Source organism: Anser anser (assembly GCF_964211835.1).
Source record: "Anser anser genome assembly, chromosome: 4".
NCBI classification, from domain to species: Eukaryota; Metazoa; Chordata; class Aves; order Anseriformes; family Anatidae; genus Anser; species Anser anser.
In genome coordinates this window covers 20,177,858-20,322,036 of record NC_139724.1, presented here as the reverse complement: position 1 = coordinate 20,322,036, position 144,179 = coordinate 20,177,858, and the positions used below count along the sequence as shown (strand labels likewise).

The window sequence follows — 144,179 nt, the reverse complement described above, 5'->3', positions numbered from 1 at the left end:
ATTTTCCTAAAACCTCTGTTATTATTCACTTTAGAGGTTTGGATACAAGTTTAAGTTTGTTTTGGTCTGGGCACTCAGACTGATGTTTTTTATGTAGACTGGTCACTGACATTCTCAAAATCAAATCTCTTTGCTGGAAGTTCCACATTGTAAAAAATGTGTAAGTATTTATGGGGTTTAAACATACACTGTTTTCTTTTCTTAAATGTAAACAGTTTTTGATCTCAGGGCTAGGCAATGGGTTCTGTTACGTATTGTATTGCCCAGAGGATAAGTATTTACTGGGGGACAAGTATGATCCTAACACAGCTCCTCTAGCTTGCCTTTAGCTATCCTCACTGTGGAAGAACATTTTCTTGAAGTGGTTCAGTCTTGCTGTATCCTTGAAAATGTCCTTTCAGAAAAACAAAAATAAACTTACCCATGTCCTAGGCAAGTTATTAATGCATCTATCCAAAAATATCACAGATCTAACTTTTTTTTAAAATCACGTATCAGGCTTTTAAGTGAAGTATATTTCCTATTTCACTTTGCATTTTAGTTAAATTTTCAGTGGCCAAGAGGAGGAGGGAGGCCTCCATCAGTTTTAATCCTTACTTAAGAATTCAAACTTAAATACTTACAAGAGGAGGATGGATAGCCATGGATGGAATGTCCTGATCTCTAGCTCATCTCCACAAATGTGTCAGGCAAATTACAAGTTATTGGAGATTTTTAGCATGGTGACTTTTTGGATTTAAGTGTGTGAACTGGGAGCTCTGAGTACATACAGAAAAACTATCATTGGATTTTCACTACTAAGAGTACTGTTAACTTAGCTTAGGGGTAAATCACAGCTCTTATGGGATAAGTTTTGTAGACTACTGCAGAAGAACTCTTAGGAAGCAGTCCTAGAGAGTTAATTTCTGAAAACAGCTGAGTTCTCATTCTGAGCAAACTTATCCAGTCTATACCTACAATGTCCTGTCATGAATGCATTGCTAAATGAATGTGTATTCTGGCCTACATGGAGAGGAATTCTTTTGAAAGAAGAGAGGAAAAAACCTGTCAATCCATTTCTGTACCTGCATCTAAGAAATATGTATGTGTAAGCATTCTCTTTGATTCAAGCCAGTTAAAAAACATACTAAAAATACTTACATAAGCAACAAATTTAAATTAAGATATTTTCAAAAAGTTGTATAATAGCTGATGTCATAGTGAAGGTGCGATGCAGGGAATTAATCTGAATGTCTGAAGGTCTGTGTGATACTTTTCACGGCATCTATAAATTATTTGAAAGGCAGCTGGCAACTTTGAAGGACTATTGAACCACAGAAATGTAGGAGAGAATAAAAAGGAATATATAGAATAAATACGGCAAAGATAGCTTCATATGAATGTGACATATTTAAAAGATGCAAACTGTTTAAAAACATTTTTATTTTAATTTTTGTCCTCTTTTGTCCCATGGAAATTATAAACCATATGAAACTTCGGAGACTTCCTGCTGCCAAAGTTTATCTTTTGGACATTAATTATGCTCCTTAGATGAAGAATTAAAAGGTATAAAGTTTTCTCTGGAATAAGAGCATGGCATGCATTTGAATTTTTACTTCTTCTGATGTGATTTGGAGATACCATTACAACGCTAAACTGTCGAAATAAGGCTGGGAAGTAAATTAAATGGAATGGGGCTGTAATTCCTGACAGTATTAAGATAGCATAATCATGCTAGAAGAGAATTTAAACTTAACAAGTCTGTGTTACAAAAATGCATTTAAAATACTTAGCATAATCTAACTTCTGTGATCGAAATCCAAGTAATATTTTCCAACACATTAATGTTGTTTAGGGATGATCTTTGTAGCATTCAAGATTGGAATAATAATAAGACTACCTTACTTCAAAAAGTACTTTATGAGAAAATTGATTTCAAGAGAAGATAGTCTTATTTATTTATAAATAATAAGGATTTGGGAAGGAGGGAAATATACTTGGACCACACCTGCAAAATCGATGGTAAGAATGATATATGTGGTCTATTAGACCATGTTTAATAATAATAAACATTTCCACACTTTTAATTTCATGTAAAAATTAATGAGGTGTTACAAGACAGTAGAAAAATCCCTTTTATTTTTATGTTAATTATGTGTTGCTATATAAAAAACAAACAAAAAAAGAAAAACCACAACAAAACAGCAACAATAACAAAACAAAAACCAGAAAGGTACACAAGGAAGCATGTGAATTAATCTGCTCTGTGAAGCTCACTTGCTAGAGAAGAAGTGACCTTACTTGCTGACCAGGTGTATAGTTAGCATAAGCTGGTGCTGCAGGAATGGTATTATTTACCCTATTCCAGAAATCAGTCAATTGGGCTGTGTTATACATTACAATCAGTGAGATTTCAAGGTCTGAATTTGCACATAATTTTGAGATGGAAATCATCTGTGAGGAAACATATCTAACACCCCCAACTAACACAGGATTTGCTAGTTTTCTAGTTTGGTAATATTAGTGCACTTTTATAGCTCATTTATTATTTCTGTTCCTTTTCTGAAGAGTTAAACCTGGATTTTCTTTCAGATTCATCTGAATGTAATCTTGACACTTACTTGGCTGACTCTTTTGTTGGTTTCTTTGCTGATTAGTTGTTAATTTGATGTTCTTCTTTCTATTGTTTGCAGAATCTACTTATTTTTTAAATTTCTCTAACGCTGCTGTTAGTTTAACATCCCCTGGGGAAGCTGATCTCACTGGAGTTACCAGGTTTTATTACGTATGGTCCTGCATCAAAGTCTTACAGTGATGATCATCTAAGTCTTGACTAGTGTTTTATTATGAAATACAAGTGTGGAGATATTTTTCCCTTACAGAATTATGAATAAAGAATGGAATGGAATATTAAAAGAACAGTCAGGGAAAACTTTCACTCATTAAGTTCTGGCTAGATTAGATCAAATCTCTTAGAAAGACATTAGCTTTTGATTCAAGGACTTCAACCACAGTAATATCATTGACCTGTTTCAAAGATCTGGTGTAAAAAATATGCTAGATTCATTACAAATTTCCAGTAATACTTACTTTACATAAGAAAATGCCTTTCATCTGTTCAAATGATTCTTAAATTACTGAGTGAAAGACATCTGCCTACATTGTTTCTTTTGGAACTATGAGTTTGTACACCATAATTAGTTTTTAATCTTGTGTTTATAAGTGGAAAAAATGTTTCAATCAGTCTTACAAGATTTTTCATATTAAGCTTTTATTACATCTGTAAAGTATTAGTGATCTGCTAAAATATAGACTGACAGCAAAGTAGAGAAACCAGTACAAAACCAACAGCTAAGTGAACCAGAACTCCCTACAAACAGTGCACCAAACCTGATTCTGTCTTTAGAGATGGCATAAATTTGTATTTTCTCTTTCAAAATAACATTTTGACATTTAGTTTGTTCACATTATGCCTAAAAGTATATCTGAGTCTGCAGAATTTCTGGAAAGGCTTGTGCTACTCTTGTTCTGAACATACAGATCCTTTGAGGAGAAGGCCTGCATAGATATTGTACAATGGCCATGGAAAAAGAATATTTTAAAGAGTTTAAAAGTAGATCAAATGCTGCTGTCTGTTCTTATTTTCCCAGTGATTGATTGTCCACCCACACCTCCCTTGCAATTTCTGAAGAAGTTTACATTGTTCATACATGTTTTGTTTACATGTTCATTACATGTTTTGAGCTACAGGCTGCACTGACAACTTGACAGTGCCCACAACACCAGGTCTTATTCTTACATCTAAAGCCACTTGTTAGATTCCAGATGGACTACTGTTGTTAAGGTATGTTTTTGCTACAATTCTGTTTTGTATTTGTACCATTACTGCAACTACTTTTTATAAAGTACCCATCACTTGTTGACCAGCGGGCTCTTACCCTCTCTTCCATGTTTTTTTTTTGTTTGTTTGTTTTTTCCCCCCACCTCCCAACAAGAAAACATAGCAAACATAGTATTTGGTCTTGCCATCACTGGGATATGAAGAGAATAGCTAACTTTGAATTCATAAATAGTTGACAGCTTTTCCATTGTTGTCTAATGACAACGAGACTATAGAACCAAATTACACTTCAGACTAAACAGATTAGATTTAGGACATAATTTGTAGGCTTTAATGAGATGCGATAATGGTAATCAGGTTAGGAGAAGACTGAAGTGGCCATAACAGCTGTAGCAAGTTAGAAACTTTGAACTGTCCTGGGCGAAGTCACTCATAGTTGCATTATTACCACTGTGCTTATAGCACAGTTGTTGCCTTTAAGGCCCGGCCATTAAACTTTGATTCCACGTGGTCCTTCATCTCATTGGCTTTCTCTTGCAGCAGATTGCAAGGTCAATTTCATAGCTGTCTTCCTAGTATCCAGTAGACCCTAAGTGTGGGGACTACTGTGGCAAGCCTTACACTTAGAGTATATCATTCTAGCTGTTCAACATATCTTAGAGGGGTTGAGGTTCTCTCTTGAGGTTCTGACAAACCATTTCTAGTTTAGATGTGATATGACACATACTGTCATATCTCTGCCAGTCTGGAATAGCCTCCCCCTTGATAAAACATTTAACTGAAGACCTGTTTATCTGTGGCTGCTACCCCATTGCTTTTTCCCTAAAACCCTGCAAAGCAAAGGTATTACTTTGAAAACTAATGTTTCCTGTTTTTAATACACTCGTATTTATTTGACACCTGTTATCTACACGCTCTGGCATTGGTAACTTCAATAGGCATGTCTACATGGTCACATGTCAACATTTAGCTAACTCCCAGTCTGCAGGGCATAAGCTAGTTCATGCTGAATTAGCATGCCCTATATTCATGCTATTGTCTTCTTGACAGACAATACTTATCTGTACCAGAACAGATGTTCTGACCAGCTCCCCATGAGATGGTGACATCTCTTCCTCTGACTGGGAATGGTCAGTGTCACATGCTCTAGCATGGCAAAAGCAATTCTGAAACAACTGCCTTCTGTGCAAATAACTCATAGCAAAGCATAAGAAGAAGAAACTGAAAAATGACCAAATAACATCTATGGTTTTAGTATCCATATGTGTAGGCATATCCTTGGTACATTGAATGATTGTATGGTCACTATGTAAATAGTAAAAAACATTTTCAACAGTAAGAAATACTTTAAATTGAATACTGATTTATTTTTGCCAGGTAAGTACTCTAATAGACACATATAGACAGTAGCTGTTGGGGAGCCAACATTTAGCAAATGGACCTGCAGCTGCTGAGGCAGTTGAGAGCCCAATGCACGTACGTCTTTGCACAAATGTATTAACATTGTACATCAGCAGTTCATCTGTACTCCTTTTTCTTATTGGGTGAAAGTAAGGGCAACCCTTTAACATGCCCTTAGAAGCCAAGCAGTTTCTGTGAAACACCGGAGAGCTGCATGCTGGGGATCCTTATCCTATTACCTGGGGACAGAGCAAAACAGTCTGTGTGATCTCCATAAATACTGGCTACAAGAGGAGATGTATAATTACTTATTGCTTTTCTAACTCTGGGCTCTATCTTCTACATTTTTTTCCAGTCAACCATGAAAAATGAAATTTCAGTTCACTCTGTGCATTTCCTCAGAATATATTACTTTAAACCTTGCCTTTAAAATGTTCAATAGGAAAGCTATTCAAGGACAGTTATTTAGCTAGATAGTCTTCTTACTGGTGTATGGATCAGATCTTTCAAAACAGGTACCTCTGCAAAATGTATGCATGTTCAAAGTCCCTCCCTCCTTCCACCAGTATATCCTACAACTAGCCAACTAAAGGACAAGAAAGAACTAAAAGTGTATAGCAATAGTACTTCCAACGTCCAGATGACAAAACATCCCACATAGCAAGAAATAAAGAGATGACTAAATAACCAGAAATAGTGTAAGTGCAAATACTTTTTTTGTAGAAGATCAAACAAGGATATATGGGGTTTCAATATTAAATGTGCATCACATGAAACTTAGTGTTGTGCCTGCAATTATATGATACCTCAGCATGACTGATCTAATCTCTAAGGTAGTTGTGCACAGTGTTATTTTGAAATATTCATGGGTAGAGAGACGGCTGTGAGGTTTAATTAACACATCTCTTGGATACACAAATACATGAAATAGCAAGAAGGAGAGTAATCTCTTACGTCGCTTGTAGTTACTGATATCCTTGGGAGTAACTGAAATAAACAGGCTGACAGGGTGTCTTTACAGCTGCTTTGGGCATTTCAGTATATACTGTGGAATGGGAATATGAGCTGGTTCAACATTGCAAATATCAGTCAGTTCATTTAAATAAATTTTAGAATAGCACTGGAAGAAAGGATTATTTGGTGATGAAGCATAGAATTATGATTTGGAAATTGGAGGTTCATTCCCTGGCTCTGTGATAAGTTTTCTTTATCAGTAAAGCATCTAATCCCTTCATTATGTGTTATTTCCAGGTGAAGTAAGCAGTACAAGTTTCTTTCCCATTTTGTAATGACACTGTGACATGTCTCAGAACCACAGTCTTTGCAAGGTTGAAATAGTGCAAATAGAAGTGGCTCAGGGTGATGAGCTGGTGTTGGGCAACATTTTTTAGGAATGGTACAGGTTGCGCTATACAACAGCATATTGTCACAAACCATACCCTCTCGTGGCACAGATTTGTTGATAAGTATTGGTTTCTAAATTATCCATGCATTCTTTAATTCTCTCCTGGTGCTTTTGAGGGCTTCTGTAATCCTTTCTATGTACATCTCTTTTTTGTAGTATAGACTGTATTGTTAAGGATGATGAATGTCAGTTAGAAGGCAGCAAAAACTATACCAAAAAATCTGAGGCACATTCTGTAGTCAGTTAGAAAGCCATAAATACAGTGGCATAGTCATAACTTCAGCCAACATGAATATCAAAGAAGGGGCACCTCTGTATGAGGTGAACATACACACGTCTTCAGACAGTACTGCCTGCTGAACAATTAATTTTAATATCCTAGTAACTGCTATCTGTGCCTCCTCCAGCAGTGTTGTGCTATGAAATTTTAAAGGGCAGAATTCAGAACACTGAATAAAAAACAGCAGAAAGAAGGGCAAGTCAAAAATCTAAGGAAAAGAAGAAAAAAAGAAAAAAAAATTAAAGCTTTGGGCTGGTCTCTCTTTTTATTTTTATTTTTTTTATTATTATTTATTTTTTAAGAGCATTTCATTAAGGGAACTGAATTGTAGTGGAGTGTTTACGTGAAAGAGGACATGACCTCATTGGAGCCAATATAATTTGCCAAAATTGCAGATCTTGCATAAACACAACAGGTTTGACTGGAGCCCAAATTACAGTTCAGAAAGAAATGACAAGGGCAAAATGAGGACCAAAGAGGAAAAGCTGAAGGACATAAGTAGCCTGCCAAGGTGCACTGGGCAGACCACACACAAGCTGCTCTGATGCTGTCTGATAGTACTGGATTGCATATTTAAAGGTCAATCAAATCAGTGTTCTCTCTATGGTTGGTTAAATGTTAAGATCTTTAATATTATGAAAATCTTTGTGCTGATGTAATTTCAATCTATTGCAACCTCCTCACCTAAAGGCTGTTCAAATCTATGTATAAACTACAAGCAGACTTTGACTGGGTGTTGCCAAAGTCCTGGAGGTAAGAAATTGCTGGAGTTCCTGTAGGAAATGCTGTATTTCTCACCACTCTCTCGTGATTTCAGTGAGTAGCTATGGTATGTGCTTGCAGTTCTCCACCTTGACTGCAACACAAAATATCCCCCTATGGATGGCTGGAGCTGGCATTCTATAGTGGACCCCTCTATAAAAAGAAATATCCAGTCGTAACTGTTTGGGCCTCAGTAAAATTGCCTGGTGATCTTGCAGAAAAACAAACAAACAAAAACAACAACAACAACAAAAAACACCTAACTCAACACAGGTAGGTTCTGTAAGGAGTGATGGTGATTGGACATTTGTGTATGTCTGCAGAATCTAAATGAAAAACTTCAGGCTCTAACAACTTTATACTTTCTGTTGGAAATGCTTGTTAAATGCTTACCACATTTTACAGCACCTTCAAAGTGCTCCATGGTCAGATTGCATTCAGGTTCCAAATGGACGTGCTTACAGAGTCAGCTGAATTCTTAGTACCACAGATCTCTTGAGACAGTCTCTAGAAGCATCAGACAAACTGAGCCCATGGGCAAGAATGGGAAGATGAGGCTCCTGGCTTTTTTTTTTTTTTTCCTATGTTTATAATGCAGTTTAAGAGCATACACAGACTTGTTATTTTCTGATAAATGTGTATGAACCAGCCTGGCCAGCTGGGAATTTTTCCGGCACTTGTGCAGAAACATTTTCCACATAGTTACTCGTGGAAAAGTTAAATATTGATTTGATACATATCTTTGTTATTAAATATTTTCCTGCTTAACTTTATTAACTCAGCAGTTCATCAGTTCTCAGCTGACTATAAACCTTTACAGATATCTCTGCAAGACTATGCTTTAGCTGTCAGTGAAGTTCACATTTGCCATCTGAACTATATGCATCTCTCAGAGAGAAGGAACGTAAAGTCCAGTGGGGACTCATGCCTTATTAATTAAACATTTTAATTATTTTGTACTTTGCTTATGTATCACGAGCTATTTAAGGGGGTAAATTAGTAATTCAAAATACAAATAGAACATGGAAAATCACAGTTACTTTGTTTATAATTTCTGGAAAAAGGATGCATCTCTGATCTGTAATAATAAAAAATCTGGAATGATTTACGTCAACCTTAAAATGAAAAGTCTCAAAGAAGTCTACAATATAGTACAAAAATAATCACAGAAAAGTCAGAAAGATATACTTTTTTTTTTTTTTTTTTAATACTAAACTAAAACCAGAATGAATTACTGCAGAAGAAAGAGAAATCAAGGTCAGGAGAATTAAAAGAAGCTGGAATAAGTCTGAATTTATGGGTGTCAAGGAGGGCACACAGCAAGCTCACTACCCTCAACTTTGGGATAGTAGAAATTGGGGGATGTGATCACTTCCCTGGGAAGCCTCTTCCAGTGTCTGACCACCCTCTCAGTAAAGAACTTTTTCCTAATATCCAATCTAAATTTCTCCCGATGCGACCTGAAGTCATTGCTTCATTACTGTCATATCCCTGGTCACCAGAGAGAAGAGGTCACCACCTACCTCCCTGCTTGTCCTCAAGTTTGGGGTTAAATTGGGCCAAGTAAGTTTGAATTCTTGGATAATACTAAATGTCACTTTGTGATCAAATGACATTATTTATAGTATAAATTGGAGGATTTTTTTTTAAGATTTTTTTTTAAGATAAGAGTTTTTTTTCTGATAACCTTACAGTCTTACAGTAAGTGAACAGTTTCTATCAACTTCAAAATTAGGATCTATGTCCAAAATTTTATGTCATCTCTGAATATGAGACCATTCATAACAATACCTCTAGCTGTCCAAAATGTAATATCTGGATGCTAACTACAGAACCAGTATAGAAATATTTTAATCTGGTAAAGAGACATTATAATAAAAATATCTTTATATAAATTATTTATATGTTTTGTTTACAAAATCCATTTTATATCAAGATTTTCATTGTTAAAATGTTAAAATATAATTGATAACAATAATCATAGAAAATCATGTAACTCAGTTCTCCAAATCACATTTGTCTGTTGCAGGTTAATAACAAATAAGGTTACTGATCTTCAGATTGTACATAATCTTCAGGTCATCTTTCCAGTAAATGTAATTTGTTTCCAGCAGTCCACACCACTGGAAATACAAGTCTTCTGAGTAATTATGGATTATATCTCTCAGGAAACTTTCTTTATGGGTATACTCTGTGAGCATCAATGAGAAGATGAATATTAACAAAAGAGCCTCTTGGAGAAAAAAAAGTTTTTCTTTTTATAATCCTCTACTGTTTGGAATTTTTAGAAGAACAATAAATATACCATTTATTCTTAAGGTTGTTATGTGCTCCAGGAATTTAGACTCTGTCTTTCTAATGTATTTAGATATATCTCTCTATAAAAAGAGAGATCATTTATTGTAGCGGTGTATCTTATGCATAGATCCTTCATTGTAATGACTATATCTGCTACAAACTGGAGCTGAGAGGCCCTTTCAGGTAAATTCCTCTTTCGCTAATCTGTAGGGCTGAAAGACTGTTTGCTGAGTTTTAGATCAAGATCATCTCTGAAATGTCTACTGTTTGCCAAAATCTGATACCATGTTATCATGCATACTAGCCAGATGTGTGTTACTGCCTGGTTGCCTTGTCAGCCTTGCTTACACCTTTTAAGAGACTCATTAATGCTCACTGATGTCAGTGGGAAATGTAAATATAGACAACCTGGCAGAATCAAATTGTTACTCAGCAGAGCAAGATCAGAGTTATAGCCATGGATATATTCTGCAGAGTATTTTGCAGAGCTTTCAACTCCCCTCTGGGTTAACAGCTGTAAAATATTCAACAGCTGAGATGCCTAGATAATCCACAGATATGATTATATCAGTATAATCAGTGCTTTTTTAATAGTAATAAGTTAAATTTTAAACTGTTATACTCTTTCTCTTTCTATATATATATATTTTTTTTCCTACAATGGTTCCAGGTAATTTACCAAAATAGAGTTGCCAATTGAAAACTAGCATTATTTTGGTTCTGTGTAATGATTGTAGAGAAGAGCAAGGAAAGTGTAGAAATACATTGGAATTGGCCTTGGAAAAAAGTATGGATAATGGGCCACCTAATACAAAATAGAAAAATGTTTTCTACTATGTAAATATTTATTTGTGAGGTAGTAATTGATTTTTTTTTTGTTGTTTTTTTGTGCATAACAGTACGCTAACACAAGTATGTATATGTAAAATCACCTTCGGGAAGTCCTCAGAGAACATTACTCGTGCTGTCTTAGTGGTGAAATGCAAAATAAAATACCTACATCTGTCACTGTAGCATTCATACCCAGCAAATTCCCCAAGACATTTTTGATAACTTTGTTTTTTTCCAGGGGCATGTAGGAGCTTCTGAGGTGTTTGTGCTTAAGCTCTTGATTTCCAGAGCTGCAAACTTTTCCTGGTAATCTGTAAGAAAGAGAAATTTGAATGACGTGTTTTCTGAACAGCACATTGTCTAGTTTAGCATTTAGTTGGGAAAGAATAATTTGCAAATCAACAGCAATGGAAAAAATATTAGTTATGGAGCATTTTGTTTATAAAAGAAGTCATGGAATCATGATCCAAATCTGATTTGTAGCTGCCATAAGTAATAATAATTTAATCAAAGTAAATGTTGCTGCAGTGCTTTGGAAATTGCAAATGGTATTAGTTAATAAGGACATGATGATGTCTGTTGCACAGCCAAGGTCATGTTAATGCAGAGAGGTAAACAGCTCCTGCTTTAATTAGATGATAATTGAAATAGACAAGAAACACGGGTAAAAAAAAAAAAAAGGATACATGTATTTTTATTTACTTTTATTTTTATTTTTTTAATGACTAAGTAGGGTGGAAGGCACAACCTTAATTCAGTTAATGCTTCAACATATATGTTTCTTATGTGAACAGTTTTGTCTCACTGAATTCTGGGCTCTTAGGCTTTCTTTATTTTTTGCATTTGAAGTCTGCTATTAAGTTTCAGACCCTAAAGGGGAATAAATTCATTCATTTCCTAACCTAGTTACAGGGCTGAAATCAGTGTTTACATAGGAATTTTAAAATAAATGATTGTTATCTGTGCACTTCCTTACATGTAAAATCTATAAAGCAGGGCATCTAATACTCAGAAAATATATACGAGATAAAATTAGAGCTATGAGAAAAATGTATACAGACCTTCTAATTGTGTAGAGATAACTGCATTAGGAGACCCATTTGGAGCTGTATTAGAAAAATGTTGACTGTCTCTTATTAAAGGCCAGTCCCCACTAAAATAATACAAGGCCTAATCTTTTTAGAAAGATAATCCTAATGATATGCACCTTTTCATGATCACACGATTAAATAATAATAATAATTGAAGCAGCTGACTGTATGCCTATACGCTTCTGAATAACTACCAAAGAAAAAAATAAAAGTTTGTTTTCAGACCCACCTTGTCACAGAGATATTTCTTACATTGCGGAGACACATTTTTTTCTTTGTACTATAGAAGTCTCATGCATGAAAAGTATGATATTTGTTTTCTTGTTTCTTCTATGATTCTATTTTTACATGGAGGGTCATTCAGACTATCATTATGAATACAAATTCTTCTGAGCTCTTTGAAAAGGACAAGAACTGAGGGGTATGCCAAAAGTAATGAATGTCAAGTATTTCCTGTAGCTAAAATAATTCTTGGTTCCTCTGCAGTTTAGAACAGCAGCTTTGCAGAACTCATCCAGTTCATAAACCTTCTCATGTCCAAAAAGTCATATCCAATCAGGGAAATTTCTTCTAGGATTTGTACACGTATACATATAGTTAAATCATAGATTTGATATTATTTTTCCTGCTTCTAGATTTCTCCAAATAAATATTGGATTACTAAATACCAAATATTTTCCTTTGAAAGAAAGAAAATACTTACAAAGAGCACTCTTCCATCAGTCTGGACTACAACAATTACTCAGTCAAGACTTAAGCAGTCAGATGCCATAACTGAGTAAGAATGTATAAATACCAATACATATCAAATAGCAGTATGTGTTTGGTAGAATTCTAGATAAACCCATTTGACCTTGGATTGTCTTACATTTTATGCATCAAGTTACATTATTTGCCAAATATTAAATACCTAGATTCTCAAGAAACAGCTGTACTTAGTTCCAACAGACATCCTGTGATGTTATCAAAAACATTACTTTGAATAACCAGTTCCTGCTGTATTCTCTTGAGCTGCAATGAGATAACTCTCATCTTGTTCACATTAACAGTTCTTACAGTTTATCCAGTGCTCCTGATAAGTGTAAAAAACCTTCAGTGAGCACACAGTGAAATATTCCCCTATTTTCACCTAAGAGCAAATAGATCTTAAAGATAAGATGGAACACTGTGATACATCTGTAAGAAGGAAGTTATCCCACCTTACCTTGTTTGTCCTTCCATCCAGAGGACAACATAGAATGGTGACTGTCTCCAGATGTCATGACCTTTTGTCATACTTAAAGGAGTTGACATTATTTTTTTCTTGCATATGATTCACAAGTAAGTAAGTTATTTTATTGGTTAAATAGACAACAATTATTTAAATCTTATGATTTCAATGCAAATATACGTTTTGGGTATTTCTTGCAAAGGGAAAAGCAAAACAAAACAAAGGGGAGTGCTATGCCTTTATAGGCTGCCCTTTCAAATACTATAGAAATAGAAGGTGAAACTCAGTGAAGCTGAAAGATCAAACCTGAGAAGTGAAAGAACAAAATTAGAGAGAGCTCATGGTGGATCCTGGATCCAACTGAGTTGAAAATAAATTTAAAGAAATTTGGGTTTTATATAAACAAAAAGTATTAATTCAATGCTGACAGTTAAAAGCAAACATTCCATATCACAAAGTGTCATGGATATGTGCTAAAAAGGAGTCATGGTACATCTTACCAGAAAAATAGACTTATTACTTTTAAACATTAAAAAGCCTCTGACTAAGGTAATGGCTAAGAACAATTATTTGTAATCTCTTTGAAGCACTTGGATGTGCTTACTGATTTAGCTGAAAACTTATTCTAACCTAACAAAGGATTCTCTCTGATTTTCCATTTCCATTGTTCAGTTGTTTTTAAAAACTTATTACGTATTCAAATGCATTCCTACTGTGATACTTCCGTTGTCCAGTGTACTATCTTGCCTGGCATCCTTGGACCTATGTGCTCAAACAAAAATACAAACCTTTTGAACTAAATGTGAGAAAGTAATTATCAGTCTTAAAGAACAATTAAATATACATATATATATATAACAAGCATACAACAAAGAACTGCTTTCATCAAAGAGTTAATTAACCAAAAACAGCCTTGCACTGAGCTGTATTTTGTTACCTTTCCATGTCTCTATTGCGTTAGGTTCCAGTTATCACAGCTCTAGTTGCTTGAGGAACGCTGCTCCACTCTGTGGTGTTCTGTGTCTTCATGGCCCTACATGCTGATAGGCACTATTTATTTATTTATTTATTTAAGTTCTTTAGTGGTGCTCAGTATAGCAGTAAAACCTGTGTGTCTTCCTCCTTTGGGTTTGATTGGACTCATATGGGAGTTCCACATTTAGTAACTAAATATAAGATTTAAACTATACATGCACAGGCTTTTTTTTTTTTTTTTTTTTTTTTTTTTTAATAAGTAAACCTGGGTGACATCACTCGTACTGCACATTCTTTGGCAAAATCTCTTTTACAGTTGATATTCTGTGATGCTGTTTTGATGTAGCTAGCTTTTTTATCCTCCTCCTCCTTTTCTAGGGTCATCTCTCCTGTTCTCATGCATAAATGCACACTCCCAAAGAAAATCACTCTCACATCAAGAAAGCAGAAAACTGCTTCTGACTCATCTTGTTTACTGGCCTTATTGCTTATATCAAGTGAAAGAACAGAAGAAGGAAGAGGGGAAGTCTTGAACCTAGTCTAGCAATAATACAATTTTAGCTGAAAGAGTGGAAGAATGGTCAAATAATAGCTGGAGAAACCCCTTTAATTATAGTAAGAGAATAAGAAGCTTTTTTTTTTTTTTTTTTTTTTTTTTTTTTAACTGTAGGAAGAAACTGTGGTCTAAACTCCAAAGATTTTCTCAGGAATTCAATTGCAGGATGCAAAAAAAATATGTTAGAAATATGAATTAAAAATCAGCCCTGTGTACTGTTCCTGATATACAAACTGCAGATGAAATTCTCTCTGAATGTGAGTAGATGATCCCTTGCAAACTTTCTATTTTAACATATTTTCATAAAATACAATAAGTTGTAGGAAAGCTGTGACAGCTCAGATTCAATTATTTTAGCCTCTGCCCATGCTATGAACAGATGAAAAGTCATATAACCCTGCAATTAAACACAGGCTTATAAAGCATGATGAGCAAATACTCAAACAAAGCATGGTCACAGTCTTTCCCTAACCCAGAAATCTTATTTTTATGTTCTAATCTTTGTATTTTCCTTTTGAAAAGTAGGAAATTTCCCTTTGATATGGGAATATTTCTGAGGAATTACAGGGTATTCTTGTGTTCATCAGGTGCCTTGAGCAAAATAGTTTGTAACCCTGATACAATCCTTAGGTATGCCTTTATTTTTATTTGTTTCTATTGCAAGCCACAAACTGCACAAATGTTAATTCATTATTTGAGCTTCTAAATAACACTGATATCAGTGAACCCAAATAGTTTCAGGGTAGCTGACAGTAGAATAGGGTGTCAATCTGTGTGAGTGCATGTACATTATCCATTTTTATGTTTGCAGAGATGAAGACTCCTCCTGCCTGAAAGGTCTGTGTGAGTGTGACTCAATGAATGGACAGACAGCAATGAATATCAGAGCATGAGATGAAAGCAACTGAGGCCTTCTCTCTGCTCTCCCGCTAAAAGCCTATTGTATTCTTTTCTGTCAGAACATCCAGTTCTATTACCTCAATAGCATGAAACTAATGTTTCTGTTTGCGGAGTTTAGACTTGATAGGTGACAAAAACAAACAAACAAACAAAAAAAACCCTTGTGCTCAAGCATTCCATAAATGCACGTGAAGCGTGCTGTAATGCTAGTTCCACATTAATGAATGATAAGACTCAGCTAATGTGTTGCCACTCATTTAAGGATGGCTGAATGATTTTGAAGAAAATGACTTAAGTAAGACATAATTGTCCTATGCGCCACTTAAAACAAAATCAGAAATTCTGTTAATAGAATTGTGTTTGTTTATTTGTTGTTGTTGTTGGTGGTTGTTATTGTTTTTTCCGTTGTCTTATGGTGATACTGAAACACTGCATTTCCAAGTAATGTTTAAAAATGAAAATTATAAAAGCCACGAAAGGACTTTTGCCATGTCATCTCCAGCTTGAAACTATGCAAGCATTTATAAGAATCTCTTTTAAATTTTTACTCTTCTGACATTTCGAATCTGGAGAATTAAGTATATTTCTGATTGGGTACAACATATTTTAGTAAAAATGCTTACCAATCTGAATTTGCCCAAGTATTGCAACTATTACACATCAAAATCTTTAGTCCATAGTGGGTTATATCAAGAGTGTGAGTAAAAAACTCTCTGTCTTGTAGCAATGGTTTCTTTCTTATCTAAGCTGATTTGAATAGCTGCTGTGCATGTCACTGACTCATCCCACTTTGCTAAAAGCTCAGTTACACTGAGCTCCTCTGGGAACAAATACTTTTATTGTAAATGAAAGAAAGCATAAGTCAGAGAGCATTCATTAAAGTTATACCGCGTCAGAGCATGCTGCTTCCTTCAACTCTCACATTCCATTACTTAAGTATTTTCCTTAACACCACCTGTCCGAGTATTGCTACTGTCACTGTTGTTATGGTTGCCTTAAAATTTTCATGCTGATTCAAAACAGAATCAGCAGAAAACAGAAAATTATTTTGTACATTTTTTTTGTCTATTTTGTACAAAATTCTGTGTACAACAGTGGATAGCTATTCTTAAATTTTTGTTTTGAAAATATTAAAAATAGAAAGGAAGCATAAAAATAGGTAAGTTTCCATAGTAATTTACATACCAATTCTTACAACTGATTAATGGAAGTAATTTATTCAAAGACATTCTCAAAAGGACAGGGGATAATGGTTTTAAACTGAAAGAAGGTAGATTTGGATTAGATATAAGGAAGAAGTTCTTTACTATGAGGGTGGTGAGGCACTGGAACAGGTTGCACAGAGAAGCTGAGGATGCCCCATCCCTGGAGGTGTTCAAGGCCAGGCTGGATGGGGCTTTGAGCAACCTGGTCTGGTGGGAGGTGTCCCTGCCCATGGTAGGAGAGTTGGAACTGGGTGGGCTTTAAGGTCCCTTCCAAACCAAACCATTCTTTGGCTGATCTTATTATTCAATGGCCAGACCCCAAAACTTCTGCAACTAGAGCGTCAGTACCATATATTGAACTTTCCACATCCATACCTTTTACAGTTTCTCTATTAAAATACATATAATTTTATTTTCCCTTTACTGTTTTGACAAAAGCTACAAAATTCTCTTTCTGAGGGTCATTTAGTTTTTGTTTTATCTCCATATTGGCAATATAAATATGTGGCCAACAGTTGAAGAAAAATGTCCTGTGTGCAGCTATTATCTAGTTATATTAAGAAAGGATTCTGGGATCTGTTAAGTAGCAACCTTGGTTGGCAGCAAACTGCAAGGATAGATTCTTTAGCATTAATATTTTCCATCTTGGAAATTCTGCCTACATAGAAATACTTTATTACAAAATTTTAGTGCTTAAAATGGGTGTAGATTGAGGGGTTGTTTTTGTTCACATAAAAAAAAGCATTATATCCACACTAATTGTTGCTAAGTAGTAAAATGATATGCAAAAGGCATATAGTCAGCAACAAATATTTTTTTAGGATCCTTTTAAAGTTGGTGCAAGAGTAAATAGATCAAGCTTACATGAGCGGATGCTTAGTTAGATAGGAAAAATTACCAATTGCAAATACAATTTTTTTTTGCCTAAATTATAATGTATTTCAAGTAACTTCTTGAGGCTTAACCAACAGTGATGTTTTTTCCCCCTAAATATAGCAATATATTCCAGGTAACTACTTGGAACTTGGGAAGTTTTCCACCTTTTATGCAAAAGAAAAGTGGGCCTATCTAGTTTTTGGAGATTTTTGAGGAAAACTGGCAGACTCTGAATATTTTCAGTTTTGCTGCCCCTAAAATCATACCTTCAGGACCAGGACTGATACAATGCTCAGTGAGGCACAGATATGCAGTGACATTTTTCAAAACATGCAGTGACTTTTAAGGGATATTCACATTGTCTTAAATTAACACCTGAAGTTAGGGTTGGTACTATTGCTTAGATGCAGCATTTCACTGCCAGTTACATGGAGGGGTTTACTTTAAATGTATCCTGGGTGTAGGTATAATGGGAATAGTACTGTGAATATTTGATATATTTTTTTTCATGAAAAGAAGTAGGAAAAAGAGCTTTACTTTGCTAGTTTTGTTGTTGTTGTTGTTGTTGTTTTTTCCTTCTGTTTGTACCCTGAGTGACCATGTGTAATAGCAGTTCTGATATTCAACTTTTATTTCCTCTGTGTATCACTTGTTTCATTAAGCATGGGATATGTTCCTCCTAGAAAGATATATCCAGCCTTAGGCAAAGCTTGTATGCTTCCTTTTATTGCTTTGACACATAGGTCTTATTAGTTATTTAAAAGAAAACAAAAAAAAAAAAACACAAAAAAAACTAACAATGACAAGAAACCTATGTTCAAAAGCTGAACTTGATGGCTTCCTCAGTGCAGTTTTTAATCAGTGAATAAACTGATGCTCTATTTTATCTTTTTTTCCACCTTCAAATACTAGCCAGAGGGTGACCTTAGGCATGTAGTTCTATTAGAAGTCTGAATATGTTTCTAGATGTTGTATGTTTTTTTCAATACTGTACATCATAATTAGCAATAATAACTAATAAAAATATATTCCCCAAATTCAGTCAGCTGCCTCAGAGTCAACTTTTCTTGAATAAGAACAGGAATGGAATCAGTCTAGATAAGGTACTAACATTTCCTGCTCCTATGTGTATGTGCATTTTCTAAGTATTATGCATCCTACTAATCATGGATAATTTCATTGCAGACAATTTCATAGCAGAAATGGTGAAGAGCAGAACATGAGGGGCCTGTCTTAAAACATAGTACTTTGGCTTTTTACGGGTTTCTAGGCACTGAGGAGGTAAAGACTTTATTGATAAATCATCAGTTTGTTTTCATGGCTTTCATCTGGGACAATGATGGGCAGCATTATCTCTGAGGTGTTGATCTATCACAAAATATTTCCCTTTTGAATTCTGTTTCCTTATCCACAATGCACTAACATTAATGTAAGTAGTTATAGCTATAGTAACAGGAGTTGTGCTGTGCATGCATTTGTGCAATGCATTATTATACATTGCATATTAATGAGAAATCAAAGTGGCACAGGATTTAATATGAATGTTTCTAATTTACAAGTGCAAGGAAAAGTAGTTATTTTTGTCTAAAGCTTCAATCATTTTGGACTAAAACTATTATTATACTTACTAAGTATTCTAGATCGTCCCTTTTCCCTACTGCAGATAGCTGCAAATGCAGCTTGCCATCATCCTAACAAAAAATTGCAGTGACACTTAGTTCTCAAGTTTACCAGTGTCAAGATATTTATTTTCTGAACAGTAGAGCTACAAATAAAATGTCTGTGACATTGTTCCCCAAGGTAAAACAGAAAAATGAGAGAAACTTACATTTAAATAAAATTTTCTGCACAAGTTGGAGACATTATTAACAAGACAAAGGGATGCATTTGCCAAAACTACTGGAGGCTGTGTTAACATCTGTTGTCAACACAGTGCTTGCTTTAGTTAATGAATGTGTAGTATATCACTACCACAGTTAATGCACTAGTGGCAGTTGCTCTCCTCCCATTTTTGATAGACCGTACGGTGGGAATGTCCTCTGAAAAAATAAAAAGTGTTTTAAGGGTAATATCTGAAAACAGATATTTTTTGTCAATAATTTCTGGATAATTTTGTAAATAAAATGAAGCTATTAAAAATTAGTAACTACCGATGTTTAGAATCATCGTCTAGCTGTAAATAAATGAAGAAATCCCTTATATCAGACGCTAAACAAGATTACCTTAAATAATTTAGAGTCATTAAGTAGGGAAAGAAACTGATGAATATCTCCAAGGAGCTCAATAGTAACTGGTGATTAATTAACGTATAATGCATGTCTAATAAAATGTAGGCTGCCATCTCCCACCTATATCACATTACTAAAGGAAATTTCTCTTGTAGCCACAGTTGTCCATTATCTATATGGTTCTCACATGAAGGAACATTTTTGAGCAAAGTGTGTGCCTCTGCATTTCATTTGTCTCTTTCTCTGCAATTTAAAAGGCATAGATACTACACAAAATACAACCCACCAATTTTGAGAAAGGCAATAGTATTTGTGTGTGAGCAATACCTAAGTTAATACCCTGCATTTCTAGTGTTTCTGAACTTCAGATAATCTGCTTGCATGTAAATGATACTGTTATGAGCACTATAGTTTATTTTATTCTTTTTAAAACTGTGGGTTTTATAAACTGAATACATAGGTATCCTTGTAGACACAGTGATAAAGAGACATTTTTGAAAGTTGGAGTGACTGAATTTTTTCATGGTAGACATTTAGGTAATGAAATTAGGAGAAAGAGAACAATTTTATCAACTCCGCAGGAACTGGTGTTTATGTTTCCTTGCATCTGGATTTGTACCTTGTTTTGTACACACATCTGGATTGTACCTTGTTTTGTTGCTGGCCAGATGCATCACCAAAGACCCAGATATAGAACAAAATGCATTTAATCCAAGACATCAATGTTGGAGTAGTGTGCTTTAGGGATGCATTTTATTTAAATGCTGAGTTAGTTACTATGTAGTGTCTAAAGGCCAGACTTCTAATGGTATAAGAACAGTTACCTGAAATGTTTGGATGCACTTAGTAAACAGCAGGGATGTTGTGACGTTTTGTTACATCTGTGCTAATGATACAGCAGCTGCCCCCCACATGACAGCAACTCTTTTGCAATAACTTCATTTTTGACTTTGTGCAGTCCTCACACATTAAAAAGTCATTTGATGAAGCTCTTGTAAGGTTTTCTTTTTTTTCTTCGTTTTTTTTTTCTTTTTTTTTCTTTAAACTTTGATGATTTAATTTAATCTTTAGCTATGAGCAAATAGGAAATTATCGCATAATTGCCCTGTATCAGTTGAGTAGCTCTGTACAATCTTTTGATGCAGTTGGACATCTACAAGGTCTGACTACGCTTGTCTCTAATATATGTGTTAGCATGAAGCCACCTGATGGACTTCTTTCTTCACTGTTCATTTTCATAAAATTACACAAATTAAAATCACATTAAAGAAGAAGAAACAGCAGGAAAAGACTCAAGCATTTATCTGACAAATGTCCTTGCATTATATGACTACATATGATCAAAACTCAAGTCAAGCCATCAGTCTCTGCCACATTACTGTTTCAAACTGTTAAATGCAATATTACATGGAAAAGGCACAGATATTTATATAATATATATATATTTATATATATATATATATTATATTATATTATATATATATTATATTATATATATATTATATATATTATAATATATATATATTATATATATATATTATATATATATATTATATATATATATTATATATATATATATTATATTATATATATATTATATTATATATATATATTTATATATATATATATATATTTTATATATATATATTTTATATATATATTATATATATATATATATATAATAATATATATATTATATTATATATATATATTTATATAATAATGGGAAAAGGTGTAATCCTGACCTTACCACATGCAAATCTTATATATCTGCTCTGGATATGTTAACCTTAGAGCTCACAAGAATTCAGGAGGCCATCCAGTGAAAAACAACATCCTGCCTGTTGTTTCTGGATCTGTTGAGTCCTAGCTTGTTGCTCTTAATATTCCTATGGCTATTTCTGTATCAGTAAACAAAACTCTAATTAAAGCCTTCAGCACAATACTTAACATAGAAGAAAGGAATATGGACTTTTAAGTGCACTGGGAATGTCCAACATTAACACTTCCCCAGGTTCTCACAGGTTGCTAGCAAAGAAGTGACACACATCTGGGATGGGGCTGGGAAAGCCCTCAGAAGCTAAATACTTCCTAAATGTCTTTAGATGTTTGGAAGTGCCTACTGATTACATTTTTGAGACTACACTTTCTTCACAGGAAAAAAAAGAACCAATGTGGCAACAGCAAGGCATTCCCATTAGCTGGAGGGACAAGAGGTCCAACAGGCAGTGGCAACATTCAGTGGATCAGCACTATCACCAGCACATTTTCCTAGATACTTGAGAATAATAGCCCCATCTACAACTAAGCAGCTCTTTTCAGTCCTACATATGGTCTAAAATATGATACAAAATCAGAAAAGTAAACAACACCAAATCAGAAGAGTAAAAACTTCAATTGTTTTTAGAACATTTAATGACATGTTGAGCTTAGGTTATTTTTAAAGCCATGCATAATTTCCCCAGTCCTCATTTAATGAAAAATAGAAATATTACAAGGTGGTAGCAACTACTGTAAATAAATTAGAACCATGACTATGTCAATAGAATCACTTTTCTTTTCCCCTGTCATTGTAATTTGACTTTAAATTGCATTTTAATGGTTATTGCTCTGGGTTAAAATTTTTGCTTTTCTACTTAGAATTTTCTAGTCTGAAGGAAAAAAAATAATTTCTTGTCCGAGACCTTCTTTAACAACAACAACAACAACAAAGAGTGATAATACCTTTCTTTTTCTAATTTAAAAAAAATCTTTATAATAAAAGTCATAACATCCAAACTGTGCCTTGGGGTTTGTCTGGTGGGTAATGCAAAAGAAATCCTTTCAATAAATCTTTTGATAACTTGTAGAGTATTAAGTATGGTCATGACTTATACTTGCTTTTCATAATGTATAAATGTCCACATGTATATACTCCTTGTTAACTACTGTAATATAAAGTAGGCTTAGGTTAATACTTGGATACAACTGGAATCTTCTAAAGAAAGGAGAAATTCAGACTTTGATGACTAGATATTGACTGATGACTAGATATCGACAGAGTAAAAATGTGTAAATACTTGCAGCATTAATTTGGAAAAAAAATAAACAAACAAACAAAAAAAACCTGCTTCCATTACTTGAATCTGTGTGTAGTAAACCAGTTGTAACTCTGATTTAGGCTGCATGTAAGAGAGCAGAGGACATCTCCTTGGTCAGCTACTCCTTTGTGGCATTGAATTGATGTTGAATGGACTTCAGAATTAAAAATCCTGGGGAAAACAAACAAAAAACAAACACAGAAGTATAAATAGCTGGATTATTTCCAGTTTGCTTCATCATTTCAGTGATGCGCAAGAAAAAGAGGCATGGGGGGTTAGATTTTTCTGTCTGTCTGTCTATCTATCTCATTCATGAATTCTCAGCCTGTTTAAAGATGGGGGATATATCTCTTCCTCATTTTTTCTCCTAGCCTGGCTTAGGGAAGACTGGATATGAAGAGGCACAGCTGGCATATTGTAATATTCTGGCAACTCCTTGCTGCAAGCACAGGAACAGAAGGGGCTGCCTCGCTGATGCGATTGAGTTCCCATTGCTGAAGGATTGTCCTTCTCCTAGACAGTCCCACAAGATGCACCACTTGCAGGTTTGGTCATGGCAGGCCCTGAAGCTGCTCTGCCCTGAGTATCTGGCTTGAGTGTAGAACTAGGGAGCTGGGGATTCCTGCTTTACAGGTGAACAAACCCAAAAACTTAAATCACAGAAGCCTGACATGATTATTTTTCCAGTATTGCATTTCCACAAATATCAGAAAAGTCATTCCTGTTCTACTAATATACACAATGTCCATTACCATGCAGTACCATATAGGTCTGTTCAGCAGTTGTATACCTCTGACCCTTCTACCAAGTGAATACAGGAGCTAAACGGTGGCAATGAACAAACAGGTTTTATAAAAGAGGATTCTCCCTGTGTTTTCTGCCTACCGTAATCTTGAACTCCAAAGAAATCCTTCATTTTGACTATTAAAATGAAAAAAAAAAAAAAAAGTTCTGTTTTTGTAGTAACTAAGGGTTTTTATTAGGTAGGCTCTGAATGCTCTTGTGCTGCCCAGTATTGGAGCAGTATCAGGGTGCTAGACCTGAGATTTCTCTAATACATGTTGAATTAGGAAACATCTTGTCCTGGTATCTAACTCACACACATTTGTCAATCGATATGTCCATCCATCTATCCAGGCTTTTACAGCATGTTTATGTTCATTGTGTTTTAGTTCACATGTACATGGGCTCTCCTTGCTGTGAAGAAATGTATTTGCTGAGAAGTAACCCCTCCAGCAACATCGCATCACTCAGATCATAGAATCATAGAATCATAGAATATCCTGAGTTGGAAGGGACCCTTAAGGATCATCAAGTCCAACTCTTGATACTGCACAGGTCTACCCAAAAGTTCAGACCATGTGACTAAGTGCACAGTCCAATCTCTTCTTAAATTCAGACAGGCTCGGTGCAGTGACCACTTCCCTGGGGAGCCTGTTCCAGTGTGCAACCACCCTCTCTGTGAAGAACCCTCTCCTGATGTCGAGCCTAAATTTCCCCTGCCTCAGCTTAACCCCGTTCCCGTGGGTCCTGTCACTGGTGTTAATGGAGAAAAGGTCTCCTGCCTCTCGACACCCCCTTACGAGGAAGTTGTAGACTGTGATGAGGTCTCCCCTCAGCCTCCTCTTCTCCAGGCTGAACAGGCCCAGTGACCTCAGCCGTTCCTCGTATGTCTTCCCCTCCAGGCCTTTCACCATCTTCGTAGCCCTCCTCTGTACACTCTCCAACAGTTTAATGTCCTTTTTGTACTGTGGTGCCCAGAACTGCACACAGTACTCGAGGTGAGGCCGCACCAGCGCAGAGTAGAGCGGGACAATCACCTCCCTTGACCTACTAGCGATGCCGTGCTTGATGCACCCCAGGACACGGTTGGCCCTCCTGGCCGCCAGGCCACACTGCTGGCTCCTATTCAACTTGCTGTCTACCACGACCCCCAGATCCCTCTCTTCTAGGCTGCTCTCTAGCGTCTCATCGCCCAGTCTGTATGTGCAGCCAGGGTTTCCCCGTCCCAGGTGCAGGACCCGGCACTTGCTCTTATTGAACTTCATGCAGTTGGTGATCGCCCAGCTCTCCAACCTATCCAGATCCCTCTGCAAGGCCTTTCCACCCTCATTCGAGTCCACAACTCCTCCAAGTTTGGTGTCATCAGCAAACTTGCTCAAAATACCTTCTATTCCTACATCCAGATCGTTTATAAAAATATTGAAAAGTACCGGCCCTAAAATGGAGCCTTGAGGGACCCCACTGGTGACCGCCCGCCAGCCTGATGCAGCCCCATTTACCATAACCCTTTGGGCCCTGCCCGTTAGCCAATTGCTCACCCATCGTATGATGTTTTTATTTAGCTGTATGGTGGACATTTTGTCCAGTAGGATCCTATGGGAAACCGTGTCAAAAGCCTTGCTGAAGTCCAAAAAAATCACATCAGCTGGTTTCCCTTGGTCCATCATACGGGTGATCTTATCATAAAAGGAAATCAGGTTAGTTAGGCAGGACCTGCCCTTCACAAACCCATGCTGGCTGGGACCAATGACTGCTTTGTCCCCCAGGTGAGCCTCAATAAGTTCGAGAACCATCTTCTCCATGATTTTACCAGGCACTGACGTGAGACTGACAGGCCTGTAATTGCTAGGGTCTTCTTTCTGACCCTTCTTGTAAATCGACACAACATTTGCCAGCTTCCAGTCTACCGGGACCTCTCCAAATTCCCAGGATCGTTGAAAAATAATTGAGAGAGGTTCCGCGATGACGTCCGCCAGCTCTTTCAGCACCCGGGGATGAATCCCATCCGGACCCATGGACTTGTAGGGATCCAGGTGGAGTAGCAAATCCCGCACACGTTCAGATGAAATTTTTATTTTTAGGTATACAAAGACTTAGGGCTCATAAGCAAATTTCTTTTTGAGCATGTTTACATTGGGGTGCAAACACTCTGAGACTCCTCATTGACAGTGAAACATTACTTGTTAGAATTTAATTTGAAGTGTTTCAAAGCATGCCTTAAGGAAATAGAGAATGTTTATGTTAAATGTATAACACAGTATATTAGTGTTCACAGCATTTGCTAATGTTTAATTCATAAAAGTATCTTCCCCTCATATTGATATAACTGGTGGAAAAGTGTGGCCTTTACAGGGACCAAAATGAGCCAGCATGGCTAAACAATAGAGTAAGGGAGGCTATATAAAATTAAAAAGGAAGCCCTCAAAAAGCTGAAGTTACAGCCAAATGAAGAAAGCAGAAAATATCATTAACCATGGCAGATTAAATGTAAATATATAATGAGTCAGTACAAAAAAAATTTAAAGGAAACACTTTAAAAAACATAAAATCTTTAATATTAATGCATCAGAAGCAAGAAATCTACAAGAAAGTCAGTAGGATCAAAAGAGGAATCTGGAGAAGATAAGCATAATAAAAAAATTGGGTGAATTTTCAGCATCTATACTGTGGAGGAGCTTGAGCATGCTGGAACTCCTCCCCATAGGCAATCCATCAAAGGATGGGTCTCAAGCTGAAGCACAGGTAGAACACAAAGCACTGTGGATGTGACCAAAAATATGAACAGTAATCTATGTTCTAAGCATGTAGATGCTTTTATTAGTGACTTGGAAAAGGCAGTCATATAATTTTTGAATTCAGAATTAAATACTAAGTGTACTTTTAAGACCAACTCCTCTAAAGAAAAATTTTTAAGTCCTGCAGCTAGTTTAATCATGAGAGCATTTATGTGATACTTTTTCAGTTTTACAGACACAGAGGTATAATGTATCTATAAAATAAAAAGTATCCAAGATACCTTTTTCTACAAGAAGGTTTATTTCATCACTTCTCTACTTCCTATTGCATTCATACCTGGCGCTGAACAATTGTCTTTGATGAAGGGAAGGAATATATTTGTTTTGTATATAAAGGTACACACCTTTAAAACATGCACACATAAAATACAGAAAGAGTGGAACTAATTATGCAGTAGTTGTTTTATAATTGTTAAAATAAGAAAGGTTTTTTCTCTTCCTTTTTCTTTTTTCTTCTTTTTCTTTTTCTTTCTTTTTTTCTTTTCTTTTTCCTTTTTCTTTTTTTCTTCCCCCCCTTCCCTTATTGTAAATTCTTTGGTTTCTATTCTCATGGAACTGGCCACGTAAACATTAGCATATCTGTGTCTCACTACAAGATTTTCTTTAAAGTAGCCTGAAGTAACTATTGTTCTAATAATGTCTGTACCAGTATTTTAAGATTTATTGACTTTATGGCATCTGACAGGCTTATCTAGTAGCTGTAGTAGGAGAAGGCCACTGAAATGTATTCCATCATTCACAAGTTTCTTCTAAAAGATCATGGAGCCTTTGCTAAAGAAGATAAACAAAGCTGTATAATTAAGAGGCAAACTAAAAATAGGAGGTAACACAATTACTTGGATTTATTTCTTATCTTGGCCTCCTGCAATAATTTATTAATTGTATTATACCAACATATGGAGGCTTTAGCTCGATCTGGAATAACTGGTACTAAGTAGTGATCCAAAACTGCATAAATGGTATTCCTTTCCCTGAAAAGTCTTCAGCATACCTCTGGTAAGAGTTTAATTAGGCATTCTGATTCAGGGTAATGCAGATATTTGGGTAAACATGAGGTAACTTCAACTGAGCAATAAAGCTAAACACAATCTTATGCTGTGCAGTAACTCACTCACTGGGTTTCACTGTTTCATGTAATATTTTGCAATTCGGTTTACATAATTGTTCACCAAATGCTTGGTTATAAACAAACTTAAACAAGCAGTCATTTGGCAATCAGTATTTGCCTTATATGAATAGGTAACTAATTCTATAACAGCAGAAACCTCTTTCAGTCTAGCATGTGTCTGGCATTTAATAGCTTTAAAAGTACAAACTGTACATTCTTAATTTCTTGGTAAATTAAAGGGAGAAATAAGTATAATTACCCTATGAAACCAGCTTAATTTTTCAGCCTACTACTGCGATGCCCATACTAGCTTTCATACTTTTAGAAGTAAACCATACTGCATTCAAGAGAATATCATCTTAATTGAAAAGTCTTGATCTATGAAGTCTGTTTGCCTGGCTGCCAAGGATTTGACCTGGTTCAAAAGATCATTTTTTTGGCAATATTTTTCTCCAGGACTTGGGATTTCTTTTTGTCTGTTTGAGAAAATCAAAGTCATTACATGAGTTATTTGTTCAGCTGCTTGTAACCATTTGTGGTGGTTTTACTCGGGTGGGTGACCGAGCTTCACCACAACCTCTCTCTCACTCCCCCTCCTCAAGGAGGAATGGGGAGAAAATACGACGAAAAGGGCTCAAGAGTTGAGATAAGGATGAGGAGATCATGCAGTAATTATTGTGACGGGCAAAACAGACCCAGCATAGGGAGACAGTAAGATTTATTGCTTAGTACTAACAAGCTAGAGAAATGAGAAACAAAGGAAAGAAACCAAAAGCACCTTCCCCCCATCCACCCTCTTCCACCTCCTCCCCCGGAGCGGTGCAGGGGAACGGGGGAATGGGGGTTATGGTCAGTCTATAGCGCTGCTTCTTCGCCGCTGCTCCTTCTCGGTCACTCTCGTCCCCTGTGCTGTGGGGTCCCTCCCACGGGATGCAGTCCTTGCCGAACTGATCCTGCGGAGGCTTCCCACAGGCAGCAGCTCTTTAAGAACTGCTCCAGATACGGGTCTGTACCACGGGGTCCATCCCTCAGAAGCAAACTGCTCCAACCTGGGTCCCCCACGGGCAGCAGCTCCTGCCAGGTCACCTGCTCCTGCGTGGTCTCCTCTCCACGGGCTACAGGTCTGGCCCAGAATCTGCTCTGGCAGGGGTCTTCCACAGGCTGCAGCCTCTGTCAGTGCAGGTCCACCTGCTCCAACTTGGTCTCCTCCACAGGCTGCAGCCTCTGTCAGTGCAGGTCCACCTGCTCCACCTTGGTCTCCTCCACAGCCTGCAGCGTGGAACCCTGCTCCACCGTGGTACTCCATGGGCTGCAGGGGGACAGCCTGCTTCACCATGGTCCTCACCACAGGCCGCAGGGGACTTCTGCTCCGGTGCCTGGAGCACCTCTCCCCCTCCTTCTTTACTGACCTTGGCGCCTGCAATGCTGTTCCTCACTCCTCTCACTCTCCCAGCTGCTGTGTAGTGCAGCGTTTTTTTTTTCCTGTCTTAAATACGCTCTCACAGAGGCGCAAAACAACATCACTTATTGGCTCAGCTCTGGTCAGCAGTGGGGCCCTTACCAAACATGGGGCAGCTTCTAGATCCTTCTCACAGAAGCCACCACTATGACCCCCTGCTACCAAAACCTTGACACATAAACCCACTACACCATTGATCTAAATGGGCTTTAGTAAACCTCTTTATCTTCCTGATCCATTAACTTCTTTGAGTTGTTAAATTTAGTTGGTTAGGCTGCAATGATACACAAATTGGTTTTGAATATTTGTATGAGTGCAACTACAATATTAGAAAGTATTGATAGTGAGATGTTGAGAAGATCTTGCTATATTTCAAGTTTTGATTGATACTAGAAGAAAAAGAGCAAGGGGCATTTCAGGTTCCATTTTGTTTGCCCATATAATTTCATTCTGGAACTACAGTCAGAAGCATGCTTCAGAATATTGCTATCCTGAAACATTTGCTTAAAAACAACTCATGGAGAGATAAGTGACCTGTTGTATTTTGTGGTATTATGACTCATAGAGTCGGGTTGTTTATTCTTCTCTCCCCCCCCCCCCCCCCCATTTTTTTTTTTTCTCTTGTGTGTACTTTAATTACCAAGGGTTACTGTGATGTCTGCTTTGCTCTTTACTTTTGAGTTGATGTTGTTTAAGGGTAGTATAGATGTAAATATCAAAGACAAAAGGCAATCCACAAACATAAGCTGTGGCTGTAACTCAAAAATGCTATAAATGAACTTCAAAGCCAGGAGGCAAAGCAATTTTAATTAAGTGTATTAATATGAAGTACCACGTTTAAAATACGTCTTTCATAAACTGTAAGTACATGTGAGTTTGCAGAAAAAGCAGACATTTAATAAGTTGCTATCATGAGATTTTGATATTATCACATTGGTTATTTGAAGAATGTACTTTCCATGTCATAAATATTTTGATATTGCACTAGTAACTATTTTTTCTCTAAAATTACTCTGAATGGTAGCCAAGTTAATCACTTTGCTATGTAGAATAACACAAAGGAGTAACTCAGCTCTGAAATTATAGGCTATAATCCCATTTCCATGGGGATCTAGTATTTAAATAACATGTATCTTACACTATGGTGTTCTAAGTTTTCTTCACAAGGACAAAAGATGTTTACATTTGCAAGATTCAATTTGCCTTTCTATCCACCTGTATGGATAATATATACAAGACTTAAGTGTTTCTACACAAGACCCATATCAGACTTTGTAAAAAGAAAAGACCAACTCATTCGACAGTTAAGTCATGTCTATACTGCAAAATGAATTTTCTTTCATTCTGAACTAGTCCAGGAGCCCATGGAGGGGCTGAAATACAAATTTCAGTGCAGAGTCAAAACAGTATGGTACAGAGTGATAGAAATAGTACTAGGATTCATATGCAGAGCTCTTTTATTCACTTTTGTTCTTCCCAGTCACTTATATGTGCTTTAAATGAAAAATAAATGACAAGATTGAAAGCAGTACCTAAGAATGGTGACTGCTTGAGATAGTGTATCCACAACATTCTATAAATCCAATGTATCTTATTATTTTAAAATGCCTTTCTCGCAACAGATGCAATTTTATGTGGTTAAGAAAGAAATTGCACTCCCATTCAGAAAATTTCATTTCTTTTGAAAATATATATATATTTTTTTTTTTAGTTCTAAAGTACTTCAGGGTTTTGCACCTAGTAATACTCCTACCAGCTCTAACTGGCAATATTTTTGTCACACTTACAAATTGGCTTGCTCCTTTGTGGTTTTTTGTTGTTGTTGGTTGGTTGATTTTTGGGGGAGGAGAAGAGATTGTTTGTTTGTTTGTTTTCTAGTCAAGATCTGGCTTCGCATTTACATTGTGCAGTTGTTGAAAGGTGGAAGAGACATTATATATATAGGTTATCATTTCCTGTTCATTTTTATACTTTTTTTTTTTTTTTTTGTCCAAGGGCTTCTTTTTGATCATCATTTCAATATATTTGGTGTGATGAACAGAATGGTGTTGCTATAAGTAGCACTTTTCTCCTAGGAGACTGTAATTCGGAATGAGCTTGACAGTTAATGTAGGTCCAAGAATTAATATCCTGATTTTTTTTTTTAATTTAAGAAAGCAAATCATAGCAAGCCATGAGATTATCTCCTTCAATTAACTCTTTTAAGAGCATTTTTGCATTCAAATTATTCATAATCAGTGCTGAAATTGAATCAGTTTTCTACAACATTGTTGTTGTTGTTGTTATTTCCTTTTCCTTGGACAGAAACAAATTCCATCTAAAAGCTTCACTGGAAATTTAGAAAGTGTGGGGTGGATATTTGTGATGGACAGTTGATTTCTACTGTTTAGATTGAAAGAAATTCTCTTTTAATTGACTCCCAAGTCTGAAAGAAGGAAGGTGCACTGGCCCAGCGTCTTGTGCATTCTCTGAAGTACACAAATGTATTTTCATATAAAAAGCTGTCAGAATCCCAGCAGTAGTAGATGGAGACTGTAGATAAAGCTCATTCATATTCACCAACTATACGTGATCGTCTCTGAGGAACTGAATCAGGAAAAGTAACTCAGCTCCAATTTCAAGCAGTATGTGCTTGGTCCTTGTTGTTGCAGACATAAGTGTGATCAAATGATGGAATAAGAAATGCAGCTTCATGAGTTTTGTGGCTGAAGAAATAAAGAGGGGGCCAAATGTAAGGAGATATATAGAAAGAAGACAGACAAATCCTTCCAAATCTATTTATCTTTAGCCTTAGTAGATTTTCATAAAATGTAGAAAGTTGAAAGATATGGGAAACAATTGCTTAATATTCAGGTATCACACTGCATAAAATGTGCAATGTGTAATAATTGCAATAAATAAATTATATTTATGATTATATGTTTTTTTCTTAGATCCTCATTACTTGTGAATTTCAGTTTTCCTTAAACAAACAAACAAAAAATAAAAAAGAAAACAAAAACAAATTCTGTTTCACTAACAATTATACAGAAATGCTCAAAATATGCACTCATAAAAGCCCAAAGACCAGAAGGCATGACAGCTCATCTATGAAAGACACTATTTCTCCCTACAAATTTTGTCTGTATTATAATCTTAAACCATCACAAATACAGCAATACTACTCTTAAACTCAGATTTTTCTTTCTGACTACTGCATAGATTTGCCTGAGGAAGCACTGCATGGTGTTGCTTTAGAAATGCAATCAGCTTGCAAGGCTGTGCATGTGGGTTTCCTGTGGTTCATGCCCTGCCCAGCTTACTTTGGAACGAGTTGCAATGAGTGGTCTTTATGGAAGTAAAAGAGAAGAATTGAAACCTGTGCCTACTCAGAAACTTTGCAGTAACACATTATGCTTTCCAAAATATTTCCCAAGTTGTTGAATTGGAAATTAAATGCTCTGAGGAAAGATTGCTCTTCTCCCAGATGACCCAGTGCCTAGAAATGTGCCTTTCACAAGGTCTAACTTAGCATGTGGAGACCTTGGCCAGCTGTAGCTGTGTGTGCAGCATTTATATGATGAGTTTAACAGGAAGAAATGCCTCTACCAGTGTGTTTCAGAACAGCTGAATCCCTACTGTATAAATTCCAAAAAGTATTTGAAATTTTACTTTTTTTGTTGCTGTTTTTTTTTTTTTTTGCCTACAATGAAGATCTAAAGATATTTTACTTATTTATTTATTTATTTTAATTAAAGCCAGTGCTACTCACAAGAATACAGTATTGTTATTTCAATCTTTTTTTAGACTTCCAATGTGTCTCTCAAGTGCCCAGTTTATGAACACATATCTGCCAACTAAGCCCTGTATTCAAGTAAAATATTCATTCAAATATTCATTCAAATATTCATTCTCCTCTGGTTAATTATTGATTAACACTTGAGAAATCCTGTTATCACACAGTATCACAGATTTCTAGGTTGGAAGAGACCTCAAGATCATCGAGTCCAACCTTCGACCTAACACTAAGTACTCCACTAAACCATATCGCTAAGCTCTACATCTAAACGTCTTTTAAAGACCTCCAGGGATGGTGACTCCACCACCTCCCTGGGCAGCCCGTTCCAATGCTTAATAACCCTTTTGGTAAAGAAGTACTTCCTAACATCCAACCTAAAACTCCCCTGTCGCAACTTTCGCCCATTCCCCCTCGTCCTGTCACCAGGCACATAGGAGAACAGACCAACCCCCATCTCTTTACAGCCTCCTTTAAGGTAACTGTAGAGAGCGATAAGGTCGCCCCTGAGCCTCCTCTTCTCCAGGCTGAACAAGCCCAGCTCCCTCAGCCGCTCCTCGTAAGACTTGTTCTCCAGACCCCTCACCAGCTTGGTCGCCCTTCTCTGGACTCGCTCGAGCACGTCCATGTCCTTCCTGTAGCGAGGGGCCCAAAACTGAACACAGTACTCGAGGTGCGGCCTCACCAGAGCCGAGTACAGGGGCACAATCACTTCCCTAGACCTGCTGGCCACACTGCTTCTTATACAGGCCAGGATGCTGTTGGCCTTCTTGGCCACCTGGGCACACTGCTGGCTCATATTCAGCCGACTATCAACCAATACTCCCAGGTCCTTCTCGGCCAGGCAGCTTTCCAGCCACTCATCTCCCAGCCTGTAGCTCTGCTTGGGGTTGTTATCTTCCATTTCTGCATAGTTTTAAAAATCCCTAATACTCAGATTCTTAAAAATGATGGCATGTTCACACATGCCTGTGATGTCATACTGGTAACACACGAATAAGCATCAGGCTTACAAAAAACATGCAAAGTCCAGCATGGAACCAGTTTTTCCTGGTTCTTAATTTTTTTACAAAGATTAGTGTTATCCTTTCCTGAATCTAATCATTTTTCAACATGTCTGTCACAGCTTACCTCAGGGAATGGAATTTATCAACAAATATGCAATATAATGGGGATCAAATACCTAAGGCTGTCCTTTACATCTTTTATTCATTTTCTGCTCTACCAGAGAAGGTCTTTGTGAAATTAAGCTCATTAATCTGTGATAGCCTGCTGTTAGAAGGAAAGGCTGGTGAGGATAGGAAGGCTCTGTTTGATTTGGAATAGGATCTTAAATATAGGTGTCCCACATCTCAGGATGGGATTTTAGCTGCTGTGGTTAGAAGTAGGCACTTGCTGTGGCTGTTCATTTTTTCATGGAAAGCATACAGCTTTGAATATCTACTTGGATAACTTTCACTGTGTATGGCTAGGGGCACTTGACTACATTATGAGGTCCAGATGCAACTGCTTTTTCCAGCTTTGAGAAGCAGAATAATCTTGAGATGCCAACATTGCATAAAATTGCCCTGGCCTTTGTATGTTTTTTTCTATTCAGAAATTCAATTTGAGGGCTATCCTCATAACACTTGTATCTAGAAAACATTGCTTTTTCATTGGCATTTCTGACGGGGACACAGTAGTTCATAGCAAAACTTCTAACAAGCTGTAATCCTTACATTTTATGAGTTGTATATTAATATTATGTCCTGGATTTTAACATTTTTTAGTCGATTTACAGAGTATCTATTTTGTTCTATTGGGCCAGCTGTAATTCTGCATTGTTACTTCTTAAAAATGCTAAAAAAAGCATGAGAAATGCATCCTCTGTTGGACCATTCTACCTTACCTTTTTCAAAGTCAGTAGTGACATTACTACATTACTATGCTCAAAAGTAGAGTATGCTAATAATTCTGATTGTACTGCTTCATCATTTATATATGACAGCTTTTCTCTGAAAGCTGGACGTGATTTACTGAAATCTCTGGTTTCTTGTGCTTCTCAACACCACTTGCCCGAGATACATGACAACAAACATAATTTCTTCTTGGGATTTGTCAACAAACAGAGTTTTTAAACATACATAAAACTAGTCGCTATCTATCTGCTTTACAGAAAACTAAACAATATCATATCCCTTTCTGAGTTTGGCAGTGATAAGAGAGGTGCTCTGTGCTCATGGGTAGGAGCAAACAGAACTTTCCCACCCTGGCAGCATGGGGCAAAAAAGGACTGACACAGCTCTCTGAAGTTCATTAGCTAGAGTATTAAACTTGCTAATATCTCAACAATTTTATTCACTGATCACTTCCAGAAATCAACTTAAAAAGAAGCTAAAAATTACTTGCAGCCTGCACAAGCAGCAAATACCATATACTCTATATAGAGCCATAAAGTTTTCCAAGAAATTGAAGTTAGGAAAATACAAACATGTAAAATGCTTCAGTAGGAATTAGAAAACTCATATAAAAGCTATACATAGTGAAATGAGTAAGAAAATAATTTAGCTGAAATAGAGACCCAGAATATTTGCATAAATTGTCTCTAGGTGGTGCAGTTAATTTTGTTGCTAATTACAGCAGTAGAAAAGTAGAAGGTTCCTCATCAGACTTTGTAGGAGAATTTACGCGAAAAATCCTGGGGCCCTTAAACAGTAATTTTAAGTGACTTTAAATTGAGTCCCATTATTACAAGAACAATTCAGTTCTTTAACCCTAGTCCACCTCTTCTAATAAGTGTTTGACAATTGAACAACCACTCACCATGATTATTAGAACTTTATTTTCTGTAGGATGTTGCAAATAATAATAATAATAATAATAAAAGCAGCCTTCTATCCTGTATGGTCCTTTTAAGAATGTTATTTTCTGTTATACTGAGCATCAGTTGACATCTGAGGACATAAAATTTTTTAGTTCCCATATTTCCTCAAAGAAATCCTCTCCTTTTTAGGCACAGATGGTGTATTCTGAAGAATTTAAGAAACACTTTTGAAATTCCATGGATTTTGACACTTTAGTAGTTCTAAATTATGTAAACAAAAGAAATATGTCAGAAACTTCTGAGAAACTTAGAAACTTTCTTCTGTTAGTACTGATGTGTCATAGCTCTGCTATAGCTCTACAATGGTGACAAGGTCTCATCACATTTAATGCCTCTTCCCAACTATTGTTTTTGAAATTATAGATATGTTTTTCAGCCTACTTCTGAGGCATGATAAAAATATGACTTTGATAGTTAGATGAGACAATAGAAAAGAGCAGTGTCTCATATTTTTGAGCCTAATGTTACAGTTTTAAAAAATAATGTGTCAGTATTTAGGTTCTGGATGCAGAATCTCCACAGCTGCCCAATTGCCTGGGAACTTTCTTGTCCTTCTGGAAGCTTTCCATACTTTTGGAAAATCCATACTTCTGAATCCATACTCCATTAACCTTAAGTCACCTCTTCAGAAGCAAAATGCAGGGTTGGAAATGGGGATTTCAGTCTTAGCTGCACTAGTTTTATTGCTTTGGATGTCACAGAAGTGTTATTTGTGTTAGAAGTATGTTAGGCACACATTTAGCCTTTGCATCAGCCCTCCACTGAAACAGACTGTTTATATAACCCAGTTTGTGTTAGATCAACTGCCAGTTTCTGAAATCAGATCATTTCAAATAGAACCACTGATGGGCTTTTACACCTAATTTTGGCTAGCATTAGCATTTAACATCAGTGACCTGGCTGTTCACACAGCTCTTAGAGTTACTACTGTTGTGCATTAAGATTTCAAATGCAATTCTAGACTGTGTATTTCTAAATTGTGAGACACATAAGTAATCATTTCCTGAATAGTTACTCTTGAATACTTTCACTAAAATTATGCACATAATTGTTAGAACAGTTTAGTACATTTGTTTTTATATTTATAAAGGTTGTGCCATTCCTTTCAGTTGACAGTATTCTGTTTTTTGATTCCCAAGAGTCTGTTCTTTTCTTTTTTTTTTAGAATCTACCCTGATAATGAACACCTGGTATAAGGTTCTAATATAATTTCATTTTTAGAATGAAATGAGTGGGTGTTGAAAGGCTTTGTAAGAGGCAAAACATCCAACTCATGTTTTAGAAATTCCTTCTTGGGCTGCTTTGGGATGCTGCAGCATGCTGGCTCTGGGTGACTGATTGCTCTTTGTGACTGCATAATGAGGATCACAGTACTTGAATTTTTATTTGCTTTTATTTTGTAAAATTCCAGCTCCTAGAATTAGTTAATTACGTGATGTCCACTTTCATTTAATAAACAAATAAAGGACTGAATAAAGAGTCTCATCTCATACGAACTAGTAAAAGCTTAAAATGCAAAGCAAATGTTACCTAAAGGCACAAAAGCAGAAGGTGCAAAGAAACAAAAAATATTTACAGATTTTATAAAGAAAAAAAAAGGCTGTGATTTTCTTAGCACCCTAATTCATATTTTGTGTGTAACTGAAGTTGGCAAGACAGTTGACTACTCAGAATACGTGCCCTCTAACTATTTCTATTTTCACCTCCATGTTTGGTGCAAATGAAAACACGTGTCTGTTTTATCTTCTAATCAGCTTCTAACTGAATGGTAATGAAAAATACTTATGGGATTGTGGTATTTCAGAATTTGGCATTTCAGATTGCTTCATTTTAATAGTATTTGAATGGATTCCACTCCCCCCCCCCCCCCCCCGTTTTTTTAAAATCTAGAATACAATTAAATACAAACATAAATTTTCTTCCCATCTCTTTAAACACAGAATGTATTTGTTCTGTCTCATGATAATCATATCTGATTTTAGTACAAGAGCAGTTCTTCAGCAGGGGATCAGTCTAGAGGGCTGTCCTCAAACTAAATTGTAACTATGTAGTTCTTAGTGACTTCTCTCTTCTCCTCTGCTTCTCCAACATGTGCCCCCAGGAGAAAAGGACCTAGTGCCTTTTAGGAAGAGGAATGCCTATGGCCAACAGTTTGCCTAATGGTTAGAAGTGAAACCCGTCCAATAGCTTGGCAATGGCTGTACATAGAAGAATTGAAGACATCAGCAAATGGGCATTTTTTGGAGAGGGAGAAATACTTCTAGTATTGCAGGAAAAGCTATCCAAGGACTCACCACTTCTGCAGAAATTTGACTGAGACTGTAGACATTGCAAGTAAATGGACTGCTTACAGATGGATGCAAATCCTTAAAAATAAATAAATAAATCCTAAAGCAAAGCATTGCCCAGATGGTTAGGTACAACAGCTCACATTCATATTGCTGTCTTAATCTTTATTCTGCGCTGCCTGCTCTCCCCTCACTCTGGATCACTTGCAACACACTGTGTCCCTATATCTTTTCCTTGGATTGAGGATGAGTATACCATTTTTGGAGTTTTCTGTAAAACTATGGAAGATGAGATGTTCAAAGCAAACCCTAGTTCAGTTCCCCCTCTCCCACCTACCCACTGCTGGTGGCAGTCCTCTCCCAGTGAAATGCAGCAGGATCACTGGTGGTCTTGTTGAGTGCTGGTGAGGGTGATCCACTCCCAGAGGAGCTGGGGAAAAAGAGCAGATCCCAGAGTCACCTTGCATATCAGCATCTGCCATGGAGTGAGGTCCCCTGAGGACAGGGAAGTTCCTTCTTACCCTCGAGATAGAGACAACTGGGGGAAATGAGCTTGGCTTGAAAAGAGGCAGAGACTCTGCTCAGCCTTGTCCAAAGCTGTGATGGTATTGCAGCACTCAGTGAATAACAGTACTTTTATTTGGTATGCAGATTGTCAAAATTTCAAATACAACAAACAACCTGATACCCTTACTTCTTCAGACCGGAATTTGATTAAAAGTTTTGACGTATTTCTGAGAGAAAAAACTCTTTGATATGAAAACAAACAAACAAAAAACAAAAACAGAGAATACAAGACTACCCATCACATATTATACTTTTAAAAGTGTATGTGATAACAGTGAAACAATTGTTTCTGAAAAAAGTACTGTTTTCTTATTCTTATGCTGAACTCAATAAATTACTGTCAATTTCAAGCACTCAAAAATCATGACTCAGGTCTTTAAAAATACCATGAACTTCAAAGGATATATTGTCTTTGCTTTCTGGTTTAGAGCCATCAGACTTCACATTTTCAAGCTTTTCTCCAAAAGTAAAAGAATAAGAATGATTTGTGTCTTGCTTTAGTTTCTAAGTGAAATTACTTTAAAAAAGAAACAAACCATAGAGAAATGTGAGAAAAAAAAATCTTGAGCTTCTGCGGTACTTTAACAGACTGTAATTTTCTGTCTTTGATTTTTCAAAACCCAAGCCTTGTTTCTGCTACAATATCCTACGTGAATTAAAGCAGACAGGTGTTTCAAACCAGAGCTCCCATTTTACCATCTTTCTGTTACAGCCTGCCCAGCCTCACGTTGTCTGCCAGTAGGGCATGTATGTTGGTGTATTATTCAGAGATGAAACTGTAAATCCAGTTTTCTGGCATCTGGAGGGACTGTTCTGAGCTCTAGCCCAAACTAAATGATTGTTTGGAAATTGGGCTCAAGCTTCTATGTCACATCTACCCTGGCTTTGTTAGGAGCCTGGTGCTGGTTACTATTTTTCCTTACATTTTGAGTCCTGGGAGGCAAATTAATGGTGAGGATCTTCACAGGGAGAAGGCAAGAGCAAAAATTCTGATTTGAAAAACACAACTGATGTATGTGGCGAAGACACAAAATACATAATGTAACTGAAAGAAAACTTTAAAAAATTATCATGTTTTTAAGTTATTTACTTCATCATTACAACCTTTTTAAAACCCTAAACTTTTCATAGGTTTTACCAACTTCTATTCTGAAGGGAAGAGAACATTATTTATTGTTTACAGTTTTCTTTACTCGAGTCCCGGTGGGTAGGTTACTGTGTTTGTCTCTAATAGCCAAACCTTTACAAATCACTGTAATGTTGTGTTAATTGCTTATTTATTTATTTATGTATTTTTTCAGATAGGTTTATGACCTATCTCAGTTTTAATTTTGCACATGACAAAAAGCAAAGTGAGCATTCCTTATTCATTTTTGATGGAGCTGGGACATGGAATTGCTTCACACCCAGTGCAAAGTGAAGTGCTTGGCTGTTAGGCAAATGGACATTCTGTCACCAAAACCACTTTCTAGTTATCCTTTCTTTATTCAGTCTCATAAACAACATCTGGTCCTATTTAGAATTTTATATTTCATTTTGCAAGGATTTATGATGACAATTTGTCACAATCTGTCAAATTCAGGTCACGGAAGAGCACACTACAAATTTTGTCTTCAGGATGCTGTTTTTTCAGAGTCTCTTTCTAGTTGAAATCAGCTGTGACTGGCATTATTTTAGATTTCATTTTGGATCTCTTCTTTGCGTTACTGAGGAATTGTGGGTCTGGATTATAACATGATACCAGCAATTACCATTTTGCTATTTTGAGGTTTATTTGTATTGAGACATCCCAATGACTGGGAGATACAAGATGGGGGAGAAATGACTGGAAATATGATTATTTTTTTTTCCTGTTTTTTAAAGATGAAGTATTTCCCTTATTTTAAACTTCTATTTTATGGAAATTTTTAAAGGGGAAAATGTTATCTTCTTATGTCTAAGAATTTTTTTTTTTTTTTTTTACTTTTCAATACGTGAATCCATGAATCTTACCAAAATTAGCATTTTTAATTTGCTTACCTCTTTATTAAGTTGTTTACCATTTGTGAAGGCAGCATATCTACGCATATTTATGCAGCTGATAATTTAACAGCTTAGTAGATTCTGAAAATCAAATAAATCTGTACTTTACACTACATGGAGGATGATACAGACAAGACTGGTATTGTTATGTCAAAACAGTACCAAGAATGGAGAGTCGAATGGCACAAGCATTGACTGCCAAGGGACATGATGCCACTCAGTGTCAGGGCTGATTTTTCTTGCCTGCTGAATTTTAAAGAACTTCAGGGAATTCAAATTGCTACCATTTTCTTCTTCCAAATGAGAAAAAAAGGTTAAATTTGAACGTTGCTGAAATTCTATCTCCTTGTTCTAATAACCACACACTTGAAGTGTACACATTGTGCTTTCTAAGGAGTATTTGATATGGGAAACAAGAAATCAGACAATAGTTTAATGTAGGAATATTCATGTATATTTTTAAGCAATTCAGCTTTGCAGTTTAAACAACTTCTATTTAGCCATCCATTTAAGACACGTTATTGTTTTTAATTAAACACTGCTGAGACTACCAGCCAAATGCTTTTGCCATATTTTGGGATTCATAATTAAAATATTGTCTCTGCCATAAATACAGACCTATTTTTACTTCTTAATTATTCTCTTCATGAGGAAATGTTTATTTCAAATGACGTATGCCCAATATGGATCCAAAATTAAAATGAAAACATTAAGAAAATCACTTTTTACTATTAATGATTCACTGAATCACCTAAAATGCTATTTATTCATTTGCTGTGTAATGTATAGATGTTAATATTTCTCTGTCACTCAGCAGTCACATCCAGTGTGAATTTTATGCATGAACTATGACTGAATGCAAACACTGACAGCCTGATAGATGTCTGAACTGTACATAACAGCAATAATTTATCTAATCAGAGTTGATATTTTAAATGTCTGCTTCATAAATTGCTGTTGTAGTCCAGCTGCCACTTTCAATAATCAGAGCCTGTTTCACAGCACAAAAGTGGACTGATAAATGAAGGAAATAAGTGTGAACTTTGAAGCAGTTAATTTAGGAATTACTAAATTGCATATATTTGCTCCTCTGTACTAACAACATTTTTAGCCTAACTATTAAGAGTGATGCCATGACTTGTTTTGTCAGTGAGTAAGAATTCATTCTGTGATTCTCTCAATCCAGTTAAGGCATGAACACTAAGTATATGACAAGTTTTTCATATAGTTAACCATGTTGCACTACTTGATTACTTACTGTAATCAATGCTTTTCTACCAGTGTGGAAATTCCCAGGCTTCTCCCTGGTAACATTAAATGTCTCCACTTCTGTCTGGCAGTGCAATAAGAATTTTGAGCATGGGATCTAATTAAAATCTGTGTGCTCTTTGATATGAAACAGATCAAAGTCAAATTTTGTATTCTTAACACTCAGTTTTTCTTCTCTTTCTGAATATACCCTTCTACTGTCTAAAACTATTTTGCAGAAGTCCAGCACACTGTTACCATCTCTGTTTGAAGGTTGGTTTTGTTTGTTTGTTTGTCTGTTTTTTCTAAGTCAATGGAAGACTCAGACACTTTGATAGGCTCTGTGGAATGGATAACATATATGCACTGTTATTTATATGTAAACAGAGTATGAAAGTGGATAAAACATATCTTCAGCTACTATAAACCAGCAGTAAAACATGAAAGTTCAAGTGATTAATAACTTCTATTAATAACTGCTGATTAATAACTGATTAATAACTGCTCTGACTCTTGTCTGATAGGTTTTACACAGGAAAACTCATGCACACCGATGAACAGCCTTTTCCATTTAGAACTTCACTGGACTGCCACAACTTCTCAGATAGGATGGATAGTGGCTTGGCAACTACATCCACCAATTTCCTCGGGACTTGTGGATGCATCTCATCAGGTCCAAAGGATTGTGCACCTTTTGGTTCCTAAAGACAGGAATTACATGCCTTAGGATGTAAGTGACTCTGACCTTTAATATGCCCACATTGCTTTTTTCCCTTGTTTTGCTGTAGGAGATGCAAAAAGCCAGTGGGATTTCCTGTGATTGAGGAAACTTGTTTAGCCATGATCAAAAATGAATCTAAGTATTGATTTCTTTTTAATTTAAATACTGGTGTCTGCTTCTGTTTGACTGTTCAAGACAGAGCTCAGGCTGATCAAACCCTATCAGACTGTACTGTTGATTGGTGAGAGAATAATATTGTTTAAGGTTTACTGATGAAGAGGAAAAATAGTCTTGACTGTCTGTCAATATTGTGATGGATACATTAATCCTCAGCAAGTTTAGCTGCTTGCAAGCATTTTACCTATACAGCTTCTATCTGGTAAAACTAAAGAGTTGCAAAGTCACCAGTAGCAGCAGTAGTCAGGAGCCAGAAAGACGGGAAGGGAGCAGAAAGATGAGCCTGTGGTGATGTATTCTTAGCCTTATTTCCAACTTCAGATGCACTAGATCTTTGTCCCGTTAACTCTAACAACTATGGCAAATGACCTAGTTCAGTGCTGTGGATTCTGTTACAAACAATGCAAAGACAAAAGAATAAACAATTTTGAACAGTTATTTAATTATAAGGTGGTAACTACATGGTAGCATATACCATGCTTAGATGATACATTGCTGCCAAACTGGTTGGAAGTGAGAGCCAAAAGCAGATTAAAGCTATGCAGTAGAAAATTGGTGCCTAGCTCTCCATGACTCCTTCAGAGAAGAGCGACATCATTCTACAGACAAACAAACAAAAAAACAGCAGTGTCTCCTTTCCACTCATTGTGGTCTGTGTGAAAGTATACATATCCTGAAGACTCAGGGAGTTGTTTTTTAAGACTTCTCTCCCACAGGAATCGCACTGGTTTTGGTTAGTTAGTTGCTTACTTGCTCACTCTTTTTTCTTTTTTTTTTTCCTTTCTTTTTTCTTTTTTTTTTCTTTTTTACTTTTTTTTTTTTTTTTACTTTTTAATTTCAGCAGCAGTATACACACTCTTCAGAGAAATAGGAAGAGCAGGTTGGCTTTTGGAGCAGCATTGATTTGCAAGGGGTGCAGATGAGAGAGGACAGAATGCAAGAAGAACCCATTATGGTTGTAGGAAAGCATCTTCATCTTTTTGACTGTTTGAAGCTCATAGGTGCTCTATAAAATGCCACTCAGATTTTGTTTTGGCAAGAAATTGTTCCCCAGCTTCAAAGGTATATGTTATATCCAAAAGGAATGAGAATTTAGACTGAGATGATTCTCTCTGTGTGAATACCAGATCCATACAGAATCCCTGGCAGCTGGAGACAGGTTGAGTATATATGATTGATTGTAAAGAATACTCAGGATTATGTTTGGTTTGTTTGCATTGTTTTCATACACTCATAGAAAGACAAATGCTTGCAACATGCTTGAGCCAGTGCCTGTTTCATTATTTAATAAATCAATGAGAATTCAGTGGAGTTCTGAGAAGAGTATTTCTTTGTTTACTTGTTTTCTGGTATTGTCTGAACTTCTGAGAGCAATTTAAGTGCCTGAAAAATATGTCAGATTGAGATGGAATACCAGCTTAGTTTATTCTCTAGCCCGACAGTGGCAGAATAAACTTTCTCTTTTATTTCTCTGCTCGTTCCAGATGGGAGAAATCACTTTTGAGAATGCAAAGCAAGTTTGTGACATTCAAATCCTCCTTCCTCTCCAATGCTGAGAGTGAGTATTATGTAGTTGCTATGTGAGCCTTGGTTTCCTGAAAGCAATTTTATTGACAGAGTAATAGTAATATGTTTCTGATCATTACTATCTTAAAAAAAAGTAAAAATAAAAATAAAAATAAAATCTCTGCACAGATCTATATTTTCTGAGGATAAAAACAATAAAGGCTGAATTCAAAAGATAAATATATTAAGCAAGATGCAAATAAACCCTTGGTGACTGCTGGGGATATTGTTTTCCTAGCTATGGAGTTCACTGTGAACAAAGCATCAATATCTGTCTGTGGGCTTCTGAAAATAAGTCATTTAATGTACTGTTAAATGAGGCTTTGCGCTTCTCTTTTTGAACTTTTTGGGGTCATCAGTCCGTAGGGTAGGGGAGAAAAAAGTAATATTTTACCCAGCTAGACCCATTATAATTTCAATTAATTAATAAATCATTCAGGAAGAGAAAATTTTCTCTGAAAAGAGAGCATGCTCAGAACTGTTCTGCAATGTACAACTCTCTCTGTTCCCCTGCTCTTTTTTTCTTTTCTTGTGGTTACTGGAAATCTGCAGAACAGAATCATTCCTACGTAGCCTAGTAAACACGAGTCTGGTGCATCTGACCAGTCATACTAATCGCTTCCTAGTATTTCATTTGTCATTGCTTTCTGCTTATGAGCTTATGTGGCAATCCGGCCTTAACGTTCAGTTACATCTGTCTGATTTCTTATGTTTATTTCCCAGCTTCCAACTGACTGTACTTGGCCAGCCTACCCTGTTGTGCAGAGTTTAAACTAGGCCTTTTCGTTCTCGTTTCTAAAGCAGTGGGCTGAAGAGATAGGCATTTTGATGAAGTGCAGTAACTTGTGGTATTTAGGATGTCAGACGCCACAGACATTGCTCTTTTCTCTTTTTTCCACCCTGGAAGAAGTCTCTTTATCTTGTTCACCTTTGGCTGCCCAGCCAGATCATAAAGCTTTTGGTTCCAACTGTATTTTATTTTACTTTTTTTTTTTTTTAATGTCCTGAGATAAGTGCATAGCAGTTCTGTGCCAGTGCAAACCATCTAACAGTGTTACTGTAGGATGACAATAATTCTGTACAATGGAAATTCCTAAAATTGTCCAACTAAAGTTCTCTATTTTTAAGATCAATTGTAATTTCCATCACTCACAGATAATGATGACCATTAGCGCCCCTTAGGCAGCAGTAATGAGGTTTAGCACCTCAAAGTACACAGCTTCATCTACTTCCACTAATTAAAGCAGCTGGGATTGAATCTGGCACCATAGTAGCCAGATGTTCTATTTTAGACCAAAAGGGGCTTTATTCCCATTTGAAATATTCCTCATTGATCTCCTGCAATAAAGCACCTGACAATAACAGCTGCTTCTTGTTAAAAACAAACAAACAAACAACAACAACAATAACAAAACATGAGTCTGGCTTCCTCCTTTTTTGTAAAGGTAATCTATGTTCTGGCTGTTGTGAAACTGAGCTGAGAAATAAGTTTCAGTTACTTGATATGTAAGTGTTGCTATTATCCTAAAAATGTGGGTGTTTGGTAATCTTCAGTTATCAGTGCAGACCTCAAACACTGATGGCTACGTTTACTTGTTATAAAAAAATTCCACACCTTCTTTTAATCCTGCTTTTGTATTTGCCCCAAAGCACCTCAGTTTAGTAAGGGGCAAGCAGATCAGTGTCCAGGTTTCGTCTGAGCCCTCTCATGATCTGAACATGTCTCTTTTGTATCACAAAGGATTGTTCGAATATATGTTTTCCATTTATGGGTCTATAATTATTGCTTTTTGTAGAATGCACCTACTGTGGGTAACTCTCCTCATGTCTTTCTATCCAACTGTTCTGAATTTGGCCCCGTACCTATGCTATGGAAGTTTAGGGCTGGCTTTCCTAAGATCTTTCTCTTGTTACAGCTGTGAATTAGAGAGAGCAAACATAAAAACACGTCTAGTGTAGTGGTGGGATATTGATTTGAGAGAGGAAAGATATGGGTTTCTAATTCTGTATCAAGGTCTCTTTCTCTCTCTGTATTTTATTTGTTGGTATATGAGTGTAGTGTGACAAGACTCCTTGCTTTCTATATCTCAATTTCCACTGAACAGGACTTTGTGTTACAGAGTGAATCCAAAATTCTATTTGCAGAGACCATTGTTTTTATGGAATCTACAGGATGGTTGTATGCAGAAAAGTACAGCTTTCACAGTATCACACAGTATCACAGATTTCTAGGTTGGAAGAGACCTCAAGATCATCGAGTCCAACCTCCGACCTAACACTAAGTACTCCACTAAACCATATCGCTAAGCTCTACATCTAAACGTCTTTTAAAGACCTCCAGGGATGGTGACTCCACCACCTCCCTGGGCAGCCCGTTCCAATGCTTAATAACCCTTTCGGTAAAGAAGTACTTCCTAACATCCAACCTAAAACTCCCCTGTCGCAACTTTCGCCCATTCCCCCTCATCCTGTCACCAGGCACGTAGGAGAACAGACCAACCCCCACCTCTTTACAGCCTCCTCTAAGGTAACTGTAGAGAGCGATGAGGTCGCCCCTGAGCCTCCTCTTCTCCAGGCTGAACAAGCCCAGCTCCCTCAGCCGCTCCTCGTAAGACTTGTTCTCCAGACCCCTCACCAGCTTGGTCGCCCTTCTCTGGACTCGCTCAAGCACGTCCATGTCCTTCCTGTAGCGAGGGACCCAAAACTGAACACAGTACTCGAGGTGCGGCCTCACCAGAGCCGAGTACAGGGGCACAATCACTTCCCTAGACCTGCTGGCCACACTGCTTCTTATGCAGGTGTTGTGGTTTAACCCGGCTGGCAGCTAAACACCACACAGCCGTTCGCTCACCCTCCCCCCTCCCTCTCTGGGATGGGGGAGAGAAACGGGAAAGTGAAGCCTGTGAGTTGAGATAAAGACAGTTTATTAAGACAGGAAAATAATAATAACAATAATAATAATAATAGTGATAATGGTAATAGTATTAACAATAATAATGTGTAAGAAAACAAGTGATGCACAATGCAATTGCTCACCACCCGCTGACCGATGCCCAGCCTATTCCCGAGCAGCCGGCCCCCCCACCCCGGCCAGCCACCCCTATATATTGTTTAGCATGACGTCAGATGGTATGGAATACCCCTTTGGCCAGTTTGGGTCAGCTGTCCTGGGTCTGTCCCCTCCCAGCTCCTGCTGCACCCCCAGCCTGCTCGCTGGCAGGACAGAGCAAGAAGCCGAAAAGTCCTTGGCCTGGTGTAAACACTGCTCTGCAACAATTAAAACATCAGCATGTTATCAGCGCTCTTCTCATCCTAATCCAAAACACAGCACCCTACCAGCTACTATGAGCTACTTAACTCTGTCCTAACTGGAACCAGGACAGATATCCACCCCTTATTCCATACCATTTATGTCATGCTCAGGTTACACTCTGTCCAATACATTCTAATTAATCACCATTTTCATCTATGATATATAGCAATCATGGTAGTGATGACATACATTATTATATAATAATTAACATACTACAATTCAACTCATGGGCTATTCTCACCCAGTATCAAATCCCCTTGAGGTACACACCGGACCTCCCCATTCTTTTGCATTACCCACCAAGTGCATCCAGGTCCCTGAGCAAAAGCAATTCCACGAATGGGTTTGCCTTTTCCTGAGGCAGGAGTAGCCCAGACTGTTTTACCCAGCATGTTTCTTACGTGCACTACAGGAACTTTATCCCCTTCTACAGTGCGTAACAGGTTTGATTGGGCAGGTCCAGCTCGGTTGGCAGATCCCCTGGTATTGACTAACCAGGTGGCCTTTGCCAAATGTGTATCCCAATTTTTGAATGTCCCAGCACCCATTGCTTTCAGTGTAGTCTTCAACAGTCCATTGTATCGTTCAACTTTTCCAGAGGCTGGTGCACGATAGGGGATGTGATACACCCACTCAATACCATGTTCTTTGGCCCAAGTGTCTATAAGGTTGTTTCGGAAATGAGTCCCGTTGTCTGACTCAATTCTCTCTGGGGTGCCATGTCGCCATAAGACTTGCTTTTCAAGGCCCAGGATAGTGTTCCGGGTGGTGGCATGGGGCACAGAATATGTTTCCAGCCATCCGGTGGTTGCTTCCACCATTGTAAGTACGTGGCGCTTGCCGTTGCGGGTTTGAGGGAGTGTGATGTAATCAATCTGCCAGGCCTCTCCATATTTATATTTCAGCCATCGTCCTCCATACCAAAGAGGTTTTGACTGTTTGGCTTGCTTGATTGCAGCACATGTTTCACAGTCATGAATAACCTGTGCTATAGTGTCCATGGTCAGGTCCACCCCTCGATCACGAGCCCATCTGTATGTTGCATCTCTACCTTGATGGCCTGAGGTGTCATGGGCCCATCGGGCTATAAATAATTCACCTTTATGTTGCCAGTCCAGGTCCACCTGAGCCACTTCAATCTTAGCAGCCTGATCCACCTGCTGGTTGTTTTGGTGTTCTTCAGTAGCCCGATTCTTGGGCACATGAGCATCTCCATGGCGTACCTTTACAACCAGGTTCTCTACCCGGGCAGCAATATCTTGCCACAATGCCGCAGCCCAGATGGGCTTGCCCCTGCGCTGCCAGTTGTTCTGCTTCCATTGCTGTAACCACCCCCACAGGGCATTTGCTACCATCCATGAATCAGTACAGAGATAGAGAACTGGCCACTTTTCTCGTTCAGCAATATCTAAAGCCAGCTGAATGGCTTTTACTTCTGCAAACTGACTCGATTCACCTTCTCCCTCAGCAGCTTCTGCAACTCGTCGTGTAGGACTCCATACAGCAGCTTTCCATCTCCGATGCTTTCCCACAATACGACAGGACCCGTCAGTGAACAAGGCATATTTCTTCTCATTTTCCGGTAGCTTGTTGTACAGGGGGGCTTCTTCAGCACGAACCACCTCCTCCTCTGATGATATCCCAAAGTATTTGCCTTCTGGCCAGTCCATAATCACCTCCAAGATTCCTGGGCGACTGGGGTTTCCTATTCGAGCCCGCTGAGTAATCAGTGCAACCCACTTGCTCCATGTAGCATTAGTTGCATGATGTGTAGAGGGGACCCTTCCTTTGAACATCCAGCCTAGTACCGGCAGTCGGGGTGCCAGGAGGAGCTGCGCTTCAGTACCGACCACTTCCGAAGCAGATCGAACTCCTTCATATGCTGCCAATATCTCCTTTTCAGTTGGAGTATAGCGGGCTTCAGATCCTCTGTATCCCCGACTCCAAAACCCCAGGGGTCGACCTCGAGTTTCCCCAGGTTCTTTCTGCCAGAGGCTCCAGGTGGGACCATTCTCTCCGGCTGCGGTGTAGAGCACATTCTTTACATCTGGTCCTGTTCGGACTGGCCCGAGGGCTACTGCATGAACTATTTCCTGCTTAATTTGTTCAAAGGCTTGTCGTTGCTCAGGGCCCCATTCAAAAGCATTCTTCTTACGGGTTACTTGGTAGAGCGGGTTTACAATCAGACTGTAATTTGGAATATGCATTCTCCAAAACCCCACGACACCTAGGAAAGTTTGTGTTTCTTTTTTGCTAGTTGGTGGAGACATAGCTGTTATCTTGTTGATCACATCCATTGGGATTTGACGACGTCCATCTTGCCATTTAATTCCTAAAAACTGGATCTCTCGTGCAGGTCCTTTAACTTTATTCTGTTTTATGGCAAAACCGGCCTTCAGAAGGATTTGGACTATTTTCTTCCCTTTCTCGAAAACTTCTTCTGCAGTGTCACCCCACACAATGATGTCATCGATGTACTGCAGGTGTTCAGGAGCTTCCCCCTGCTCCAGCACAGACTGGATCAGTCCATGGCAAATGGTAGGGCTGTGTTTCCACCCCTGGGGCAGCCGATTCCAAGTATATTGGACTCCCCTCCAAGTGAAAGCAAACTGTGGCCTGCACTGTGCTGCTAGAGGGATGGAGAAAAATGCATTAGCGATATCAATTGTGGCATACCACTTGGCTGCCTTTGATTCCAGTTCATACTGGAGTTCTAGCATGTCCGGCACTGCAGCACTCAGTGGTGGCGTGACTTCGTTCAGGCCACGATAGTCCACTGTTAGTCTCCACTCACCATTAGACTTTCGCACTGGCCATATGGGACTATTAAAAGGTGAATGAGTCTTGCTAATCACTCCTTGGCTCTCCAGTTGACGAATTAGCTTATGGATGGGACTCAGGGAGTCTCGGTTGGTGCGATATTGCTGCCGGTGCACAGTTGTGGTAGCGATCGGCACTTGCTGTTCTTCAACCCTCAGCAACCCCACAACAGAAGGGTCCTCTGAGAGACCAGGCAAGGTAGACAACTGTTTAATGTCCTCTGTCTCCAAAGCAGCTATGCCAAAAGCCCAGCGGAACCCTTTTGGGTCCTTGAAATATCCTCTTCTAAGATAGTCTATGCCAAGGATGCACGGAGCATCTGGGCCAGTCACAATACGGTGCTTTTGCCACTCATTACCGGTTAGACTCACTTCAGCCTCCAATACAGTTAACTGCTGGGATCCCCCCGTCACACCATAAATACAGATGGGCTCTGGCCCTTTATAGCTTGATGGCATTAGAGTACATTGTGCACCGGTGTCTACCAAAGCCTTATACTTCTGTGCGTCTGACGTGCCAGGCCATCGAATCCACACAGTCCAATAAACTCGATTGTCCCTTTCCTCCCCCTGGCTGGAGGCAGGGCCCCTCTAGTCCTGGTCAGAATCTTCATTTCTGTGTTTAAAGGACTGCCTGCTGGAAGTTGGAGCAGCAAACCTTTCAGAGAACTCCTTTTTCCCAATTGTTTTCCTTTGCAATTCACGTACCCGTGCCTCTAGGGTCGCAGTAGATTTTCCATCCCATTTTCTCATGTCCTCTCCATGGTCACGTAGGTAAAACCACAGGGTGGCGCGGTGTGTGTGCCCACCATATTGTCTTCCTTGCATAGATGAACGTTTACCCCTAATAGCTGAGACACTGGTTTGTACAGGTGGGGAGGAAAATAATCTCTCTTCAAGTTGGTGGATCTTTTCAGAAAGTTTCTCCAAGGTATTCTCTTTTAGCTGGTGGACACTGGTTCGTTCAGGTGAAGGGGAAGATAATCTTTCTTCAAGTTGGTGGATCTTTTCAGAAAGTTTCTCCAAAGCATTCTCTTTTAGCTGGTGGACACTGGTTCGTTCAGGTGAAGGGGAAGATAATCTTTCTTCAAGTTGGTGGATCTTTTCAGTAAGTTTCTCCAAAGCATTCTCTTTTAGCTGGTGGACACTGGTTCGTTCAGGTGGAGGGGAAGATAAATTCTCTTTAAGTTGGTGGACCTCTTCAGAGAGTTTCTCCACAGCTGAGACACAGGCCTTTAGGGAAGAGGAGAGATTTCCTTCGTACTGCCGGAGTATTTTAGTCACTTCATTCACTGTGGGATTCTCCTCCGTTTTCCAGGCTAGTATTGCCAATGAGTTGGCATATGATGATGGGGCACTCTGTACAAACTTCCGCCACATGGGTAGTGTACACCGGACTGCATCTGGATCTGCGGATGTTTGTGCGTCGTCTAGGTCCTTATAAATTACTTCCCGTACGGCCAATTCCCTCAGGTACTGAATTCCCTTCTCCATGGTGGTCCATTTGCTTGGTAAACATACAAGTTCTTCCTTGAAGGGATACCTTTCCTTCACAGCTGACAGGAGACGCCTCCAGAGGCTGCGAGATCGTGCTCCATCTCCAATTGCTTTGTCAATGCATGCGTCCCTAGCAAGGGATCCCAGCCGCCTGGCTTCCTTGCCCTCCAATTCCACATAATTGGCTCCCGTGTCCCAGCACCGGAGCAGCCAGGTGACAAGCTGCTCGCCTATACAGCAACCAAAATCTTTTCACACATCTCGTAGCTCACGCTGGTATAGAGTCCGGGTAGTTACTGTTGATTTTCCGACATCCTCATCCTCATCTTCAGTCTCCTGCACCTTTGATGGCTGGTATGGAGTCCGGGTAGTTACTGTTGATTTTTCGCCATCCTCATCCTCATCTTCAGTCTCCTGCACCTTTGATGGCCCAGCCTCGTCTTCACTATGCCCAGACTTAGCAGAAGACTGTCTGCATTTTAAACGACCTGAGCCTCTATACCATTTTTTCACCTTGTCTACAGGGGCAACTTGCACTGCTACAGCTCGTTTCTCTGACCCAGACACAGGGTCTGCCACAGGGGTTGGAATACCCTCTGCGGGGTCAACTTGCACTGCTACAGCTCGTTTCTCTGACCCAGCCACAGGAGTGGGAGCAGCTGCACGAGCTGGGGCAGCTGCAGGAGCTGGAGCGGCTGCAGGGGCTGCAGCTGGAGCGGCTGCAGGAGCTGGAGCGGCTGCAGGAGCTGGAACTGGAGCGGCTGCAGGAGCTGGAGCTGGAGCGGCTGCAGGAGCTGGAGCTGGAGCGGCTGCAGGAGCTGGAGCCGGAGCGGCTGCAGGAGCCGGAGCTGGAGTAGCTGCAGGAGCTGGAACTGGAGCGGCTGCAGGAGCTGGAGCGGCTGCAGGAGCTGGAGCTGGAGCGGCTGCAGGAGCTGGAACTGGAGCGGCTGCAGGAGCTGGAACTGGAGCGGCTGCAGGAGCTGGAGCTGGAGCGGCTGCAGGAGCTGGAACTGGAGCGGCTGCAGGAGCTGGAGCTGGAACGGCTGCAGGAGCTGCAGCTGGAGTGGCTGTAGGAGCTGCAGCTGGAGTGGCTGCAGGAGCTGGAGCTGGAACGGCTGCAGGAGCTGGAGCTAGGTTGCTAGTAGCATCAATTGCAGCTCGATAGGCACAAGCCAGACCCCAGCACGCTACAGTGATTTGTGTCACTTTGGAACTGCCAGAGTCATGACACCTTTTTTTCAAGCATTCTGCCAGCTTTTTAGGATTTTGCAGTTGTTCAGGGGTGAATGTCCAAAACACTGGAGGTGACCACTGCTCTAGAAACCTGCCCATATCCTCCCACACTCCCTGCCACTCGCAACTATCCCGCCTCAAGACAGATCTCCGGATGAGATTCCTAAGTAGTTGTTTAACCCTCAACAAAACCTGAAGCGCATTCAGGAGACATAACAACAAGAGCAGGCTGGTCTGAGTATCCCAAGGATATTCAACATCTCGGAGAACCACCGTAACTAGCTCGGGGGATAAGAGGGTGGTGGTGAAGGAGAAAGGGAGAGTGAACAGGTAGGGAAACATGTCTTCCCCTGTCCCCTTCACAGATTGGCTCCCTAACGAAAACAGGCAATAGGTGTAATTGCTAATAGTTTCCGAGATATGGGTTCCAAAGTATAGAGTCGACGTCAGTGCTGAGTACAAATACCAGGTTAAAGTCGTGACCAGATATTTCATCATTTCATAAGCCATTGCTACACCGCACAGTACCATAACAATCTTAAACCAGGGCCCGGAAAGGATAAACAGTGCAACAGGGAGCACATACGGAAAGTAACGCACCATAAAACTCAATTTGGAATACAGGTACAGCAGACTGGAGATTAAGGCAATCAACATCGCGACTAGCAACTATTAAGCAGGTCCAATACTTATACCAATTTTAGTTTAACACACTCTGGTCAGATTTGTTGATATCTCAACCCTTCGGGCCCCACGTTGGGCGCCAAAAGGACTGTTGTGGTTTAACCCGGCTGGCAGCTAAACACCACACAGCCGTTCGCTCACCCTCCCCCCTCCCTCTCTGGGATGGGGGAGAGAAACGGGAAAGTGAAGCCTGTGAGTTGAGATAAAGACAGTTTATTAAGACAGGAAAATAATAATAACAATAATAATAATAATAGTGATAATGGTAATAGTATTAACAATAATAATGTGTAAGAAAACAAGTGATGCACAATGCAATTGCTCACCACCCGCTGACCGATGCCCAGCCTATTCCCGAGCAGCCGGCCCCCCCACCCCGGCCAGCCACCCCTATATATTGTTTAGCATGACGTCAGATGGTATGGAATACCCCTTTGGCCAGTTTGGGTCAGCTGTCCTGGGTCTGTCCCCTCCCAGCTCCTGCTGCACCCCCAGCCTGCTCGCTGGCAGGACAGAGCAAGAAGCCGAAAAGTCCTTGGCCTGGTGTAAACACTGCTCTGCAACAATTAAAACATCAGCATGTTATCAGCGCTCTTCTCATCCTAATCCAAAACATAGCACCCTACCAGCTACTATGAGCTACTTAACTCTGTCCTAACTGGAACCAGGACAGCAGGCCAGGATGCTGTTGGCCTTCCTGGCCACCTGGGCACACTGCTGGCTCATATTCAGCCGACTATCAACCAATACTCCCAGGTCCCTCTCGGCCAGGCAGCTTTCCAGCCACTCATCTCCCAGCCTGTAGCTCTGCTTGGGGTTGTTGCGCCCCAGGTGCAGGACCCGGCACTTGGCCTTGTTGAACTTCATACAGTTGACCTCAGCCCATCGCTCCAGCCTATCCAGATCCTCCTGCAGAGCCTTCCTGCCCTCGAGCAGATCGACACACGCACTTAGCTTGGTGTCATCTGCAAACTTACTGAGGGTGCACTGGACGCCCTCATCCAGATCATCGATAAAGATATTAAAGAGGACCGGCCCCAGTACCGAGCCCTGGGGGACACCACTAGTGACCGGCCTCCAACCAGATTTGACTCCATTCACCACAACTCTCTGGGCCCGGCTATCCAGCCAGTTTCTAACCCAGCGAAGCGTACGCCAGTCCAAGCCCCGAGCAGCCAGTTTCTTGAGGAGAATGTTGTGGGGAACTGTGTCAAAAGCCTTACTGAGGTCAAGGTAAACCACATCCACAGCCTTTCCGTCATCCACCAAGCGCGTCACTTGGTCATAGAAGGAGATCAGGTTCGTCAAGCAGGACCTGCCTTTCATAAACCCATGCTGACTGGGCCTGATCGCCTGCTTGCCCTGCAAGTGCCGCGTGATGACCCTCAAGATAATCTGCTCCATGAGCTTTCCTGGCACTGAGGTCAAACTGACAGGCCTATAGTTCCCCGGGTCTGCCCTGCGGCCCTTCTTATAGATGGGCGTCACATTGGCTAGCCGCCAGTCAACTGGGACCTCCCCCGATAGCCAGGACTGCCGATAAATGATGGTAAGCGGCTCGGCCAGCTCCTCCGCCAGTTCTTTCAGTACCCTTGGGTGCATCCCATCCGGCCCCATCGACTTGCGCACATCCAAGCTCCGTAGCAGGTCGCCAACCATTTCCTCATGGATAGCGAAGGCCACATCCTGCTCCCCATCCCCTTCCACCAGCTCAAGGCACTGGGTATCCAGAGAACAACCGGTATTGCTGCTAAAAACTGAGGCAAAGGCGGCATTAAGCACCTCAGCCTTTTCCTCATCCTTAGTAACTAGGTTTCCCCTCGCATCCAGTAAAGGATGGAGATTCTCCTTAGTCCTCCGTTTCGCGTTGATATATTTGTAAAAGGATTTTTTGTTGTCTTTAACGGCAGTAGCCAGGTTGAGCTCCAGATGAGCTTTGGCCTTTCTAATTTTCTCCCTGCATAGCCTCGCTACATCCTTGTAGTCCTCCTCAGTGGCCCGCCCTTTTTTCCAAAGATTATAAACCCTCTTTTTTCTGCTAAGCACAAGCCGCAACTCTGTGTTGAGCCAGGCCGGTCTTCTTCCACGCCGGCTCGTCTTTGGACACTTTCTTTCAAAAGTTAACCTTTTATGTAAATACTATATGCTGAAGCATGTAGTTATTCTATAGACTTAGTCTTCCTGGACTTTCAAGGACTAGAAGACATCAAAAAAATCTAAATTAACATTTTTTTTTCTAGATAAATGATTCCTAAACAATGGCAAAGACATTAATCTTTTCAGATGATAATTGGTGAGTGTTCACATGTTAAAGAGAATGGACAATAATATATGCAAAAGCAGAACTTCTCCTACTTCCACGTATCTCATCTTAATAAAGAGAAGAAAACTAAGCAAATTTACCAACCTCTAGGGTGAATATTGGCATAAAATACAATTCAATATAATTATAATTCTATTTAGACTTTCTACAGTTTTGTTCTCAAATATCCCAAAGGTTTTTCTATAGCAAAATTTAAGTGTTGTGCTAAAGAAGGGCTGAAACAAAAGCCGTCTTTTTGAGTCAAAATGTAAGGTAGTAATTAAACTTGACTCAGCAAGGAGAAAGAGCATTAGCCAACATGCAGCACTGCAGGCGAGTCGTGTTGGGATTCACTTGTCTGCATTAAGTTTTCTGGGGGCACACTCTGATCCCATTGACATCAGTATAACTATTTCTGTTTGGCTGCTCCTGAGTTATACAAATACCTAAGATAGGGGACCAAAGTTACTAACACAGGCTCCATAAGGACTTAGCTATATTTTCTTTCTTGAATTCTGCTTGTGGTGTTGTCATCTGCCTCACAGGTTGAGTCACTTTATCTGCAGTTAATTACAGGTCTTAATTTTATATTCATAATGTGATGAATTGATCACCACCACTTTATCACCAGATCATTTACATTCTTTTTACTTTTTTACTTTTAACATTTTACATAAATAATTTAGCATTATTTTTTCTGAATGAAAATAATATAATGAATGATGTTTTTTTAAGTGTATGCTATTAAAGTATTCAGTTTGATGAGGAGTCCTTTTGTTTCTTCTGCAGAATGATTTAAAGATTTTATGACAATGAGATCTATAAGGGTTACCCTTCAAAAATAATGAGGTAAATTGTTCTCATCTTTTTCTCCCAAGAGTAGTGGATTCTCTTTTTTTTATTATTATTATTTTTTGAGAGTGAAGATGTGCAAATTATTTTAAATTTGTGAGAAAAAAATATTTGTCTCAGTGGATTAGCTTGTGTCTTGCAGAATATAAATTTGGGTAAGGCAAGTAATTTTGGGTAAGGTAAGTGTTTGTCTTCTGATTGTTTAATATAATTAACTTTAGCTAGGTGACCTTTCAGAACATTATTCCTTGCAAATCATTTTGTATGCAGTTTGGTTGTGGAAAGTTACACAAGTTACAATGTGAAACAAAAAGTAGATATTAGCACATATTGTCAGCCTCCATAATTAACACAGCCTGTAATTCAGCTCTATACCTGTGATAGAAAGCGTATTATTGTGATTTTCTGTAAGGGAGGAATAGGTGATCACAAACAGATGTAAAACTGAACTGCTACCTCCTCTCTCCTGAAGGCTACCTACTTTAATTTATATTAAAAACAAATGTGGTTCAATAACTTCCCATTCTCTTCAAGCTCGGACGGCTGCTAGCACTCCAAACACTGTATCAGATCTCACAGTGCTCATTAATTAGAGTTTACTGGTTTTCAGCCAAGGTTTAAAATTCTAATATCCTTCATGCTTTTTAATGAACTTCCTTGGGACTTAAATTGAAAAAATCAGCAAGCTCCTAGACACTATTTATCAGCAGCTCCTCCATCTTTTGGCTCTACTAATTGCTAACAAATACAGGGCTTCTACTTATTATCCCATATAAGTCCAGAAAATCACCTGAAGCAGATACTTTACTTTTCAGACCTCTAAAGAATGTGAAATTGAAGCCATAACTCTTCCTAAATTTTTAGCCCCGAGTTGACTGAACAGAAGTTTGTATAAAAGTTCACCAACTCTATTCACAAAGAGAAGTAAACGTGTAGCTGTACATTTGTTGTATGTCAACAAATGAGGCGAGGATGGGAAAGGAACCTGATACAACCAGTTGTCCCAGCCTTCTACAGATAAGAATTGGATCACATCTTCTCCATGGCAGTTGTTTGACATCAGGGATTAGAAACATATTCCCATGTTTGAATTTGTGACACAAGATTAACTTTAGTTTAGGCCACCATCTCACTCACCAAGCAACCCATGGCTCAGGGTGAAAGTCTCTGATAACTTGTCCTCATTTGCTGCAAATCCTCAAATATCTACACATGCTGCTTCTTTCCCTAAAAATAATTGTATGAAAGGGTTTTGAGAATTTGCATGGTGGGTTTTCCCTACATGAATAAAAGCAAATTTCTCTGGTTGAAGACAAAAAGTACTTTGCAGCTCTCTGGGGCCATGATAGCCAGCAATCAGAGTTTTGAACAGGGCTGGTACGATAATTATTTTAACAGTTGCAGAAAGCGTGTGGGAGAATGACTTCATACAGCAGTTATCAGATTTCTATTAAAAGCAAATATACCTTTGAAGCATGAAAACATATTTTCAGTCAAAAGAAGCATTTGTACTCCCATGGTAAGCATGCACTGCACAGAAGTAATTCCTTTCTACTGCCAAATAATAGATTTACTGTGTACCCAATCATGCTGAGAGAAGAGTGCCCCAAAAAGGAAGAAAAACATGTAAACAATGTGTTAAATACAGTTAATTTAGGAAAAGTTAAGTACTTCATGCACAGCATACATTCCTGGAAATATCTGCCTTTACTATCTGCTTGTTTATCAAGTCTTTTGTAACGGGGCCCTGAGCTGGCTGGAGCATGGAGTTAAAACTCCCCCAGTTTTCCAGGAAGTGAGGAAGGCCTCAGAGAAAGCAAAATGCATCTGCCTTGAAAGTTGCCTTTCTACAGAATACAAAGAACTGAGCTGAACAAAATCACTCTTTTAAGTAAAAAATTAAAAAAAAAATCTCTGAATACCTGGGTGAGACAGAACAAATTAACAGGTTTGAATGCAAACAACCTGCAGTGTCACTAGGAAACATATTTCTTTACAGGCCTGTAATCCAAGCGTTCAGCTGAGCAAACTTCTCCCAGTGGTCTCTGGTTTCTTATGAAAAAAAAAATAAATCTGTTTTCTGTCAACCTTGGGGCCTGCTAAGCAAATCCTCTTCCCTAATGAGTGTCCCAATTTACAGTTAGGGCTACTGTCTTCCTGTTTCATGGATATCTTCCTCTTGATTGCCTCACTCTACGTGCAAAATATTCCCTTCAGCTATGAATGTTCACTTGTTTCTACCATAAGCTTCTGCCTGTCTTGAGGTGCAGCAGCCATCACAAGACAGAAAGGCAACTGAGCCATACAGTAAGGGACACAATAATTACACAGGACGAGACGCTGGAGAGCGGAATTCTCTGTTGAAAGAGAATTGTAGAAGTGCAATTGTAAGAGATTTTACTGATTAAAAATGTGAAGACAAAAAGGATGAGAACTGACTCACCGGCCAAAAACGGAAGAGAAAGCAAAACCCCTAAAACACGTTGAAATAAAAATATCAGTTGATTTTAGGTATAGAGAATAGTAAGGGAAAAGGGGAAAGGGAAGAAACAAAAAGAGAAAGCATGCATTTTTAAATTTTATGTAATCTTGCATGCTACTGAAAGCAGAATCATTACAACAGATCACTTCTGTTGAGAAAAGCAGATTGGAGCATGGGAACATAATTTATTTTATTTTTAATTCAGCATTTAAATTCAGTTTTACTTGTTTGTTGTGCATCTTTATTTGTTCTCAAGGTTTTGTGATTGTTCTTTCTATTTTTAAGCACGTTATTAGCTAGCCCCTGGGATTTTCTTGTTATTTCTGTACTAGTTCTTGCCTATGTTCTCTTCAACAAACTACTTATAAAGATGATTTGCAATCATATAGTGGAACAAGAGGTGGCTAAATTTTAATCCTATGAACTTTTATTGTACCCAGAACTTTTATCTTTCTGGAATAAAAATAAGAAAGATAGGTAGATACATCCTTCTGTAACTGAGATCTGCTTTTCCCATTCCGAAGTGTTACTTGATAAGCATTTCCATACAGTTCCAGAAATTGTGTTCTCTATCTGTCTTTATGGAACAGAAAGTGCAGTTTCACTACTATGTCTTCAAAGTCTTTCTAGTTGCAGCCAGATAATACTATAATTACATGTAGTATAATACAATAATATAAATGTACTATAATACAATAATACTGCTTTTGAAGCGTTTCCTGTTTTCCTCAGATATCCTCTAATTGTTGTTTTTGGCCTCTTACTGAGGGTCAAAGGTTTGTTGTTTGGTACTGGGGTACATTTCGTATTGGGGTGTATGACATCACTTGATGTATACAGGGGTATGTGCCCTCTCCTTGACTAGATAGGAAAATCTGAAAATAGGTACACTTTCAGCTCTCATATGCTAAAGTTTCTTTTCCAGAAGTCCCTAGGAAATACTAAACTTGCACATGAAAGGATATGCATTAGGAATGTAAATGCTATTAGTATATCTTCGACCATGAAAATTAACATTATTCTTAAGACTGGAATCAGTCAAATATTTTTTATTTTGCATGTTCTCCACTAAATACCATTCTACATAAGACAAAGAGCTCCACTTATCAAAATGAAATGATATTTCTCAGAAATCTCTTCCCACATGAACTATTACATACTAGGTCTCACAGTGGACATAGGGAAATAAGGAAATTAGGAATTATGCATTTATATGTGGATATAAAAAAAAAGCTCATATATTTGAGCTTCCAATTACTTCTCTCCTGAGCGATGGTTTTGCAAAGACAAATTGCCTTCTTTTCAAGTGTGAGGTTGAATCTCTTCCTTACATCTACACGAAGTTATAATGCTAGTCTTGTCTTTATAGTGTGTCTGTATAGTGTATGATCTTTGGAGCAGATATTGCAGTGATATTCTAAATGGGAAAGTTAAGAGGATCCTGATGTCTCCACATTTTGATGAATTATATTAATGTAGTGGGAAAAAAGTCTGAGATAGTATATTAAAACTGTCTGATTCCTTTTCTTCTTTTTTTTTTTTTCTCTACCAAAAATGAAAGACAGCAGCATTCATTTTGAATATGATTTATGACGGCTGCAACACAAAAGAATAAGTAGAAAACTGCTACTTCCCTCCTAACCCCATGTCTTCTTGAGAAAGATTGAAACTGTCAGTCTTTGGACCCAGAGGGACAGTGGATGGATAGGATAAACAACAAAGAAAAGAGGGAGATATAGGAAAGATATGTATAAGAATTAGCTCCATTATTAACATGTGATCTTTTTATATTTTTTTTTCAGTATTAAATAAAGAATTTGGAATATAAGATTGTTAAAAAATTAATTAGACTAACAGTGGATTTCAACCTTCATATGCATGCTGTGTTGTTTTTTGCCCTTTACTATTTGAATGCAAGACCTTGGCAGCCCTTATCAATCCCTGCTCCAGCTGAAGTTCTGTGTGTTCTGTTTTACCCCAGCACTAAACTTATGCAGTGCCTTGGACAAAACACTTCAGCCTTTCCACTGAATAAAAATTCTCCAGGGAGAATTTTTTCCACCTCCAGATTCTTTTGGTTACTTCTCTTCAGCTTCACTCTCAGTGTAGGTCTGGTCTTTATTTTTCTCTCAACTTTGGCAAAGGCCAAAGGGCACTGATCCATTAAAGAAAAAGAAAAACTCAATATTTCTCACAGAACTCTATAAGCAGTCCTAAATTCGATTTGGAAGATACATCCTTTCTGTGTGTGCAGTAAGGTCTGATACTCCTATTTTCACTGGAGAAAACCATAGGCTCTGAAAAAAGAAGCGTCCCTTCATCTGTTATTTTACCCATCTAAAATGACATACGAATTGGAAAGATTCAGGATTGTTGAGATTTATATTTTTTCTTCCGTCATTTTCTACATCTCTCCGTATGTCCTAGTGAATTTTGTACTTTCTACACTGTTCATGCGAAAAAAATGTCTCTGTTGCATCCTTTTGCTTTATGCTTCTCAGTTACAGAAGATGGTTACTACAGTAACAATTCTTATATATATATAATTATAGCCATTTTTCCCCATATAAAATAAAAATAAGAACTTGAAGAATTAAATTGAAGAATTTAAGCATTCTCCTAAAAATTTTCTGCCAAATTGGCTGTAAGCCCTTGTGCAGGGATTACAAAAATTGACAAGTGAAAAACTAGTTGTGAAATACACAGAAATATTTCCTTTTCTGAAATCCTTTCAAAATTATACTTTTATTTATAAATAAGTGCGAGAATTTGTTGGTGCAAATCCTACATAAAAGATTGAGAAAGAAAAATGCAAGCAAGGGGCAGGATTTGTAATGTGCATGTGATTGCAGATGCTGGTAACTTTACAGCCCAGGAGGTACAAAAAAATCTGTCCATCAGATCTGTATGCACAGGGGAACAGAAGCAACACTGGGGAAGGCAGATGGGTCAAAGAGCTGCTCAGACAAAATGCTACATGCTTATTCTCTTAAAGGGTTTAATCTGATCTGGAACAGGCAAGTCATTCCTCCTGAGGGGGGGTCAATGCCACTTTCAAACAGCGTGTTTATAAGGAAATGGTTTGAATAAGCAATAAAACAGCTTAACCATTCAAAAAAAAAAATTTTTTTATGTAGTTGTCCTGCAACCTTTCCTAAAGGAAAATGGCAGTGAAGGGGTAATTGGAAAGAACGTGTTATTTTTACGAAAAGGTAATGTAACAAAAATGCACCAGTGTCAGTTGTCACCTGCCTAGGGCACCTTTTCCTGTACTGCTGACTGTTCTGTCATGCTGATCTGCTGGCACACCTGTCTCTTCATCTTCCCTTAACTTCTTTCAGAAATACGAGATTTTCCACATCAGCTTCACTGATAAATGCATCACATCACAAGAAAAAGCAAATCCGTGGTACAAGTCTTCCACTGATGTAGTTCCCTGCTATCTTGGTTTGAGCCCAAGACCCTGCTAAGAGATGTTAGTAGATGTTACACTGCACAGAAACTTCTCTTAATTTTTATGAGCAAACTGCCAGACCTTTTAAAGCAGAGGAAAAAAAGCATCACTTTATTCTTTAAAGGTCTGCAGGAATATAGTAATGGAGCATGAGGAAAGAAGGTGTAAAAATATGGCAAACTCCTGACCTTAACAGAAGCTTGACAAATGGGATTGGCTGGTGTAAGAGAGGAGATGTTAAACAATAAGAGACTCCGATGCCTAGGACAGAATAGGAGAAGTCATACTCCAAAATGGCCTCAGACTGCACAGTGAGCTCTTCTGAAGATGAAAGGTAGAGATCAGGAAGTCATGCCTTAGCTATTTTATGTTTCAGGGGAATGTGGAATTTAGGGAGACTTCATCCTCTAAATGATCTTAGGGATAAAAAAAAAAAAAAAAGAAAAAAAACAGAAACAACAACAAAAACCGCCAGGTAATGCCACGTAGCACATCAGGGGTTTCCTCATTTGAAGATTCTAAAGTGATTTTAATAACTCAGCTAACTGGCTTCTATTTTGAAGGAGGCAATTCAGTTGATGTTTCAAGCAGATGAAGAAGGGCACAGTTATTTGCAAGGTTAATTAATTTTGTGGCACATAGATGAAGTGACGTGATTCTTGCTCTACTAGATATTTTGATAATGACTAAGTTAAAGCCTAGACTTCCATTCACTGTGAGGAAGTCTCCTGTTTACAGTCCTTATAAACAAACAGGAACATTGGTTACATTTTAGGATACTGCAAGCAACTACAAAAAAACAAACAAACCAACCAAACAACAAAACATAACCAAAATAATTGCAATTTTAGGATTTTTGTTATATTAACAGCTGGAATGAATTATATTACAGATATTTTTATTTATTCTAATTTGCTGCACTTAAGGATTCTAGTATTAAAATGCAGCAGTGTGTTTATATTTACTATATCCCATTACAGAAAAAAAAAAGAAAGAAAGAAAAAAAAAAGCAATGCTAATACTTGAAGATATGCAACAAACCTCCAGGGAACGGGCTGCACTCATGGTCCTGACATTGATTTAAGGAACAGATATAGAATTAAGCCTTGTGAAGCATACATAAAAGGGAACAAATTTGTTTAAGACAAATTCAGTAAGATTTGCTAATATTGAGCATCTTCTTTCACAGTGGGTCCCACTAGTGACAATCCTATCCACTGAACAGTCTTTGTATAGATTGTAGAAAACTGCTTTTCCCATGGGCAGGATTTCAGTAGTGTGCTTAAAAAAAAAAAAGATGATGGATGGAATCCATGATGATGATGTAATCAGCCCAACTGTAAATAATTCTAAAGTTGCAAACAATTTTGAAGTCTATATCATTGCCAAATGGATTACATAAATATTATCCAAAGTTTGGCTGACAGTGTTGAGACAAAGCAGTGAATCTAGGACGAGTAGAAAGTGTTGCACAATTAAAATGATGAAATAAATATTTTAGAATACTTGCTGAATCATTTTTTTTTTTTTGGATTTGGACATGGAATTTAAGAATTATTTCTGTTGAAGCCTGCAATTGCAAAGTTTATTTCATGTTTAATCAGGGTCACTAAAACAGCTATGAAATATATGTATATATACTTTTACTACCCTTTTCAACAGAGGCTAATCATCAACCCATCTTCATCTGTGTATGTCTTAAAGAGTTTCATAAAGAATACAAGAGAAGAAGGAGGAAGAGTTAAAAAAAAAAAAAACACAACGCACATTATATGAATTATTCATCTGGAAAAATAGAATTCTGTCTTTCATATTTTGTGACTTGTTAAGACCTTATATTTTTTTCCAAGTGCACAAACTTCAAAGGTTATTGGGGATTTTTTTCTGTGAATAACTCTTGGTCCCTTTATTATTTCTAAGCAGCTGATTAGAAGTATTGATTACTGTAAGTGAATTTTAGATGAGATTGTTTGAGCATAAAAGTAGACTTCTGTTCTTGTTCAGATCAGCATCATTCTCCAAAATAATTCCCTTCAGCAAATAGTTATATTTAAACATTTAAGTTAAACCTTCAATAGCCACACAGCAACTTTCACTAAATTAATAGCCTGAAAGAAAATACAGATTTGCTGTGGTGCTTATTTGGATAATCAAACTAACATTATATGTATTAAGAAGCTATTTTGTCTTATAGTGGTGAAAGCAGTGGTTCACATCAATGTTCACGTTACAGCTCTTAACAGCAAAATGATAATGAAGCCAGATTATTTCTGCTTACGCAGTGCAGTATTTCTTATAGGAGATATTTTCTAGTATGCGCAGTGTAAGAAGGACATAAAACTACCAGGGAGTGTCCAAAGGAGGGCAACAGAGATGGTGAAGGGTCTAGAGGGCAAGATGTATGAGGAGCGGCTAAGGCCCCTTGGTTTGTTCAGCCCAGAGCAGAGCAGGCTGATGGGAGGCCTCTTGGCGGCCTGCAGCTCCCTCCCGAGGGGAGCAGAGGGGCAGGCGCTGAGCTCTGCTCTCTGGGGACAGCGACAGGACCCGAGGGAACGGCATGGAGCTGGGACAGGGGAGGGTCAGGCTGGGTGTTAGGGGAAGGTTCTGCACCCAGAGGGTGGTCGGGCACTGGGACAGGCTCCCCAAAGCAGTGGTCATGACACTGAGGCTGCCAAAGTTCAAGAAGCATTTGGACAACACTCTCAGACAGTGGTCTGATTTTTGGGTAGTCCCATGGACTTGGTGGAGCCAGGAGTTGGACGTGATGATCCTTGTGGTTCCCTTCCAGCTCAGGATATTCTTTCTTTCTATGATCAGTTTCATGAATAAGATCATTTAAACCGGATATGATTGGCATTACATTTATATATATATATATATATTATCAGGGGTATGGTATACAAAAAAATGTGAACACAAACCTTTATAGCTGTTACAGAGAATAACAAAAATAATTTCTTCACCCTGAAATAGCATCTGACACAAGATGTTTAAATAATAATAATAATAATAATAATAATAATAATAATATGATTTGCATGCTTGTTGAGGAAAAGTTTACTTACTGTAGAACACAGAAGATAAACCTTTGAAAGATTCATTTGAGAGCTAAAAAATATTCCTTTGTTTTATTTTCAGATTTGATCTAATATTTCCTCTGATAAGAAAAAAATAATTTATGACAGACTATGCATTTTTGAAGCAGCACCCTGAGTTGTTAAATTCATAGAATAATTAAAAACAGAACTATAGAAATTAATCTTCTTTACTGCTATCATTTTCACTGCAAAATTTGATCTACTGATCCCTTTCTATGATGTCTTACAGGAAAGAAATAACAATAAAATATTCATGTATTCTATTATTCAGGTTCAAGAAACATCCTCAGACAAATCACATTAATGGAGGTATGTCACAAATGGAATTATGCACTTCATTAATAAGAGAAACTGAAACATATTTATTGATGAAAATAGTGATTTAGCAGGGCTTAATTGTGAATGAGACAGCAATTGAACAAAGTTCTAATGGTAATTGCAACATAACAAGATTCATGATGTTGAGGTCACATGACTATTTACTGCATAGAGGACAGGGTCAGAATAAAAGCATCAGGGAGACCCTCACATTGAGTCATGAGGTTCATAATGGAGTCCTTTTTGCTGTCCAAATTCCAGGGAGTCTAGATATAACCAGGTCCTATCCCAACCCCAGACTTAACAGTTTATGCCTAAAGGATTATGTACACTATCAATCCTTTATATCAGTTAGCTAAGATTATAAAGTTTCAGCATGCTTAACAAATTACTTTCAAAGTTTTGACAAGCTAGCTATTAGTCACTTACTATGTGTCACAGGCAAGCAATCTCTCAGCCTTGAGGAGTAACCTTGAGAGGCATCCCTGCTCAAGGGGAAGATCATGGCACGCTGCCGACTGCAGTACAGGAGAGCTCAGCTGGCTCTGAGCTGTCCTCTATGTATGGGGTAAGATGATTGACAATTAGTCATATTTGCATGCCAGCCATATTTGGTTGGTGCATGCTCAATTAGCCCTTGGGTCTATCTGCTCCATATCCACCTTGAGCCAGGTTCGGCTAACAAGACCAGATGCATTCATCACGCTTGCCACTGATGGTTATTGCCCAAGCAGAGTTATGGGTGAAGGGTCAGGTTGGGGGCTGCCAGGGGGAGTACACCACCGCGCAGATTGACAAAAAAAATAAAACCTACCTAGGTAAACAATATGCAGACTTTGAGTAGCTTATGGATTAGTTTTAAGAAACATACAAGTCAAATCATTTTTTATACTCCTACCTTAGAATTCTTTCACTATACATTTGAGTATGTATTCATAATTTCTGGATATCAATTTTGCAAATAGTACAAAGTTATTTGTTCTGTCTTTTTGACATGAAAAGGAAGCTGTAAGGAAACAGTACAGAAGTTATCGAGTCAATACTATGTTCTGCAGTATTATATAATGTGTACGCATTTCTGGAATAAACAGTAATTTTCTCAATGGGAAGATAAGTTTCTGAAGTAACAACAATCACTGCAGGGAGCATACAGCCTCTGCCCTCATTTCTTTTTTTTTCTTTATTTTTGTACTTATTTTTTCTATGTTGGCTTCTTCTTCACGGATTTACCAGTAATTAGATCTGCACTTGTTGCTCTCCTAGCATCCACCAAAGCTAATCAACCCACAGTTCTGCCTTTTAAAAATTTATTCTGTTCTTTGCTATCTTTTGGGTGTGGGGTTTGACACACACACATTCTGTGACTCAGTCCCCATCGCTAGCATGCAAAAGTTTAGACAAATGAGAATGACTTTGCTAAAGTTAGTTTCCTTCATAATGGGAAAATGAGAAAAAATCCCATTTCCTTTTGATTTGTAGGGGAAAGGAAGGGAGAGAAGGAGAAAGGGAAAGGATGAAAAGGGGGAGCTAGGTGACTGAGAATAAAAAACATCTTAAATAAGAAAGAAGACCAGCTTTGAGAGAGTCGTTTCACATGGGCAGACAGTGATAGGGCAAGGGGAAACTTAAACTAAGGGAAGTCTTAAACTAAAAGAGAGGAGATTTAGATTAGATGTTAGGAGGAAATTCTTCATGCAGAGGGTAGTGAGGCACTGGCATAGGTTGCCCAGAGAGGCTGTGGATGCCCCATCCCTGGAGGTGTTCAAGCCAGGTTGGATGGAGTCCTGGGCAAACCAGTCTAGTGAGAGGTGTCCCTGCCCATGGCAAGGGGTTAGAACTGGGTGGTCTTTAAGGTCCCTTCAAACCCAAGCCATTCTGTGATTCTGTTCTATGAATGGGCAGCAACAAAGTACCTCTTCAGACCAACTTCACTCTGTTCCTTCCTTTTTCTGTCTCTCCCATCATTTTTCCAAGTACTGTAGGATCCTTTCCTGCATACCCACTTCCCATTCCAGAAGGAGCACAATTTCTACATCTGCTCTGCCTGGGAGCGTGATGGCCCTCACTTTTCTTTTCCACTGCTAGAACACAGGAAAAGGAGGCCTAAACACTCACGATGTGGCAGAGTTTGGGTGCTGCGCCCCATGGTAGTTGCTGTGCCTAGAATAGCTACCCAAATCTAATGGCAAATTTAATATTAGGTAATTATATAAAACATGAAATACCTTGTCCATTTGGTCTGAATCATCTCACATATGTTTTTATCTTGCTTTTAATTCTTGTCATATCACTTGTCTAGATGCAATAAATATAATACGTTGATCGTCAGAAACGTTGCAAAAAACTTTCCATTTAACAGTGACAATTACCTACTATGTAGGCACTATCTACTGTATTAATTTCAATATTTGTTAATCTGAGGCCATAATGAATCATACCAGTTACAGCAGAATCCCTTAAATAGCCATGGAAGAACCATATTCTTGTAAAGTGGTATGACTGTGTATGAGTTTTCAGAACACAAATATTAGCTAAACTGTTCAACTAATCTGAGACACAGAGCCCAAATAATAAAGACATAAAAAACTCATTGCATTTAGTGCAGAAAAGAAAGTGAGGCCCGTGAGATCTTTTGTTTACTCATTCCAGTAAGCAGCTATCTAATTTTCAATTCAATATTTTGGCTCACTTTATTTTTGTGAGCTACTCCTATCCAAAGGAGTTGTAGTAACGCTTACAGCCTAACACCAGGTTTGCATGGAGTCATAATTTAGAAGCAATATTTCCCTTCAGTAACGAGATTTCTCCAACTGCCTACTTGCTAGTCTTATGATAAATCATATTTTCAGGGCTTATTATTTACAGAAGGAACAGTAGATAGAGTTTTGAGTCAGACAGGGAGGTGCAATCATCTGCTGTGAGTCAGCTGTCAGAAGCTGTTTCAGAGGGTGAACCTGCACTCAGATTTATCTTGCCTCCTCCCTCTTGTAGCCTCAGATTTAAACACAGCATCCACTTGATAGATAACTCCTGATGACTGCTTGATTGAGAGCTCCCAAGTCACACTTTTTGCACAAGCACACAGATAAGACATATAATTTCTAACAATGTAAATGGCTAAATTGCACCTGTCAGGTTGCAGGAACAGCAGGCCGCTCTACAAGGTAAGTTGAGGTGTGATCCCATGGTGACAAACCACAAGGAAGGCAGGACAGTGTACCCACCAACAAGATGTATAGTTACTGAACACAAAGAGCTGAACAGGGCTAGCAACCAAGGTCAGCCACAGCACAGTGACTGCTAGACATATCTGTAGCAATGAGGCAGGCCTGAGGTCAAACAATGAAGCTAAATCAGCAAGGCTGGCAGGTGATATACAAGACCAAACAGGCATACCTGCAGTACTGCTGGGACAAAGGGCAAGGTTGAGGGCCAACCTTTAAATGCGGCTACGTGTGAAGAAGGGAGGAACCTTAATGAAGCTCCTCCTGGATCTTTTTCACACTTCTTTTCTAAGCAGCTGGATTCAAGGGCACATAACTGCAGCATATCAGAGTTAATCTTGAGTATTGGCTGCCAAATCCCTACCAGCAGGGAGAAGTTACAATTCTGTTGGTCTCAGGGCCCAGATAGACCCTCAGTAGTGTAATGTATGAAGATTTAAATTCAAGTTTAGTCCACAGTTAGCATATGCAGACATGAAGAAAATGCTCTGTTAAATCAACAAGATTAAACTGACCTTATAAAGCAGTAACCCTGAAAATGCTTGCACTGGTTGTAGAAGATTGAATCATATATGAAGGGGGATGGAGGAAGAAGAACGTTAAAGTGTTCAGTTGTCTGCATTCTGCTGGAGCTGTGGTTGGATCGCTGACAGTGAGGTAGCTAAAAACCTGGATGCCCAGCAGGCTGTCCCAAGAACAGGGTAACACTGTGGCTCCTCCTTTGTTTTTGAGCCTTGAGTCTCAAGGTTTAGTAAGAGGACCAAGGAGTCTCATAGAAACTGCAATACCGCAACAGGCAGACTGGTTGTGGGGGTGTGCTGTCCACTGGGCCAGGCAGCCCCCACCAGCCAGAAGAGGAGGGAAAGGTAAATGGTTGTGTGAGAATGCTCAGGAGTTGCAAACTGCCGTACTAAAACCTACCAAAGCCAGATATGTTGGATACCAGAGCCTATAGGTCAGGATGGGCAGCTGCCAAGTCTCCTTTTGTGATCTTTTACTGCCTTCCTGGGGATTTTCTTGGATTTCTCTGCCTGATATAGAATGGACATTTTGTGAGGAAGGTGTGGAGGGAGAGAAGAAACAGAGCATTAGTTGCAATCATCACAGAAACTTGAGGCAAATCCTGTAGGTTTGCTTGAGGCAGTAGGACAAATATCCTTGAGTCAGTACAGAAAACATGTCTCAATTAACTCTGCATATAGGTCATATTTAAACAAATTAAAAAGCAGGGCAAGACTTAATATTTTCACCTACAAAGGAAAAACAAAATATATAGTGGAGATGGATACAATATTCATGCTAATCTTGTTCCTCTACCTGCTGCACTGCTGTTGTTGAGGCCACTTTTCCCACTTAAAAATGTGTTTATGAACACACCAGCAAAATTCTTAAGCAATCTCTTAACTTCATGAGCCACATGAATCATGTGGTTAAATGATTGCTTAATACTCGTGTATAAAAAACAACAAAAAAACCCTATGTTTTTTGGCATGGCATTTGGTAGATTTTATGTTACCTTATAACATTGTATATTGCTTAAAAAAAAAAGAAAAAAGTCAAGCCATGTAGAGTATTTAAGTGGTCCTTTTTGTTAGTAGACTCCAGCCCATTTTGGTATGCAATTATAGATCACAAAATCTGTGATGCTTTATTATAGGTATCTCAATTTAGTATTGTTTCCTAAAATATGAAATGTAACCATACTGTACAATGTTATTACAAATGCTAATACTATGGTTTTCATTAGCCTACATAACACCTGTGCTTATATATGCATAAGAGCCAATAGCTCTCTAGAGCAACACTATTTTTTTCTGTAGCTGTTCTGTATGTTATTGGGTTTGTGAATATTATTATGGTTTTTATTTTACTGCCTTTACTGCTTAATGCTAGTGAAGAAAAAAATCTCGTTTTTCATTTAAAGGTTTCCTATTAGGAGGTTTCACATGAAAAAAAAAATAGATCTAGCATAAGAGCAAATAAATCTTTCTGTTTATTAAAGAATTGCTTTGATTTGCTTGACTTATACTATAGAATTATAGAGTTTATATTCCTTTTTTGTTGTTGTTGTTTTGTTTGTTTTTTTCCCAAAATTACTTGACAACTTTTAGGTTTGCATAGTGAATTTAAGGTATAAGCTATTTCTGATCATGAAGTACTTCAAAATTGTCAAGATAATATACTGAGAAACATCCTTTAAAATTCAAGCTGTTATTTTGGTGTAACCAGGGAAAAAGTTACTTTGCAAAATTGAATTAGAGAGTTTTATTTGGTTGAATGTCGAGAAGTATTGCTTTTTTTTTATTGGGTACATACAGCATAGTCAATTCTTGATTTACTAAAACATATAGGTGATGCTTAAAGTTTAAGTATGTGAGTAATAACATTTTAAATGAAGAATTATATTGATTTTTTTTCCCCTGGGTAGAAGATGCAGAAGATAACAGAGATTTAAAAAATCAACAAGATTTCTAGAATGCAGGGCTGCTATATACCCCAGACCTTAAATGTCCCATTAATGCAGTTTAACCCCAGAATAAATCTGTCTTTAATTAGAAGGCATATTCTTCATTATTGAACTGAAAGTAGTCCATCCAGTCTTACTCCAGATTCTCCTTAAGTTTAGTTCATTTAATGAGTAAAGTAAGGCACCACAACTTACTTTCTTTTTATATTTCTGTAACTTTTATTTTGTTGTAAATAGGCTAATGCTTATTGTTTGTATAAAAACAAAGGAGAAACACCTAAAATATTTCTGAAGACACTTTTTTTTTTTTTCCTTTACTGATTTACTAGAGAGTCCATAATTTTTCTCTAAAGAATTTGGTGAGAAATTTTATTATTTTTTAGATCAAGGACCGAGACATCTATTTCACATTGGAATTGTATTATAGATTTTTGGTTTTTGATTTTGTTGTTGTTTGTTTTGTTTGTTTGTTTTTAAGAAATAACTCTTCAAGTCTGCAACTCAAAGGCATGTGAGAGAAAAATAATTTTTCAATATTGTTTCTTTCCCCCTGTATCTGAACCAAAATAGAGGAATTAATGTTAAACATCCTAAGTTTAGGGCACATCAGAACTCGTTTCAATACTAATAATAACAGTAGCTGGTGTTTTATATGTTTGCTTTTCAGTGCAGTTCAGATTCATTACTTCACTAAACTGAACAGAATAGCAAACATTATCCATAGGAAATATGAAAAGTGAAATGAGTTACTATAGATAGAGTTACTCCTAATACCCCCTTGGGTCACTGCTTAAAGCCTCTGTTCTGAGGTATTCAAAAAAGGCTCAGTTTGGGCACAGCACACCATGCTCACCCTGGAGCTAAGGATGAGATCACTTCTGCATTTTGGCTTTTTCTTGCTCCTTTAATTCTTATTTCCTGCTGTGTTATTGGACAGTAAGTATAGTAAGTGATAGTTTTAATGGTTAGTCATCTTTTTTATCCCCTGCTGAATGACCTGTGTTTCATTCTTGTAATTTTAGCTGGCATAGAGCACATTATTTTAGCAACTATGTTATATATTTTATTTCTACAAAATGAGTGAAGAATGTAACCATTTCTAGCTAAAAAGTGTCTACCCTTTGAGAGATTTATAAAAATTAGTGCATACAGCAACTCAGGGCAGCAATGAAAAAACTGCACATGTATATATAGCAGATTGATGCCTGCTATAAAGTATTGGGGTACACTGTTTCTTACTCCTCCTATTCTGAAAGTTTACAAACAGTCTTACAGCAAAGTAAGGGACAACAGAAGGAAAACACACACACACAAATCTTTGTTGTGCCACATACTATTAGCAAGGCCTGCACTGATCATACAGTTCTAAAAAAAAAAGCATATATCAATTCAAGAACAAACCTGAGGTTTATTTTAATATCACATGAAAAACTGAGCAACTAATCAAAAAATAAAAATAAAAAAGAATCACAGAGCTCAATGGAAAATTTAGATTTTACTACAAACTGAAATGTCATGATCTACTGCTCTCTCTAGAGTAAATTAAGGTTTATGCCAGAACAGGAAAACTACTTTCAAAAACAAATTCAAAGAAAGGTCATCCCTGTATATAAAAATTCAGTTTAATGACTTCTATACTTAGAAGAGCATCTGTTCTTCAGAAGCACACATGGCAAATATATTTTTTTTTATAACAGGGTTTTAGTTACATACAGTATATTTAAATCTTTTTTTCTAGTTTAGACTTGTAGACTGTTATATTAACTATTTTTTCACTCCAAACTGAAATGTATAATAAGCTGTGCTGGGAAATGAAGGTTGTCTTTCTCTGTTTTGCAGCTGAAATAAGTTAACCACCAGTCTCTAGAGGTGTTACTACCTGCTTTGCAACAGCCACCATATTACCAGATCTTCCACAAGCAGCGGTTCAGTGTAAGAGGTACCATAATTCAGAAGCTAGCTGTTCAATATTGGAGCTTTCATGGCCAGGTAACATGGTGGTGGGCAAAGCTGTGTGTCTTTGAAAACTATTTTCACAGACTGCATATCCATTTGAAAACAGTATATGATTTCCTCTCAGGTAGTAGATGTATATATATTACGTGAAAAATGCATCCTCCTTTCCAAATGTTGAGCTATCAAAGATTGAATCTTAGTAACTAGCTCTGATACTTAACTTATCATTTGTACAGAAATCACAAGAACAAACAAGCAAAAAAACTGGGAAGTACTTTGAGATCAAAATAAATACAAACATGAATAAACCAAAAATGTGAATAAAACAAACTGGAAACAGGCACAATTTCTACATTTTTCCAGATCAAGTCATCATGATCATACACACTCATGTCATCATATGCACTCTCACATAACTCCTAAGTATCACAGTGTCTGATTGCTGCGTTCTCTCTTCAGCCTTGAGGGCTGTATTTGCCCAGAGGCACATGGTTCATATATCATGGGTATAGGAAAGACTGCTGACACACAGGAAAGCAATCCTCTCTTCTCCTACATGACCAAAATGTCTCTCTGGAAGTGCAGGAGCAGAACAAGACAGCACAGCAGTTCTTTGTCACTGTATAAAACAATCGTTCACAGTCAGTCTAAATTGCCAGAAGTACACTTCAAGGAACAAATAAGGTTTTAAGCTCTGGTCTTAAAAAATAAAATAAATAAATAAAAATAAAATGTTCGATTAGATATTGATGTAGGTGCTAAGGTGAGAAGTGGAATTAAAAAGACAATACGATACTGGTAATTGTGAGTTATTTGTCTCTTTATTTCCTGTACCAAATTGTTAAAGAGATCTGCAATATCAGGGCTTTCAAAGATTTATAAATACTCCTTTTTCCATCTCATTTGAACGTCTTTAGAACAGAACACATGCTGCTGTAAAGTGGTTAATGTTACTGAGATTTGCAGATAAAGGAGAACAAGTGCCCAATATCACACAAGAAGTCTATGGCAAAGCAAAGACTTGAATCATGGTCTGCTTGCTTGCTTGCTTGCTTTCTTTGTTTTAGTACTCATTTTAGTTCAAAATACTCTAAACTGAAAAGTATACTATATAACAAGGATATATGTATAGTACTGTTTTCTTATTGCTTTTCTGGTGAGAAGTCTCAGTCATAGAAGATATCTAAGTAAACGGGCCTTTCTGTGAGAATCAGGAAGATCTTTCCGTTCTGTAAAGGAATCTCATTTTTCTGTAACTCAGTGATTTCACAATATCTCTGACTCACACAGAGCCTGTTCTACAGCCTGTTGCAGTTACAGAGTTTTCAAGCAGTATAGTGGTTTCCAAGCAGTTGAATTAACTAGTAAGGAAGATGATATGTTTGTATTTTAATAAGTCATACTTTCTCAATTTAACATGTTCAAACTAACTGAACTTTCCAAGGTCTTTATGAGCAAAATTTATCTAGTTGCCTCACATAATCATAGCACACTTCCATTTCTAAAAAAAGCTCATGATGTCATGGTGACTGACATCAAAAGAGTATTTGTGGGTCATTTTAGTTTTTTATATCACGTTTCTAATTTTTATTCTTTTCACTTTAGAGCCACTAAATAAATGTTTACCTATTTCTCATATTTGTAAGTATAGTTCTGACATTTTATCTGATTCTAAACTGCAGGGTCATCAGGCTGTCGGTTTCCCTTAAGTATATCAGATTTAGGCTTTTCTTTTAATTTTAATTTAATTTTACTTTATTTTTATTCACAAAGTCCCTGTGTCTAGCTCAGACAGGAAGGGAGATCCTGTGTTTCTTTGGACAGACATAGAAACCTGGACTCTTGGGACCCTCTAGGAGCTTTAGTGTTTCTTCTCAAATCACTTGCATTTGTTCTTTTCCTCCAATATTTTTCCATGACATGGTTTTGACTGATTCTATAAAGTTAATGATTGTAGGAAAAGAAGTAGTTTTGGAGAAAAAAAAAAGTGTGATGTGTGAGCTTCAGAAGTTTAGTTCCTTGAATGAAGAAATATTCATACCAAATAAAACTTTAATTTGCTATTTAAAGACAGTAGTGGGAGGTATATGAAATAATCTCTGTCCCAGTTACTTGTGACAGAAATATTAAATTTCTGAAGCTTGCAGTATGAATTTCAGTTTGTTTTCTTTTTGAAGTATCTTATATTTTTCCCTATATGCTCATCAATTATTATGTCAGTCATAACTATTTTTTTTAAGGGAACAAGTATAGTTTCTTGAGAAGACAGAACACTGGTGTTTACTTACAAGAACTGATATGAAGCAAATTTATCTTTTAGTACTGAAGCAAAAGAATCTGTTAAAAGTAGCATTATTGAACACCTGGAGTACATATTTTCCAAGCTATGATCATTCTTGTACAGTATTTTTAGAATTCTGTGTGAATGGACAAATGTTCAAAAATATTTAATGCATAGGTGCTGACAATATATTTTCTTTTTTTTTTTATTGGGGTATGTGGATTTCTATTGTACCTCTCCTGATGGCTCATGTGGGGTTCTTCTCCAAGCCATTTGGCTGAGTCAGGATTTTCCATCTTGAAGCAGGTGTGTGTCTAGAAGCAGTAACCTATCCACAGAAAGAGCTTCAGGGACTACAGAGATCAACCCTTTGCTGCTTTATTTAACCCATTCTTTACTTGACATGGATAGGAAATATCTTTCATATCCCTAAGTTCTCATCTGAGTATATTGTGTGAACAAAACCCGTATCTATTCTGTTAGTTATTACGAATTTTTTTCCTATGTATCTTAGACTGTTTTAGTCAAAGGCTAAATTTTGCATTCCCATCTATTTACACCGGCAGAAACCCTCAGACATACTATAACCTCTCATACATTCAGGCTTATCTCCTTAACTACTGTAGGTCCTTTATCTCCTGGAGTAGAATTTTATTAGCTCAACATACAAACTCTGTTATGTATCGATGGTATGTCTGCCAATGTTTTCTTTCCTTTTCCTATTATTTCTGAAAATATGCATCTCAAGCTATTTCTAAGCTTGGGAATGACTCTACTTCTGAAGAAGGCAAGGCGTCCTGGCTTCATTTTGACCCTTCGCAAGTCTTCTCTCTCCTTCCCGTCTCCCATTAAATGACCACGTTTCTGAGGAACTGGTGACCTGGAAAGGTACTGTGGATGTTCTGGCCAGCTAAAGGACTGGGACCTAAGGGAATACCACAGTTATGACCCATGGCAGCTGACACTTGTCTCAAGTGGAGACCTAGGAGCTGATCTGGGTCTGTAAGTGTAGCTCTCCTTGGCACACCTCTGTCAGGAGCAACTGGTAGTGCCAGCAGCCTGATACAGTGAATTGTTATGATCCCTCCTTCCCTCACAGCCTTTTTCTGTTATGACTGATAACTTTTGTTTTGCCCTGTTAAAGACAGAATTCTAAGCTCCAATTCAGAACTTCTCTTAAACACTCAGTCATACTTCAGTCATTTCTGAAAATGGTGCTTTGTATGTTTTGCCTGCTGTCAAACAAATAACAGAAGTATTTCTCTAGGATAACAATCAGCTACCTAAAACCACAGTTTCTTTCTGAGAAACTTGTGATATTTCTTACTGAGTTAGATCATTTAAATGTTCAATTAACCTCAGTTGCTCAGGTTTTCATCACAACTATGTATCTCTCAATTTCTAAACCATATGCAGGTATTTCTTAAACAATTTTTACCCCATCACAGTCCATCCTGTATATTGAATATGGGCAAGCTTTGCTTACAGAAAGGTGGGTATGCATGTATTAACTATAATAACATGAAACCTATCAGGAAAACTGTTGGTAAATTTCAGCTTAACTTTGAGTATAAAAAAAAAATCTTACCTAAATCTTCTCTCAGACATCATCCAAAGATTTCAGCGGAAAACTTCCACACAACTAATCTAAGACAGATAATAGGTACAGAAAATTTTATCTCCAAACTTAACATTAAGTGAAAATGGGAAAATGGAATTCTGTGATCAGAAGGTTGGGGGAAGTAATAAGTATTCCTAATTATGGTATACTCAAAAAATTTTCCAAATCTGACAGTTATAGGGGAAGAGTGATTTATTTCTTTTATTTCTTCTAATTTAGAAATAATGCTAAATATTTTCATTTTATATTTATTATTTTTGCTGAATTTTCTGGAGTTTACTTGCAATTTACAAAACATTAAATTATAGAAACTGTTTATGAAGGAAATAAAACTCAGATTTATGGATTTCTTGAAAAGCTATTCTGTTTATTCTAAAATGAAATATCTTCTCATGTTTCAAGGACAACTAAAAAATAAATCAAACCAAGTATTCTCACCTTAGTAAATTCTACTAGGCCAAAGCTCTTTGACAGATTATTCAAATCTGTATCTTTAGGAAAGAATTAAAAATTGCATTTTTATCTCCAAAGTGATAACAAAGAATGTGTCCTCTGATATTTACTGCAGAATACTTGAAGTGGATATATATGTTTTGGAAAATAATCTTGGAGTGAATGCTTACATATTAAAATTCTGGAAAGATAAAAATAAGGTAAGAAAGACTTTTTTTTTTTTTCATGTGACATGCAAAGTTGTTTATTATGTAGTTATACAAAGACAGCATGCAAAACAGCTGCCTAAAGGAAGGTAGATATTGGAGACTACGAAGTACAGTGAAGGTAACAGTAGTCTTGTGGTTTGGACAATCTATACTGACACTAGGCAGGACTCAAATTTGAAAGCACTCAGAATAAGAATAAATAAGTTGAAGCATTTGTTTTACTGGCAGAAGACAAAGATTGAACTTCTACACCGAAATCAAACTCACTTTTTCCAGAAAAACTCACAGTAGTTAAGCGCAAATGAGTGCTTACAGATGCCTCCATGTATTGCACAAACAGACTAGTGAAGTACTGGAATTTTTTCTAATCAGTTTTTGGGTGATGTTTTGACTTTTTGTAGACCAAACTCAACAAACAAAAATTTATTTTAAAAAATAATCTAATTTCTACTTGACTTGAAGGTAGTCACTAGCCTTACGTGCAAAGATACCTACTAATATGGAGCATATTTAAAGGCTAAATACACATGCCCATAATATATCTGCATTCTTCATCTGTGGAAACTGCATCCAAAATGATAGAAGTTTTCCAGGCAGATTACACCAGCATGACTAGAACAATTATGGTCTAATTAAGGTTAAGAATGGATGAACAGCATCAACAAAGTTAAACAAATGTCAGAGATATATTTCAAAGGGGACTATGGCTGGAAAAAAAAAAGAAAAAAAAAAGGATAAGCAACATTAATGTTGCATCAGTGTGGTTAGAAGTGCAGGCTGAATATACCAGGACAGAAATTTGAAAAATTGCTCTAATATGACTTGTCACACTTATTATAAGGTTTATAAATTCTGCCACAGACTGTAACTCCTACTAGTCAAGTTTTCTTGGCAATTCTTTTTCCAGAGAAGACCCATTTGTTTTTGTGGGATGTAGTAGGTAAGTTTAGAAACCTAAGTTCTACATTCGTATCCCTCCCACAACCAGTAAAACTGTTGTTTTTACTATGTGATTTTTTTAAACCGCATAACAATGATCACATATATTGTGTAGTTTACTCTTCTCTGGGGAGATGGGATCTGGATAAGTTGATTCATCATGTTTGTGACAAAGGCAGAAAGCATTTTTGCTTCTTTTATTGGCAGATGGTAAGAGATCAGGTAAGTTGTTCAAAGATGTACAGTTCATGTAGTTTATGATAGGTTTGAAGTTTCTCCTTGCTCTTTTCTATTACTGCTCTGAGACCTTGAACCTGTAAACAGATGAAGACCTTTTGACCCTGTTCCAGTAGATGGGAACTAAGACTGCACAGGCTTGACCATTAATAAGCCATGTTTATAAATGGAATAAACCATATAAACCAGCAAATACATGAAGTAATTTGTGCATGCATTAGTTTATATTTGTGTATGTATTTTCCAAATAATTTATTTTCATTATCTATTTCCTATGTCAAACAACTGCAGTCCAAACATTTCTATGCTTGGGAAAATCAGAAGTTTTTTCAGTACAAACATTTTGTTAATCTAATCTCAGGATTTAGAATAAAGCGGCACCATTATCTAGCCTACCTTGAATCTGTGATATTTCAGTTGCTCAAAGGAATGTCAAAATCAGTTACAGTATAAAGGCAGCAGTTGTTCTGACAGCTGAAGCATGAACTGAATCTGTCTAGCAAAATTAGCCTAATATGGTCAAATTGCTTTTGCTTTTTAACTGTGTATGGGCAACAGCCAGACACTGTGTGTGACTTTCACATCAAAAGCGGTGCATTTCACAGCATGCTTTACATTCAGCCTTGCTTACTGTAAGAACCACCAAATAAAAAATATCATATACTGGAATTACATAGCAAATTGCTATGGCCATTAATAAACAATAGGAAAACAATACCTCTTTGTCTTTTTTTTTTTTTTTCAAAGCCTTCACTGCAATGCTTCACAGTTTCTATTTTTTCTTCACACCAATACCAATTAAACTTCTGCATGGAACCTTATTCCTCACACATAGATAAAAATCCTATATAATGCTTTGTTTCTGCTTATTACAATATGATAGCTTCAAACTTAAGCTTTGTGAGAAATCCCTCCAGTTGTTAAGGATATGAGTCATTTTCCTTTATTTAGCAAGTAGCATGACACAGATCCATCTCAAATTTGCATGGAACAAGCAAATAACCAAAACTTTCTGAAACTTGTATTAAGTTGTTTTATTTAGATTTTCATTCTTTAAACTTGTGGAATGATAAGAGTGGGTTTAATTTGAATATATATGTTGTTTCCACTGTCTTTTAGACGTGTTTTACAAAACATGCAGATGTGTTTTATCTATTAGCAGTTTCCTATGTTTTTTTTCAGCTCTGTTTTTTGCATACTTTTCTGAGGAAAGATAGATCTGCATGGTTACCTTTCAAAATGGGAGATATAGGAGGGACAAAAACTTGAAAACACAACTAAATTTAGAGTTTTCCAATGAGGCATAATTGCATTAGGAACTATGATCAGCTTCCTTTGTATCACCTCAGCTTTAACAGACATTTTCTGCATCCATGGCAGTATTTCCAGATTTTTTCTGTTACCTTTGCTGACTCTCCAAGTTGATTATTTCAGCAGTAGACACATTTTTTTTTTTCAATCAGTGGAAAGAAGGGCAAATACTGATTTTTTTTAACCCAGAAAATTGTTTTAACATGACAATATGACATGTGCCCACCAAATCAGCAACCTGTATCTTCTTGGTTCTATGTTAACTATGTTGTTTCCAAAGATGAAATGTAGTAAAGGGGAAAGTGCTTAAAATCGAATGCCATAGTATATAACTTGTGAACTTCTCCAGTCTTTTCAAAGCCTTGTGCAAATGCTCAAACTAAGTCATCTAGAAGTGGAATGATCTTGGTTCTTGATTCTAGAGAGCTTAGTGATTTTTCATGTGATCATTTGGTGTCCTCTGTTGACAAATAGAATGGAAGTCGTGATTTAGTGTTTGGCGTGTATCAGCAATGCACTTACATTACAAAACAGACTAAATACAGTAGCAAAGACCTAGGTGGCTGCTGTGTAGAAATATTTGTTTTAGATTTGCTTGATTCTGGCAGATTTTCAGCTGCCATCACTCCTGGAAAAAATATTCAGGCAGTTTGGTTTTATTAGTATTCGTGACACCACAATCATAGTGTTACCTACATATGAGTTGGCTCATTTAGTGCGAGGCTTAGTATGTCTATGCAACTGCATGCATTGCAGTGTACACTCACAGAACAGAAAAACACCGTGGACTTTGTCAACCCCACTCTACTACCTCTCTGTCTACAGAAACCTATGTCAAGTCTTCAGGGATATTTTCTGGTTATGATGTTCAGCCAGAGGATAAAAGAAGTTCCTGGCTTCTTTCAAATGTTAGCTTATGAAAAGCTTATGAAATATTAGCTTATGAAACCAAAAATGATAATGGACTAAATCTATCATGACAACACTGAAAGTTCAGCATTTTTTCCCTTGTTTCTTTTTGGAGCAGTAGCTTTAGCTTTGTTGCACATCACAAGCACAGCATATATGTTCTCCTGTTTTCATATTCCATTATGTTTCACACAGACCAAGAAGTAACTACTTGTCCTTCTAAAGGTGAAGAACTATCAATGTGAAGAAGAGTATTGACTGAAGTAAGCCCATAACACAGCTGTTGACATCCTAACCTTTCTCTTACAGTTCACAAATCGGTGAGTATTCTTTTGAGCTATTCCAAATAAAGAGAATCCTTCTAACTGAGAGCCAAGAGAGCAGCAAAACATGTTTCTCCAGAAGCACATGGCTTCGGAAAGAAAACTTAAATGGGAAAATGTATAGTCATGACCATCACACAGAGAAAACAAAGCTGCATTGAGAGTGCCTGCAGGCTGTAGGCTCAGCAACCTTAGAACAGAAAATTGTCACTGTTTACTTCAATTTAGAATTCTTGTTATCCTCAATTTGTTCTTTTCCATAGCAGAAGAATATAATGAAGGTTGTTGAGGAGGAAGATGACACTGTAATTGATAATGTCATTTAAGCAGTGCTTATTGGGAATCAAAAACCAACAGTTGGAAATGGTAAATGTACATTACTGTAAACTAAAAAGATGTTATAAAAATTAGCAGATCAGTCATCAGAATCTGCATCAACCCTTTGGAGATTAGCTGAATTAGAAGTACTTTAGTACACAGCCACTCCTCTGTTTGCTGCTATTGAATGAAAGACATGCCATTCTTACATGTTTTAACTTACACTGCCCATGGAATTTTCTTTCTTTAGGTTGTTAAGAAGTGGTCCAAGAAAGAAAGGAAATTATGCTCCTTGCCTCACACCAATACCTTTAGATCTATTTGTATAAAGAAGACTTATAGCTTGGCTTTCTACCTAGAATGTTTTCTGCCATTACCTTGCCTGTTACAGCAGTAATTTGTCAAATTGCCTCTATGCAAACACAGGTAGCATGGACAATAAACAAGAGGAGTTAGTCATGGGCATGTCTGCAAGGCTATGATCTTATTGGCGTCATGGAGATGTGGTGGAAGAGGTCCTATGACTGGAATGGTGGAGTGCAAGGATACAAGCTCTTTAGGAAAGACAGATGGGGAAGATGCGAGTGGGGGTGTTTCTTTCTATGTGAATGACCAGCTGAAGCGTGTGGAGCTCCACCTGGGGATGGATGAGGAGCTGACCGAGAGCTTATGGGTCAGCATTAAAAGAAGAGCAGAGACAGGTGATATTATAGTGGAGATTTGCTACAGTCCACCCAACCAGGATGACCAAGTGGTTGAGGCCCTCTATAGACAGATAGGAGCAGCCTCAAATTCACAAGCCCGGCTCATCATGAGGGCCTTCAACCACCTTGATATCTGTTGGAGGGACAACATAGCAGGGCATAAACAATCCATGAAGCTCCTGGAATGTGTAGAGGATAACTTCCTTCTCCAAGTGACAGAGAAGCCAACAAGGAGAGATGCTATGCTGGACTTCATTGTCACCAACAAGGAGAGGATTGTGAGGAATGTAAAGCTCAAGGGCAGCCTTGACCATGAAATGGTGGCATTGAAGATTCTTAGGAAAGCAAGGAAGACACACAGCAAGCTTGCTACCTTGGACTTCAGGAGAGCAGACTTTGGCCTTCTCAGGGATCTGCTTGATAGCTCATGGGATAAAGACTTGGAGGGAAGTGAGGCCCAGGAAAGCTGGTTGATACTCATGGATCACTTTCTCCAAGCAATGCATTTCAACAAAGAGGAAGTCAGGCAAAAATGCCAGGACACCTGTCCAGGCAACCTGTTGATTAAAATGTCACGTTATGGACGAAATATTTTTCTACAGGGTTTGTTTTTGAATTTATCATGTGGGTATAGATGATGAGGTGGCAAAAGGTTACTGCAGAAACTGTTGAAAAAGAAGTAGAAATGCTACATAATTACCATCTCTTTACTCACATGACATTAATTCTATAAGTGGTGCTAAAATATCAGATAAATTACATTAAGCTTTTAAGTTATATAAGCTATACGTTTAGGGTGGGGAAGGGGGGTTAGTTTGGCTGTCTTTAGCAATGACTGCACTGCATTGCTCATATTTTCCATGACCTACTCATTCACTGATTTATAACATATTATTTGAGTTATCACATACTGAAAGGCACTGAAAATGGGAGTGATCAGAATGTATAAAAGCTTTTGTTGAAACAGCTCTATTTATATGCTTCACATAAAGCTTAGCACTTCTAGCTATAGTAACAATTTCCCTCATTTTAAGCAATTTTCTTGTCTCGTTAGTTTTTGCACCTTTATCTACACATAAAGATAATTATAGTTTCAGTAGCATCAGTATCTCCCATAAGTTAAACTATGCATATAACTTAGAAGCCATTTAAAGTTTAAGAAGACCTTCATTGTGTTTCCCTCTCTCACTCCTTTCTTTTCTTCTAACTCACACAAATAATGGCTTCTGAAAGGAGGGGGAAAATAGGTTAACAATAACCTCCCAGGCAGGAATTCTAATGAGATTCAAACTTGTCCCTGTCTCATCCTCATTTCCTTTCCTGGCAGGTCTGATTGCTTATATGTTTGATGTCTTTCGTGAAATGTTTCTTTGGAAATTATTTTTAAAGGGCATGACATACACAAGAGAGAAGATGGAGGGAAATCTTGATTAAAAAAATCCAGAGTTGTGTTGCATTTGTTCTTTACACCTCTCAGAACTGATCTCTTCATGTAAATATCCTGCATAATTTTTCATCTTTCTGTGTTGTTTCAAGACTACTAGTTTTTAATTCAGAAAACTCTAGTCTTTCTCAGCTTTGTATAAATTAATTCCCTTCTTATTGTCTCAATTTCCTGTTATAGTTTTGCTACTGTTCAAATACTAGCTTGTAGCTTGTACAGATTTTTTTCCCTCTTGTTTTCACTGTGTTGAGTATACATTATTCCATTATCTCTCTATATATCACATAGTGGGAACTTTGTCAGCCAACATTATACTTGTAATCTGTAAAAACACTGTTGAAGTCCTTGTTTTTAGCTATTGTAACAATCTGAAGTAAATGATACTAAGAAAAAATATTTATGTTCCAAAAACAGTCATTACTTTATTGTTTTCTTTTTTATTTTAATTTTTTATTTTTTAGTGAAGATGTTCTCCCAAGTCGTTTTAATGTTTGATGGTAATCTTCACCTCCCTTAGCCAACAGTTGCCTTCCCAGAAGCAGCCTTGTTGATCCTTACCAGTATAAGCTAGGGTAGTAACAATATTATGCCTCAACCAAAGGTGAGTCAGGTGATCTTTAAAAAAAGTGTTAATTGAAGAAGTAGGGTTCTTGAGGCATATGTACAGCTTCAGCTCACTGTATACAGCAAGACGTCTCACTGTGGTATTGAGATCTTATCCTATCATTTGATGTTTGAGCCTTTAGGCAAGTACTTAGCCCTCAGCCTCCCAACTCCAGGTTATGTGTCATATGATGTTTGATGGCATTCATTTTAGCAGGCCAGGTCAGGTGTCCTATTTTCTTGTACAACGTTGTTCTTGCTCAGTTTTTTCTTATATGTTCTGTTTGTTGTGCCTAAATAATTTTTACCCATTGCATTTCTTCAATGACTGGTAATTGACTATTAGTGGGTTATTTCTAGCCCTTGGCCATTTTGTTTCAAGCTTGTGCTCTTTTATTTATTTGTTTATATATATATTTTTTGTATTTTTTCAGATATGATGAGTTTGAAATATAAAACCTTAGAAGATCAGTCCTATTTATGAATATTTGCAGAACTTTTCTAATGCTTAGTAATTTCCTTACAGATTTTGAACAAAAAAAGGAAGAGTTCAATAAATATGTATGTTTTAGGTGAGGCAGGAAGGATTGGAGACATTGACTATTCTAATGAAGCAATGTGCCTGATCTGGGAACAGCTGGACCAGGCTAGTGCACCAATCTGCATAATAGTGGAGGGAGTTTCTTCAGGAAAACAAATAACAGAAGTAGCATTCCTACTCATTCATTTTTTTTTCTCCTGGATCTTCACTAGCAAGTTGTTTTGTACCTGAGGAAATTGTTCTCCTCTCACATAAATTTCAAGCACTGATTCTGATGGTTATATTAATATATTTTTTTTCAGTCTGAAGAATCTTAAAATGTTTTTGGCTGAGAGGCACAGTCTTTATAATTTTATTATGTGTAAGATAGTTGTGGATAAGGTAGAGACACCCACAAAATTCATTGGCACAGGTACAGGTAATAGAGATACTTGGCATGGGATTTAAATAGTCCCTTAACAGGTGAAGGGATAAAAAAGAATCATCAGGAGTGTCTCTGTGTATACACCCTCTCTCCTCTCTTCCTCTCACCTGTTTTCCCTATGGCAACTACATATTGTGGGTCTGGAGCCAGTGACACACTTGGGAAGATTTGCTATTCAGTCACTCAGTAGTAGCATTAGGGAGATTAGTTAGTTAGGCTAAGCAAGGCTTGGTTAATCATGTACTGCTTCTGTGTATAAATCCATAGAGACCCATTGAAGAAAATTGATTTTAGGATGCATGATAAAACAGCTGTCAAAAGTAGAAAGAGATTTTTGTCAAAGAAATTGAAACATTCTCTTGCTTTTATAAAAAGGCATGAAGACCATTTTTAGTTGCTCTGTAAGTTAAGGTATTATCTTTCCAGTATTTCTGCCTCATGGGGTTGAGCACACATGAACTGAATTCGTAGTTCTGGAGCATGCCACATAACGTCATACAGAGCTCAAGGACAGAGAGACACCCTCATGAACAGTACTTCAGTGTCCCGACACAGTCATGTGTGATAGCACCAGACCCCTGGATCTGTTCATGTAATGAAAAGAGGTTCTAGTAGTTGGGCTTTGGGGTGAAAAAAAAGCCCCCATCTTCTTCAGTTATTCTTGGGATTAATTAAAGTCCTCATAGCCCTAGACTGTAAATCCATGCTATGAGCAATTTCTCAAGTAGTCCAACTGCTTTTGGAGAAAGTACAGTTCCTACTAATATGTCTTATATAGCTCATGAACCTGGAAAAATCCTATACACAATTTTTTAACTTTCATACAGTTTGACTGAGACTGATAGGAATACAGACTTTTTTTTTGTTTCTTCTTCCTTGACAGGTATTTGCACAGATGAGCACACATCTGTCTTATGCAAGTTCTTTGAAGTTTTATCCATTCTTATTATGACCATGACAAGTAAAGGAGGATTTCCTTAGCTTGTTGGCAGAAAACACTGATAATTCCATTCATGGGACCTACTTCCATGTCTCTTCTCCATTTGAACTTTACTAACTTCAATTTCTAGCCTTTCCTTTTTCATAGTACCTCAAATCTTTCAGGATCAGTTCCTTCTAGTAATAGCATTTTTTACTGCAGTGCTGTAAAAAATGGGGGATATAATGCTTCCAGTCTCTTAACTGTGACAAGACAACTAATGACTCACTCAGAAAATGACTGCCTGTTGATTCAGTAACATTTTCCCTCATACATACTTTGAATATTTTGAAAAGAATATTTTTCTAGAAGAGAATCTTGGAGTGATGTATATGAAATATTTTCAGGAATCTTTCATGCTGATTCACAAAGTTATTTGCTTTCTATACAACAATTAGAAACCTTCCTCAGTTACAGCAAACAAAAAGAGGAAAGTGATACTGATTTGAGTGTATTACAAACTCTATCACTTTGAGGGACATACACAGAATACCAGGTAAAATATATAAGTGAATCTTGCAAAATATTTTGTCTTTCACCATCATATGCTAAAATCTATACTGCAGTTTGCAGTCAGGTCCTGTCCATATAGTCAGGACATACCCTGATCTTGTATCACAGCTGGAACAAGTGGCATGTCACATTCTCATATGCTTGGATTTTTCTTGGAAGGATCCCTGAATACACAGGTGGAGAGGAAGCCACTGCATATCACACACATTCAAGGAAGTAGAACTGTGGGCTGCAACAAGAAAAAATTGGCTACTCTATAAGTAGACACATCCATTTCCTTCCATCCCAATTTGCAGATTATCAGCTAGACATCCGACTTACTCCACTAGAACTGTATTTGTATTATTTTCCCCTGTTACTTTTCCTTATTTATACCCTTGTACTGCTAATCTTGGATTAATTTTTTTTTTCGGGCTTTTACCTTGATAAAGATATTTTGTGATGTTTCCAGAATCTGGTGTAGTCTTAGGAGTTCCTTCTGTATAGTTGTTAGATCAAAAGATCTCCCAAATGTATCTTTGTGGATTGCTGTGAGTTTTTCACAATCGGTCCTTTCAGCTGATAATATTTTAAAGTAAGTTGCTCAAATTTTCCAGTTCTTGGTAATTCTTTAGACTATATTTGAAGATGTTTGTGGCAGCTTCTAATGCACATGATATTTTAGCAGATTTTTACACCCAGAAAAATCTTTTGACACTAAGGGTTGCCTTTATATTTTGACATATTTTGTACTTAGATTGCACTTCACTTAGAGAAAATATTATTGGAAAATTGCCGTTCCTTCTCTTCCTCTAGTCAATAATGAGAAATGTTGAACATATACCTCAGTCCAGTCTTTCCATTCTGTTTAGATTTAGAAGAGGTAGACCTTCTGCTGTGCAAAGCACTGAAAAACTGTTTGGAGTAATAACAAAACATAACTCAAGAAAGGGGATTGAGCACTCTGTGATATGAAAAGCTTAAGTCAGAGTTGAGAGATTACACAAAATATGGGACACGTCTTACGCAAACAGCTTCAGAATAGATCTGAGATTTTTTAATTTTTTTTTTCAGAATGGAGACAGAAGAATATAAATGCAACAGAAATACTATACTGCTCACACTGCTGGATTTCCAACGGACTGTTCACATATTAAAAAAGATTAATATACCATGTGAAAAGATTTACAGGCTCAGATCACAGATGCATAGCCTTTGGCTTCATATAGCAATTGCTTAACAAAACCTCTTAACTGTGTTTTCTAGTGGAAAGCAAAAGGAAATAATGTCAATGATGAAACAGATGACAGTGAGTGCAATGGGAAAATTAAATGTTATGCATTTAATATACATTATATTATATTCATTTCTCTTAATGTATAACAGATATGTCTTGTTATATCTTGGCAATTCTGTCTTCAGTTTTTAATTTCACTGTCCACATGTTACACACCAGTCTGTAAAGAACAGATATGGCTACAAATTAATCAGATGAATTTTTGTTGTCCAGAAATTAGTCATTGATTTTTTTTGAGAAATCATCACATTCCTTTCCCTTTTCTGTTCTCTTTATTGTAGTATATTTGTACATATTTATTTTATCTGTGTTTGCATGCACTTCTCCCAGCTATATAACTTTGCATCTTGCTATTTCTGTTCTGAGATTTTATTTTTCTTTTCCTACTCATCCATTAATAATAAAAATTGTCAGCAATCATCCCTTGCTCTTTTGCCTACAAAAACATGAAGATGAGAAGGTCAAAGGAAGAAGCAATCTGTTATAGCTGAACAAAACATGAGCCAAATATGTGATCACACCATTTACTTGTAACTCAAAAAAAAAAAATCCACACAAATTACGAGTTCTGGGTTCTTTTTGCTGTAGCACAAGAGGGCAGTGTTTCATTAATTCTAACTTGTTTTCTGCTCAGCATTACAATGAAGCCAGGATTGACATTGATCTAGGATCAGATTAACACCAAACGATCAGTGTTATAAGCAAATAGGTCGCTGGCAGAGAATAAAATTTATATGAAGAAGAAAGGCTCTAGTAAATTAACCTATTATTCCAAAATTTTGTAGAAATTTCTTAAAGACTGATAATATCACAGAAGGAAAAAAATTAACAGCAAGAATGAAAATTTCAATAAAAATAAATAAATTCAAAGCCCAAAGTATTTAATTTTCTAATAATTAGAGAATATGGAAGGCTAAACTAGGAAAGACAACAGAGCCAGCCAAAGAAAATGGGTAATAATGTGAATCTTAAGAAAGACATAACAAAAGGTGTGTGAATGTGTATGCCTGTGTGTGTTCATACATGTTTGTGGATGTGTGTATACATATATACAAAAGAAACAGAGAGTGAGAGACTTGAAAGTATTGAGAACACAAGAATTGAAAAGGTAATGACAGAAGACTATTAGGAGTTATTCATGCTGCCTTAATTTGGGCAACCAATCTGTTTCTTTCCTTTTTGTATTTCTCTCAGCTAATTAATACAATTCCTCACTCAAATGTATTTTGCAGATTCCTGTCATAAGTGTCAGATGTTCTCCCTCCATTGTACTCATTTGTACTCATTTAAGGCTGTTCATTGACATTGACTTTTTCAAGGACTGATGTCAGCCTATTTGGGGGCTCCAGCTCTAATCAGATGACCAATTATTCAAACTAGGAAAAAAAAAAAAGATAATTATTGTAAGTCATGATGAATCCAACTCTGGATATTTGTGAGCCAAATCTGGAGCCAAAATTTTAATATGGATTCTTAGATCTTGATGACTTTATAGTAGCACCTACCATGCAGACCTCCAGCTCCTGTTTAGAGGAGAACTGATGCCCTGCTCTACACTTATTCTAATAAATGATTTACTAAGTCACATCTTGACCTTGCAAAATGCAGCAGCTCTCTCAGTTTGTCCTAAAAGCACCTACTTGGCTTGAAACCATGCATTTGTTCTACACAAAAATAGATATTGGTCAACCTGTTTCATCATCCTATTTTACTCTTAACTCCAGGAGAGTAGCCTATGTACTGTCCTTGAAGTATTAATTTTTTTAAATGGAAGTATACATGTTGTTTTTGCTAATACATTAGTCTCTGTTTTGGCATAGATTTGCCACTTAGGATGCCATATATTTCCTAAAACAGGAATCAGCATCTTCAAGCTATATCTTAACAATCACTTATTCTGGACTAAAATTAGTCCAGTATTGTTTATTATAGCTTAAAATGTAATAATTCTTATGACTCAGTAAAGCTAGCAATGTATTCTTCCTTTGCTGACCAGTTGTCTTTTCTTCAGCATTAGCTAGAGGCTAAAGTAATGTTTGTCTATAAATGACGTGAATTGTTTCCCAGCAAACCGTGGACCATTGCATGTGACAAGTTCCTAGATTTTCACACCATGCAAAAACATAGTCTTAAGGCTATTTATGACACTTGAGATAGGAAGGTCAGATATGTGTTCAATTTCTAAGTATTTGGAAGAGCTGCAAAGTGCATCCAAGTGCTTCTGTCTCTGCAGCTCACTTCTTTCCAGTGCCCAACTGAAAATTAAGAAGAGAATTCCTCTGGACAAGCAAGCAAATTTCTTGGCTGAACTCTGAATCTGTTATAAACATTTCGGTATCTTTCATTTTCTCAGACTACTAGGTAGGCATTCTTTTCAATGTTGAATTATTTTTACTGTACAAGTTTATGAGTAGTCTCCCTCTGCACACTGGCAGCTTCTGCAAAGTAGTGTACCCATGGATTCAGCAAACTTACCTGTATGGAGAAAGGAAAAGTACTCTTCATAAATAAAGTAGGCTAAGTAATTTCCTGCTGAAGTTGTCAACTGTAAGCTAAGGAAGCATCTATATTTCCATACATGCCAGTAATTCTATAGATAATTTTACCCAAATGGAAACGAGGATGATTGACTAAAGCTGTCTATACACATTTACAAATCCTTGGTTTCAAAGAACTGAGTTATAAAGGGAACCCCAAAACTAATACACATTGTTCATATGCTTTCATATTGTTTCATATTGTTTTTCATTAGTTCAAATAACTGCAGTGAAAAATGAGTGGGATTCCTCTCACCAAACTCAACAATCTGTAAGTTAAAATTTGGCCCAAACTTGGGCAACCTCAACAATGAGGACAATGCTACTTTTTCTAGAGTCAAAACTTAAAGACAAGATGTATTGCTCATCCCTTCCTTTGATGACAAAAGGAAACTAAGAGCTCCATTTCCTCTCTGTACCTAACTTTCAGAGATTTTATAAGCAGAAATAAATCCTACCTCAAAATTCATTGCAGTTAACTAAACAGTTAAAGAGTTGATTCAGTAAGTTTGTATGATCTGCAATCCAAGTTAATTCAAGATTATAGAGTAAAATAAATTCCATCCTAAAGCAGCAAAAAGTGCTCATTACCAGCCCAGTGATTTATTACTTTTTTTTTTTTTTTCCCCAACTTACTCCAGGCTCTTTGGTTAACATGGTTACGAGTTAGTGTAAAGGTAAAGGGGCCTTATCCACTGCCCTGGGCTGAAGCAGCAGGACTGCTTATCACATTCAGCATGTGTCCCAAAGCTCTTCTGTTTTCCTATTCTACAGTACTTTATTTTTCCATTGCTTCGGTCTTTGTCCAGTTTATCTGAAAATAATGAAATCTATATTGAAGTTTTTAAACCAGTATTTTTAGGAGTTTTGTACTTGGGTATTCTTTACCAAGAATATACCAGACAACCGTTCTCATCATTAGCTGCCTTTGTTTTGCCTTTTTTTTTAATACGTAAAATCATTATAAACTAATGTTCCATGCAAGCTTGCTGGGAGATGTATATTGCTTTGGGAAGGAGTACCTTACCAGAGATGAGAAGATTCTGAAGAAACACAGTGTCTCAACAGTTTTCAACTAAAATCTGAGAATTATTGGCACAAACTCAAGTGCAAAACTTTTCAAATATATATAGGTGATGGGTATGAATGCTGCCCATTTAATAAACAACACTGTCCTCCAAGGCAAGGTGATTCCCTTCTTTTAACAGTCTCTTACTAAGAGAAAGGTGAAGCGCTTTTTTTAGGCAAGTTGTTTTGGAGAGCACAGAATGTTTTCACTTAGTCCATACTTCCTTTTTTTATGTGTAACATAAACATCTATCATAAGGCTCACCACACAGAAGTGATGTTGTGGTTTCACCTTGGCAGGGAGCTCAGTGCCACCCAGGCAGTCTCTTACTCACTCTCCCCAGGTGGGATGGGGGAAAGAATCGGAAAGATACAAGTGCAAGAACTCATGGGTTAAGATAAGAACAGTTTACTAGGCAAAGCAAAAGCTGCATGCACAAGCAAAGCAGAACAACACATTCTCTTGCTAGGACTTATCAACAAGCAGGCATTCAGCCACTTCCAGGAAAGCAGGGCTCGCTCATCACACATAATGGTTTCTTGGGAAGACAAACGCCATCACTCAGAATGTCCCAACCTTCCACTTCTTTACCCCAACTTTTATTGCTAAGCATGATACCATAAGGTATGGAATATCTCTTTGGAAAGCCTGGGTCAGCTGTCCTGGTTCTGTCCCCTCCCAGCTTCTTGTGCATGCTGGCAGGGCAGCATAAGCTGAAAAGTGACATAGATCACTTTCTTGCTGAAGACAAAAGTATCTTAAACATATATTTAAAAAATAATGTACATTGCTTTCTGATATATGAGTATATAAGTTGCCAACTCTTGCTGCCATGTCTAAATAGGTAAACTGAGAGTTGAATGAGTTTTTGATGTATACAAGAAGAAGGAGGGAGGATAGAAGGAAGGAAGAAAGAAAGGAAGGATGGAAGAAAAGAAGGGAGGGAGAGAGGGAGAAAGAGACAAAAGAGGGGGAAAAAGAAAACAGAAGAGGAAGGGCTGGAAAGGGACAGAAAGAGAGTTAAAATTATGAGTACCTAATCAATGCTAAAGTATCCCAGCCTAAGGCATTATCTATGGTAATTTCAGTGTTTCACTATGAACACTGTCATATTGGCCTTAATTAAATCAAAGTCGATCATTTTCATCATGGAAAAAAGGACTGAACAATATGTGAGAGACCTTCATGGTGGCTGAGAAAAGAATGTCTTTCAGTCCTGTTGCCTTTCAGTAATGATACAGTGTAGTAGGAAGGCAGTGATAAGTTCCAAGCTACAGACCAAAAGTTTTTACATTATGATGAAAAGGTAACAAATAGATATGCTACATGCTGCTGGCAGATGCAACAAAGGGCTTGTGGGATAAGTGTATTCTTCTGAAGACCATGTCTGTAGGCCATGTGAGATATCCTGGGATATCTCAAATGCTACTACATACCTGTTTTGGCAGCTGAACCAAGTGCTTAAACATAAATAAAATCAACCATATACAAAATCTTTAGCAGCCATAAATATGAAAATGATGCTACAGTTTGTTTCCTTCAGCACCCCAGGAGCTAACTATTCATTTTCATTGTGTGTAACAATAAATCTCAGTTAAACACTTTTTTTTTTTTGCAGTGTTCCAGTTTTTCCAGCTAGTCTGTCACACGACACTACCTCCCAGATGATTTTGAACTGTAAACTCTTTCTGATTGTGCATCTCTCTTTCATCTGTCCAGTGGGAATTGGACACATTGTTTTCCCAGCTGAGTACCCTTTACAGTTTTCTTTCCTCTTCAAATACAAACCAAATTTTCAAACTCATATAAGCTAATGGGTACCATCGGAAAAACAATTGAATTGATTTTTTGTTTCTTTGTTTTATAATATACTGCCTATTGTGAATGAAGTGAGGACCTCTGCAAAACTGATGTCAGTACTGAACAAAAGCTGAAGACTGCATATGCAACTTTAATATTTAAAAACCATAAAAAGAAACAGCTAGGGAGTTAGAGATCAATTCTCTATTTGGCCCTACTTAGTTTCTTTGTCAGCTGTTGAGAGAGTAATATCAAAAACTTCCGGGAGAAGCATCTGTAGATGGCATACAGACTATGAATTATGGTACATAGTAGCTATATTACAGAGCCATGGAGTAATCTGAATTATTTGGTTAAATGATCACCAATGTGTTCACATACTAGCCAAAGACAAGGAAGCAAAGAAGACAGATTAAACCTACTGAAATTCCAGAATCTCTTCAAAGGAGACATACAGAGTGCTGTAAATATAAATAATTGTCTAAGGCTAGGTTCTCAGCAGTTTTGTGGAAAAAAGGCTACTGTATTAATAAAAAGGAGAATATCACATAGAAGATGGAAGTTGAGTTTTACATCAGCACATTACACTGATGAACCAGCTGTTAAAATACTATGGCCCCTTCTGTTATCCATACTTGGAGAAGAGTGTTGAAATCATAAAGACATTTCAAATCAGTGCTCCAAAAATGATGCGACACTGAAAACCAAGCCTTTAAGGAGCTCATCTTATCAAGTTGAGTGAAGTGTTTCTTAACGCCCATGGAAACTTGCCTATGCACAGGAAAAAATAAATAAATCTGATAATGAAATACTTTCCAATTTTGCTGACCAAAGTGTAACCGGGCCTAATAGTTGGAAGTTGATGTTAGACAAATTCAACCTTGAAATTAGAAGCAATTTCCTGTCTGTAAGGGCAAATAAACAAGTTTCAGGGAAAATGGTAGACTAACTACTCCTTAATATCTTTTGGATGAGACCAGGTTTTCTTTTTCCCTAAATAGTATGGTAACATAGTTTCTGGGAGAAATTCAAGGCCCATAGGCATGTTTGAGTTAGTTAGCTAGGATCATTCTTTTAAAGCTTTAATTTGTGAATATATGAGTTGGCTTATTCATCTACTTCTTTGCTGAACTTTGAATAAAAGAATATTGCCCCAACATTTCTGCTACTTGCCAGAGTGTTTTGGAAGAGCATTATTCCTAGAGGCACAACTGATCAGATGAGTTCTTGATTGCAGTTGTTTTTCTCCTTCTTCCTCTGAAACATCATCCAGTAGTATAGTCATGATTAAATGTAAGAGTAGGATTTTTTTTTTTCTCAAAAAAAAAAAAAAGAGGAGAGAGGGAGTAGAGTAGAAGGGAGGAACAGAGGGAAAGTTGAAATTCTCTGAAACTTGGATGGGAAATTGACAGTTTCATCTGCTTGGGCCACATATACGATTATACTAGCCGGTCATTTTCCTGCCAATGTAGATCCCTCCAGGCATTGTCAGTATTTTTATCTCTGCTGTTCCCTTTCTATATGAGTTTCATTTTATTCTGTAACTAGAGACTGCATACTTAACATGGGCATATCTGTATGTACATGGCTGTGTTACACCAGATGTCTGCATGGATGATATAATGAGCCTTTTGGCATTACTTATTTTTATTTTGTTCATTTTCCCACTTGTAGTTCATTATCAGTCCACCAAAAATACAGTCGTGATAGTCATGTTATCTGTGCTACTCCTTGAACCTAAGGACTCCTTACTGATTTATACTGGCTTTACTGGCACAATTTTGCATTAGCACTGAGATAATGTCAGAAGATGGCCCCTGTGTCCTTCTCATAGAAACTGAGTTAGTGCTTTGCCTAAAAATATAGGCACAGTGTTTTTGAAGTTCACTTATCAGTAAAGGCCTAAGATCTCAGAACAAAGTGTGAGAAGCAGATTCTTTATAACAATAAGCTGGCAGCAATTTTTGATAGAGAAGAAACCAGAGGAAACAGGGAAGGGAAGAAAAAAAAAAAAAAGAAAAAAAAAAGAAAAAAAAAAGACTTTCTGTCTATGTTTCTTTCAAAAGCTTTAATGTAAACACAATAGCAGAAGCATTTGAAAAGAGGCTCCGAGGAATGTCTGCCCTTACAGAAGTAGAAAGGGAAGGACAACTACAGTTTACCTATATTTAGGCATATGCAACCTGCACAGTTTTTCAGTTATTATTTCCTATCCTATTTCTGTGGCAAATAACATCAAAGTTGCCTAAATGACTGTAAAGAAGCCAAATATCATACATTGTCTCTGATTTCCACTTTGAGCATTTTGCTCCTCAAGGCCCTTATCAAAAGTAAAAGCTTTTCATCTTATGACCTAGCAGTCATCCCAATTCACTGGAATGGCTTCTGACAACAATGTTTATTTTTTATTTTTTTTCTTTAAAATTATGAATCTTTGGCAGAAGTCAGATTTTTCACTTTTAAGCTGGAGAAATGTTCATTATAATAAGACTATGGTTTAAAAATGAAATAAAATATGTTGAATAGACCAAGAAAAAACACATCAGAAAAGCTTTGGAAAATATACTAAAGGTGTTTACACAAATGATTGGCTGTAAATAAATCTCAGAAGTCTAAAAATAGACCAGTGGGATATAAATACCGTTAGGAATACCTTGTCATTTTTGACTTCATGTGAAGGACATTGGTAACAGTCAAAAAACTGTAACAGAAGCTAACAAATGATTCAGGTCACTGCAAGAAAATGTAAGAGAAGGCAAGTCACCAGCATACATAGGATATATAAGAACTTATATATATATATCAGATACAAAAGGATCTCCTAGACGGGGGTTCCATTTTCTGCCTTTTCAACCGTTGGCTTTCATTGTAGCTTTTGATTTCATAGTTTCAAAAATAGCCAGTACCGTCCCTCAGAACTGTTTATTAGTGTTGTTTCAAGGTCTCTTCCACTTTGAGGTACGGCAGAAGGGAGCTAGAATGTAAAAACAAACAGCTCTGTGAGACAGGAACTAATTGTTAAGCAAATATAATGGATTGAAACTGAGATTGTGTACCAGTAAAGAGGTAATTTGGGTAAATTGTTTCATAAGTGATGGACAGCATGTACCAAAGCATGCACCTGAACTACTATACTGCACAATACCTTCAGGATTGAGCTGAGGGTACATGAAAGAAAAAAAGAGAAAAAACACAGGAGAGCCACTTAGTAGGTCTTTCAGCATGACTATAACATAGGCTGAGCAGGCTTGCAAAACCTAATTAAAGCAGAAGTAGAATGTTAATTTCTTCCTTCCTTCCTTACTGAGTTTCTGCCTTCCCACCCTCTCTCTTTTCATATTAAATGCCGTTAAAGTGAAAGTCTTGGAAAAAATTAAGGTGTTAGAAAATTTGGAATTGTTTTTCATGGGGAAAAGTGTTCACTCCTTTCTGCCACTCCCACTCAATTGCCTTTTGTGTAAAATTTAAATGTAGAGCTCCTTTGACACAGGAACCAGATATACCTGGTGTTCACAGGGGACTTCTCTTGCTCTTTTCCTATTTCTCATTCATCTTGTAATTGCTGTTGTAACAAAACTAGGCTTTAGTATCAGACTTTAAAGGAGAACTGCACTCACAAAGGGAATGCAAAACGTAAGATTCCTAAGATAAGACCCTAATTCTAACAGATAATAAAAATAATTTACTACTCAAATTAAAGAAAGATGACATGAAGATGCTGTTAGACTAAGGATTGTTCTATTCTCTCATGTAATCAAAACTTCTGATTAATGGATGAGAAAAAAATGGATGAGAAAGATTTCCTATTTTTGGCCAATCCAAATTCAGAAACAGAAAAAAAAAGTTTCTCGTATTTCAATTCATTTTTTCTTTTAAAAGCATTTGTTTGCTAGAGGTTATTTTTCTAGACTGTTTTCATTTCTTTTAAATGCTTGCTTCCCTGAAATGCTGAGCAATGATAAAACCCATTGATCTATCTGCCTTGTGACTGGATCCTCCTAAGCATCTTAAGATGGGAGACTAAAACAGTGGGTACAATCACAGATAAATTTGATAGTAAAACTCTCTTTGACTATAATGGAATGAACTTTATTAGCATGAATATTTCAAACTGTCATATACAATGCCTTTTTTTCACTTCAGTTATTTTACATAACTCCAGGCCTAAATGCGTAGCTATATTTACGTAGCAGTTACCAGAGTAAGATCTTGCAGGGACTCATTGGCTCTAAGCTTTCGCAGGCTGGCCTGGCCATATGCTGTTACTGAACACTCATTGTTAGTTACTGGTTTGAAGAGTTTTTGTGAGTTTGTTTTGTTTTTTCTCCCCAAGGGAAATGGCATTTTTATGAAAGTTCTCTCTCTTCTGGAGACTACTAATCAAAGATTAACTCATGCATGCTCCAAATGCTTTTTTTTCTTTTTTTCTTCTCCAAACAGAAATGCTAAAGGAAGCTTTCTAAACAAGCATTTATAACTGATTTAAATAACTGCCAGACAATAAAATCTGCTCTTCCCTTCAGACACAATGAAAACTGCAGCATGACACAGTTTAGAAGCCACTAATACCCATGTTTGTAAAATGAAAAGACATTATATAAATGGACACTTCTATTGTAATAAATGAAAAAGCATTGTTTTAAACTTCAAGAAAGCATTGTGACCACCTTTGTTTTGCCACTCCTTTAAGTGAATTGAAGTTCTACATTTTTTTTAATCTTGTGGGGGCAAGAGGGAATGCTAAATATTCTGCTAAAAGCAGAACGTTAAAGGCATTTTTTTATACCTGTGCTTGCTTTACTTCAGCATTATCTGGGACACATGTTGTGCAGCTAACATAAAGAGTCCGTGGACATGTTTTATTCCATGACTGAAAGAATTTGCTAGATGATCTGCACTCCTCCTAATTCGTTTTCTTGAATGCCCCTATAACTTTTTAGTTGTCTTCTACTTCTGGTATTCATAAACAAAGTGGATAATTATCATCTGACCCTATTTCATCATACCATGCTAAATGCTATGCTGTCCAGCTTGCTTTGAAATTCTGTAGGCTGTCTGAGAGAAGAGTTCTCAAGCTCTACATACAGCTCTTTTCCTGTTGTACCAACCTGCACACTAGTAAAGAATGTACATAGAGCTTGGCCAGTTTAAGACAGTGCAACAAACAACAGCCCCTTGGACTATCAGGGCCTTGGGCACTGGGAGTTTATCTATCTGTCACACTTTGGACAGGAAGCAACAGAAAAGAAGCAGACTGTTTATAGAAGCAAGCAATGCAAGCACACCCCAAGACTAAGGAAGAAGAAACCCCCAACAGGAGCACTGAACTCCCAGTGAAGAAGTAGGTATACTGACCACTGGCTGTGATGCTCCACAACCACTGTGTTGAAGGCTGACGCAATCAACTGCATGACACAGAGGACTTTGAAAGGGTAAACAAAACTCTGGAGAAAAGGCACAGATATTAGTAATCTTATGCAACAATTTTGAAGTTATTTTTATTAATGAGTCTTCTTGGTAATAATTTGCGCAAAACCTTTTAAATGGTATTGTAACTGGATGAATAACAACAGTTGCATTTTACATATGTTGTTAGGACTTTAACCTCAATGAATAGGTTAATTGCTTTCCTATATACGGATCCAAAAATTTATCAATTCTTAGTTCCATCAGTAGCAGGTGTTGCCTTTTGCTCATGATAGTATCAAAACAGAGGGAAGACCAGGCAATGGCAAAACCTCAAAGCATATTGCATGCTTCACTTTCTGGTGTTAAAGAAGGAGAAGAAAGAGAATTTTAACTTTGCCTTCCTGCCTTGTGAAAGCTGTGTCTAGAGAACATGGCAATTTTTCTCTTAAAGGGGTGATATTTTCAATTTATCAAGCAGCTACATTTTATTAAGATTGCATAATGATGACAGCAATTTGTTTATGGCAATGTGCTATTAATAATGTAGTGTTAAAACTACCATCACATTTTCTTGTTGGTGATACGAGTGGAAATACAGCCTCACATCATATTTCTGCAGCATTGAAATTAAGATTTAGGAGATTTAAAACTGACTACTGGCTTCAGTGCTCACAGGGTCAAACTTCTTGTCCAAATTAACCCATGTTTTCAAAGAAGCAGTGGCCATCTTCCAAGTTTTTTTTTTTTTTTTTTCCACAGAGGATACTCCGTTTTGCAGTTTAACTATTGACACTATCTTCTCTTACAATGTAAGGGCCTGATTGTTACTTTACTTAATTGTAATTAACCCTTCTCCACCCAAACTCTTGACATTTTAATAAAAAAGATATAATGACAATTTTTGTTTAGAAGTGTTTATTTGACACTTTTAAAATTATTCCAGATCTGGGGCATGTTAAGCAATTTAAAATTTCACTGAATTTAGCTATTAGATTTCATTTAGTGAACTGCTGTTAGGAAGGAGACTTTTCTGTCATTCTAACACTTGCAATGCTTCTCATACTTCTTTATCTGCAAATATGCATCACCCAACACCATGTACACAAGTAAGGTATTTAAAATTATGAAGCTGGGGTCACTCATGGCTTAGTAAATCCAAACCCTTGAAACTGCAGGAAAATATAATCACCTTATAAATGCCAAAGCTGTGCCTTCCATAGCCTGGTAAGCATGACTTTTGCCATTACCAGAAGATGCCAGGCTTTGCACTGACCTGGCAGTGCACAGTCTCATCACTTGTCTCCATTCATATTGGCCTGAGCTGCTTTTAGCTTGGTTTAGCAGCTGTGCAGGAGTCAGTTCTAGCCTAAGTGCTGGGAATACCCTGTGTGGTGAAGACCCAGGGAACCACTGTGCAACAAACCACAGCCCTTTGGGGTAACAGGAACTGGGGAAGGCTGTGGATGACTTTCAATCTTGGGACAGTAAGCAAAGGAAAGAAGCAAACTTTGCTAAGAAATCATAAAAAAAAAAAAAAAAACGGGTAGAAAAAGACGGAGAAGGAAGAAAAAATATTCTGCTGAAGATCTGAGGATGCTGAAAAGAAATCATAACTTTTCCTTGCTCTTCTGGGATAGACTAAAATTTTGAGTCTTAGGACCCAGGGGAATATTAATAGAATGAGTACAGCACCAGAGAAGAGGGGGAGATACACAAAAGGTTACTTTATGTAATAATTTTAACTGTAATACCAATGAGCTTTTTCTGTATTAATTAGATAATTAATCCATTAATATATTCATTGGACTAAGTGTAAATTCTTAGCATATATGATTTATTTATCTCAGGACATAAGGATATTTTGACTGTAGCTCTTGGAGGCCTTGTCCTCCTTTATACTTAGCTTGGAAAGTTATCTGCAACTTCCTTATTCTCATGATTAGAAGGCTTTCCAAGGTTCCGAAGTACCATCATTGTTACTTTATATCCACATATTCTGATGCCAGCATTGCTCTTTGGTTTAACAGTTCTTTTATCCCAATTTTTATTCATGTTGGCAGTCTTAAATTGTCTTTCCTTCAAAATGTATTTTGAAAAAAAAAGTTTGCAGGATCCCAGCTGTGTGTTGTAAAACTATATATGGTCTGGTAGAAAGAAGTGAGCAGATTCAGCAAAGCATATTGCTCCATGCAGAGCCGCCTTTTTTTTTTTTTTTTTAACATATTCAGCTGTAGGGATAAATTTAGGCTTAACAGCACCTGTTGGTGGAGCATGATCAAAAACTTCACACCAAAGACAAACCATTACTCTGTTCCTTTATGTATTATGTAATACCAATTTTAAGTAGAAACTCTCATTTACATTCAGATATATTTCAGAAGTGTGCCCCTTGCGATGGTACAACTAGAATAAACACTACAGCTCTAGCAAAGCCTCTGGGCAGAAATTTAGAGAATGTATGTAGTGTGCTAATAGTGTATTACACAAGTTACAAAAGCAAAGAGCTGAAAGGAAAAGTAAAGTGTAAGAAAATAAAGAAACCTCATATTTGGGTGTAAGGTTAGCTCTCTTAATAAAGGAATTACACTAGCTATTTGCACCCCACTGGAGATAAAGTCTAAACTTCAAGCTTTTTCAGTCACATAAAAAAGGAAGAGTCTGCGGTGCAGAAATTTAACAAGAGAGTGAGACTGAAAACTGAAATATTGAAAAGGTTTCATCACTTTGTTAACTTTACAGCTCCTCTGAGCAGAGTAGAAGTTAATATAAACTGCTTCTGTCTAAAATATAGTAGAGCAAGAAGTCTCAAAATATGTATGAGGTCCTTTAGGAAAGCCAGAAAATTCTTAATTGTTTGGTCTTTAAGCTGAAAAAATACAGTGTTGAGAAAATGTGACCATGGCATTCCAAGGCTTCTTCACTTCAACTTTGCGACTTTCGGTGATTCCTTTTTCACATTGGGGCTGAAAGGATGGAAGAAGCTATTTGCTGTGGAGATAAGGAATTTACATTGTCGCTGGTTCTATCTTTGGTCCTTTCCCATCTGAATACAAAATTACATTGGTCCTGCTTCAGCCTCTATGGCATTTTCTCATAAGGCTTGTGACAGCTGGCCAAAGGGGCTGTGGTTACCTTAGTAGAGTGGGATAGATATGTACGTGCATGTAGGTTCAGATCTGGTTCTGTCAATAAGTGTGCATCTGTAGGACAATATATTATCCTGGATATTCAAGTATTGCCAGTCCTCACAGATTAGAAAACAGCAAGAGGGCACATATCAGTATGCGCAACACTCTTAAGAAATAGGAGTAATTTACCAGAAGAAAAAACTTCATAGAGCCAAACTTTATGACTTTAGACATTCTGAGAGGCTGCAACAAAAATTTGAGGTAGGACCATTCAAAACTTTTCCTGCCTTGCGTATATATTACCAATAGTCTCAACATTTCTCTGCATACTGTTGTCTAAATGGGGTTTTCTTTTTTAGGATTCAAACAAGCATTCAAACAAGCATTTCATGAACATATGGTCAATTAAAGAGCTACACAGAAGGCTCCTGTCTGACACTTTTTCAAGCAAGACACACCTTTTTGTATTTGCAAGAGCTTTAGACTGAAATGGAATTTTTCATTTTCTTTGCTCTAATCACTGATATCTTTGTTCTATAAAGATTTATGTTTTGTTTTGTTTTGTTTTGTTTTCTTATTGGTTTCTATGTAGGTCTAACATAAACAAGGAATCTGACCTACTCACCCTGAAATCCCTCACTATGTCTCTCTCCTTCTCCTGAAGATTTTCACTGTGGTGTTCCCTGTGAAAATATCCAATAAGAGAACTTAAGTCCCGTAGAGAATAAGAATAGGTACAAAAAATTCTTTATGAATATTTTCATCATGGTGACCTTGAAGTTTGGATTTGATCCACCAGTTCCAAAACTTATAAAAGTCTGTCAGGCTGAAATTCCCTGAAGATTACAGTAAAGCAAGGTGAATGACCACATGTTTCATAAAATGAAAACTGATCATGCTAAACCAAAACACAGTCATGTTACATCAATGGGCCAAAGCATCTTTCTACAGTTATGCAAGAAAAAGTATCAAAACTCTTCTTAACAGATTATCTCTGAAAGACTTCTGATTCACCAATAAATTACATTAAAAAATCTGCAAGCTTTTTTTTTTTTGCACAACACAATCATAAGAAAAAAACCATCTTTTTTTATTCATAGAAAAAGAGATTAAGAAATATCAACATGTGGATGACTTAGAGCTATAGAATAATCTTGTGTGAAAAAGAAAAAAAAAAATCAAGCAGAAGGATACAAGTATTGCCTCAGTCTAAAAAGCTGCTAGGAAGGAAAAATATGAAACTTATTAGAAGTGCAAACACAGTAATAAGGGTATGGCTACATGTCACATTGCAACAACCCCAGGCATCTGAAAGGGCAGAACTATGTCCTAAAATTTTCATTGCAGTACCACAGAACTGAGTGCTACTTATTTTACCCATGGGATAAATTATTGCAGGAAGGTGCTACTCAATTTCTGATTAGCTCAAGTAGCTCCACATAGTCCTGTAATGTAAAGTGCAAGCATGGAAGCAGAGGCTCTGGTTCAAAGCTGATAACCAAACTATGCTGTAGTATCCTGCATGCACTCATTTTACTTGATTATCAGTGGGCCAAGACTTCAAATGAATTTTGGTGACTATCAGTTCACAGAGGGGTTGTTTATTCCCTTTAGAAATCAGAAAGTTAGCCTAGAAATTTCACAACATTCCATAAAAGCAAGACAAATTGAAATGTAGTTTAGGCCCAGTGAAAATCAATCAGAAAAATAAAGTCTGGCTTCCTGGTGGACTTTCAAAATCCTTTCCTTGATATTGGTCAGGCACAGGTCCTATGCTGCCTTCCATATTGCATTATCATACAGTTCAATAGAACAATAATTGACATTCCAGATCTTCCCTGGTGTCAGTGATTGGGGAGTGAAGACAAATATTTAGGAATATGAGCAACAGTGCGGGAATTCACACATTAGCGTTCTCTTCAAAATTCCCGCTTACTATTTGTGCCCTTCCTGACCACACACATGGATGTCAGTATGAGGCCTGTCATGCTTAATGGGTTGAGCCAGGTACTTTGCTTCTCTACCCTGAAATATTCATTTATCAAAATTAACAGTGTTTATAGATGAGCTGTGTGTCCACTTGTCCATTTTTGGGGAAAGGAAAAAACACTTTTATTACAGTCAAAACTACTTTTTGCATAGGAATCCTTTATAATCTGAGCCAAAAGAGGTGCAAAAAATAACATGAAGGTCAAAATAGGAGTGAAAGTAGCAAAATAAACCATGCTTTTGAATACAAACATTTACGTGACACTGAAGTAGTTCTAAGAACAAACTGAAGGGTTTGATTGAGGATGAATTTCATCCCCCTCAAAGGCTTATGATTCTCTTAAGATAGAATACTGAAGCATTCAATAAATAAGGAATAAAATGATTACCGATCACATGATTTGCACTTAGCAATTTCTTAGAAATTAAACTCAGTCATCCCAAATCAAGCAAAAATGAAAACCTTGGTTTCAGGAAAAAATAACATAATGTTTTAAGTTAACCCAATTCTCTAAGCAGTGTTTTTACTATGTCTTAAGAATCCAGGAGTTCCTATACATCTTTTACAAACACATTTATCTTCTGTGAGTGTGCAGAGTATTCAATACCCCATGCATTATAAGGGTTCTGTGGGTTCATGCTTATGAAATCACAGTGCCAATCAGGCACTAATCCTGTAAAGTAAAGTAACATCCCACACAGTCTATCACTAAATTCAGTCTAGCAGTTTGAGTAATCAGACTGGCAAAACCAATGATACAAGGCTGAAAATAATAAAAACTAGTGCTGAACTGCTCATCAGCCTAGAAATTTTAGAGCAAATGCATTGAGTGTAACAGCCCAGAAACATTTTCATTACAACTCATATATTCTGTTTTGTAACATTAGAAGGCTTTAAAAAATGTACATTGAACAAAAAGCCAAAGGTTTCTAAAAGTAGATGAACAATCTTACACTGTAGGAGATATCACTGAAAGGAAAACTTTGGATAATAGTAGAATAATAACTTTAACTGGAAGCAAAAAAAAAAAAAAAGTTTCATGGGATTTGAAAAAATTAAGATAATAAATGTCTCATATTTTAGTTTGCTGAAAGATAAGGATGGCTGGCTGCCAGTGTAGTAAGAATTTAACTTCATGAAACATTTTGGCCCCTCTAGTATTGTAAAGCTTTTCAGAACTTCACTGCTCTAGTGCCTAGGACATTATCGATTGCTATCAAACTGACATACCAGTTTGTATTTATATCTTTCTTAGGGTTTTTAGGTTTACTAATCATCTTCAACATGGCTGAGGTTACTGATATCCACAGCTGCCCAGTCACATTTTTTATTTCTGCTTTTGAATATATATTCTTTCTGTGGCATGTATACTTAAAGGATATGATTTAGTGCATGGTGACATTAAACTCTAAGGCTTTTGCTTTTAAAGAAGTGATTTAAAGTATTTTACAAGCTACACATCTAAACCATCCACTTCTTGACATGTCTGTCCTCAAGCAATGGTCCAACCTGGTGAACGTGTTCTGTCATCCTAAGAGATGGCCATTGGTCTAGACAGCTGAGGGACGTGAATTCACATTCAAATGATGTGAATTCATTCATCTGGGTGTTAAGTGCATGATACACAGCCAAAAAATTCAAAGCAGTTGTCTTGAGGCTTTGTGCCTTTAGTTAAGGAACTGAGAAGTTTTAATCTGTTTGTATCATTAGCAAAGCATTCATATATATGCATCTGTTGGTCACAAGACTGTGCTCATAAACTGAAATATATAATGCAAGAAGCTTCATTAATGCTTATTCTATAACATCAGAGTGCATAAATTAAATCTCTTGGAATTCATTCATTTATGCCCACAGCAAAATTGACAAAATGTAGAACTCTTTGAAGTGATTATGGTGGTTTCAGTCCAACACCAAACAGGTTTAGTTGCATATGATTTAGGATTTCCTTGTGCATAAAGTCCATCTATTTTCTGCTCTGACTGTAGCAAAAAAAAATGAATGGGGTTTTCAAACTTACATATTGACAGTCTCCAATCATGACTATGGACTTGGATTCAAAAACATCTGTTCTATGTCCTAAAAAAATTGTTGTAATATTCCTCTTGAGAATGATAGAAATTTCTTTTTGTAATAAGTAAAAGTATGTAACTGCACATCTATTTACTGAAAGAAAATCTACTACTTTCAGAATGTTGAAACATGACAAATTCATTTTGTTTCAATCCAGAAGGACCATTGTGTCATCCCTTCCGGCAGTCTACAGAACACAGGAATGAAGTTTCATGACAGTGTTTCTATATCAACACAAACAGCTATACTTGAAAGTCATACATAGAACCTTAAGGAAAAGTTATAAAAGTATCTGGCTTTCCTTCTTTCTGCATAAAAACATCAGCATTGTCTATGCTACCATACCAGGATGCATAAAATACACTGCAATTTCCATTACAACTGGAGGTATAACTTCAAAAGGTAAAATGCAAGCTTACCAGAAACTGAATGTTGCAAGACATGGACACTGAAATGTTCTTTAAGTACATTTAACCCTCCAAATAGAATGTTTCAAAACAAAATAGTATCATAACAACATTTTTTGTAACAGATTAACTGAAATAATAGTTAAAAACAATAATAAAAAATGATGCAAAGAATTAAAAGCTTAGTTTTAAAAAATAAAATATTAAGTACAAAAGATTAGGCTTGGCTCAACCTCAAATTATTTACCCATTCTTTTCAGATTAAATATTTTTTTTCAGTTTGTCTCAGAATATTTCTTTCTCGGTTTTCCAGTTCAGTCATAGAACCAAAATGTCTAATTTTAAATATCACAGTTTACTATATTGCTACATTATAATTTTTTCAGAAAAGTCTAGTACTTCTAGCCAATTTCTGTAAACTAAAGACTGTATTTAAGGGTAGAATGCTGTTTTCGTAAATATTATGATATTTTTTCTTACACCATTCATGTAATTTTTGATATATCCATTTCAGAAATGCATAAGAAAAAGTAGTTTTGAAGTAGAGTCTAAATGACTGAAATTTCATAGTTTATTTAAATATGAAAATTATTTGATTTTCAATACAAAATATTGACTGGAATGATCAGTCTCATTGTTAATTTTAACTAGACTAGGAAGTATAATTGGAAAAAAATAGACAACCTTTGGGCTAACAAGCCATCTTCATATTCCAGGTTTAGCTTATGTGGTGCTAATACTGTGTAGACAAACAGGAGGTGTGGTCACTTTCATGCAAGGTTTGTAACTCAGAGCTCTGTCCATGCAAACTGCTCTCTGTGGGCAGATTCCTCTCAGCCTCTGAAGTTTCACTGACCAAAGATGGCTGACTCTATGACAGTTTGTGGGCTAACAGGAGAAATATTTTCAGAATTATACTGCCCACAAAGAAAAACTACTTTAAACAGTTGTTTTATGCACTTAGCAGAAAAGGAAGTTTTCTATTTTGAATACATCAGTGTTTTCCTGGATCAGTTCAGTGTTAGCAACTGTTCAGTTATGCCTAATAACAAAAGAGGAAGTGCATGTTGGTGTTTGTCTGCCACTGATTATAAATATTTTTCCCTTGGAAATAGTATATTGACCAGAGAAGATTTATTTAAATTTATTGTATAAATAGACAAGAAACAATGTGTCAGCATAAACAAACCAAATGTTACATGATATTTAGAACTAGTAGAAGAAATATGATGTTGCTTGTATTTATTTTTTAATTTTGTTTTAATTTGTTTTAATTCTACTTGTTTTTGTTGCATGTTAAGTTAAATATCAACTGAATCTTAAGTCTTCTGTAAGCCCATTCATTCTTCCACTTTGTAAAAGACTTGAGTTAGTTCCTGTTGTGCATCATGACGCTGATGAGATTTCTAGCAATTCATATTGGATAAAAATTCTCATTCAAGTCATGTACGCAATGCTTGTTTTTTTTTTTAAATAAAAGACCTACTGAAGGAGATTCCCAGTCTGTATAAATTCTCATTAAGCAATTTGGCATTTGGTTTGCCAACAGAAAATCTGTACTAAAATACTGCAGATGAGGTCTTAATTAAATGTAAAATTCACACTGAAAGACAATTATTCTGATGCTTTGTCCACTGTGAATCTCTAATCCAAAAGTCACTTAGACTTTGCCATGTAATTTCAGACCAACTCTTAATTATAAATGATTGCCCTGTGCTGTTATAGGAAAGCTATTCCCAACAACCAAGTGTCAGTGAAAGAAAACATCACATTTCTGTATAGCATCACTAATACCAACAAAAAATGTAGTCAGAAAGAAATGCTGATGGCAGTGAGTTTACACAATCGTGCTGGGCACGTATTTCAGGACTATTATGTCAGTTATCACCCTATTGTTACTGATCTGATTTGCAATCATTATCATTATAAATCAGTTCCAGAAATGACAGCAAGATAAAATAGTTTCTGATCTTCAGTAAAAACCTGTGAGGAAATCATGTAAATCTTGACACTCAAATCTTGCTTTTTTTTTTTTGAACTTTTTTTAAACTATGTATAGCACCCCAATAGGTGTGCTAGCAGTAGAAAAGGTTTCAACAACTACTACTACTAAAGTTTAAAAATTGCAAAGATTTCTTTTTTTCCCTTCAGTTTCCAAAAGTATTTCCAAAAGTATTCTGCTGGACTGCCACTGATCATTTAATGAATTTACACTGAACTAAAGTTTTAGAAATTCCTTGGGTCCAATTGAATGTAATGCATAATAATTTGGAAAACTATCAGCATATACTGCCACACTGTAAGCTGTCAGAGCTCCCTCAGAGTGTATCTAAATCTTGATCAGTAACAATGATGTTTTCCCTTTTTCACTTTATCTGGGATGTGAAATAAATATTAATTGTCACAACATTTTTGTGAGATACAAATAAAGTTAAAAAAGGAAATTTTTTTTTTGTTAAAGCACCTCCACTGATTTTCTTTCACTGGAAGATTAAGTCTGCACACAGCACACTGTTATCTGCCTCAGATTTTTTTACATTCATTATCTCAACATCCTCTTTCAGAAAAAGAACAAAAGAGGCAAAGAATAAGAATTGAAAAGTAGAATTGAGGAGTAAGGAAAGGATGTCTTGAAGTGGGTGATTTTGGTGATTTCTTTTTTTTTTTTTTTTTTTTTTTTTTGTGGCCTTAATAGAGAAATAAACAGTCAATGGATTCAGTTCTGTGCAAGAGGAAATATCTTTTAATGACCTAATGGAAATCCACAGTACTATATGAGGATTGGTTTCATCTTTAAATATCTAGGCAAGATCTCAAAAGACAAGGATTCAATTCATGGCTGTTCCACAGATTTATCTCTACTTTCCATTGTTAAACAGAACAATAATTCCTCTTTGATAATGCATTACTGATGGTTTTTCAATGCAAGTACTCTCTGCATACTTCTAAGCACCACAGCATTTCTGAACATCTAGTTCTGAGTTTCAAGATTTTTACTTCAGTGTATCTTAGCTATTCTTTTATGCTTCAGTATTCTTTCCCTGACACTAACATTTGGTTGGCTGTTTCACTGAAGTGTTTTAATACTGCAAGTTATCTTTGCATTATAGTTCAAATAAGAACAGCCAAGTAAAATATAAAGGTCTATTTGCTACATCCAACTGATTACCTCAAACCTAAGAACAACTGTAGGCCATTTAGGTCAGAAAGTAAAATTTCTAAAACATTTATAATGTAACATGTTCATTCTGACCTAGATAAAAGAAAATGCACAGACTACAGAGGAATGTGAGCTTTGTTATTGGTCACGTCAAGGATAAACTGAAAATGAAATTCAGAGTACAAGTATAGTGTAGAGACTTGACCTTAGACAGCCCTTTTAAGAAAAGAAACAAGGAAATTAAAGCTTTAGAGTGAAATTTAGGATGAGAGGTTTTACTCATCCTAAAATTTGCAAAATTTTAGACCTTTATGTAAATCATTTTGTAAAACAGCAGATAAATCTGCTTTTTCATATTTCCCTATGTAAACACATTATCACGTCTTTAGATTTTTCTCTGTGATATAAATTAAAGCTTTAGAAGTAAGTTAATTAGAGTGAATATAGCAGCCTGATGAATATACAGTTGTTATCTGCCTTCTAGGACTGTATCCTAACTTAAGCAAACTTTATCTTTGAATGTTCAGAAATAATAGTTAAGAATTTGCATAATCAGAACATGAAGTTCTGTTCTCTTGTGTAATATTAACTTTCCATCTGTCTGTTTCTCAAAAAGTCTCAGAACTTGGACTGTCCTAAACAATCATTTACACCTTTCAGATTTTTGTGACGTTTGAAAATAGAGTCACTGTACCAATCCGAAAACAACAATATAACTGCTATCTTGAGTATGAAATGGTTCTGTAAAGTACATATTAACTAGTTCATAGTCATCACTGGGTAGACCAGAAAATTAGGACATTATTTTCAAGGTGCATTATGAAGTTACTTACACTGCATTATAAAATGCAATTATTTTAGAGATAATTCAAAAGAAAAAAGGTTGCTCTCATAAAATAGGATTTTTTTCCAGAGAAGATAAATATCAATAAAGTCTTAATATTTCATTTTAAAGCTGGAGGCATTGATTCTGTTACAATGCTTTCTTATAATTACTTTATTCTGATACAAGTGATAGATGGAAACAGTTTTCTTGTCCCATAGACAATAGTGAAGTAGCACAATTGGTCATTATTATAAAAACACAATTTAATTGCTCTACAGTGTGAATGGTAGTGAAATGCAAGTGTTTGAAAGATTCTCCATACAAATTGATGGTTATTTCTCTAAAATAAATGTCATACTATGTTGTGATGATGCTCTTAAAGAATTGACTCCTCAGCAATCTTATCCATCACCATCCCTCATAACCTTCATAGTCACTCTGAATGGTTAGAACACCTTCCAGCTTTTTATCTAAATGTTCTTTGTAACTTTTTTAACAAGATGACCCCAAAGTGACAATATTAAAAAGTTACAGCTAGCAGTGCAAAGCTGCAATTCTCAGGGAATATCTTCATTTGTTATGGCTTGATTATTCGAGGGGAGAAAAGATTTCATTTAATGCTACATTCAAATAGCATTTGCTAGTTGCAAAAACCTGTTACATGATTCAACTATCTGCCTGTGCTGGTTCAGTGTTTGGGAAGGATACTTAGCCACATGCTGAGCAGATTGTGGTCTCATGATAATTACGTGACATGTAATTACATTACATGACATTTCATGTCTTTTTTTTTTTTTTTTTATCAGCCATCAGGCAGTCAGACTAGGCAGTGTGTGACTTTTTCTCATGCACTTATGAGAAAAACCAGATGGGGTGACACAAACTTCAAAGTTATCAGAATTACATTACCTCAGAATTTTAAGTAAAAGGGGCTAATTTTTCAGCAAAATGATGAGGACCGCTCATACAATTTGTTCTCCTGGCCTTAGTGAAAAAGTAATAGAACCATCTGGAGTGGGCATCATATCAATTTTTGTCTTTCTTGCGGAGATGCTATGACATGGTGCTACATGCAACACATCTGGGGTGCTGAGTCAACACAGCTGTATAAGCCCTAAGGTGAGGATTTGTTAACCCTGAATTAGAAGATGAATCGATTACTTTTTTTTCTTTTTCCAATGCTGTGAGGCAACAAAGTGGAAGAATGTAGATAAAAAAGCTATCTGACCATTTTTGTTACATATGCTTAATAATTTTTGATAGAAAATTGTAAGAGCTTTGGATTATTACAGAAATATCAAACTACATTACATCAGACATGCTGTAGTGTGACATCATATAACTTGAAATAATGTAATGAAAATGAGTTCATTTATTACATCTCTTCAATTAAATCCATACTTATTAAAATACTGAGTTTTAATTACTGACAGACCATGAGAGATTGGAAGCTATGTAGATGGAAGATGGCTATTTTATTATGTCTAAGACAAACAATACTGAGCATGAGCACTCTTTTCAAGCATTGCATCTAGAACCATACCTGATAAGGCAACCCTCGAATTAACTAAGAATAGTCATTTTCTGCATATTAAAAATGTTCAGCTAATTCAAATGTGAGCTGATCCTCTTGACTGCGCTCTGACAAAAGTACTAGTACAAGGTACTTCAGGCTAGATTTGGACAATGTGCCTTTGTGATTCAGTAACCCTGGAATTTCTTATTCACTCCCTTTGTTGCTATCTTATCTCCAGTGTTAGCCAGCAAGTAATTGCACAAATACAGATTCACTGGTGGTTAAACTGGTTAAATTTGATTTTCAGAGGTTATCAAGAATTGAAATTCCTTTGCTGTGGGTGTACTGTTTATATTCTTAATTATTTAACAGTGTGGTCTACTGTACAGAGATTAAATTCATCTGTTTGCCTCAGGAGTGCACAGATAATTCTAATTTTGATTGTAAACAACTAATCTTCATGTTTAATTTTATATTCATGAAGAAGGAATTCTCTATCGGACTGGAATGTTCCTGATTATGGAAAACTTTAATAAGCACACAAGATTTCCAGATATTTTGCTTGTTGCAGTTGTTCGAAAAGAAAATACAACTGTTCTTTCCTGATTTAACTTCTCCCTTGTTTCCTTCATATCTTTAATCCATGACTACAATATTATACATTAGGATACAAAAAAAGAAAAAAAGAAAAAAAAAAGAAAAAAATTGAGCACAATTAAAGTTTTAATGGAATAAAAGACCTCTTCTATGAAGATGTTAAATAAATATTACTATGAGATTATTTTTTATAATCCAGCTAAACCCATTCCTGAGCTCTGGTACAATTAAATTCACTTTTACTTTATTACGAGTCATGTTACTGTGAAATAAGCTTCCTCAATTATCTCATTAAATGTTCCATTAGACTGAAATTCAGATCTATAAAATTCTTTCATTTATAGAGCAATCATGTCTTTTCCTGCCATCAGTTCTAATTGATTTCTGTTGTATTGAATACCCTTTTCCCTTTGATTCTCTTTTCTGAACTAGACTGAAATTTCCAAAGTGGCTTACTCTTTGTTTTGTAATTTCATAGTAATAATAAATTCCTTGCATACTCCCCACCATGTTTGAATATTTCCTTGGTGTCTTCTTGGTGTTTTCTCCAAAACCATCTTTTTGTGGATACTGGAATGAAAAAACTATTCTCCCATTATGAAGCATATAGGTAAAACATATGAATTTATGTTGAGTTTAAGCAAATATTTGTGGCTTTGTGTTGTTGGCTGCTTTGCAAGACAAACGGTTTTATTGAATTCCTTGCCTATTGCCCTAATACCAGAGAAATAAATAAAGCACTATAATTTCTGTTAAAAACTGACGTTTACTTTAACATTATGGTGTTAGGTTCCAAGTCTGATGCCAACCAAGCTAAACCTATCTTGCTGCCAGAAACAGAGTCTAGCCTTTTCACCCACCATTTGGATGTCTTGGTCACCTACTTGTCCTGTCATGATTGTTTCTGTGGTTGCAGTGTCAGCTGCAGGGGGGGAAGAAATCCCCGTTAAAACCAGGAGTAAAAAAGAAAAAAAATATTTTCAGACAGGTATGGTTCTAATCCTGCTGACTGTCACAAAGTGTTGCCAAACAAGCATCAAGAACTGACGAGGATGGTGACAAGTGAGAAACCGTCTCTTTGACAATAGCTTGCACTAAAATTGTCTTTTCTGACTATGAAATCATATTCTTGGGCCTACTTTGCAAGATTTTCATCCCCTAAGAGCTAGCTATATCTTGATAGATAAACTTGGTAGAGGTCAAGGTGATGCACAGTCAGGTGTAAAAAACAATTTACACTGAAGACTACATAGCAGGCCCTAAAGTTAGTAAAGCACTGGAATATGTATGTAAGTCCATCTCTGGTTTGTATTTGGTATTTATTTGTATCTCCTCAAAATAACAGGAATTAAATGTGTTTTTCAGAACTGGGGCAATATCCTGAATAATGGTTATATTATGCTTGTGTGTGCACTATTTTCTTTGCGTCTACCATGATTACTTTTACAACAGTGAATTGCATTTGTCCCCTGCAGAAGACCCCTAAAACAATTCAGCATAATACAAACTCCTCAGTTGGGTTTAAATAGATCTGTTTCATTCAGTATCTCCTGAACAACTCCAAAAAGCTTAATCAATAGCTAAAATTTCTGTTCCACTAAGATTTTTGCTACTAATTTCAATGGAATGAAGATGCTCTAGTATTTGGGCTTCAAGCATTGCAATTTATGTAAATGTTGTCTTATTGTTGTATAATACTGTTATCTTGTTTTGTCTTACTATTGGTAAATAAGAATATTAGCATTTTTTTTCCCTTTTCAATCAAGGTTTAATATATCCTGTATTACTTTTGCTCGTTTAATCACCAAAAGTTGAATAATTGTCAATACTCTCATCCCCTCAGTAGATGACATCAGCTATATAATAGAGCAGACAACCACATTGTTAGGAGGCAAGTACCTCAGCCTTTTCTCAACCAAGATTACAAATAATCACAACCTCTTCACCCTTAAAACAGAGTGAACAAGTTAAGAAAAATAATTCTATTAAGAGCCCAAAGAGTCATAGACTGTGCTCTGACAGATCTGAAAAGATTTCTTACAAAAGTTGTGAACTGTTATATCTGAAATATTACAAGATTATGTTTTAAAAATTTTCCAGTTAAACTACTGGACAGAACTTAGTACACATGAAAACATCTTTCTTTTTTATTGTAAAACAGGAACTGTTTAAAGCCTTCCCAAATTTATATTGAATCTCCACTTTATTTCCCACTGAAGTAACACCAAAAAGATGTCTGTCTTTCTCTGGAGAGAGGGCCTTTTTTCCTAGTGAAGTCCATCATGAACAAAAGGCAGCAAAAGAAAACACCTTAAATGCCCCAATTAGGGAATGCATATATTTATCCATAATTATTGGATAAAAATGCATGAATATAAACCTTGCTTGATTATAGCATAAATAACATGGCTTACAATACAGGATGGAGAAAAGACTCCAGCAACAGGGCCTAGAGACATTCCAGCTGTTTGTACACACCATTCTCTTTACAGGCTTAGTCAGGCGTTTCTGGAGAATGGAGATGCAGAGGAGAGCTGATCAAAGGTAATCAAGAGTGAGCTGAAGCAGAAAAGTATGCTTGCAGAAACAGAGAATGGGGGTGTGAACGTGAGCATACATATACAATCACAGACTAGCTTGAAGTCTGGGCTCTGCAGAAGGCAGGTTAAGCAAAAAGTCTATTAATATAAAGCTATAGATTGGGGAAAAAAATCACACTTTGTAGTAAGTGTCTGTTAAATTTTCCTCCTGTGCTTTTCCCTACTCTTCTACTAGTTTTGCTAGCTATTCTCTGGTGAAGCATCAAATTTTATGTCTCCATCTATCAGTCAATTGTCACTTACAAAAATATTGCCTTGAGTCAAAACCTGCAATTCTCTTCAGACAATGCTCCCAAAACAACTCAAAGGGAATAGTTTTGACAAAGAAGATACAAGACTTGGTCCTTGGTTTACTATCTTCATTCTCAATTGTTTTGTTGCCTTGACATCTGCATATCACTACTTGTGATTAACATTATTTGGTTGAAAACAAGTTATATTTACAATTCAACAATACAAAAGCCTTTGTAGTGCAGTGCTGTTCTTAACAATTAAGATCATTACAAAAGACTGACTGAAGCATTATTTCCATTTTGGTATATCTGGTTTTATTTTCGTCTTTCTTTGAAGTATTTAAATTATGTTTTTCCTCTTCATTAATAATTATAAAAAAAAACTTCCTTAATTTGCTGTAGGCAAACTGAACTATATGAAAGAGTAATAACATGACCTAAGATTGAAAGTCTAATAAGATTTCTCTAGATAAGAGTGACATATGTCTCAAGTAAAACAAGAACGTGAATGTAGTAATAAGAACTCAATGGAAACTTGATTTCCTTTAAGGCTTCTCTATGTTCAACCTTGACTAATAATTATTTTTTAAATTATTTTTTTACCATTTGCACACAGTTTACAGCTGTTGATCTGGCTATTACACAAAACAATTAACCACTTTATTAATGGGTATCAAACATCCTGTCGTTTAATTTTATTCAGAAAAGCCCGCTGACAATTGTTCAGTCTGACTGTGCAACTGCAACGTTCTGCATGATAATACAGAAAAGGAGGGTCTAAAATCCAATGATATTGCCAACCAAACATACGAACTACTAAGCCAGTAATCTGAGAATGACTGTCAAGTTACAGAGAAAAATATACAGAGATGTAGAAATTCAAAAGATAATAAGGATGATAAAAATTGAAGTATTTTCTGCTCCTTCGCTTTAGACTAAGAAGGAAAAAAAATAACCAAAGTACTGGGCAACAGAACGTTGACATACTTTTGGAACAGACACAACATCGTGTCATTGCTTATTATTTAGAAAGGCTGTCTGCACAAATTTGCCATAAAAAATGTTAATTGGTGTTTCTCAGTAAAATTTTTCAGGCAAGTTTCAGCCTCTGTTAGCAGAGGCAGAAGTAGATTACAGAAGAGCAAATATAAAAGTATTTCATATCAAAGCAGATATTTCCACTTCGTTTGGTGCTGGAGAAAGTTAAGACATATAAGATCACCAAAGTTATACAGCTAATAAGTTAAATCTATTCTGATTGTTTGTCTGGACATGTTTTTTTTCTGTTCCCCTTTGAGAAGTATAACAAATGTAGATCAAAGTAGATCATCATTCCTAGAAGACTGTTTTTGTTTGAGCAAAGAACAAAGTGTTCCACTAACACTTTATTGCAAATGCTAAAGAACCTTTCTACATACTTATTTCCAAGGGGAAATAGATGCTACTCACTAATAGGGTTAGTTGCTATAAAAACTTTAGTGTTTGGAAGATTGCATCTTTTTGTTTTCTTTTTCCTGCAACTATTCTATTATTCAGTTTGCAGTGTCACAGCTACACAACTTCTACAGGATTCCCTTAGAAATGCCAAAAATAGCGTTAGCCTTCTTATTTGCTAATCAGATACTACACTCACCCTAAGTAATATGCGATGATTCTAGTTCCTAAATGGGATCATATTATTGGGATGGCTGCATTATCTTCAGTATCTTGGTCTGCAGAAATGTACTCTGAGAAGCCACTCAGGGAGCCAGTTGTTCAATTAACATCTTAAGCATCTAATTTAGTTGAACTGAGGAAATGACAGACCACAAACAGAGAAACTCAGTTATGTTTGATATGTAAAAAAATTATTTGTTTTGACAACTTGTTACATGACAGATGTATGACAAGATGGCAAATGGAAGCTTTACATAATGCTTTCAAATACTTTTTTTTTTTTTTTTAATCCCCATGGGATTGATTTTCATTTACAATAGGGTCAAGACAATCCCCCAAACTCTGGCTTTTAACTGTGACATCCAAATTGGAAATATCCAGTCAGCTGGGAGTCAGTTTCTAGTTGGTAGCTGGTGCATTAGCTGGTGTTTACAGACCTTCCAAAGCTTTTAGTCAATGAAGAAAGTCTCTCTGCTACTGAAGCTGTTGCCAGTGGATGCCCTATCTACACAAGAATGAGCTGATAGTGTCAGGAGAATGGTACAAAAGGTGTTGTTCTACCAAAAGGGAGGAAGAGAGGGAAATTTAATAAGTACCTTATACAAAATATAAGGCATTATAGTGGGAATGAAATCTGAACATCCCGATCAGGACACCTATGGGATCTCATACACATTTACTTTGAAAACTGTAGAGAAAAGACTCCAAAACAGCAAATTTTGTGTTGCGCTAGGAAATATGAGGCTAAATCCTAATGGTAACAGGAGTTAATGCCTCTTCAAAAGGAGCATGTTATGGCCCTGCAGGCTACAAACCCAAATGAGACTGTCATTGAGCTTGTGCTCAGTCTTTACAAGGCAAAATTAGCATTGGTGTTTCCAGACTGCAGCTACTCTGGCACTGATATATCTGGAGTTAAAACTCTAATACACATGTTATCAGAAGGCAATGGCTACAACTACAAGCAACAGTCAACAGAAAAGTTTTTTTAAAGTCACTTTTGCAGAGAAAGCCTTGCCTTGGAAAATTTCTCATTTCAGGAAAAAAAAGTAAAAGATCTGGTTCAATACTTTGTATCTATCTTGGAGTAAAATAATTCTCAAAATTTTAATTGTAGTAACTTCCATAAAGACAAAAAGATTCAAACTGTATTTTTTTTTCTAATTTTTTCAAGTTCTAACTGGGCAAGGGTAATATTAGCCATTGAAAATGTTGTGACTTTGTCTCTATCCCACTTCAGAATAATGTACTTCAAAATCTCAATTGTTTTCCAACACAGGAAAATCATATATATCCTCCTTAAATACAAAAGGTACAGTAAATTTGACAGATTATCTACACAAGTTTTTGCAATAACAGTAGCCACTGAAACTGATCATCACTGAATTAGGCTTGTTTGAACTAATTCCATCATTAGCAATTAAAAAATCAGACTGTCTCTATCCCCTGTTGCAGAGCAGAACAAGATTTTTTAATTTTGCATGGCATTCAATTCAAGTTTAATATTGAAATAATAATATCAGTGTACTTACAGTGATGGTATAAGATATATCAGGTATTTAGACTGTACTGAAGCTTATCAAGCTTCACATAATGCCTTCAGTGAGCAAAGTTAAAAACTATTTAGAAAACTGAGAAAAGGGATGAAAACTGTCCGGTTATGTTTGGAGTTATTTTGATTAGCCAAGTCCAGAAGAGCTTTTGAGAAACTTCAGAGGGAACCCTTGGGACAGGTGAATAGGGATGAAGACAGAGTATGTTGATAAATGTATAATGAAAAGTGAGAAAATGGCCTCCCTTTATAGGGTTCTAAATTATTTGTATTAATTCAAGTGAAGGTCCTGAATATCTCTGTAGGCAGCTCAGTGAAAACTACAGCTCACTGTGTACTTTCAGACAAACAAATCATCAGGTTACGTGAATGCAGGATGTAGAATGCTTTCTGCCTTTTGAATAGCAGAGCCAAGAGGGGTCCGTTCTCCTTAGAGTGCTAGTGAGAAAATGCAAGAGCACACAGCAGTCTCCTGTGAAGACTGAAACTACTCGAATTGTTTACCTCATAAAAAGGATAACGAAAAGGTACCTGCTGAAAGTTGTTAACATTTCACATACATTCTCTAGCAAAAGACTGTTAAGATTACATAATAAACCACTTGGAAGTTGGACTATCCCAAATCTAATACTTTAACAAAAGTGTTCCAAAACAGAGAAAATAGTACCAAGAAAAACAGTTTACACAAAGTTGTTCTTTCAGAGAAAATGATTTCATAAGACAGATATTTTTTTTGGTCATTTTCTGTCATTTTAAATCTACTTTACAATGTTTAGATTAGGAGAACTCTTTCTAATGATGTTTATTTTTACACTTAAGATGGAGACTTACTTATGTTGTGTAATTGACAAATGGAATATAACCTGTCATGATAAGCCTCATTTTCTTTTAGAATACCATCAGATGGGAACATTTAATATCAGATGTAACACTGGAGTATTGCAAATGGAAATGCTTATTCTTAAAAAAGATCTATAAGAAAACAGTTTTCTTAGACTCTTTCTTAAACACTTCCATTTTTTTTTCTGTTCTGAATGCAAATCAACAATTTTATTGATCCAGAATATTGTTAAACATATATGGTTTGTGGCAGTGGGAGTCTTGTTTTGGAGTTTTATCGGCTCTTACCAGCTTCACTGGATTTAAAACAAAAAACTGCAGAAATTCTTGGCAACAGTCAGTGGAAAGTGTATGACTAATATTAACTAGAAGAGAACATGTCTCACCTCTCTGATGTGTTCAGAAGATTAAGTTTCAAAGAATCAGCCCAGAAAGAGAAATGTATCGTTATCTCCAGAATACATCAGTATTTCCAGAAAAAAAAAGAAAAAAAGAAAAAAAAAAGAATCAACAACTTCAGAAAAACAATCACACAATACTAATGAAATCACCAAACAATGGAGGAGCATTGTCAGGATGGACAAGGACCTATGAAGTCCTACACTTCTTTAAATTTTGAAATCAAATATGTCATAAAATCAAATACTTCATACAATCCTATTTGTAGCATTATAAGACAAGATACTCTCACTCAGGAACACTTTTCCACTATCCCAAGGCTCAGAAACAAATATTTGCATTATATTATAGTCCCATGCTGAGAAATAGAAAGATTCCATTGAAACTATCCTCAGAAGTTAGTCTTCCCCAAGTCACAGAGGCATTATTCCACAGACTACAAAATGTAACAGCACTTATTTTTACTACTAAGATTCTCACCAACCTGTAAATCAACATCATTTTTCTAGATACCGTGGCTGACACCAAAGTGACATAAAACATACAAAGTTTACATAAACCCCACCAATCAGTACTCATTTACCCAAACATGCCAAAAATGTTATTGCTGCAAACTTTTGGGGGAGAGCTGTCAGTCAGACCCTTCTTTTCTTCAATGCTTCCATTATTACAAGGACTTTTATTTGGATTTTTTTTCCAAAAAGAAGAGAATTTTGCAACCATTTTTGTCGCCACCTAAGAAATCGGCAATGAGCTTTAATAAAAGTATCCTGATGCTTCCTGGGTGCCCTGCAAAGAATCTGCTTCAGTCGTAGTTACTGACAGTCAAATGAAATTTCTGCCTCTAATTTCACAGATGTTCTGAAAAGACCAAATCTGTATGTTCTACCTTAAAAAGTACTTATTCAAGAGATTCCTGTGTTGGCTGCATACTCAATACTGACTTGTTTCATATGAATATTAAAGATAAGAAATGAAATCCTCATTCCCATTTGGCCTGAATTTTTCATACTGTTTGATGTGAAAGCATATAGACTCCTAAAAGAACTCATTTCAACTGCAGCAAGTAAACACCAAAATTAATCATAGTAAGACAAGAATTTCTTTCATTCCCTAAACAAAGATGATCAATTTGTTTCAGCTGATAAGCATAATTCCAGAAAGTTACTACTTTTCATGTACTGTAAAGCTAGCAAAAATAAGACACAAGCTCTAAGACTGCATATACCAAAATCCAGAATGGAGCAGAGCAACTTGATATCTATTTAGGTCTAGAGTTCTCCTCAAAATATAGCCTTTTGCATTTAAAGTGAATATCACTGTCACCATTACAGAGGAATACCTACAATAAAAATATGAACTATTTGCTTTTTAACCACAAACAAATCAGAGCATCAGTTCAGTTCAGTCAAGAAACAATATTCACTTGAAAAACCTTGAGGAAAGACTCTGGACAAATGTGTGTTTCCAGTTTCAAACTAGATTCATAAATTTGGAAAACAGTTTCCTAAGAATCCTTTTTTAGTCAGTGAAGGAGTTTCAGAGCTTTAGCTTATCTAAGTCAGTAAACAAGTGGGATCAGTATCCAAAGGAACCTGTCACTCTCCACTTATTATAGACATGCAAGGTAGGTCCCTATAGTCTATGTTATACCTAAGGAAAAGTGGTATGGGGAATGGAAGAGGACAGACATTCTCACCTTGACTATGTGACAGATCACATTCCTAATGATGCAATTGGATCAGCTGAGGTCGGTGCAGGTTCAATACCACAACTATTAGTAGCTACCACTTCTGAATCCATTTGTGGATGCCAACTGGTTTTACATGAGTATGACAGTCCTCTCTGTCCTACATTTCCTTGTCTTTTGTATGTTTCACTGAACGATGCCATGTTTCCCAGAGCCACCTCATCCTGTCACATCTTGCTGGAAGCCTATTACAACACCATTCTGCCATCTTGTACCCTTTCAACATCATCTTTTCTTCATCCCTTGCTGCAGCAATAAAATTCCCCATTCCCATTTCCAAATAAACTCAGGATTCTTCCATGCTCCTTCTTCATTTTTGCTGAGACATCTCTCCTTATTCCATCAAATGCCCTTACCATTCTTGCACTTTGCATGTCACAACATTTACTCCTTTCTCTTCCACTCAAGCTGGGTCTTCTCTAAATTAAAGCAACATAGAATTTTTCATTAAGGTAAGTCTTCTTAAAATACAGTTTGAAATGAACAACAGCCGACAATTTTCTGTAGCTCCCCCAAGTTCTTTTGCCAACATTTTCACCTATGAATGTTCAGGTATCTAACTTTCATGTCAATGAAACCTATATATCATGGAAAGAAGGACTGTCATGATCTTCCATGAGAAAGTACACATAAGTGAAAATAGCAGAAGGAGGACAAATTTATTTTTGTGGTTCAGCAGCACCGGGTAGAACTCTGTGGTGGTATGTTAAAAAGTATACCCTCAATATTAGGTGTCTGTACAACAGATTAGATCTTCTATGGAAAATATAAACCACACAGATCATCCACAATACCTCATGCATATCCAGCTGATATTCTGAAGCAAGTTTAGAAAAGTGGAAGAGTGGCATGGATTCCAGCAATGTAAGAAAATTAAAATAACTTCATTATTATTGAAGAAAGTACAGTACCAAAAACCTGCACCAAGCTAAGCAGTATTTCTGTGATTGTTTGAAAAACTTGAAAGACATCTATTCTGCCTGACAAAAATGGACAAAAAAATAGAACATAATAGATGCTTTTTAAATGGTTTCAATATTCTTTATATATATATATATATATATATATTCAAATACCCATGTCATGTTAAGCATAAATGCAATTCAGAAAATATATACCTATTACAAAATCAGCAGTATGCCAGTTTCTATTATCTCAGTTATGGTCATGTACAAAGGCTTTAATCACAGATAAATGTCCCATTCCTTGAAGCGCTATAGACCCATCATAGTAAAAAGTCAGCTACTTATTGAATGAAGTATCTGTAGGCATAACTACTGGTAAAGTTAAAGTAAATTAATATGTGATGTTGTAATCATAATTAAATTTAGTTGTGCAAACACACAAATCATCGTTATTTTTCCAAAATGCACAGAGATTCAGCTCCCAGTCACTATTGATGCAAGCTGATATATCTAATATCTTTGTATCTGTATGTCTGTTTTTATGTGTCTGTGAAAAATAGCATCAAGTAAGAGCCATAGGTAATCCCCTATCAAACAGTCAAATCTACAAAGAAGCTAATAGATTTATGAATGCTTGCATACAAAAGATACAACAGACAGTGACAACCACTAGGCAAGATTTAGAAAATATACATTAGACAGAACAGAGGTTACATTTATCCTGGTGGGGAAAACTATATGGGAAAAAAGACTGGAAAACAAGTCCAATAAGGAAAGACTACTGAATATAGTTAGGGTAGAGGAAGTAAAACAGATTCTAGAGCAATGACCAGGGATGGCTAAAACTTCTGAAAAAAAAATACATGAAACTCAATAAGAGTTTAAAAAGCCAAGTTGTTACATTGATTTTAGATAGACAATGGGGTGATATTGGAAGCCCAATGCCTTCTGTGGGGTTTCCATCCACCTGACTGATGAGCAAAGCTGAGCTTATACAGAGCTTTTGTGTGTGTGTGTGGTTTATATGGAGATCATGCCACCTCTGCCTGTCAGATGGAAAAATGTGAATCTATAAATATATACCATATATGATTTCTTTTGTCTGAATATTCTGAATATGAACACAATACTATGAATATGAGTTTGGCACATACAATAGTTATGGAACAAAATCTGACACAGAGCATTGTAACCCTTCTACATCAAGCGAGTCAACAAGCATAAAATCTAATCAATTTAGTGAAATCAAATGAATCTTTCTGCAACCTGAATCATGACATGTGGAGTACTCTTATTGCATTATTGTATTTTAAAGATGTGAGGAATTAAGCATAATTGCTACCTAAATTAAATTTAAACATATGTATCAAAAAGCAGTGACACACATGCTTAACAAAAATCTTCAAGTATGAGAAAAATAAAGTGGACAAAATGTACTGAATAAACAGGAATCAGACTTAATTCATTTAGTATATTGACTTGTTGATAGAGATGTTCTGACTCATATGTAAAAGATATTGTATATGGTGACAGCATATGTAGGCTGGATTTCTATTTTAAGGAAGCCGATAGTCATTATTAGTTGTTTTCTGCAATTCAGATAAAAACTGAAGAATGTTCGTTACACAGAATGATAACCATGATTTTTCTTATCTCTTGGAAACACTGAAGACTTGGGTGCTCATACGTGCTCAAATGCACAAGCTCTATATATCTGTCTTTTGAATATTCGGGGTTACACCATGGAAATATGAAAGGAATGGCAAAGAGGAATACCTGAAAGGCTCTGCACACATCAGCTTAGTACCCTCATTTTTCACACATGAAGTAAATGATTTGGTGAATTCAGAAGCAGTAAAATTTACTGATGACAGAAAATAGGAAAAAGAAGAAACTTCTGCAAATGCACAGGAAAAAGCAGACAAACTAATTTGCATAGATTGGTTTCGAGTGGCTCATCCATCTCAGCAGAGAGAAGTGCAAAGTAATTAGACTAGGGATTCATATAATCAGGCACCACCAGGCAGGAGTCACAATATTGAGTAACTGTGTGCTTTGAACACAGGCAATAGTAGGTCTGAGAGCAAATTAATTTATGAATCTCCAGAGTACTTTTCATCACTGAGTGATGGGAGATATATGGATTGAACTTTCGCACAACTGCAAACTTACTTGATTTTATTTTTGCAGCTTATGTGAATTCATAAATTCTCATGACTATAAAATCCCTTATCTGCCGTGTATTGAAAATACTCTGTAAATCCGTATAAGCAATCTGAAGATCCCAACAGGGAGAGAAAATTGGCAGTTTAGATTCTGAAATCTCGATACTGACATCTCGGGATAATATGACTAGAAATTTTGAGATTGTACTTAGTTTATCAGCATGGCTAGAAAAAAAAAAAAAAAGGCATTGAATGCTTCCATCCGACAGATATGGCTACAGTGGCCATGCATCAGGACAAACTGCATAACAGAATAGTGGTTGATTTGGTTAAAAAAGGGAAAAGGGAAGAAAGGTTCCTAGATGTGATTCCTCCTATTTTTTGTAATGGGAAAATTATATTGTTAGGAGCCAGATTATTGTTTGGTCTGCAGACTTTGGGTGGTTCTGTGGAATTTATGATTACAAGAATACAAATTTGACCATAGTTCTGGCAGTTCCTGCTATATTTAAGATGTGGTATGTTATTACATTTACAAATTAATGCAGCTATAAACTCCTGAAGGGACCATGATTTTAATGCTAAATATTATAAAATAAGCACCATAGATTTCACAGGAAATAACTAACCTGAGGAACGGCTTTGCATGTATGTGATCTTATAGCTCATGAAATTATTCTTTGCTCTTTCCAAAAAAAACAAGTGAGTAAACAACTACTATAACAATGGTGCCTATTAAACAGACATGGTTCATGCTTTTGTGAATGTAATTAAACACACAGCAAAGCAGCTGTACATCTGTGACATGATGAATAACACAACATTTGAACAGATTTGTCTGAATAGTACAAAAAGTAATTTGCATAGATTTTCAAGATTTTTCTGTTTCTCAATTATATTTTATTGTTATTTGTTAATATTAATATAGTCATTGTCTTGTACCTGAAAGTGTTCACATGAACAGAACAGAGCAGAGCAGAACAGAATAGAATAGAATAGTTCAGTCAGAAGGGACCTACAAAAATCGAGTCCAATTGCTAAGATGCCTCTAATATGTCTAATTCTAGCATAAATGGAAGCTTGTCAGAGCACTCTTAATTAAGTGCATCTTTTCTAAAACTATTTTTTTGTCCTTCATTCATTAATCAGGGAGCAGAAACAATACAACGTTGGATGATAAATTAGAAATCTAAGAATGAGAAATGTGTGAGAGATAACAAGTAGGTTATGACCAATTCATTATTTTACATTTACACACATTGTGCATTTAACTCCAATTTGCAGAAAATGCTTGAAAAAAAGCAGGATTCATTCATGAACAGAGAGTTAAGTATGAATTATTTGATGGCTGAATTATGAATTACTTGAATTATGAATTATTTGATGGCTGAGTTATGATTTACTTGATGGCTGAAAAAACATACAAATATATTAAGTGACGGAATACTATGCCACTACAACCAAATGTGTCCTATGACTCTAGTACAGCATTAACCTTAGCTAATTGATCTGACAGTAGGAAGTAAAAAAGCTCAGCATGTTGCTCAAATTGTCAGTGTATGTAGCATGGGATAGGTCTGGGACATCTAAGGAGAAACAGCATAGCTGCATCATCAGTTCAGAAGTGCTTTTCAAGCTTCTGATAGTAAAATGAGAGCCAAAGCCAAAGCTTAAATAAAATTTGACTTTGTGCCACATTTCCTATATGACAAATACTCACAGTACTTGGAAGCAATGTGATATTGCAGGAATATAAGGCAATGTCACAAGTCATGTAGAAAAACACGAACTGTAATCTTAGGAGATCTGTGTCTGTAAAGAAAAGGAACTCTACTAAATCCATGAAAATAATATTATGGTTTTCTTACTTTAAAGATTTATGAGAAATTCAGCAGAGTTTCCTTACAACTCTGTCACAAAATACCATATACTTCTTTATCAGATTCCATTTCAATTTTTTGTCTGAAAGTTTTGCAATATTCCTGATGTTCATAATTTGCAAAGTAACTTTTATTTTTTTTCTAATGAAGCTGAAATATGCAAGTTGTCATTCTAACTCATGTACATGTTCTAAAATAAGACTGATTTTTTTAGTTGCTAATATATTTGTTAGCCTTTGCAAAGCTTAAATAATAAAAAACTCTTAAAGCTACTAAAACATTCTGATTCTAGTTCATGTTTTGAATTGGAAAAAGAAAAATAAGAAAAAAATAAGAAAGAAAATTAGAAATTAAATAAAATAAGAAATAAGGAAAATAAGGAATATAAATCTATTTTGATTCAGAGCTCTTGAAATGTTTAATTCTGCATAATTTCAATATGCCACTTTAAAATCTTTAAGACATAATATATTATATATCATTAAGATTAAGTTGGCAAAAGCTAGTTGAAATAAAATGAATATAAATACATCTAATCAAAATAGCAGTGACTATGGCTATTATTTAAACTTGACTTTTTTATATACTTTATAATTTAAATTGCATGTTTTAACTATATTTATAATATTTCATTTTAAATACGTTAGATTATGTGATAAAAAACTAATCACAGGTAACCCAGCAATGATCATGGGAACAAGAGAGGCAGAGGAGCTCTGGTGACCTGAGCACTGAAAATGAAGCTCACAGAACTGACTTCTCTAAAGCCCATCAGAGGAGATACTGTTTGGGATGTTTATAAAGGACATTAAATAAGATTTAGCCTATATGATCATGAGTCATATACAGTTTATTTCTTCTTCTCTTGTTATGAAACATTTAAAAAACAACGGAGTCAAAAAAAACCCTGAACCTTAACTATCTATTGGCTTCAACAGTTTGAGTCTGAATAAATATAGAGGGGAGAAGGGGAAGTTAAATGACATATTTAAAGACAGGGAGATGTCCATTTATATATTGAAAATGCTTTGGACAGAAGAAAATAAATTATGTTAATATAAACTATTAAATATAATAAAAGATGCTGCAGAACAACTTACATTTTAAAGGAGAAATAGATATGAATATTCATGTCTTTACTCCTCTACAACGCTCTTGAAGTCATTCATCTACCAGTGGGCACCTCCCTTTGGTACTCCAGAGCACCACTGCGGGCTTAGGCAGCAACAAAGCTTCCCTCTAGATGGTAGTGCCACCACTAATTGTTGACCCTTCTCCTTCACATTTATTTTTACTTACTTTGACATGTATGCCTTCCAGGATATGATTAAACACATTATTTTTTAACCAATTATAACCTTACAAAACTTACTACTAAAATTTAACAAATACTGAAATTTCCATCCTGTGGGAAAGTATTTTACCAGCACCTCATTTAGGGCTAAATAGATCCTAAAATAAAATCTGGGAACATTTGCATGACTGAAAAGCACTAGGTACTTTAGAAATCATGACAGTAAATAAATATATGCAAATATAATCTTTCAGTCAAATTAAAACTACACTTTCCTACAATGGCCTGAGAGTTGTCACGTAGGAATTTGGCATTCTGTTCTTTGGAAATGTCTTCACTCCTTGGCTAAATTTTACTGTTTGAGACTCACCATGCTGCCTTATCAAGAAAAAATGATTCACTGTAATTTAGAAAAAAAGTAATCCAAAAAGCTCATAAGAAAAAATGTTTCGAGCCATAATTTTCAAGAGACACTTTGCCATAAGAAGGTGGCACTGTTTATTATGTTCTGAAACAAAAAATTATTCTCAGTTCTGTAAATGGAAGTATTTCAGTTCACATCCAGCTGGTTCCAGACACAATGAATTAGTTTTAATTTCCAAGCAATCAGAGTATCAGCTCTTTTGTGTACACAAAATAATGTTTTCTGTTATGGAATCATTTCAAGATACAGTCTCCGCATGCTCTAGTGGCTATCAGTTATAAGTTAGGTACTTTGGCTTGTTTTAATTTTTTTTTTCCATTTCCATTATACTACTATATATATATAATAATATATAATATATATAATAATATATAATATATATAATATACAATACCATATTTTTATTATTTTTTTTCAAACAATCCTTATTATTCTGTAATGTCATACGATCATATTAATCTCCACATACTACACAAGCTTTCAATAACTCTAGGTTACTGCTTCTAGATTTTCTGATGCTTGATAATGTGGAAGCTGAGGAAGTCAGAAGTAACAGCAACAAACTAGGAGATAATACCAAGAATGAAACCAAATCAAATTAAATATATTGTGTCCAAGCCTTGGGCACAGTGGAAAGACCCTAAGCCAAATAAAATTCCATTCACAAGTAACCATACACTAATTATTTCTTTTGGGAGGAAAATTATGTATATGCAAGCTGTTATGTCTATGAGCAGATGTTTTCTTCCATGGGAGAGACTTCAAGGATAGAACTCTCTTTTTTGTGGCTGTAGCTATTGTAGATCCCCAAAATGTAATTATGGGAAACTATCCTGCCAATTTCTGCTTTAAATAATGCAGTCTGACTCATGCATATTTTCTGACTGGCATGAGTCTGACTCGTGCATTTATTATTTCTCAGGGGTCAGTACTGGGACTGGCACTGTTTAACATCTTTGTCAGTGACATGGAGAGTGAAACTGAGTGTACCCTCAGCAAGTTTGCCAATGACACCAAGCTGGGTGGTGCGGTCGACAGGACACGCAGGAGGGAATAAAATGAGTCCTGAGGAAAGCCACAAAGATGATCAGGGGGCTGGAGCACCTCTCCTACGAAGACAGGCTGAGGGAGTTGGGGTTGTTCAGCCTGGAGAAGAGAAGGCTCTAGGGACACCTTATAGCAGCCTCCCAGTACCTAAAAGGGGCCTACAGGAAAGCTGTGGAGGGACTCTTTGTCAGGAAGTGTAGTGAGAGGACAAGGGGGCTTTATACTAAAAGGGGGTAGGCTTATATTAGATATAAGGAAGAAATTCTTTACTCTGAGGATGGTGAGGCACTGGCACAGGTTGCCCAGAGAAACTGCAGATGCCCCATCCCTAGAAGTGTTTAAGGCCAGGCTGGATGGGGCTTTGAGACCCCTGATCTAGTGGGAGGTGTCCCTGTCTATGTCAGGGGGGTTGGAATTAGGTGATCCTTAAGATCTCTTCCAACCCAAACCATACTATAATTCTGTGATATTTCCACGTTACAACACAGGTAGTAAAACCATGCACAAGGTGAATTCTCAGCTGTTCATTTAAGACAGCTTCATAGGGCTTTTTGCGTATGAAGGAACATAAGCATGGCCAGGAGGAGATGCACTACTTGTAGATCTTTGCTAAAATATCTGCAGTCTGTAGCTTGTGAAACATTTTGGCTCCCCTGAAACACTGAGAAATGTGGAGAGTTCTCTGCAACTGAGCAGTGCAGTTTCCTTTTCTGAGAATAGAAAAAACTAGCATTAATGAAGCTTTCTATTTATTTATTTATTTATTTATTTATTTATTTATTTATTTATTCTGATTCCTCTTGTCTTGCTGTGATTTATATTGTCAGAGGATGCCACATATGGTGGACTTCAGGACCCAGGTAGACCCCTCTTGTCCCAGCTTCAGAGATGAGGCTGTTGTGCCTCCATGTCCCCAGGTCCAGGCAGTAGCAAGGCTGAGGATGTATCCCTGATAGCATGCACACATGCACAAACACACACACACTGCTAGCACAGCTGGGCACATGTTATAGACTCATTAACTGATTAGAAGCCACACCGTGAGGAGAATAATCAGCTGGATCTTTGGGCCTTTCATTTTGACCATAGGTTATGACAACTGTACTAAAGGAATGAAGAAGAACACCACACCAAAATTAGACTATTGCCAGAAGTTTTATGTGCAAGTGAAACAGATCACATCTGTCATTAGAACACTGCATATTCTTCTCTTTTATATCCTATTTGTTATACTTTTATGGATAGGTCCAAAGAAATGTATGGCCATTTTCTACTGTACTCAAAATACACAGCTAAGAGAACAATCCATTAGGGCTACTCATATGGGCCTACAGATTAATCTGTCATCTCACTTATTTGAAGAAAAATAAACATGCAACTAGATTGCACGTTTCTGAAGAATAAGGATGGCGGGGAAAGTTTGAAAAAGAAAAAGATGACCACAAGAACATATTCCTGCAGCTTGCAAGTGAAGGGTACAAACATAGAAAATGGGTTTGTAAACTTTAATGGTCTTACAGCATTACTGGACAAGAGGAGAAGAGAAGGCAGAGCAGTGGGCCTGGCTGGCTTATAGACAGAGTGGCAGATGTACCTTCAATAAAAGTTAAGCCTATGGAAAAAAAGACTGACAGCTTCTTTAAGGTCTTAAAGCACTGTGACATGTAATATTCTGCATGTATTCTGCATTTACTAAAATGCCTTACTTTTAGCACAGAAACATGAGAAGTATATCATATGACTTAAAACATATTTGCAGATTGTGTATGTATTTTAGAATCAAAGATGATTTAGGACTTGGAGCTTAATTCCCCGCTAATCCTTGAGGTCTATAAACTCAAATAATGCCTTAGTTTCCATTGGCATTTAACGGTCTATTTGTGAGAATGACCCTAATATTTCAGGCCTGTCTCTGTGGGGCAGCTGTTTGCCTGTATGGTACCTAAACCCAATCCAAATCTGCCCATTAAATGGGGCAATGCTTCTCTTCCAAAGGACAGTAGAACCAATAGAGGCAGAACAGAATACAGCTTGCATGGAAGAGAAAGGATCTATTTTAAACTACTGGCATCGCAGTGACTACAGCTCTCACAGCACCAGAGGCTTTAGTTTTCACCTTTCTCTGGGGTGATGTGAATTCAAATCTCTTGCCATCTCTCTGAACTATGACAACCATGATGCCATTTGGAAGTAGACTCATCCTGTTGAAGCCAAGTAATTGTGAAGAAAAGCCACCTGGGTGAGAAGAAAAACTGGTATGTGTCTCTGTAATTTAGTAGTTACAGCAGTCTCCTGGAGTGTGATATTTAACACAATGAAAGGAGCTCAAACCACACCTGCTCTAGCATGGTACAAGTTTTTCTACAGCTTTTTCTGTCCTTTGAATATGTCCTGAAAGGAAAGAATGACAGCTGTTTAATTTTTCAGAGAAAAATCATAGGCCTTTGTCTTACAAAGAGGTTTCTGCACTGACAGCCCTGCAAGAAAGTACACACCTTGTTGAAATAATTCACTCTAGTTCTACTAAGAAAAGGCAAAAAAATTTATCTCAGTATTTCCATCTCTAGGTGCTCAATAACTACCTTGTCAAACATTTAACTTTCTTTAGCACCATGCTGAGGGTCTTGATCCTTAACTCAGTAGGACACAATTTTTGTCTCCATTAAATGTCAAAGAATATTTCTGTCTTGCAATCACTCTTATTTGTAAACAAGGAAAAATAATAGGCAAATATGACAGACATTTACCTAACTTGCTGACTATAAATAGTACAGAAATTTATACTGAATAGCCTGGAAGTATAACTCGCTGAAGAGAAATAGTCTGTGTCTTCTTAATGTTTTTGTTTATTTTATTTATTATTTTTTTCTTGCAAAGGAATTCTTCTTTCATATACAGCCAGAGATGTGGAGGGTATGTTCTTGTATGAAATGGAAGATTTTTACAATGAATATTACTTATTTTCTATATTTCAATATTTTTAATGGAAAAAAAAATACAAGTTTGAAATCTTTAGCATCTGAAGTTTTACTAAGTTTAAGATTAGATAAAGTACTTATACATAAATCCATCTTTTGCTTAAAGATAGGAAAGTGAATCCCCCACACCCTTCCCAGATATATCCAAAGATTTTTACTTATCATTGACATTAGGGTAGGTGCCAATAACAGTTTTCTAGATGGCTGTCATTTTAAAGTGCAACAAAAACACAGATCCTTGAAGCTACTAACAGCCTCCATAATTATTATTTTAAGTCTTCTGTGAGAACATTATAAACATTTAAAGTGGATACTTAAAGGGGGTTCTGAGTGACCTTGGGGAATCCTCAGTAGCTTTCTGACTTGTGACAGCTTATGCAAATATTTATTAACAGCTCTCTCTTATTGTCATACAGAATCTATGCTCTTCTCCTTTCCTATAATAGAGTACTGGAGCTCTGGGAAAATAATGTTTAATACAGTACTGTAAAATTTCATTATTTTATGAAGGTCTTAAAATACTTTGTGTTTTGTATCGCTTGTTGCTTTGTTTCTGGAAATGTTAAATATGGTAAAATGTGTTCAAGTTAAAAATATTTTTAGCCTGATGAATCAGCCAAAAAGGTGGAAATTATTCCATTTCCAGGAAAAAGGATGGAAAACGTGATCTAAAGTATTTCTAAGCACCACAAAACCAAAAAAGTGAAAGAAAACTCACAGTTTACAATTTCGTCAATAATTCATGACATTGCTGCAGGTTTCCTTAATTTTGAATAGTTATCTCATGATTTCTGAGCATTTTGAGGTAGAAATACTAAGGATTTATAAGATACAGTGTATCAACAGTAAATATTTTAATATTTATTTTGAATATGTTATTTTGAATATTCCAACCTCCCTGCCCATGGGGAGGTTGGAATATTCAACCATGCCAGGGGGTTGGAATTAGAAAATCTTTAGGGTCCCTTCCAACCCAAACCATCCTACGATTCTACAATCCTATGATTTGTTTGTTTCCAAACAAAAAATGCAAAATAACAAGTAAGATCCTAGAAATTCAAAGGTTAAGTCTGATTAATTTTTCATTTCTCCTCATACATATTAAATCTCGAGGATTTTCCATAAAGTCTTCAGACTGCGAGTAACTTGAAATGCTATGAAAGAAAGATGATGTTACTTGCAAAGTTTTCACCCCCCTCGCTGATATCAAGAATTGAGGAAGGACTATCACCATCAAATATCATAGAATAATAGAATCATTAAGGTTGGAAAAGACCTTCAAGATCATCTGGTCCAACCATACCCCTACCACCAATATCACCCACTAAATATAACTGACTACCTCAATATTGAGTCAGGTTTGTAGTCGGGGAGCGTCAAAGTTGGTCATTCCCCTTTATGTGGAAATAATGTCAAGAATATTTTAATAGTTGGCAGTGTTGACTACAATATTTAAAGAGAACTGTGAGAAGAGGGAGAAAAAAGGAGATTTAAGAAACAGAAACACTGAGAGGGGAAGTAGTGAAATGGAATAACAGAGATAAATGCAGAGTATACACACAGTCTATTTGATGGTACCTCATTCCACATCTGAATTCAGAAAGGAGGCTACTAAGGACCTCATCTCCTCCAGTTGAGTCTAATAAAATGTTAGCAGACATTCTTTCCTTCATCTTCACAAGGTGAGCATTTAAGTGTAGAGCAGGTTGATAAAAGAGATCCATAGTGATTGAGAGAAAAGGTATATTGGCCTATGCAAGAACATTATTTGTCTATGCCTCTTGCCAGCACTTTATTTAAAGAAAAGAAAACTAAATTTCCTCTGGTATATCTCTAGAGAGTCAGTTAAACAATCTGAAATGTCCTTAAATGCTAATTGGCAGAGCTGCTTGGAAGTGAGCTTGGTTGTTTTAATTGCATCATGCGCCTTCTAAGCTCATTTCTCTGAGCATGGGATAAAATTTTTGTAGCGGATCTGCACTTTGTTTTGTTGGTAGTGTGTGTGTATTAAAAATCCAATTCTGTACCTACATTCCACATGTTTATATATTCATAGCTGCTCTTTATTTAACAACATCCCTGACATTTAAGGAGGAAATTATTCTTAAAAAAAAAAAAAAAAAAAAAGAGAGAGAGAGAATGCTCTAAATTCACAATGTATGCCTGGAAAAATTATGTGGCATTTTAAGTAGAGAGGAATACTTAACTAATTATGAAACTCTTGGGAATGTTCAGCCAATGAAATCCAGTGATTGACTGCACGTTGCTAACCTCCTAGATTTAAATAGACATTGACTCACTGCAAAAGTGGTCATAGCAACAGATTGTTCCATGTGGAGTGGAGGAGGACGCAGAGAAACTCTGCACCTGAAATATATTTATACAAGCACAGACAGACACAGTGATATACATACAAACACTTACAAATGTGCTTTCCAAAAGCCATATAATATCTTTACAACCTGTTAAGAGCTTTGCACCTGGCAGTCCTGGGAGTCTATGCAATCAAGATATAAAAATAAGAATACAACTGTTTGGTTTTGCTGCATCATCTCATATCTTGACTTTGTTCTGCTCAGCAAACAATCTTTAAATCAACTGTAGATTAATCATCAAATTACATAACCAAAATTGTATGAGAGCAGGTTAATACAGTTTATATGTATTTTATTTATATATATATATATATAAATGAAATCTGAACTTGTAAAGAGAAAATTACTTCTGATTCACTTTTACTCCACGTTTTCTTTAATCAGAAGGGCTTGGGTTGCAAAAAGTCACATGCCAACCCATCACCCACACAGTGATATTTTAAATGCTCAGTACCACAGCAACATGATGCGCTCATCACTGATGAGTTCCTGAGGTAAATTGATTTTGAAGGCTCCATTTATGAGCCAAAATATTAAAAAAAAAAAAAAAAAAAAGTTACAGTGACAGTTTGGAACCAGGCAGTCCCATTTTGAGTGTGTATACCAATAAATGATAATTAACATATGTACATACCACCCTGTGAAAGAAAAATATATTGATTCAAAAACCAAAATACTTGAGCAGATGACATAGTACTGGAACCAGGTTCATGTTACCAGAATAATCCTACAGGAAACTTTTATGCTACTTGTACTTAGGGTACTTCCATAGTCTCCTTTAGCATCTGAATAGCTTAGTGTTGTTATGATTCTTGTGATAATAATATTAAAAATAATTAATAATCAATAATAACACCATTGTACACCTAGTGATCTAAGAGTATGGAAAAATGAATTGGCCAAAGACGCAGTAAGCATGGCAAGAAAAAGAAAACTTTTCCCATTACAGTTATGCTCTTGAAAAGTTGGACAATTTTTCCTCTGAACTGTTGCTGTGATACATGGATGCAAAATTATTACAAGAATGTAGAGTCTTAACCTGCTCACTGAACACGTTTTTCTTTAGTTGGGTGCTCATAGCAATCTTTAAAAATGCTGCACTGAATCCTCAGTTCTCCTCATAGAAGAGCTGTCTCACCTCATCAAGATGAAGAAAAAAACTGTATTGAATATATGCCTAGAATATTTGTGTTTTCAGCCAAAAAATGCATGGTAATGCACGCTAAACTGTGATCCTATGAAAGCAAATCACTCACTGATTTAATTTGGTTTCAAAACAATCCTACAAGTCTACTGACCTTTTCAGAATATGGAAAAGCTGGATCTAGTTTTGAATTAAAAATTTCCTAATAATGGACTGATTAAAAACACTGCCAATCAATTCTTGTGACTTTGAAATTTCTTTGCTAGAGCAATTCATTAATTTAATACGCACAATGGCTCACAGGCTTGGCAGACCAGAAGATACATGCCTGTATGTTTTTCTTTTATCTTCCCTATAAAGTATTTATAGATAGTGTGAGAACATGACAGGAGAAAAAAAGAAACAAAAAACATAACCTGTGAATCTCTCTGTAGAGTTTTCTTAGTAGTTATTCAGTATTGATAAGAACAGCTAACTGCTGGTGTTGTGGCATTCCCATATGATGACAATTACAGTGGTATTCTTATCATATTCATAGCCTGAGAAAGATACTTGCCCTCAAATCCTGTGAATCAGTCTATCAGAGTTCATTTACCCAGAGACAGAGTGCAGAAATTCCCCCAGAGGGAGAATGCCTGCTGATTAAAAAGGTGTCACTTCTCACACTGGTTGCTTTAATGATTCTAATAAACTTTGAGACTGTAGCTAGTCACATAATGTTTATACATATATATATATACATATATGTATAACACTACAATATATAGCATATATAATATATAGAATTACTATATAGTGTACATATATAATAAAGTTTAAATATTTTTATTAATAACTAGTGTTAGAAGATTCATTTTGCTTTACACATTTTTACTATACATTCTTCCATGTTTTATATCTGAAGCCACCCTAGTGTAATCTGTAAAATCTTCAGCAGTGAATTCTTATTAGTTAAGATTTAGAAAATTTTTGGAAATGTGCCTACAAATCTGAGAACAATTTTAAGTCCTTAGCTCACAAAGGAGGAGCTTGCAAACTCTAATGGCATTACCAACAATAATCTCTAATCCCCTTGGCATTCAGACCAATAGCTTCCGGGGTTTTCTCAGAGAGCCTATACACAGTGCTCCCGTGCAATAGTTGAAAGTATCTCTTACTCCTTGTATAGGTCCTATTCTTTTACAGGCAAATTCCAAATCAACTGTCTTGGAACCGTCTGCACTATTACTTTCAACACAGTTTAACCCTTTTTCCTTCACTGTTAGTGTTGGAAGGAAGCTCCGACACTGTCAGTCATTGTATTGTACTTAGGGAATGAGAGCAGTGTGGTGGTGCTTAGCTGCCCCTCACTGTGAAACCACTCCAGCCATACTGAGAACAATCCCTGCAGTGCTACATACCCAGCAGTGCAACTGGACCATTCAGCCACAAAAGACAATACGGGGTGCAGTACTAGGTGTACAGTTTCAGTAACAAGCCAAAGCACTTATTCCAGTTAAACTCTTTCAGGCACTCCAATGTAACAATAACTTACTACTATTAGCAAACGTCATCACATCATTTATGAAGCAAGGCATGTGTATACATAGTAATATAAAGCACTAATCTGTGGTGGTATGATGATTTATATCTGATCAAATTCATACCAAACTTGACATAAAAAGGTCTCAATCCAAACTCCATCTAAGCACTTGTTTGTTGTAGATCCAAAAATAATCTAGACACAGTCAAAGTATATAATTAGTTTCCTGGTCTGGATGTTATAGAAACTGCAGTACAATTCCAAATATAACCAACCATACTTTATTCAGAACAAACTAAAAATCCCTCAGATTTTATCCCTAGATTTTAAATATTATTTTCACATTTTTAGAAAAATTATAACATATTCAGAACTCAGAGATGAGTAGTAGATAAAGCTTTTGTAAATTTCAAACAGATTAGGTATACATGAACCTAAACACTGATGCCTGTTTATTTTTCCTTTAAGAGATCAATTTAGAGATAAGAGTTAATAATAACTTCAATAATAATAACAGTAATAACAACTTTTAAAGAACTAATCAGCATCAGTTAAAGTTGATGGAAAGAAATGCTTATGTCCGAAGCTGCCAGAACACAGCTAATCTTTTAGTACAGAGAGGGATTTCTCCATTCTCACCTTTTAAATGGGATAGATGCCTTAACCCACGTATTCCAAGGCTCAGGCTGAATGAGGTGAGGCAGCAGCAGGCATGGCCCCTGCCCAGCTGCAAAACCAAGCTGCAGTCAGCTCAGGTGGAGGTAAGTGCTGCTAAGCACCGAGACCCTGTGCTGCCAGGTCTATGCAAAGCCCGCTGCTGTCTTCTGTCAATGGCAAACATTGTGTTTAATGGGCTTTGGAAGGCACAGCTTGAGCATTTACAAGATCCATGTGGGGAGATGTTAAATATGTTAAGCGCTAAGATGTTTTTATGATCACTTTTTAGGGAAATCCTATGAGAAGAATAGATTCAAACAGCTCATGGTTTTGTTTACAGCTACTTTCACAAAAGTGCAAACATCACTCTTCTGATTTACCTATGGCTCAGTCTCATACAACTTGTCTTCAAAAACACTTTTCTAGAGATGCTCAAAGAAAAGCCCAAGACCTGAGGTACTAAGGTAGCATTACTCTGCAAATTCAAACAGAATAACCAAGTAGCAATGTATAGATTTTTATGGTTCTCCACATAATTGCATTATGCGTGGTGCCTTGGGACATATGCAGGCTTGGCAGAGCACACATTGTCTAGTCACTTTTCAGCAATGAAACCACAAACACGAAGTGTCACTTATGATTCAAGTGGTTCATAATGTACCAGTGCTTCAAGCGGATGAAATAATCACACATTATCAAAGTCAGCTATCAAGAAATCATCGTATTGTCTCCTTTTTTGCTGGATTGAGGTGAAGGCAACTAACTGATTTATTAACCAATGTAAGTCAATGGTTTATTCTTTTTTCCAGAGCAGCTGCCACCTGAATTTCCCTTTAAAAAGCAAATATAACAAAGGCTCGGTGAACTTCTAGTGGTTTTTTTTTTGTTTCTTTTTTTTTGAGATTTTTGTGTTTTTGGAACAGCATATGCATTTACTTAAATGAAATCTCAGTCTCTGGCCTCCCTCCAGGTTCTTAGGCATATCATAACATTTAGAAATGACAATTAAAGCATTTCATGATTTTAACTAATAATTTCTCTAAATGCAAAAGCATTAAAAGCAAATAAAAATAGAGACCTACCAAAATCTACCAAAGCAGAGTGATAGAAACTGCTTTTTAGTCCTCAGTTTAGTTCACGTACAAAGCCTGTAGTCTCTTTCAAAGCCTGCAAAAACAAAAACAAAAATTCTTTCCATTCAATTCAGGAGGATGAACATACAACTACGTTTTTTTGATTTCTAGAAGTATTGCAAGTCCTTAATTCTGGAAAGTACCTACTTCTAAGCCCTTATCATCTGATTTTGTTGATGATAACCAGAAATATTATCACCAACATTTCAGAACTTTATAATAAAAGACTAATACATTAAAAGTCTACCTAAACCCTCTACCTAAATCAAATATGCACATGCCATCTCTGCATGTCCACAAGTTGCTCCCTGTACGTGAAAATATCACCCAATAAAACAAGAAAGAATTAATATATTTTTTTAGTAAAAAAAGAGAATTCCTTGGATTATTGCTACTAATAATTCTTCTGTCTAAACTCTCAGATTAAAGCTTGTCTATTAGCAGATAAAAGATGCAGCAGATATTTGCTGAGTATATTTCCTTAAGCTACCTGCATGTTTTTAGAAAAAATCACCAGTAAAGCTAGAGTTTGTGGGCAGCACAAGACACGATGAAAGAAATGACAGTGAACCTAGTGTTCAGGGTACACAGCATGGGGCAACTGCAGCCAGGAACCAGGCAGCACAAGAATTTGCTTGCTGACTGTAACTGCTCTAATACATTTTGTATACGTTACTACACAAATAGGTATAGGCATCCCGCAAATTTCTAGGGGCAATTCTAGACACAGGCTGGACACAACAACCCAGGAGGTGCTTTCCTGGGTCTGCCACATGCAATCTAGAATAAACTGGTCAGATGTGCAGTAACTGATGGAAGTATTTGCTGTAGTGACCAGGAAGCAGCAGAAGTTCACAGAATCACACAGAATCACAGAATCATCTAGGTTGGAAGAGACCTCCAAGATCACCAAGTCCAACCTCTGACCTAACACTAACAAGTCCTCCACTAAACCATATCACTAAACTCTAAATCTAAACATCTTTTAAAGACACCCAGGGATGGTGAATCAACCACTTCCCTGGGCAGCCTATTCCAATGCCTAACAACCATTTCCATAAAGAAGTTCTTCCTAATATCCAACCTAAACCTCCCCTGGCACAACTTTAGCCCATTCCCCCTCGTCCTGTCACCAGGCATGTAGGAGAACAGACCAACCCCCACCTCTTTACAGCCTCCTTTAAGGTACCTGTAGAGAGCGATAAGGTCACCCTTGAGCCTCCTCTTCTCCAGGCTGAACAATCCCAGCTCCCTCAGCCGCTCCTCATAAGACTTGTTCTCCAGACCCCTCACCAGCTTTGTTGCCCTTCTCTGGACTCGCTCGAGCACCTCGATGTCCTTCTTGTAGCGAGGGGCCCAAAACTGAAAGAAATGGGCACCCGCATCCCTGCGTGGGCTCGAACCACCAGCCTTTCACTTAACAGCTGGATGCACTGACCAATTGTGCCACAGAGACCTGTGACATCCCTCAAAAATATGGAACACTTCATGAATTTGCGTGTCATCTTTGTGCAGGGGCCATGCTAATCTTCTCTGCATTGTTCCAATTTTAGTATATGTGCTGCCGAAGTGAGCACAAGGGAGGTAGGTGAGCAGCTAGACATCAGGATCATGATGGCAGATTTCAGCATGCTCAGGGAAGTGGTAGGCAGGATCCCATGGGATGGTGCCTGGCAGGAGAAAGGGGTCCAGGACAGCTGGTTTTTCTTCTAGGACAGCCTTCACAAAACACTCTTTAACAGTACATTCCAATGTGCAAGAAGCTGAACAGGCACAGTAGGTGGTCAGAGTGGTTGAATAAGGAATTGCTGACAAACACAAAAAGGAGATGGATGGAAGGTAGAAAAGGGCTACCAATGTGAAATGCAAAAGTATCAGCTAAATTTGAAGCACTGAACTTGAAAATGGCAAGTATGTGAAAGGCAGCAGGATGCAAGAGTTTTTATAGGTACCTCTGCAGCAAAAAGAAGACTTAATTTTGATGAAATGTCATTGATAGTTAAAGTACAAATTGCTATAGGTTATAGTTTCATCCAGCTATTAAACAGCCCCTACAAACTTGAATAGAATGGCAATCAATTATTCATTTAGGGACTGGTTATTGTGAGTGAGTTGTGGGAGGCTTAACTTTTTAAAAGCTTTAACCTTTAGCCTTTCACTTGAATTTTGAAAACACTGCATTTACTTGAGTTTAAGTTTGATATGAGTTTTGACAGTTTTTTTAAATTATTTACAGATTTATATCATTATTTTAAAAAATCATATAAAATACAATGTTCACAAATTCATGACATCCATATAATTTAAAAAGACAAATAATTAATGAAAAAATAGGCAGGGAAATAAGTTACATCTAGCTTTCTTTTTAAAAAATCTTTATAACATAATTACTCAAAATTCTCCATTCCAAAAAAAAACCCAACCAACCAAACAGCAACAACAACAAAAAAACATGGGATGAATTTTCCACTATGCCCACTGCATATCACCATGTATCCACACGCTCAGCTTCTTTCCACTTATTTAGAAGGATTTCCTTACACTGCAAGCATTCTCATGTATCCAATGGTTCTGTCTGAGATTCAGTTGTGCCCCCAAAATCTTTTCTCTAAATGCCACGAAGCATTGTTAAAATTGGCATTAAGACTAATCTGGCACACGTCAACACCAAATGTCATAGCTGCACATAGCTGGCCTGTAAATAGTTCCTCAAATGGCACCAGTGTAACCATGGTAATAAAACAAATAGGCTGCCATTAAATATCAAATAAACAGTCTGGAAAAAATGAAATATGCTACATCAAAAAATGCATTTACATTGTTTTGGGTGGGTGTGTGACTTCATAATTTCTAAAAGAAACCCCTCATCACATTCACAGTATCACATCATACAAAGATATGCCACTAGCTTAAACTATAATCAAAATTTTTACTTTTTAAAAAAGAGGTTTTGCTGGCAAGTAGTAGTTATTTTGAGTTAGTGAAGTCCATTGAACTCAGAAAATATGATGTGCTGTCACATCAACAAACAAAAGGTGGTTAGGATTTGATAAAAGTGTTGTCCTGAAGTAAGATCACAAATGAGACATGAAATTTAAATGACTGTCCTGGTTCCAGTTAGGACAGAGTTAATTTTCCCTCATAGTAGCTGGTAGGGTGCTATGTTTTGGATTAGGATGAGAAGAGCGCTGATAACATGCTGATGTTTTAATTGTTGCAGAGCAGTGTTTACACCAGGCCAAGGACTTTTCGGCTTCTTGCTCTGTCCTGCCAGCGAGCAGGCTGGGGGTGCAGCAGGAGCTGGGAGGGGACAGACCCAGGACAGCTGACCCAAACTGGCCAAAGGGGTATTCCATACCATCTGACGTCATGCTAAACAATATATAGGGGTGGCTGGCCGGGGTGGGGGGCCGGCTGCTCGGGGATAGGCTGGGCATCGGTCAGCAGGTGGTGAGCAATTGCATTGTGCATCACTTGTTTCTTACACATTATTATTATTAATACTATTATCATTATCACTATTATTATTATTATTGTTATTATTATATTCCTGTCTTAATAAACTGTCTTTATCTCAACTCACCGGCTTCACTTTCCCATTTCTCTCCCCCATCCCAGAGGGTGAGCGAACGGCTGTGTGGTGTTTAGCTGCCAGCCGGGTTAAACCACAACAGCCCTTTTGGCGCCCAACATGGGGCCCGAAGGGTTGAGATATCGACAAATTTGACCAGAGTGTGTTAAACTAAAATTGGTATAAGTATTGGACCTGCTTAATAGTTGCTAGTCACGATGTTGATTGCCTTAATCTCCAGTCTGCTGTACCTGTATTCCAAATTGAGTTTTATAGTGCGTTACTTTCTGTATGTGCTCCCTGTTGCACTGTTTATCCTTTCCGGGCCCTGGTTTAAGATTGTTATGGTACTGTGCGGTGTAGCAATGGCTTATGAAATGATGAAATATCTGGTCACGACTCTAACCTGGTATTTGTACTCAGCACTGACATCGACTCTATACTTTGGAACCCATATCTCGGAAACTA

The 144,179-nt window shown here is 36.8% G+C and overlaps 1 protein-coding gene and 2 long non-coding RNA genes across 4 annotated transcripts; 1 reads left to right on the top strand and 2 right to left on the bottom strand.

Annotated features, from left to right (window-relative positions):
• Positions 1-31,025: 31,025 nt before the first annotated feature.
• Positions 31,026-52,109, bottom strand: LOC310899683 (uncharacterized protein). Its single transcript, XM_083836409.1, has 3 exons — positions 47,431-52,109; positions 38,327-38,419; positions 31,026-31,768 (listed from the first exon to the last, which is right to left on the bottom strand). The coding sequence occupies exon 1, from the start codon at positions 50,879-50,881 to the stop codon at positions 47,828-47,830; it is 3,054 nt and encodes a 1,017-aa protein (XP_083692535.1). The 5' UTR covers positions 50,882-52,109; the 3' UTR covers positions 31,026-31,768; positions 38,327-38,419; positions 47,431-47,827.
• Positions 52,110-73,883: 21,774 nt separating this feature from the next.
• Positions 73,884-89,216, top strand: LOC310898813. 2 transcript variants are annotated; one of them, XR_014583732.1, is made up of 4 exons: positions 73,884-74,022; positions 78,460-78,544; positions 82,145-82,269; positions 82,841-89,216. It is a non-coding gene; the product is annotated as an uncharacterized lncRNA (long non-coding RNA). The 2 variants fall into 2 exon arrangements; XR_014583733.1 differs by lacking the exon at positions 78,460-78,544 and having other exon boundaries at positions 73,913-74,022.
• A 117-nt stretch (positions 89,217-89,333) lies between these two features.
• On the bottom strand, positions 89,334-140,050 carry LOC310898808. Its single transcript, XR_014583727.1, has 4 exons — positions 138,990-140,050; positions 103,643-103,700; positions 99,836-99,924; positions 89,334-97,454 (listed from the first exon to the last, which is right to left on the bottom strand). It is a non-coding gene; the product is annotated as an uncharacterized lncRNA (long non-coding RNA).
• Between the last annotated feature and the right edge of the window lie 4,129 nt (positions 140,051-144,179).

Excerpts from the sequence above, each read along its gene's own strand:
- LOC310899683 (XM_083836409.1), bottom strand. The coding sequence starts at position 50,881 with ATGCCATCAAGCTATAAAGGGCCAGAGCCCATCTGTATTTATGGTGTG.